The sequence below is a fragment of the Notechis scutatus genome, chromosome 13 (assembly GCF_049901735.1).
Source record: "Notechis scutatus isolate UNSWTSFEM ecotype Mainland chromosome 13, rNotScu1.2, whole genome shotgun sequence".
Classification (NCBI taxonomy): domain Eukaryota; kingdom Metazoa; phylum Chordata; class Lepidosauria; order Squamata; family Elapidae; genus Notechis; species Notechis scutatus.
The window spans coordinates 11131075-11242508 of record NC_142021.1 but is presented as its reverse complement, the minus strand read 5'-3'; the positions used below and the strand labels follow the sequence as shown (position 1 = coordinate 11242508).

The 111434-nt window shown below is 44.8% G+C and overlaps 2 protein-coding genes across 4 annotated transcripts; one reads left to right on the top strand and one right to left on the bottom strand.

The window, feature by feature from the left end:
- Positions 1-3557: 3557 nt before the first annotated feature.
- On the bottom strand, positions 3558-11061 carry BRI3BP (BRI3 binding protein). The gene is given in 4 exon segments (XM_026690064.2): positions 3558-4987; positions 8018-8120; positions 10818-10921; positions 10924-11061. Coding segments are annotated over 4 exon segments (714 nt in total). The 5' UTR covers positions 11015-11061; the 3' UTR covers positions 3558-4571.
- A 5250-nt stretch (positions 11062-16311) lies between these two features.
- On the top strand, positions 16312-64097 carry AACS (acetoacetyl-CoA synthetase). Of its 3 annotated transcripts, none has more exons than XM_087942983.1 (19): positions 16312-16530; positions 21765-21868; positions 23879-23999; positions 26978-27091; positions 31819-31916; positions 33064-33178; positions 34182-34263; positions 38056-38203; positions 39286-39366; positions 44859-44983; positions 45946-46010; positions 47369-47491; positions 49047-49160; positions 50095-50220; positions 52410-52479; positions 55217-55275; positions 58527-58729; positions 61007-61171; positions 63829-64097. In XM_087942983.1, exons 1-18 carry the CDS (start codon positions 16413-16415, stop codon positions 61142-61144), a joined length of 2004 nt encoding a protein of 667 aa, XP_087799109.1. In that variant the 5' UTR covers positions 16312-16412; the 3' UTR covers positions 61145-61171; positions 63829-64097. The 3 variants fall into 3 exon arrangements, with proteins under 3 accessions (XP_087799109.1, XP_087799108.1, XP_087799107.1); XM_087942982.1 differs by lacking the exon at positions 63829-64097 and adding an exon at positions 62360-63785; XM_087942981.1 differs by lacking the exon at positions 63829-64097 and having other exon boundaries at positions 61007-63629.
- The last annotated feature ends 47337 nt before the right edge of the window (positions 64098-111434 follow it).

The following is a 111434-nucleotide window of genomic DNA, read 5'->3' as shown; positions in this document are numbered from 1 at the left end:
CCTTTCCCTTTCACTGAGTCTAGACGGTTTCCTCTTTTTGGCATTTTTCAACAAAATTGGGATTTTGCATTCAGCATTGGGGGGGAGAAAGGCATTAAAATCTTCCATCAGCTCCAGATGATCAGTAAAAAAAAAAAGTTTCTTTGGAATTTTTTAGCATGAAGTCACAGGAAGTTTCAAATCTGCATCCCACAAGCCAGGTTCTTTGAAAGGCAGTGCAGCAAATTGATTGATTTTGTGTGTGTGTGTGTTTGTGTAGGTGTAGAGGGAGGGAGGGAGGGAGGGAGAGAGAGAGAGAGAGAGAGAGAGATACCACTGCAAAAGTTACAGTAAACATTTAAGATTTATTTGGTCACCACACCATAATTCAGTTGTGACATCAGTCTACAAACAATTCACTATGTAGAAATACATAGGTCTTGGTGGTCAGGTAATAAATAAAGGCGCGGACAAACTTTTTCCCCAAATCTTCATAGTTATTCAACAGCATCATTCATAGAACTAAGGTTTTATTAAGATCATTAATTAAAAGGAAGCCCACGACATTTCCTTCTCACCAAAATCATCTTTTTTTTCCCTTAAACAAAACACGTAATTTTGCTAAACAGATTTTTTTTAAAAAAACAAGCTAATACTCAGGAGATCAAATGTCCAGGTAGGATAATTAATCACTATACTCAGTGCAGATGAACAGTTATGCTCCAGGTATATATATCTATATCTAGATATCTAGATACTGTATATTTCTGCTTTTACAACAGGACATTTTTAAACATGGCACTTGGCAACAAGGATCCAAGGAATCAAGGAAGCAGTTTTAAGTCTCATGCAAAACATAAGAAAGATTAAAGATCTTTAAAAGAAGGAGAAGATAAGAGAAGCCCAATAAGATAGAATCTTAGCTGCAAAATACAAATTAACAGGCAAGAAAACATATTTCACCTTCATCAACAGAAACAAAAAAGATAACCTTCAGCCAAAAAATAAAGACAGCCCACAAAGCAGTTTTGGAAAAAAACCAAAACCCTAATCATATCCCAAAAGGCAAAAGTATGACATTATCTTAGTATGTTTGCACACAATATTCCAAAACCCAAGACAACTTTAAAAAAACACACACATTAAATTCAGTAGTTCTGTTCTATTTCTTGGTCAGGCCAATGTGCCTCAATCAATCACAATAATTGCACAGATGGATCACAACAAATGTCTACATGACACTCTTGATTTTTAACACAAGACTGGAATTCTCTGATGGGAAAAAAAACATTCCCTTGAGCTGCCATCATTGTAATATCCCAGCAAGATTGGGGTTTGTTGTTTTGAATTATTTAAAAAATTAAAGTCCGTCTATTTCTTGAACAAAAACCATCCTAGGAATGTAGAAATCTTGGCAAAGTGGAATTTTAGCACGTCTAATACCTCTTAACTATACAAAAGAGGTTTAGTTTTCTATATTCTTGCATTATTTAAGGAATGCAAAGCTTTCTTTGGCCTGCTTTGGCATCCAGTATTTTCCTTCCACCAGTATCTCCATGGGTAGTTCCAACCAGAATTATACCTAGGATCTGAAGGACAATCCAAGTTAGAATTAACCAAGACTGGCTGATGAAAGGGGAGAAAAAAAATATTTGCAGAGGTAGTAACAGTAAGCTGGCATGCATTGCAACTGTTTTTCCAAACTGTTAGGAATTAACAACAGTGCAAATCCAACCTTAATTCATCCTGGGGCGGCTGGCACCAATTCAGAAACTAAGGTTTGTAAAAAGAGAATCACAGCTGGTTAGTTTGAACATTTCACCTCTGCTTCCCTGAATGACAAATCAAATTGAACACTTTACTACTGCACATGGCCAACTACAGCCATCAATAATTGACTGCAATGCTTCATGCTTTTCCGTTAACTTACATGTTGAATAAATAGGCTACCAATACCCGTTTTCTATAAAGCAGGGTATTTTCTAGATCTCTAGATGAGCAAAGGTGAAAAAGAAATATCTCTACGGTACTATCCACAGGAGAAGTGAACGGTAGCAAGAAGAAAAATAAAGCAATAAAAATCCATCCACATTTGTATTTTTATAGAATAAGAGGAAAAAAAAATAAGTTAAGGTCACCGTCACTTTCAAAACTCTGCAAGGAAATGGCAAGAAGAATCTATTTCAAGTACAATAGTTTGTGCTCCTGTTTAATTTAAATAAAAGAGAATTTTATTTAGCCAAATCTGCACCAAGGCAGCAGGGGCAATATGTATGTATGTATGTATGTATGTATGTATATATGTATATGTGTGTGTGTATATATATATATATATATATATATATATATATATATATATATATATATATATGTATGTATGTATGTATGTATGTATGTATGTATATGTATATGTATATGTATATGTATATGTATACACACACACACATATACATACATGCATACATACTCTGTGCGATATGTGAGTATTCAGCTTTATTCGGTTATTTTCCCACATCATTATAGTTGTGCTTTTAAAGTTGTAGCAACGTTTGGCCGAATCTCATCTGCCAACATCAGGCTTCTGGTATTGTGTTCGTCTAGAACACAATACAGAAGCCTGATGATGGCAGATGAGATTCGGCTGAAACGTTGCTACAACTTTAAAAGCACAACTATAATGACATGGGAAAATACCCGAATAAAGCTGAATACCATACATATAAATACCCGCGAAAACTTAAGAAAACATATATGTGTGTGTGTATGTATATATATATATATATAATATTCTTTTTTAAACTATAGCCTTATACAAAACAAAATGCTGTGTATATCAAATCTATTTATACATATACATCTATATATTTTTACTAGTTCCTGCATCACCACTAATGGGAAGCCAATTTAAAGGAGGGAGTTTTATTTTAACCAACATTCTCTCAATTCCAGGTTGCCTTTTCTTTATTCTGCAAGAATAAAAATCGCGAATCTTTGTTCTTTTATTTGAAGAATTCAATCGCTGAAGAAAAGCGGTAGTTCTGTTTTCTGGAGGATCTTCCTTCGGGAACGATTGGGACTCAGTGGCAACCTTGAAAAAATGTTTTTTTTTTTCCTGGAAGGAAGGAGACACTTTTAGTAACTCACAAGCTTTGACAAGTCTATAATGTCATTTCCACAGGCACACAGAAAAAAGGGGGATCACAAGGCCAGGAGCTGCTAACTCTTCCCACAGCTTCCAGTTTTTTCTCAGGAAAATGAACGGAATAGGTCTTCAAGCAAAAAAGAGTTACGTGTTTTTTGAGGTTAGAAACACGTGGGGGGAAAAAGTTAATTTTTGAAACTTGGCCCTTGATAGTTTACTACTTTGCAGGTCCCATTTACACCATGAACTTCAAATGGTCACTTGGGCAATTTTTTTCGTGGCAAACCAAATTAGCCACTCCGCTTTTTTAAGGACTGAACACAATCATCCCCCTCCATATTATCCATTGTGATTAAAAAAATATTTTTTCAATAAATAGATCCTTCTGAAGTTGACTTGCCACGTTAATGCTAATAGATTCCCGTATGATATCCCAACTTTTTTTCTTTTTTTTGCTTTTCTTTTGGCAACGCTTTTAAAACCTGTCACCGATCGTGGTTGCGGTGTTTTAAAAATGAGTCAAACTGAGGCTGCTTGGGGTTATTTCTGCCTTTCTCTCTTTTTTTTCAGGCAACGTGTAATTTTGATAGAAATGTGACTTCCATTCTGAAAAGCCAGCTTCTCTTCTGCCGTTATGCACCCCAGTTAATATTATCTGACTGACACTCAGTTTCTTCCTCAAGGTCTTTTGCTTAAGTTGCACCAAAGACGATGAGCCAACATGGACAGCCAAAAGAATTCAGCAGGAGGAGCTCAACTATTTTATAAGAAGGTGGACTGTTTTGTGTGTGTGTTTGTGTGTAGGCTAAAAAAGGGCCTGTTTTTAGTGAAATTGATGGGAGGAAAAAAAAATACAGAAGCAGTTTTGATGTTCCTGGTCGACATCTGAAAGACGCAACATCTTGCTTTCAAAATTTCAGGGTGAACCATATTCGGATCGGACTCAAATAATTTATTTTTTCCTTTGCAATTATATGAAAAAAACAAAACCAGGCACAAAATGAAACAATCACTGAAGGCAAGATGGAAAAAAGGAAAGAAAAAACCCGATCCTCACAACTGTTTCTCTCAGGTTGAATTCGTGCTTCCTTCCTTCTTTCTAAAGGTAAAAACGGCATAAGGTTTATAGGGAATTTCCTCGTTTTGAGACGAATGACTCCATTGGCCTTTATCAAATCTCCCTCCCTCGTATTTTTTTCTTTTTTTATATATAAAAAAGATGTTTCAAATGCTTGGAAAACAGCAGATAAAATTCTACTCGTGGCAAACATCTCTGAACATACAGCTAATCTATCTTATGAGTTCATTCATGTTTCGTTCAGGGTATGGATGGATAAGCTATGCGCAAAGATGAACGGCTGGATGGCGCACACGTCCTTTACCCCAAAGTCCACCTCGTCGTGGAGACGTGGCGATCATCCGTTCTCCCGTGCGGAGGGTGACTTTCCCGCTAGTCGCCTCCTCGGTCCAGATTCTCGATCACGCGGGACAGGCGGATGTTCAGAAGCCTGATCTGGCTTTCGAGGTGGTCAATCTTCTCCTCCAAGGTGTTGTGGCTGTTCCTCCGCCAGTAGAAGCTTACGGGACCCGTCATGAAGTAAACGGCGACCACGAAGCAGAGGGGAAGGACGGCGTGTTCGGGTTCGCTCTCGTACTTCTGGAGGATGTAGACGCAGGAAAGAGCGAAGAGGACAATCCGGATGATCCAGAAGAAACGCCCGCACAGGACGTGTAAGAGATAGAAGAAGAATCCGAGGAGAAGAGACACGAACCAATAAGCCAACAAGATGGCGCCGATCAGCAAAAGGGCCCGGGCAGGATTATTGGCGAGGGCGGTGTGGCTGAAATAATGGGTCAGGTTGGATCCTGGAAAAAAAGAAATCAACGCACAAAACATCAATGCTCACTCCGCCGAGGTAGGAAAACAAGCGACAAATGAAAACAAAAATCATTCGTTGGATTTTAAGACTGTATTATAGGTAGTCCTTAATGTGACCGGCATGGTGGCCTAGAGGTGGAGCTCTCGCCTCACAATCAGGAGGCTATGAGTTTGATTCTAGGTAGAGGCAGATATTTCTCTCTCTGGGCACAATGAGAATACATCTGCTGAACAAAACTCCGCACTGGCAACAGGAAGGACATCTGGCCAGTAAATACTCAGCTAGCTCAGTTCAGTTGCTCTCACTCCACCCCACAAGTAAATGAAGATGATCATGAGGGAACGCATGGATATTAGGAGTATGGGGGAAACACATGGTGATATAATTTAACACATAGGACAGAGAGGTGTGGTCACTAACTTTATTCAGTTGCACAAACTCCACCCTGCAAGGGATTATGGGGTCATTAATCATCAACGATGATGATGATGATGATATAGGTAGTCCTTAATGTGAGCGGCGTGGTGGCCCAGAGGTGGAGCTCATAATCAGGAGGTTGCGAGTTTGGTTCTATGGCAGGTATTTCTCTTTCTGGGTGCAATGAGTAAAAATTGTCTGCTGTGAGCACTGTGTAGGTGTTCAGGAAAGGCATCCGGACTGTAAACGCTCAGCTCCTTTCAATCGCCCTGATTCCACCCCAATGGAAGGGATTACAGGGTCATTAAAAGAAAAAAAAAGGTAGTCCTCAACTTACAACCATTCATTTAGCAATGGTTTGAAATTACAACGGCCCTGAAAAAGCGACTTGCAAGCGGTCCTCATATTGATGACTGTCGCAGAGTCCCTAGATCAAAATTTGGGTGCTTGGTAATGGTTGTGTATTTATCCCAGCATGTCGGGTGTCACCTGATTGCTATTTATGACCTTCCCAGTTGGCTTCCGACAAGCAAAGGATGGAGAAGTCGGATTCGCTTTACAACCAACATGATTTACTTAACAACCACACTTAAGTTTGATTTGCTTAAATCAAAGATCGTAAAATCAGATGCAAGTCGCTTCGGAAGGGCTTCGATTAGCAATGGAAATTCGGATCCCGACCGTGGTCGTAAGTCAAGGACTACCTGGGAGCAACCCACCCACCCCTGCAAACTCCTTCAATATCCAGCTGTTGTCTGTCATCTGGCGTGACTCCCATGATTTTAACAACCAGGCCTGGTAAAGTTTGAGTTTCCGGAGAGCTACTGAAACTCAACCTCAAACCCAATCCATCAACTATAAAATATCCATTTTAAATAACCTTCCTTTATAAGCAAGGGACCCTTCGCAAATTATTGTTTTCCTAATTTGATAAGAGATGAAATTGAGTAGCTCTATTTCTAGCAGGACTACCAGGTTCTATCATCGCTTTGTTTCCTAGGCCCGTGATGGCATACCTATGGCACACGGCATGCAAAGCCATTTGTGCTGGCACACGAGCCGTAGGCAAACACGCATGCATGCGTGCGCCTCACAGCTGATTTTCAGCTGGTTTGAGGCCTTTTCGGCCTCCCAGAGGCTACACTTCCGGTAATACCGGAAGTGATGAAATGGGGCCTATTATTTGTCCTGCAAAGCCTGCAGAGGCTTTTTTCAAGCCTCTGGGAGGCCGAAAAAGGCCTCAAACCAGCTGAAAATCAGCTGTGAGGCGCAGTGCAGGTAAGGGGACAGCGGGAGAGGGATTGCGCGTACATGCGCAGGGGGCACAGGGAGGCATGCATTGCCTTCTGGGTGCTGGCATGTGAGCGCACGCACGCCAGCGCGCACACAATTTTTGGTACAGGACTCCAAAAAGGTTAGCCACCACTACCCTAGGCCAGGGGTAGGGAAACTTGGCTCGTTTATCACTTATGGACTTCAACTCCCAGAATTCCTGAGTGTGCCATAAAAAGTTCCCTATCCCTGGCCTACTGGTTTTTCAGTTGTGGGGGAAATCAATTTTTGACTTGAATGGGACTGTTTAATATACAAATGTAGGAGATATTTGTAGCCCCACATATTTGTGCTACATTTGTATATTAAACAGTCCCATTCAAGTCAAAAATTGATTTCCCCTACAACTGAAAAACCAGTAGGCCAGGGATGGGGAAACTTTTATGGCACATTCAGGAATTCTGGGAGTTGAAGTCCATAAATGATAAAAGAGCCAAGTTTTCCTACTCCTGCCATCGGCCATCCATCTGGCAAACTCAAAAGATTCGTTTCTCTCGCCATGTTCATGTAATCGATTGGAGAGATAAACTAAACTGTGTTGTTTCTCCATGTCATGTAATATATGTGGATCTATGCATCATTTTGTATTTATTTACCCGTGTTTTCCCCCAAATAAGACCCTGTCTTATATATAGTTTTGCCACCAAAAAAGGCACCAGGTCTTATTCTCGGGGGGGATGTCATCCACTGACTAACCTCACTTGCATGCGTTGGCCCCGGCCTCCTTTTCGCTGTCAGGGGCCTTCAGGAACTTCTTCTTCTGCAGCCAGCAAGGCTTTTCTGAAGGCCTCTGCAGCCGATAACTCCGGATCGATCCAGAGATTTGGTACCAGCTGCAGAGGCCTTCAGGAAAGCCTTGCCAGCCTTGCCAGCGGCAGAAGAAATGTGCCGGCAAGGCAGGTGTCGGGGTGTGTGAGGCCTGGCTACAACTGTCCAAAGGTAAGTAGTAGGGCATATATACTGAGCACACATGTAAAAATCAAGCTAGGACTTAATTTCAGGATAGGTTGTATTTTCGGGAAAACATTTTGTCATATTTATGTAGTGCATATTAGAGGTGGAGACTCTTTGAGAACTGCATGCAACAAAATTTCATTTTAATGTCTGCCGATCAGTGTACATTCAAAGCGACAATCAAGTTGTCCTAAGTTCTTGCCAGTGAGGTAGATGGCACATAAAAATTCAATAATCAAATAAAAAGAAATAAAATCAAAGTAAGCTCGGGGAACACAAGAACCGCCCCCTAACTACTCTTTTGCCCACCTACCATCAATTCCGAGGACATCTAGAAGATCTGTCCATATTCTCCAGAATGTATCAACGAGAAGGTCCACTCCGTATACAAATCGCTCCGTCAGTCTGGAGAAAAACTGGAAAGGCAAAACATAAAAAGACTCTTTGCATCCTATAAATTTTAAGTCCTTTAAGTGAAAGCAATCCATTCTTCTAAAGCAACCTTAGCAACATTGAAGACTTGTGGACTTCAACTCCCAGAATTCCTTAGCCAGCCAGGGATCTACCAATAGGTTGGACTTGCCTTGCCCCCACAATTAAAAGAGAAAGCGACCAAAGGATGCCGCAGGAAGGTATTTATGAATCATACAATGGACTTTGAAGCCGTACCAGCCAAGGGAGAAGTTCCTGCCATGTGCTCCCAACAGTTGAGGAGCTGTGAAGCAGCAAAGAACCGATTGCCAGGAAGGACAGAAGGATCCGGGAAAGAATGTTTGGCCAATGAAGGTTAAGCCGAAAAAGGATCTCTTAAATTCTCTGGTCTTCCTTTGGTTTTGGGTAGTCTTCTCCATCCAAAAGGGAAGGAAAAGTGCCACAGTTCACTCACAGAAAGTCTCGGGTGCAAGAGGGAACATGGACAAGCCCAGAAGGACATCCATGAGAAAGACTTAAAAGTCTGTAGAGATTCTCTGTCCTCCAGGTCCTGGTTGTCCCAAAGATGCTTTTTAAGGAGGCAACTGGACTTTCTTGTTTTTTTCTTTTGAAGACGTTTCACTTCTCATCCAAGAAGCTTCTTCAGCTCTGATTGGATGGTGGGGAATGGAAGGATTTACACTCCTTGCAGACAGCTGGTCATTTGCATCCTTTTGGAGGGTCGTTGAGGCACTTGGAGGTTTATCTGTGTCCTGTGTCCGAAAATTGCAGACTACAGGAACCAGGAGCACCACTCAGGTCACCCTAAGGACACACGTAAATCTCCAGGTGGCCTCAAGGACTCTCTAAAAGGATGCAAATGACCAGCTGTCTGCAAGGAATATAAATCCTTCCGTTCCCCACTGTCCCATCAGAGCTGAAGAAGTTTCTTGGATGAGAAGCGAAAGGTCTTCAAAAGAAAAAAAAAACAAGTCCAGTTGCCTCCTGAAAAAGCACCTTTGGGAAACCAAGCCTTCCTTGCTACAACTATAACCACCTTCTTCTCGACCCTGACAAAATTCCCCCTGACAGAATTTCATCTCAGCATCTCCTCATGACATTTACTGGATAACATTATTGATTAATCTCCCTTCTTATTAGGGCCTTCTTGCTTTGAGCAGCCTTGAGTGACTCATAACATGCCATCAAGGAGGTGCTTGAGATCCATCTGCTTCTGGTTGAACGAGCAGCACACCTTCTCCCATTTCTCCTATGCCTTTCCCAGCATTATCATCAGGTCACCTTTCCGGTAGGCACATCAACGGGGCCAACCAGAGCACCGAACATCTCCGGTTGTCACCACCATGACCAGGTTCACTTTCATGACCAACCCCACCATCATCAGCTCAACATTCCAGTGGGGCACGCCAAGTGGGCCAACCAAGACACTGAACCTCTCCAGTCATCCTTATCACCAAGTTCACTTTCCGGCAAGCTCATCCCAACATTCTCACCACCAACCTAACCATCATCGCTAACACCATCCACACCACCATCAGGTCACCTTGTGGGTCCCCAATTGGGCCAACCCAACATCTGTAGATCCTCAGTCATCCAGGTCAGGGATGTCCCAAATTGTAGCTATACAATTTGGGATGAACACGCTTGGGATGGTGTGGGAGTGTGAATGGATTTTCAGAGGGAAAAGTCCAGACTACAGGGGGCATTTGCACTACTCAGATGACCCTGAGGACACAGATAAAATTCCAAGTGGCCTCAATGACCCTCTCAAAGGATGCAAATGACCAGCTGTCTGCAAGAAATATAAATCCTTCCGTTCCCCACCATCCCGTCAGAGTTGAAGAAGCTTCTTGGATAAGAAGCGAAATGTCTTCAAAAGAAAAAAGTCCAATTTGGAATGAACACCCTTTGGATGAAGTGGGAGTAGGAATGGATTTCCAGAGAAAAATTGCAGGCTACGAAAAACCAGCAGCACCATTCAGGTGACCTTGAGGACAGATATACCTCCAAGTGGCCTAAATGACCCTCTCAAAGGATGCAAATGACCAGCTGTCTGCAAGGAGCGTAAATCCTTCCGATCCCCACCATCCCGTCAGAGTTGAAGAAGCTTCTTGGATGAGAAGCAAAATGTCTTTCAAAAACAAACAAGAAAGTCCAGTTGTCTCCTGAAAAAAAAGCACCTTTGGGACAGGACACCCAACATCTTTGGTCTATCCGACTGAAGGAACATATACCATGTTCACTTTCCCCGCACACCTTCAGATCACCTTGTGGACACCTCTCCCCCAACCAGAGTCAACCAGGACCCCCAACCTCTCTAGTCATCCTCACCACCATGTTCACTTCTCAGAAACCCCCACCATCTTCATCCTCACCCCCAGCATCGTGCCCTCCACCAACATCAGGTCACCTTGTGGGCACCCCCACCCCAATCGGGTCAATCAGGACCACCCCCACTCCCCACTATCTTTGGTCCTCTCCATCACGCCTACCAGGTCACCTCTCCAGTGGGCCAGCCAGGACCTCTCCAATCTCCCCTCCTGGCCGCCCCCGCCAAAGTCGGGGACCCCTCCCCGCTTCCCAACCCCTGTCCCCACGGGGCCAGAGCCTCCAGACCCCTCCTCTACTCTCCCCTCCCCTTTCTCTCCCTTCTTGGCTCGGACCCTCCGGGCGCCGCTCACCTTCTGCAGGGCGCGCACGTTCTCCTCGCCCAGGAGGCCGCTGGCGCCCTGGTAGACGCCGCTGGCTGCCCTCCGGAAGCTGTTCTGCTTGTCGGCGCCCCGGGACCCCGAGCCCCGCTCGCCCCGGGCCCGGCCAGCAGCAGCAGCACCAGCACCAGCAGCAATAGCACCAGCGCGCCCCGAGCCCAGCTCGCCATGGCGCTCCTCGCTCGTGCGCTTTAGCCGGGCGCGCTCGGCTCGCGGTTTCCCCCGCTTTCCCCGCCCCGCCTTGGGCTCGGCCGCTCTCGCCCGGCCGGGCAGCGCTCTCTCGCGGCCGAGGAGGCTCCGGCGCAGCTCCGCGGCGAGGGAAAAGCCGAGGCGGCCGGGGTTTGGCTGCGCTCTTTGCGCTCCTGGCGCGCTCCGGGTGCCGGGCCTGAGCCAGGCTGCTCAGGGGTGTTTGGGCGGGTTAAAAAAGGGGGAAATGTTGCACACCCTCCAAGGGAAAGAAGGGAAAGCGAGAGAAAGAGGGAGAGAAAGAAGGAAAGGAAAAGCAGAAGGGAGAAAAATGCTTACAAGGTCTGCAGAAATGAGTTCCGAGGATCCTTTCAAAAGGGAGTTATCAATTTATTGTCAGTATTGTCTGATTGTCACCCCTCATTTCATCCAGGTTTATCTTAATTTTCAAATTTGAATTTTCCTTCCTTCCTTCCTTCTTCCCATATCTCCCACATCTCCCTTCCTCCCTCCCTCCCTCCGTCCTTCCATATCTCTCTTCCTTCCTCTCACATCTTCCTTCCTTCCTTGCTTCCTCCCTTCTTCTTCCCACATCCATCTATCTTCTTTTCTTCCTCTCACATCTTCCTTCCTTCCTTCCACATCTTCCTTCCTTCCTTCTTCCCAGATCTCCCTCCCTCCCTCCGTCCTTCCATATCTCTCTTCCTTCCTTCCTCTCACATCTTTCCTTCCTCCTTCCTTCCTTGCTTCCTCCCTTCTTCTTCCCACATCCATCTATCTTCTTTTCTTCCTCTCACATCTTCCTTCCTTCCTCCCACATCTTCCTTCCTTCCTTCTTCCCACATCTACCTTCCTTCCTTCCACATCTTCCTTCCTTCCTTCTTCCCACATTTTCCTTTGTTCCTTCCTTCTTCCCAGATCTCCCACATCTTCCTCCCTTCCTTTTTCCCACATCTCTCTTCCTTCCTTCCTTCCTCTCACATCTTCCTTCCTTCCTTCCTTCCTTCCCTCCTTCCACATCTCCCTCTCTCCCTCCTTCCTTCCTTCTTCAACCCACCCTAGGCAAAGCAACTAGGTTAATGGTCATCTTGGCTTATAACCGCCATCAGGAAGGGGAGGGAAGAATTCTGCTGGAGATTTTACTTAACCTATCACTGACCAAACCATAATCGGTGCAAAGATGAAAGTTTTCCCTCCTTAAACCAGCATCTCAACCTTGGCAACTGGAAGACGATTTCGATTCCCAAAATCCCCTGTCTATTCACCCATCTTCAAGCTGCCAAGGTTGAGAAACCCCACCTTAGATCTGTACAGTAGTTGTGTGTAATTGTGTAAATTCAAGCCAGGAGGTGATCCAAGGCTAGTCAGCAACTTTAGTGGCCTACTCAACTCTTCCGTTGAGCCAACATTGCCTTGTCTCTGCCCCACCTCTGCCCCCTTTCCAAATCCACCCATCCAACTTTTCTTTTTTTAGTGACTTTCAAAATATCGAGGCTACTCAGGTTCAAAGGGGATCCTGACCTATCCACCCTCTGCTTTGGGTTTGCCCATCTGCTCACCCCATCATGAACTTCGTGGCCAAGGATTGCAACAACTCCTTGTTGACTGAAGGTCTCTCTTATTTTAGCCCCAGGGCCAGCCAAGAATTTCCCAAATTCTGCTCCCCAAGGCTGGCTGTGCAAATCAAAATAAACCATTCCCCAACTCCTCCTCTTCCCTTATAGCTGAGTGTGCAAACCAAAATAAATCAATTTCACAAATCATCCTCTTCCCTATAGCTGGGTGTGCAAACCAAAACCCATCAGTTTCCCAAATCCTTCTCTTTCCTTATAGCTGGGTGTGCAAATCAAAATAAATTACTTTCCCAAATCCTCCTCTTCTCTTATAGCTGGGTGTGCAAACCAAAATCAATCACAATTTCCCAAACCCTCCTCTTCCCCACTGCTGAGTGTGCAAATCCAATCCAATCAATGAACTTCCTTGATCCTTTCCCCCCCACCCCCATACCATGAAAGCCGAGCTCGGATTGGGCACGCCTCTCCGCAGCTCTGGCACCCATTGGCCTTTCGCGGAGTGAGTGCCAGCACAATCTCTCCTCCTGATTGGTTGAGGAGGGCCACGGCCTGCTCCAGCCCTCTCATTGCTTGCTGGATGGTCCATGCTGGAGACTCTGGGCTGATGTGGGGCCAGAGCCAGATCCACCAATGGGGGAGCCGTATCTCGTTGTGGTGCGCTGATGCCACGGATCCCTCCGCCCTCTGCCTCCGAAGGTGCCAGCTCTGGGGTGGTTTGAACCCCGATCTGGCGTATTTGAGCCTTATCTGGGTTTCTACACATTTGCATTTAATTCTTAATTTCTGTACATCACATTACATTGCATGTATGAAATAAGTAGAACAAAGTTTAAAACTTGATTTATTGTTTTCTTTTTAAAAATATAATCCAGGGTTGGATTTCTGTTTTATTTTGTTTTTTGTTTTGTACAGAATTTGGGTTTATTTGAGTGCAATGCCTTTTCTTTTTAAACTAATTTTTTTTAACGGCAGATTTGTGTTTATTAATTTATTGATGGCATTGGTGGGCTGCTTCTTTCGCCACAAGGCGACTTACCAGCCTAAAAGATAAATATGAACAAATTGAAAAATTAAGAAAGAAAATGTAATGTATTTTATTTTTAAATCTTAAGGTTTTCCCCTCTCCCTGAACATTTCATTATAGCAAATGTATTAATGGGTAAACATAATTTAGTTTAAGACAGATTTATTGGGGTGGGGGTGGTAATTGAGGGTTTTCTTGCATAGAATCTGGGTTTGAGTGTGTTGCTTTGTTTATATATATGTATGTATGTATGTATGCATGCATGCATACATACATACATACAGGTAGTCCTTGATTTACAACCACAATTGAGCCCAACATTTATGTTGCTAAGTGAAACATTTTTAAAGTGAGTTTTGCCCCATTTTATGACCTTTCTTGCCTCAGTTGTTAAGTGAATCACTGCAGCTGTTAAGTTAGTAACACGGTTTGTTAAGTAAATCTGGCTTCCCCATTTGACTTGTCAGAAAATTGCAAAAGGGGATTGCATGACCCCTGCAATGGTCATAAGTATGAGTCAGTTGCCAAGTGTCTGAATTTTGATTATGTGACCATGGGGATGTTGCAACGGTCATAAGTGTGAACAAAGTCTGAAGTCATTTTTTCCAGTGCCGTTGCAACTTTGAATGGTCACTAAATGAATTGTTTTACGTCGAGGGCTACTTGTATTTTAAATTTCACAGTAATTTGGTGTCCTGGAAGCTTCCTGACTCACCAAATTCTACCTCTATTCTTCAACCTAGCCTACCTCGCAGAGTTGTCATGAAAATAGAATAGAATAGAATGAAGAATAGAATAGAATAAGGAATAGAATAGAATAAGGAATGGGAATAGAATAGAATAGAATAGAATAAGGAATAGAATAGAATAAGGAATGGGAATAGAATAGAATAGAATAGAATAGAATAGAATAGAATAGAATAGAATAGAATAGAATAGAATAGAATAGAATAAGGAATGGGAATAGAACAGAACAGAACAGAATTCTTTATTGGCCAAGTGTGATTGGACACACAAGGAATTTGTCTTTGGTGCAAATGCTCTCAGAGTACATAAGAAAAAATAAAATACATTCATCAAGAATCGTAAGATACAACACTTAATGATAGTCATAGGTTACTAATACGCAATCAAAACATACTAGGAAAACAAATAAAGCAATATAGATTGTAAAGATACAAGCAACATGGTAATAGTCATAAGTGGGAAGAAATAGATACTAGGAAGGATGAGAAGGATACTAGAATAAAATATAATAATAATTAAACAAATAGAATTATAGAATAATAGAATAAAAAACATAACCTGAAATTAGAGGAAAGTCAAAATCTACATATTCCTAAATCGATAATTTTTATTGCAGAGTTTTACATGGATAAAAGATAAACCTGAACAATTATATATTAAAAAAAGTTAAGGACAACGAAAGGTAACAGATATATATGTGCAAGATATAATACGGGTCGAAAAAGATATTTAAAGAAACTGTCAGATCGCTTTTACAGCAGTTACAAACTAAAATTGTCTCTCTTTGAGGGTTGGCCTTACAGAATCCCCTTCTTCCCATATTCAACTCTTTATTAATCATCAAATCACCAACTCATTTCCACCCCCACCCCCCATTTGTCAGCAGGAAAAGTCCAAAAATGGTTTCCCTAACCCTAACTCGTCTTTTGTAAAAGTCCTCGCCATTGGTCCTTGACTTACGACCACAATGGAGCTTTGACATTGCTGTTGCTAAGTGAGAAGGTCATTCAGTGAGTTTCAACTCCACTTTTCAACGTCTCTTGCCACGGTTCTTAAATGCCTCACACTGTTAAGTGAATCGGGGGCTTCCCCGTGGACTACGCTGGTCGCAAAAGGGGATCACGTGACCCCAGGAAGCTGCGGCTGTCGTAAATATGAGTCGGTTGGACTGCGGGACCATGGCGATTCCGCAACGTCAAGTGTGAAAAAAAAAATGGTTGTAAGTCACCTTTTCCAGCTTTGAACGGTCTTTAAATGGTCTTTTTATTTTTTATTTATTTTTTATTTATTTTTTATTTATTGTATTTATTTTTTATTTTTTATTTATTTTATATTTTGTGTTTTGTTTTGTGTTTTGTGTTTTGTGTTTTACATTTTGCATTTTATATTTTATATTATTTTATATTTTATATTATTTTATATGTTATATTATTTTATATTTTATATTATTTTATATTATTTTATTTTATATTATTTATTTTATATTTATTTTATATTTTATATTTATTTTATATTTTGTGTTTTGTTTTGTGTTTTGTGTTTTAAAATGTTTTGCATTTTATATTTTATATTTTATATAATTTTATATTTTATATAATTTTATATTTTATATAATTTTATATAATTTTACTTTATATTATATTATTTTATATTTATTTTATATTATTTTATATTATTTTATGTTATATTTTATATTATTTTATTTTATATTTTATATTATTTTATTTTATATTTTGTTACAATGTTACTATTGTATTATTGCATTATTGCATTATTGTATTATTATTTTACTTGCAGTCCACACTGTTCACGCTCGCTGCCCTTACAAAGATCGGCCTTTCGCTCCGCGCACTATTTTTTGGGATTGGCGGAAGTTCACCGGCGGGAGAAGACGGTGTCGAAGAGGTGACGCGTCCTATAAAAGGCGCCGGCAGGAGGCGGAGCCCCGCAGTCCTGCTAGGACCGGCGAAGTGGAGGCGCTCCGAAGAGCGAAGCGGGCAGCGGAGGCGAAGCCGGGGCTGTGCTCAGTTGTTGACGATGTCTGGGGAGCTGGAGATCATGGAAGCGCAGCGGATGTGGGAGCCGGATTCCAAGCGCAACACCAGCATGGACCGCTTCAGGGCGGCGGTCACCGCGGCTTACGGCATCCGCTTAGGTGAGTCCCTCCCTGCGGGGAAGCCGGGCAAAGAAAGCGATGCTCCGTCCATTCGCCGGGTTGGTTCCCTTTCCCGTTGCACCCCGGTTCCCTCCCAGGAGGCAGAACCGCTTCTCCCACAACGGCCCTGCAAGGCAGGTTGCGCGGGGCGCCCCGCAATTGCAAAAAGAGCAAGATTGCGCTGCTTGGATCGGCAACCTGGCGCCATCCGCAAATGAGATGCCACCATCCTTAGTTACCTTGCCTTTCTCTCTGGGTTGATGAGGGTTGCGTGTGTGTGTGTGTGTGTGGGTGTCTTATTGGATCTGGGGGTTGCCTCTGCTGGGAGAGGCGCCTGGCTTTTCCAGCGGGTGGGAAAGCTGGATTGCCCCAAAGGGATCGTGCTTTTATTAATTTTTTAAATGCATTTTGGAAGGGGGTGGGGGAAGCAATGAATCTTGATAAGTGGAGCCTCCAGAGGGGGAAGGAGTCTACCTTGGAGCAGCAGAGGATGATAGGGCATGATAAGTGGAGCTTAAATGGTGCTGCAGGGCACCGTGGTGTGTGTGGTCTGGTTTGTGAATGAACCCATGGGGAGAGGATGTGGTACTCTCACTGCCCCAAAAGTTGGAGCTGGTCCGGTCCCCTCCCCCACCCCACTCTTCTCCCCTCCTCCAGTTCATCTCCCTTATCTAACACAAATTTTGAATGAACCTGTCGGGCGTGTTGCACGTTCCCAGCCATTCTGCATCCTGCCACCTATTTATCCTTCGGACGACTTGTCTTCAGCCCGGCTGATGCAAGATCGAAAACTTTCTGCAAATCCCAGGAATGACAAGCTTGGACATAATTTGCAAGCTGGCAGGGTTTACCTGTGAGCAAAGGGTCTTCAGGTGTGCTTGCCAGCAGAGAGAGGGACCCGTAAGGCTTTTATAACAGGTGAGACGCCTGGAGTTGCCTCGTCGAGGAGACCGGTGTCGTCCAAATTCAATAAACCTATAATAAAATAAATGGGAACTTGAGGCCTCCATTGTGTGTGTGTGTGGGGGTGATACAGCCTGAAACCCCCCCCTCTTTTTTTTTGGCCTTGCAACCAATAGGATCCCAGAATGTAACCGTGCCACCATATTTCAGCCCTGACTCACGAGGAACTGGATCATCTTCCAGAGCAAATCTGGGCTTTTTTTTTTTCTTTTCCTTTTTTTTAATTATTCCAAGAAACTGGGCCTCTAGTCCTCAAGGCTTGTACAAATCAGCATTTTTGCACTGGGCTTGGAAGCATCTTTCAGCTGCAGTTCAACGTAGCTTTAAATCCGCTGCCTGGTTTCTCTTCCCTTTCGCCTTTCCGCTCTATCTCAACCTGTAGAAAAAAGAGAGGGGGGAAATGCATTGTGTGAATGCTGTCTGTGTGTGTGTGTTTTGATTCCCCCCAAAGAGGGCAGGTTGTGCGTTTCCATGTGCTCAGTGAGGCCTGGGGCTTTTTATATTAGCAACTGAGCCAGTAGGCTGTAAAAAAGGAACATTGAATAAGGTTTCTCGTTTCTTCCAATGGGGGCGGGGGGATGATTTTAGTTTAGTTTACCTTATTGTAATTGCACCTCGTACAACGAAATTAAATGCCATCTTCAGTGTACATTATGACTATGAAAATAAAACACAAACACAATCCTTCACATTCTATACAATTGAATTGAAGAGCCCTGATATTGCATGAATATTGCACAATACAGGAGAATTAAATAGAGTTTGCTGCCCTGCGATAGAAGCTGTTTTCCCCCCCCAGTTTTTAGGCTGCTAATTTTTGCAATGAGCAGAAATAAGACAGCTACCGAGGAGATTTTGAACTACAGGTAGTGTTTGACTTACAAAACAGTTCATTTAGTGACCGAAGTAAGAATGGCACTGAAAAAAAACCTGATTAATGACCATTTTTCAGACTTACGACCGTCGCATCATCCCCTTCAAAATCCAATGTTTGGCCACTGACTCATATTTATGAGGGCTGCAGTGTCCCAGGGGGGGTCATGCTATCCCCCTTTGAAACCTTCTGACTAACAAAAGTCACTGGGTTCACTTAACCACCATGTAAAACTCACTTAACCATAGCAATAAAAATTTTGGGCTCAATTGTCGTAAATCGAGGACATCTTCCGTGGGAAGAGGTGCTATAGGTCTTATAGTTCTGGCCATTTGGGACATTACAGCTTTCCCCCTTTGGGCCCTAAAGTGTCAACGCGTGTGCGGATACACAACACATTTGATCCGTTGTGTCTTGCAATGCTGTTGTATATTTAAATCTGGGCCTCCTATTTATCCGTGGAAGAATAACCAGGCAATTGTTTTCTCTCTTGATTCTTGATGTGAAAAATAAATGCGGCATGTCTTTGGATAGATGGGGAAGGGGAATTTTAAGCCAAGGTCCCCTGTGTTTCTTTTTGCAAACTTAAAAGAGATTGTTGTTATCTTCCCCAAAAATATATATATATATATATATATATGTGCAAAAGCATTTGATGGAAGCTGTTGCCCTCCTTTTCACATTTTTTGCTCGGCTGATGCTGGAGTTTGCAGTTGTGATTGTGGGTGTGGGTTTGTGAAACGGAGGGGGATAGGATGGAAAATAAATTAGGTATCATCCCTGGTTTCAAAGCAACTTTGTTTTGCTCGCTTCTCTTCTTCAAGTAAACAACGCTGCTAGTGCAAACCAATTTGTTAACTCCGATGTTTAGAGACCTGGAAAAATAAATAACAGATTTGATAAAACCTGAGATATAGGAAGTCCTGAACTTACAACCATTCATGTAGTGCCCATTTGAAGTTACAACAGCATTACAAGAAAAAGGTAACCTTCTCCACACTTATGACCGTTACAGCATTCCCACGGTCACATGATGAAAATTCAGGCGCTTGGCAACTGACTCATACTTATGACGGTTGCCCAGGGATGACGTGATCCCCTTTTGCCACCTTCTGACAAGCAGAATCAGTGAGGAAGCCAGATTCACTAAACAACTGAGTTACTACTTACTTTACTTTATTCATTAGCCCTTGGGCCATATCCAAGTGCAGAGCTCCGGACACAAATTATTACTAAAATCTGATTAAAAAAAACAAACAATTTAAAATGGAATTGGAATAAAAGACATTTTAAAACGAAATTGCAAAAGAATACAATAATTTCATAGATAAATAAAATAACGATAAAATTATATTTCAGTATCGCCCCTAGAGTCTTCTACCCCAATCAGTCCCACATATGCCGATTTCAACCAAACCATTTTGCTTAAGTACTATGCTGTGTTAAATGTTATTTTCAGATTGTGTTACTACTCTGTTTTCCCCAAAATACAACCTACCCTGAAAGTAAATCCTAGCTTCATTTTTTTTACACATGTGCCCAATATAAGCCCTACCCCCTAATAAGCCCTAATTAAGACCCTCCCACTCCAGAGTGCACTGGTAAAAATTAAGCTAGGGTGGAGGGGTGAAGCTGCCCGACTACTTACCTTTGGACAGTTGTAGCCAGGCCTCGCACACCCCGACACCTGCCTTGCCGGCTGATTCCTTCTGAAGCTGGCAGGCTGGCAAGGTTTTCCTGAAGGCTCTGGAGCTGATAACAAAGTTCTGGATCGATCCTGAGCTCTAGTATCGGCTGCAGAGGCCTCTACGAAAGCCTTGCTGGACCTAGAAGAAGCACCTGAAGGCCTCTAACAGCAAAAAGGTGGCCGGGGGCGACGCGCGCAAGTGAGGTTAGTCAGTGGAGGACATCCCCCAAAATAAGACCTGGTGCCTTTTTTGGGTGGCAAAAAAAAATAAAAAATAAGACAGGGTCTTATTTTCAGGGAAACATAGTAACTTAATAATTTCAGCGATTCACTTAACAACTATGGCAAGGAAGGTGGTGTTCTGACCCACGCCCTTTTCCAACAAATCAAACACAATCCAAAGGGAACAGAAACCTGGTAATGCTTCTGCAAAATCATGAACCGTGATAAGCACAAGCCTTGCCAAACTGTGCGAGACTTGCCAAAAGATAACAGACAAGAAATAATTTGCAATACAAGAATCTTCAAATACAAACTCAGGATACTGGAATGTCCACGAGGCTGGAGTTTCAAAACGTCTTTGCCTTCTGCAAAGTACGTTCGTTTCACAGCTGGCTTTTATCTTCTTGAAGGAGGGGCACTCTTGCAGCCTTACTCCTGAGTCACCTGTGCTGCTGCAGCTGCTCTTTCCTACAAACAACCCTGCATGCACGCGCACTTGGCACAGGCTCCTCGGGAACCTCCTCATCGCTGCTGCCAGCCCCCAGAATCTCTGAAGGCAGCAGTCCACTCCCTGATGGTCCTGGCCCCTCATCTGAGTCCTCGCTCTCCTCAGCCGTCCGCACCTGCTGCCGGCTAACCACAACAGGTGGGGGGAAAGTCAGTTGTCTTTAACAACAGAAGCATTGGGCTCAATTGTCATAAGTCGAGAAGTAACTGTATTAACTTTTAAGGGGAAGAGGAGTAGAATTCGGGTGCCTTCTGGTACCCTTGGCACTGTGTGATAGTTACTTAGAATTTCCCTTCTGTAAATAATCCTCTTCCCCTTCCCTCCACTCTTTTTTTTCCCTTCTCATTTATGCATCTCTTCCTTCTTATTCTCCCAGGGAAATAAAAAGGAGAGCAAATAACCAGAAGCGATTTCTGTTTGCTCTAGCAATTTCAGAGATCTGGTTTGTTTGCCTGGGGCTCCCTCCTACCAGAAGTCAAGATGGAGCCATCAATTGTCCGCTAAATCACGAAGAGAAAAATAGCACCAGAGGGTTTTGGTTTTTTGTTTTTTTTTGCTTCCTTCCTTTGATGTATTAGCCAAAACACAGAAATTATTTGTCTGATTTTTATTGGGCTTTGCATTACAGGTGCTTGAGAGAGAGAGAGAGAGAGAGAGAGAGAGAGAGGGAGCTGGCTGTTTGTTCCCGAGAAAGAAATAGGCAACCAATAATTTTATTTTTTTTATTTTTTTCCCCCAGGCCTGACAGGTGGCTTCTGCATTCGATGCTGCGCTTGAGCAGACGGAGAGTAAAAACTTGTCCCAAAAAAAATGTTCGATTTGAACAGCTTCATTTGCTTTCTTTTGAGAAAAAAAAAAAGGAGTTTAAAACTCAAGTTTAAACTCTTGCCGGTTAAAGCAACTAGCTGATTGGTCTTTTCTTAGGAAACATAATTATGGAGAGGGGTTTTTTAATGGGGGTTTCTCGTTTTTGCTTCCAGCCAACTACAGCGAGTTTTACCACTGGTCTGTACAGCATTATTCGGATTTCTGGGCAGAGTTTTGGAAATTCAGCGGGATTGTCTTTTCTCGGCTTTATGATGAGGTAAGCTGACAGGGTGGCAAGAGTTGGAAGGGACCTTGGAGGTCTTCTAGTCCAACCCCCTGCTCTCTTCTTAAAAACCTCCCGGGATGGAACGCCCACAACTTCTGAAGACAATCTGTTCCACCAATTAATTGTTCTCCCTGTTAGGAAATTTCTCCTTAATCCCAGGTTGCTTCTGTCCTGGATTAATTTCCATTCTTTGCTTCTTGTCCTGCCTTTGGGTGCTTTGAAAAAGAGCTTGACTCCCTGTTCTTTGTGGCAACCGCTGAGATATTGGGACACAGCTGTTTTCTTTGATCACTCGATTATTCAGATTAATTGGGGACTGAATCACGCAGGAGACGGTGGGTGTGACTTTCCACCTGATTCTAGGTCTTCTTCTCCAGCCTGGGTGAGCCAAGGTTGGACGGGGCCATTGCTATCTATCATTTGGCAAGTCAATATCTCCTCTTTCCAGGCCTTTTAAACAATTTCTCCGTGGGAGAAAGTCGGTAGGGATTCTCTGTCATCCCAGGCCATGGTTGTTCCAAAGATGCTTTTTCAAGAGGCAACTGGGCTTGGTTTTTTTTTCTTTGAAGATGTTTCTCTTCTCATCCAAGAAGCTTCTTCATCTCTGTCAGGATGATGGGGGAATGGAAGGATTTATATTCCTTGCAGACAAGCTGGCCATTTGCATCCTTTTAGAGGGTCGTTGAGGCCACTTGGAGGGTTTACCTGAAAAAAGCACCTTTGAGACAACTATGACCTGGATGACTGAGAATCTCTACAGGATTAGACTGGGTTAATACTGGGATGGGGCACCACCAGGAAATCCACCAGGGCCCATTTAAAAAAAAATTCCTTTGGAAGAAGGCACTGCTTGCCTTCCTTTCTTCCTCTCACATCTTCCTTCCTTCCTTCCATCCATCCATCCTTCCCTCCTTCCACATCTCCCTCTCTCCCTCCTTCCTTCCTTCCTTCCTTCAAGTTTTCTTCAAGAAAACTACAGGGAGTCCTCAAACTTATGACTGTTTATGTCGATTCTTAGCTGCACAATTTGGGATGAACACCCTTTGAATGGTGTGGGAATAGGAATGGATTTCGAGAGAGGGAAAAAAAATAAAATTGCAGACTGCAGGAACCATTTGCACTACTTGGGTGACAGATAAACCTCCAAGTGGCCTTAACGGCCCTCTAAAAGGATGCAAATAACCAGCTGTCTGCAAGGAATATAAATCCTTCCATGCCCCGCCATCCAGTCAGAGCTGAAGAAGCTTCTTGGATGAGAAGCAAAACGTCTTCAAAACAAAAAAACAAGAAAGTCCAGTTGCCTCCTGAAAAAAAAAAAAACATCTTTGGGACAAGTTGGGAGAAGTTCTGTAGATCCCCAACAAGGTCATTGCAAAGTTGATTTTTGAGTCCAAGCTCTGCTGAAGTTGGTGGACGTGGCTTGTCTTCTCGGCCATGCGTGGAAGAGTTGGTCTGGCATGGCCTTCTTCCAGGAGATCTTTTGACTTCTGATCTGATCAGGGGGTTTCCTAAAAGCCTCCCACTCATAAAATGAAGAGTTTGGATCTTAATTAGCATCTTTTAAGGTCAGGTAAAGATGGAAGGCTCTCCACAGGTAGTCCTTAACTTACGACTGCCAATAAGAACTGGAAAACTCCTCGTTTTTGAAAACTCCACTCTTTCTACTGCTGTCAGAATTTCAAGCGGTCTCTAAACGGTCATAAGTTTGAGGGCTCCCTGTAGTTTTCTTAGCAGAAGACAAGCAGCGCCTTCTTCCAAAGGAACTTTTTTTTTAAATGGGCCCATCCGATTGGATTTCCTGTTGGTGCCCCATCCCAGTAGTAACCCAGTCTGGTCCTGTTTTTCTCCAAGGGGGGAAACACATCCATCTAACTGGACTTAAGGGAGCCCCCCCAGATGGTGAGGAGGGACAGAGAGAGAGACCCTCATAACACTGTTCCTTTGTGCCCCCTACGTGGCTGCAAAGTCTTCTGTTAAGGATGCTGGATGTGTTCCCACCAGGTGATCGATCCCTCCAAGAGCATCGCGGATGTTCCCGAATGGTTTAAAGGCAGCCGTTTAAACTATGCCGAAAACCTTCTGAAGCACGAGGAGAACGATAAAATCGCCCTCTATGCCGCACGTGAGTCCCCCATGCGAACCTTCATAATTGCCGGATCTACGACTATTCACATCTCTCTCTGTCTCTCCCACTCCTTCTCTCTTTCCCTTCCTCTTTCTTTCTCTCTCTCCCTCCATTCTCTTTCTTTCCTTCTCTCTCTGCCCCCTCTCTTTCTCTCCCTCTCTCACCCTCCCTCTCTCTATTTCTCTCTCCCTCATTCCCTCTCTATTTCTCCTTCCTCTCTCTCCCTCTTTCTCTTTCTCCCTCTTTCTCCCCCGTCTCTTTCTCTCCATCTCTCACCCTCCCTCTCTCTATTTCTCTCTCCCCCATTCCCTCTCTATTTCTCCCTCCTCTCTCTCTCTCTCTTTCTCTTTCTCCCTCTTTCTCCCCCTCTCCTTCTCTCCATCTCTCACCCTCCCTCTCTCTATTTCTCTCTCCCTTGTTCCCTTGCACTTTCTCCCTCTCCCTCTCCCCCTCTCTCTCTCTCTTTCTCTCTCTCCCTCTCTCTCTCTTCTCCCTTTCTCTCCCTCTTTCTCTTTCTGTCCCCCTCCCTTTCTCTTTCTATCTCTCTCCCTCCTTCCCTCCCTCTATCTTTCATCATTATTAGCAGTCATGCGGGAGTAATTTTTCCAATGTTATCTTTTAGGAACCTACTCCAGTTTACAGGATGGATTTCCTTGTAGTCTCCCATCCCTGCCTCCTTTTTTTTTTTTTAAAAAATCTGCCTTAAGCATTCTTCCACCCAATCCAAGGGCTCCAATCCTTGGAGACTGCAGGAATACTTCCTGCCTCCCAAAAACCTCCCCTTGTTGTGTTTTGTCCTGATTCCCCCTCTCCTTTCTCCCTTGGTGGCTGGAGTTGCAGAAGGCCAGGGCACTTCTCCCCCCACACCATAATGGCCCCAAACTTTCATAGGCCGCCCCTTTAACTACTGCCGCAGACGTGTACTGTGCTGTCCACGCATCTTGCATTTGGCTCCTTTGCCCACCTGGATCTTCTCCAGGCTGCTAAAAAACCGCTTTTAAGCCCCAGTGAAACTCACCTCTCTGCCTCCCCCTCTTTCAGCCAGAGAATTTTGGCAAGTTGTGTTGTGTTTGACTTCGTAATGACGGCGCGAGAACAATGGGGGGAACATTGCCTGTTCTTGCCCTAGTAATTATTTTGGGAATTTGGGGAAAGGAAACAAAAAAAAAAACAAAAAAACCCACCCTGGATTAAATTTGAAGGTGTGAAGGTTGGGACTCGTCTCTTTCTCACAAGGAGCAATTGGGATTAAAAAGAAAGAAAGGGCGATTTTGGGATGCCTGCGTAGAAGGTTGTGGGTCTGTGCATCCAGCAACTAGTGGGCTGGGCCATAGCATCCAGCCTTCGAGCCTGCTAATTTCTTCAGACGTTAACATAGCAATAGCACTTAGACTTATATACCGCTTTATAGTGCTTTACAGCTCTCTCTTTAAGCAGTTTATTAGAGTCAGCCTCTTGCCCCCAACAATCTGGCTCCTCATTTGACCCACCTCGGAAGGACGGGAGGCTGAGTCAACGAGCTGGTTCAGAATCAAACTGCTTGCAGTGGACAGAGTTTGCCTGAAATACTGCATTCTAACCACTGCATATCAGGGAAGGGAAGGAATGGAGGGAGGGAAGGAAGGAAGGAAGGAAGGAAGGAGAAAAGGAAGGAATAGCAATAGCACTTAGGCTTATATACCGCTTCACAGTGGTTTACAGCCCTCTCTAAGCGGTTTACTGAGTCAGCCTCTTGCCCCCAACAATCTGAGCTCCTCATTTGACCCACCTCGGAAGGACGGAAGGCTGAGTCAACCTGGAGCCTGGTGGGATTTGATCTGCTAAATTGTAGGCAGCTGGCTGCAGCAGAAGTAGCTTGCAGTACTGCACTCTAACCACTGTGCCACAGAGGCTCCTGTGTTTCTACACCGTGTTTCTCCGAAAAAGTGACCCACCCCAATAATAAGCCCAACCCTAATTTTTTGGGGTGGGCCTAATATTACCCTACCCCGAAAATAAGCCTGGGGGGGATAGGCATGGCCAGCGTGAGTGGGCACGGGGGGGTGGGTGGGCACTGTCGGCTGCAGCCTGCTGGCCCCTTGGGGCAGCGCAAATGCCAGTTTGCTTTTTCCCTCTTTTTTGGCGAGAACGGGAGGAAAATGGGAAGGGTTTTTTTTCCCCCTTCCTGCCATCCATTCCTCAAGCTCAGCACAGACTGAGGGAAGGAGTGGCAGGCAGGAAAATTCCCCCTCCTCCATTTTCCTCCTGGTTCTCGGCAAAATGGCCGCCATTTCGAATGCTGCGAAGGTTCGGGATGGAGGCCGTGCCGCGTCCAGCTCACCGAGTCTGGCCTGCTGCACCTCCAAAAAAAGTAAGACCGCCTCGAACATAAGCCCAAGTACTTACTTTCAAGTCTAAAAGGAAATAAGACTCAGAATTGTTTTCTGAGAAACAGGGTATTACCATGTTTCCCCCCAAAATAAGACCCTGTCTTATGTATTTTTTTTGCCACAAAAAAAAGGCACCAGGTCTTATTTTTGGGGGATGTCCTCCACTGATTAACTTCATTTGCATGTGTTGCTCCCGGCCTCCTTTTCGCTGTCAGAGGCCTTCAGGAACTTCTTCTGCAGCTGGCAAGGTTTTCCTGAAGGCCCCTGCAGCGTTCAGGATCGATCCAGAGCTTTGCTATCAGCTCCAGAGGCCTTCCAGGAAAGCCTTACCAGCCTTACTGGCTGCAGAAGAAATGGGCCAGTAAGGCAGGTGTCCAAAGGTAAGTAGTAGGGCAGCCCCATCCCCTAATCCCCACCCGAGCTTAATTTTTACCTGTTCACTCTGGAGTGGGCAGGACCTTAATTAGGGCTTATTTTAGGGGCTAGGGCTTATATTGGGCTCGTGCAAAAAAAAATATCAAGCTAGGATTTACTTTCAGGGTAGGTCATATTTTCGGGGAAACAGGATATTTTATTTTGAAACTGGACCTGGTCTTGTTCCCTCAGGGGAAGGCAAGGAAGAGATCGAAAAAGTGACTTTTGAAGACCTGAGGCACCAGGTGGCTTTCTACGCTGCGGCCATGAGGAAGTTGGGGGTGCATCCTGGAGACCGGGTTGTGGGTGAGTCCACCACCTCCTTCCAGCAACCCTCCTCTCAACCAGGATGTGCAAAACGTCAGGTCTTTGCCGACTTTAAGAACCTCTGGAGGAAACGCAGCGGAGCGTGATAGACAGGTTGGGTGACTTTTAAGCCCAAGCCTTGCCAAGACGGGAGAAGTAAAACAGATGGGTCATTGAAATTAAAAACGAAACGTGGGAGACTTTGCTGAACCTTCTGGAAGGAGAGAATGTGGGTGTGTGTGTCACACATTGATAACTTTTGAAAGGGTCTCAGGGATGTTTGTTTGGGCTTCAGGTGGAGCTGGGGGCTTTCCTGGGTGTCCAGAACGGAAGAAGGGAGAGAAAGGAAATGAGAAGAAGAGATCTTTGTAGATCAGAGCTGAATGGTCCTCGGTGGTCTCTGAGTTGGGGTGGTTTTCTTGCAGATGCTTCATTGACCACACTGGTGGACATCATCCGTGTTAGAAGGGATGGGTTTTGGGAGGAGGAGGAAGAGGAAGAGGATGAAGAGGAGGAGAAGGACTACTACTATATGGTCCTTGGTGGTCTCTGCTGGGTGGTTTTCTTGCAGACATTTCATGTGCCAACTAGGTAACACCATCCATGCCTAAGTAAGTGAAGGGAGAGTGGGGTTTGTGGGAGAGGGGGAGAAGGAGGAGGACTCTGGGGTCCTTGGTGCTCTTTGACTTTGGTTGTTTTCTTGCAGACATTTCATGATCCAACTAGGTAACATCATCAGTGCTAGAAGGGAGTGGGGTTTGTGGAGAGAGGGGGAGAAGGAGGACTCTGGGGTCCTTGGTGCTCTTTGACTTTGGTTGTTTTCTTGCAGGCGTTTCATGACCCAGCTAGGTCACACCATCCGTGCTAGAAGGGAGGTGGGTTGTGGAATGGAGGGGGAGGAGAGGAGGATGCTTCATGACCAAACTAGGTAACCAACACGTTGATGATGTTACCCAGTTTGTAACGAAACATCTGCAAGGAAACCACCAAGCTCAGGAAGCAACGAAGACCCTACAGTCCTCCTCCTCCACCACTCCACAAATCCCACACCCTCGTAGCACTGATGATGTTACCTAGTTGGGTGACGAAATGTCTTCTAGAAAACCAGCAAGGACCCTGCGGGGGGAAAAATGGCCTGCCCTATTGCTGTCCAGCACACCTCTTTACCTCTTACACAAATCACAGGTCTCCGTTTGACCTCTTCTGCCCTCTAAAGTCGAGATGGGCAGCTGATATCTCGTGGTTAACCTGCGGTTGTGTCACCGAGTCCCTTGCTCCATTGTTCCTCATGTTGCAATTCAGCCACTGACACCTCTTGCATCAGATGGTGTCGGATTTTTCCCTTTGTGGAGGTCTTGAGTAACAGGGATGGTGAGGCCTGGAACTGCCCCCAAAAAATGTGGCAACCTAAATCCATATTTATGCCTAGTCCTCATTCAGCCTTTGGGTCTGTTTGCGCCTGTTGGAGCGGTTTCAAGGGCAGATTCGAGATGCTTCCAAAGTAAAGTTAGAAGTTGGCGTTTCCCACTGAATTCAGAATCATGTGCATTAGAGGTAGTCCTCGTCTTAAAGCCACTGCTTTAGGGATTGTTCAAGTTGCAATAACACCATAGCATAGAAGGAACAGAGTTGGAAGGGACCTTACAGGTCATCTAATCCAACCCCCCCGACCAAGTAGAAGACCATACACCCTTTCTTTAAAAGCAATTTTATTTGGGTTTTCACAAAACAAAAAGAAAAAGAAAACATCTTTTTTTAGTGAATAGCATGGTTCCAGGTTTTCACATCTCCATACAGATATAATTTCAGTTACGTATTCATCTTTCATACTCCATTTCTTATCTTATCACTACTTTGTATATTCTCTGTTGGCTTTTTCTCAAATACCTCCCTCAGGCTTATTTTATGTCACTTCCTTTTCAATATTTACATATCTTCATGGTCATTATACTTACACTTTTATCTGTCCTGTTTACAATTTCATACCCTACACCATTTTTGATAGATGGCAGTCCAGTCTCTTCTTGAAAGCTTCCAGTGATGAAGCTCCCACAACTTCCGAAGGCAACTTCTGTTCCATGGGTTGGTTGCTCTCACTGTCAGAAAATTCCTCCTTATTACCAGGTTGAATCTCTCCTTGTTCAGTTTCCATCCATTGTTCCTTGTCTGGCCTTCGGGTGCCTTGGAAAATAGCTTGACCCCCCTCCTCCTCTCTGTGGCAGCCCCTCAAATATTCAAAGACTGCTATCCTGTCTCCCCTGGTCCTTCTCTTCACTAGACTAGCCATGCGGTTCCTGCAACCGTTCATTGTATGTTTTAGCCTCTCTAGTCCCCTAATAATCCTGGTTGCTCTTCTCTGCCCTCTTTCTAGAGTCTCAACATCTTTTTTTATAGCGTGGTGACCAAAACTGGATGCAGTACTCTAGGTGTGGTCTTACTAAGGCTTTATAGAGTGGGATTAGTACCTCCCTTGATCTTGATTGTATCTCTCTGTTAATGCAATTTAGGATTAATTTTTTGGCTACCGCCACACACTGTTAGCTCTTATTTAATTGGTTGTCCGCTAAGACTCCAAGATCCCTCTCACAGTTGCTGCTATTAAGCCTGGTTTCACCCAGTCTATATGTGTCCTTTTGGCTTTTCTTGCCCAAGTGTAAGACTTTACTATTCTCTACATTGAATTTCAATTTGTTCGATGGGGCCTAGTGTTCAACTCTATCAAGATCCATCTGGATCCTGATCCTATCATCTGGGGTGTTGGCTATCCCTGCCAGCTTACTATCGTCTGCAAAGAAAGTGACTTACAGCTGGCACTCACACTTACAACTGGTATTCACACTTAACAACGGTGGCAGCATCTCCATGGTGACCTGATCAGAATCTGGGCACTTGGCAACAGGTTCACACTTACGACGGTTGCAGCAATCTGGGGTCGTATGATCTTCCATTTGTGAACTGCCCTGCCAGTTTCTGACAAACAAAATCAGTGGATTCACTCAATGACCATATTATTCAGCTTAATGCAGAAGTCTTCCAAACTTGGCAACTTTTAAGACTTGAGGACTTCCAACTCCCAGAATTCTCCAGCCAGCATAGCTGGCTGTGAATCTGGGAGTTAAAATCTAAGTCTTAAAGATGCCAACTGAGATCCTGGCTTAATGGAACCTGAATTCACTTAATGACCATCCGAGTGGCTTAACAATGGCAATGATTGGCTTGGCCTTGAGTTAAAAAGTCATAAAATCGGATGTGACTCCCTTAACCTTTTGCTGAGCGATGGAAATGCTGGTCCCGATTGTGTTCGTAGGTTGAGGGTTATCTGTAAGCCCTAGCGTGGTTTTTCTGGTCTTGGTTGAGCAGGATTGTCAAGCTCCTCGTGATGACTTACACAACTGAGCTTTGTGGCCCGAACCAGCCAGGCCTGATCTGAGAACTGTCTCTTTGGCCTTACTAAATAGGTGAAGTTCAGGTTTCCCATCGGGTTTCAAAATGTGCCACCGAGCCCGAAGGACCCATTTGGGGGTGGGCTGGGTGACTGCAACCATTCCTGGTTCTCCTTCGAGGGCTCCAGCCGGCCTCTTAACAATTTTCCAGGATCTTGAGGGACCTCCTGCGACACAGGTTCTTCCTTGTTGAGTTGGTGGGCTTTTTAAAGGAGAAGGGGAGGACGTGGGGCTTCTCCTTCCTCTTCCCAGGCTCAGTTTGGGATTTCACAAACCTCTTTGCCTTTGTTGCAATTTACCTGGGTTGTGTTACCTGTTGGGGGAGTCTGCAGAAAGGAGTGATGGTGCAATATACACCTTGCAGGCAGCACGGATAGTTTGGGTGCCTTTGGATGATCTGATCTGATCTGGCTTTTACTTTCTTTCTTTTTTAAAATAAATTTTATTGAATAAACATTAAAAACAATTGAAGACAGTGTGACTTTCTTGGCCATCATTTTGGCCATACAAGCGTATAGAGATACACATAATAGTTAATTTCCTTTTTCCCTTATGTTATTAGTATAGTCCTAGCTGCACATTATTTCTATATACATTTATATACAATTATATACATATTTACAACCGTTTTTTTATACTCATGCATTCGTATCATCTCATATTTGTCCATTATATTCCATTCTCTTTGGTTTACAAAACTTTAGCTTTCATTCCTATAAAGCATCAACCCTTTGATTCTTTTTCCTTGACTCCAACCACTGATACATTTTACTCCACAATACTCTGTCTCACCCTTATCTTTGATTTCTGTAGTTAGTCTGTCCATCTCTGGACAGACTAATATTTTCCTTATTATTTCACTTTCTGTAGGGGTATCTTCATTCTTCCAGTTTGGGGCATACGCCAATCTCGCAGCTGTTATTATATGTATCATTAAATATATTGTTCCTTAACTGTATTCCCAATAAAAAATCCCCAAAAAAAACTTTCGTTGAACTCGTATTTCTCGTTAACCATCTTACCTTTATTTTCCACCAGTATTTTTTTTGCTTTTATACATTTCTATCACATATGATAATAGGTGCCTATCTCCATGCTACATTTCCAACAGTGATATACTTTTACTAATTTGGGCCAATCTAGTTGGAGGAAGATGCCATCTGTAAAACATTTTATATTGCTCTCTTTATAACGAAGTTGGCTTTTATTTTCTTGATCGCTTGGTGAATTAAGCTAAGATCCATCTTTCATCTCCTTCCTCTTCCATTTCTGCAACCGTTCCAGGTTACCTGCCCAATGGTATCCACGCAGTGGAGGCTATGCTGGCCGCTGCCAGCATCGGGGCCATCTGGAGTGCGACGTCGCCGGATTTTGGCATCAACGTGAGTGACCTCCCCTCACTTAAGCACCTGGTTCCCAAATTCCCCCCCCCTTACATTTGCAGCCTCTAAGGAAGGGTGAATTCCTTTTGGGCAAAGCAATGCTGGTATTCCTTGACTTACGACCGTTCCTTTAACGGATGTTCGAAGTTACAGAGATGCCGAAAAAAAGTAACTTGCCACCTCAATAACACGTGATCAAAATTTGGACACTTGGCAACTGGCAGATATTTACAATTAGTTGCAGGACCTGTGTGTGTGTGTATGTATGTGTGTGTGATGTGATGGTTATAGTAGCGGTGGTGGTGCAGGCCAACTCTGCCGGCTGCCAGTAGTTTGATTCTCATCAGGCTCAAGGTTTGGCCTCTGTTAAAGCGAGTTTTGCCCCGTTTTTACGGCCTTCCTCACCAGCACTTGTGCAGCGAATCCCTGCCATTTGATAAGTTTGGTAACCCCATGGTGAGATGAATTTCGCTTCTCCATTGGTTTTGCTTGTCAACCGTGGGACACACAACAATGGTCATAAGTATGAACCGGTTGCCAAACATCTGAATTTTAGTCCCATGATCAAGGGGATGCTACAAAGGTCGTAAGTTTAGTTTAGTTGACTTGATGGCCATTGCACCTTGTACAGCAAAATCAAACATCATCTTCAGTGCACGTCATGACCATGAAAATAAACACAAACACACATCCTTCACCCTCCACACATTGAACCGAAAACCCCTGACACCGCACCAACACTGCACTATACAGCAGAATTCAACAGAGCTACTGCCCTGGGATAGAAGCTGTTTTCCAGCCTATTTGTCCTTGTTTTTATTATTCTGTACCATCTGCCAGATGGTAATAGTTCAAAAAAAGGGTGCCCAGGATGAGATGGATCTTTGAGTATGTTTTGAACTTTCTTGAGGCAGCAGGGGCTATAAAGCTCTTCCAAAGAGGGGAGAGGGTAACCCATGATCTTCTGGGCAATGACATATTCACCCTTAAGTGTGAAAAACGGACATAAAGTCACTTTTTCCGGGGCTGTTGCAGCTTCAAATGGTTGCAAGTCGAGGACTATAAATAAAAGCCAACCCTGTTCGTCCAAGTTTGTCGAATTCTCTGCTAATGCCTGCTTCCCCCTTACCATCTCCCCACCCCACAGGGCGTCCTGGATCGGTTCTCCCAAATTCAACCCAAGCTAATCTTCTCCGTCGAAGCCGTCATCTACAACGGGAAACGCCACAACCACCTGGAAAAGCTTCAGAGTGTCGTCAAAGGTAAATTGGCTGCCCTTCTCTCTCTCTCTCTCTCTCTCTCTCTCTCTCTCTCTCTCTCTCTCCCTTGTGTGTCTCTCTCTCTCTCTCTGCTTGTTGGGGCAGGAGGAACTCTGTATTAAGTTTAAATGCAATGTATAAGCTTAGCCTATTCCTTCCTTCTTTTTTCCTTCCTTCCTTCCTTCCTTCCTTCCTTCCTTCCTTCCTTCCTTCCTTCCTTCCTTCCTTCCTTCCTTCCTTCCTTCCTTCCTTCCTTCCTTCCTATCTCCATCCATCCATAGTGTGCAGTGGTTAGAATATGCAGCATTGCAGGCTAACTCTGTCGACTGTCAGCAGTTCAATCCTGACTGGCTCAGCTTTCCATCTTTCCGAGGCCTCAGATTGTTGGGGGCAACAGGCTGACTCTGTGAACCACTTAAAGAGGGCTGTAAATATCTAAGGGCTATTGCTAGTGTTATTTCCTTCCTTCCTTCCTTCCTTCCTTCCTTCCCTTCCTTCCTTCCTTCCTTCCTTCCTTCCTTCCTTCCTTCCTTCCTTCCTTCCTTCGCACAATGATTAGGATGCAGTATTGCAGGCTAACTCTGCCAACTGCCAACAGTTCGATTCTGAGTGGCTCAAGGTTGACTCAGCCTTGCATCCTTCCAAGGTGGGTAAAATGAGGACCCAGATTTTGGGGGGCAAGAAGCTGACTCTGTAAACCGCTTAGAGCACTAAGAAGCAGTATATAAGTCTAAATGCTACTGCTATTCCTCGTTCCTTCCTTCCTCTCTCCTTCCCTCCCTCCCATCCAACCATCCATGCTTGTGCACTGATTACAATGAAGCATTTCAGGCTAACTCTGCCCACTGTTGTCAGTTCGACCCTGACCCAGATTGTTGGGGGCAAGAGGCTGGCCCTGTAAACTGCTTAGAGAGGCCTGCAAAGCACTGTGAAGCATCATATAAGTCTTAAGTACTGTTGCTATTTGATAATCTTTGCATTTCTGATCCTTTTTTCCCCCTTTTAGGACTTCCGGATCTGAGAAAAGTCGTTGTCATCCCCTATGTATCTTCAAAAGAGTCCATAGATATTTCCAGAATCCCAAACAGGTACTAAGTTTTGAAGGGTATTGTGATGACCCAGGGTGGGATGCAAAATAAACACAGTCACAAAAACAGGTGAAGCCCCTTTTATTCCTTCACTTTGCTTCAAAGCTCCAAATATCCTTGACTGGAGACAAAAAAAACTTCCCCCACAAGCAGTTACGGAAAGGAGGAAATGCCGTTTAAAGTAAAAATGCCTATAAATTATAAAGAGCAAAAACAAGACAAACCACACTGAAGCAATTAAGGGAACCAGGCAAGATAAGGGCTTGAAGAGATCCACAGATATTCCCACACTGGGAAGGAGGCCAAACTCAGAGAGGAACAACAAACTAGAGATATTTCTACGCTTTGTTTCTAGCACTGGCCGATACGCATGTCCGTCCTTTTATCCAGTTCTCACAGCTGCAGCCCATGAAGGGTATCAAGGCCCTTTCCTCCCCCATAGACCACACCATTCACATCTCTCCCTTATCCTCTCCTCCTTGCATGCCCTAGGATGGAGAGGGGATGGGCCTGGGTCTTCCTCTGACTGCCCAGCCTCCTCCACAACCTCCAGAGCCACATTTCCACTCCTTGTCGGCTGTTCCTCCTCTCCCTCGGAGTCAGACTCCGACGGGCATGACAGGTATGGAGATCACGTGACTCTGGGGATGCTGCAAAACACACTGGTTGCCAAAATACCCAGGAGATGCTGTGACGGTCGTAAGTGCGAGGACCGGTCTCAAGTCACCTTTTTCAGTGCCGTCATAAGTTTGAGCGGTCACTAAAAACATGGTTGCAAGTGGAGGACTATCTGTACAGTTTGTTTATGGCCATTAAAATTTACAACAGCGGTGGGGAAAAAAATGACATATGACCGTTTCTCACACTTAACAACATGATCAAAACGCTTGGCAAATGACTTGTATTTATGGCCGCGGCTGTGTCCCAAGGTCATGTGATCCAACTTTTGTGACCTTCCGATGAGCAAAGTACATCGGGAAGCCAGATTCACTTAACAACTATGTGAGTAAATTAACAACTGCAGAGATTCTACTTAAACAACAGTGGCCAGGAAGGTTGTAAAATGGGGCAAAACTGACTTTTAACAAATGTCTCACATGGCATCAATTTGGGGCTCCATTGTGGTCGTAAGTGGAGGACTTCCTGTGTTAGCTTGGGAGTCTCTTAGTTCCCTAGGTTGACCCTGGTTTGGCGTGCCGACGGTTGAATAGAAACATCTTAATATAATATAATTTTATCATATTTTATCTAAATCTTGGACTTCCGGTTTGTTCCTTGCCGGAGTCGGTGCGAATCAGAGATCGAGTGTGGTTTCGCCCGAGCTCACTTGCTGGAGGGTCCCGATCGGGACCGGAGCCACACTGGTGGGGTGGTGAAGAAGGGGGAAATCGCCTGGAGGTTGAGGGGAGCCTCAACCTTCCTCCCTAACAGGAAAATCCCTCCCAAAGGCAAGTTGCAGCGGTGGTCTTAAAATGGCCACCACGAAGACAAAGAACACTCCGGGAAACTAAGTTTTGTGCTGGAGAGAGAAGTAGCGAGCAGAGTGTGACCCAGGCAAAGGACATCGCTTTTGAGGTACCCCGGTATCAAATTAAGGGGCTATTTTGGAGGAAAGCGTGTGGAAGTGGTAACTAGAGAAAGTGAGAAAGAAATTGGTGTTTAAATTTGGATTTGATTATTCTATTGGACTGATTTGGAGGAGAAATTTAAAGGAAAATACATTAACACAACAAAGGATTAAAAATTAAACTGGACATATATTGAACTGTGGGCACTTAAAGGGCATAACTAAATGCTGGAATTGAGTGTGTTGAAAAGAATAGCTAATGACTGAAATTAGCGAACTTAATAAAAATATTATATTCAATAAAGAAAGTTAAAAAGAAAAAGAGTCAAGAGCGCCACCTGATGGCACAGGAAAACTTTAATCCATTTTAAAACGAGCGTCTGGTCTTTTTGAGAGTTTGGATCTTGGAACTTGAAAGAAAATAAAAGGAACTTTATTATTGTCATAGAACCACCCGATAATTTGGGAAACAGTTGGGAGGTCAATTAGAAGATTCAGAATAAAGACTCAAGAGTATGAATTGTTGAAAATAAACTCAAAAGATATTGGCTGAAATAAGATACTACTGGACTCTGAGATTGAATATATCTATCAAAGAAGAGGATTTCAACTATTAAGGAAGAGGAAAGAAAAAGAAAAAAGGAGAAGATATAATGGAGGAGCTACTTGTCAATATAAGACTGGACTTACAAGACATAAGATCGGATATGCAAGATACAAGGGACATGATAAAAATCAAACTTGAAATGTGTAATTATGTATTACAGAAATTAGAAATGGTGACTCATCATACACAAGAACACAATAAACCAGATGGGGAGGAGTTCTATAAAGAAGAAGCCAACTTAGAAGAACAAAACGAACAACAATTATTCAAGCAGGGGGGGAAAGAATTAGAATTAAAAATTTGTGGTCTGATGGGATGATAAAAGGGAGAATGGTTCAGAAAATGGTTAAAGAGAGAGGGGAAAAGAAGGAAAAGGAAGTGCAAAGGAAAAATCAAAAGAGAGAGACAGAAAAGTTTAATAACTGGAATGAGAAAAGGAGGGGAATAAGAATGGGGAGGAAAGGAATTAAGAGAAAGGACCAGAAAATAAAGATGAACAGGAAACAAACAAGGATGAAAAGAAGGTACGTTGTTCAAAGAGTGAGACATAATGGGTGAAAAAAAAAGGGATAAGGAAGGGGATTCCGCAAGGTAATAAGTTGGGATGTATAAGAATATGTTGAAAATTGTATTTTGTAATGGATAGATGATTCATAGAGAAAATATAATGCGGAATCTGAGAAAAATCTGTTTTATACAAATAGGGAGATTGATATTAAGCAAGAATGAAGGTGGTTAGCTCGAATTATTAATTAGAGGGGACAACTATATTTACAGATAAGGATTGATAAAATGACAAATGTGACACGAAAAAAATAATAATATGAGAAATGATAATAGAAAGGAGATGAGAATTTTAGATAACATTGTGAAATAAGATATGAGAATATACTAAGAAAAATGGAAGGAGATATATTAGGATTTGGAATTGAATAAATGAACATAGAATTGTGATGAGAATTTTAGATAATATTGTAAAATAAGATATGAGAACATGAATTGGGATTGGATAAGATAAGCTTAATATTTAATAATGACGCAATATGAAATTAAGCAAATAAAATGAATAGGTAACTATGGTCATGTTTGTATTGAGATGTGAAACCTGGAACCACACTGCTTGCCAAATGAATGGCAAGCAGTACCTAATGGACTGGCAATAATACCTAATGGAATTATTAAGTATGTTTAATTGATATGGTGATAGGCATTTGGAGAGAGTAAGGTTGAAAATAAATATTGAAGAAGTATGAATTAATATGAATATAATGCAATGAGAGATGTATGATATATCTATGCCACACTGTTAATGTATTGTTATATGTAGATTGAAATAAAAAAATGTTGGGAAAAAAATATTTTATCTAAATCTTAAATTCTTGTATTTTATTCCAATTTCATTTTAGACTGTGTGTTATTCCAATTTCATTTTAAATTGTATTTTATGCAATTCCGTGTTAAATTTGCTTTTTATCAGATTTTATTAATAATTTGTATTTCTGGAACTCTGCCCTTTGATATGGACCGAGGGCTAATCAATACCATTAATGGATTATAGAAAAATCTTAGTCATATGGAATTCGGATTTTCACCCCCTTTCCTTCCTTTTTCCGCTCAGCGTGTTTTTAGAAGATTTTCTTGGAACAGGCAAGGGAGACCACGTGCCTCAGCTGGAGTTCGAGCAGCTCCCCTTCAGCCACCCACTTTTCATCATGTACTCTTCAGGCACGACGGGTGCCCCGAAATGCATGGTGCATTCTGCAGGGGTGAGTGTCCCTTGTTTATTTATAATTTCATGTACGGCATGGAACGCAGGGCTATTAGGAGTGCCACGGTGGCCTAGAGGTAGAGCTCTCGACTCACAATCAGGAGGCTGTGGGTTCAATCCTAGGTAGAGGCAGATGTTTCTCTCTCTGGGCACGATGCTCTGCCAAACAAAACTCCGCATTGGCAACAGGAAAGTCATCCGGCCATTCAAATACTCTGCTAGCTCCGTTGAGTTGCCCTGACTCCATCCTGCAAAGGATTATGGGGTCGTTAAATGAGGAAGGAGGAAGATGGAATGTATGGATATTTGGAGTACGGGAGAAACGCATGGTGATATAATTTAACACACGTGATAGAGAGGTGTGGTCACTTTTGTAAGATTTAAGAACATTGAAAGAATTGCATGTCAAGTTGCAAATTATATTTTGAAATACGTTAGTTGGGGAAATGGTGAGTTCTAATCCTGCTTTAGGAAGGGAAACCAACTGGGTGACTCGGAAGAGGGTGAGTTCTAGCGCCACCTTAGGCATGTAATAAAGCCAGCTGGGTGACTTTGGGCCAATCACCAGGAGACAGAGAATTCTAGTTCCACCTTAGCAACGAAAGCCAGCTGGGTGGCTGGCCAGTGGGATCGTTGCTGTGTGGAAAATAGGAGGAGGAAGTTAGGATATGGGATATATCCGCTGCCTCGAGTTCTTTCTAGAAACAAAGAAGATGGGATGAAAATGAATAAAATAAGCGGTTTTGCCCTGGATTGAAACCTCAAATGGATCCATTTGATTTCTCTATCCACATTCGTACCATTTTGGGGCCATTTCAGAATTTGGCCCCGTGCACCTAGGCTAAGACTGTGAGAAAGCTTAATGCTCTGAAATCATTGTGAAATATTCAGTGTGCAAAATAGTTATTTGAGTGCTTGGCTCCGTTTTGCTAATTCAAATGTAAATTAAACTAAATTTTCATTTTAGTTTTCTAATGCAATTTAAGCTCTTTCCATCATCATCATCATCATCATCATTATTATTATTATTATTATTATTATTATTATTATTATTATTATTATTATTATTTGTCCCTGCAGGGGACTTTGATTCAGCACCTGAAAGAACATATCCTTCACGGGAACATGAGCAGTAATGACGTCATCATATACTATACCACGGCAAGTGATTTTTTTTTTCTTTAATAAAGGAGAATATTCATAGCTTGGGGGCTGACATGACGAGGTCAGCCTTGGTGCTCTCTGAGCTTGCTTGTTGTCTTGCAGACATTTCATGACCCTACTAGGTAACATCATCAGTGCTAGAAGGGATGGGTTTTGTTGAGAGGAAGAGGACTTGGTGATTTTCTTGCAGACATTTCATTACTCTACTAGGTAACATCATCAGTGCTAGGAGGGAATGGGGTTTGTGGAGTGGCGGAGAAGGAAAAGAAGAGAAGATAAGGAGGACTATAAGATTCGCGGTACTCTCAGCTTGCTTGTTTTCTTGCAGATGTTTCATTACCCAACTAGGTAACATCATCAGTGTTAGTAAGGAGTGCTGTTTGCTGTCAGTTTATATTCTAGTGCAGAGGCCTCCAAACTTGACAACTTTAAGAATTCTGGGAGTTGAAGTCCACAAGTCTTAAAGTTGCCAAGTTTGGGGACCCCTGTTCTAGTGGCTTGCCCCATGAAGGTGGGTGATCTTAAAGATTCTTTGGTTGGGCTGTTTGCTGTTGTCTATTTTGAGAGGAGGATTGTTTCCTTGATTGATGGTCTGAAGTTAACCTTGGAGTTAATCTATGCTTGATCTGGGATACTGATTGCTGGCGGAGAAGCGCTGGAGTCTTTTTATTCTCTTTTTGGGCTGGTTGATTGTCTCTTTTGCCTCATCTGCAGATGGTTGTTTATGTTGCCTTTTTTCTTTCCATAAAAACAAATATTAAATTGATGAAAGTCTTCAAACAGGGCATCCTTTTGAGGTGCACTGTCTGTGCAACGTTCCCATCTTCAAGGTAATCCTCCCTCGTCCGCCAAGGAGACCAGACTGGATTAGCCCAAGATTAAATGCAGATTAAAATCAATTTACTGCATATACTTGCGGATAAGCCCCTCTGGGGATAAATAAGCCCAATCTTGGAAATGTTTGCGCGTTGTTGTTGTTTTATTTTCCCAATTGGCTTACCTGCAGGTGGCAGAAGCTTCACAGTTTTTTGGTTTAAAATGGCAGCGTTTGTTTATCCGTGGACGGTCTTAAAAGTGAGTATTCTATGAGTGAATATACAATGCAATAGAATAGAGCTGGAAGGGGCCTTGGAGGTCTTCTAGTCCAGCTCCCTGCTCAAGCAGAAGAGCCTATACAATCTCAGACAAGTGACTGTCCAGTAGTCGGTCAGTCTGTCTGTCTGTCTGTCTGTCTGTCTGTCCGTCTGTCTGTCTGTCTATGTATCCCTGTCTATCTATCTATCTATCTATCTATCTATCTATCTATCTATCTATCTATCTATCTATCTATCATATCTATCTATCTATCTATCTATCTATCTATCTATCTATCTATCTATCTATCTATCATCTATCTACATATCTATCTATCTATCTATCTATCTATCTATCTATCTATCTATCATCTATCTATCATCTATCTACATATCTATCTACATATCTATCTATCATCTATCTATCTATCTATCTATCTATCTATCTATCTATCTATCTATCATCTATCTATCTATCTATCTATCTATCTATCTATCAAATAGAGCTGGAAGGGACCTTGAAGGTCTTCTAGTCCAGCCCCCTGCTCAAGCAGGAGACCCTCTACCATTTCAGATAAGTGTCTCTCTAGTCTCTTCTTAAAAACCTCCAGTGATGGAGCGCCCACAATTTCTAGTGGCAAGCTGTTCCAACTGGTTAATTGTCCTCCCTGTCAGGAAGTTTCTCCTTAGTTCCAGGTTGTTTCTCTCCTTGATTAGTTTCCATCCATTGTTTCTTGTCCTGCCTTCAGGTGTTTTGGAGAATAGCTTGACCCCCTCTTCTTTGGGGCAGCCCCTCAGATACTGGAACACTGCTATCATGTTGCTCCTAGTTTTTCTTTTCGTTAGACTAGCCAGACCCAAATCCTGCTGCCTTTCTTCGTAAATTTTAATCTCCAGCCTTTGATCATCTTCGTTGCTCTTCTCTGAACTTTTTCCAAAGTCTCAACCTCTTTTTTTTTTTAGTATGGTGACCAAACTAGCAGTATTCCAGGTGTGGCCTTACTAGCGTTTTATAAAGCACTTACGAGCACAGTTAGGACTGGAATGTCTGACACTAAGCAGTTAAGTGAGTCCTGCTCGATTGTATGATCTTTTTTTTTTTGCCACAGTCATTAAGTGAATCACGGTGGTCATTAAGCGAATCATTCTGTTGTTAAGCAAATCCCCTTGACTTTGTTGGTAGCCCAAAGGGTGATCATGTGACCTCCGGATGTTGCGACAGTTGCCAAATGCCTGGATTTTTTGGTCATGTGACTGCAGGGACACTTGAATTGTCGTAAGGGCGAGGACCGGTTGTAAATCCCTTTTTTTCTGCACACATCATTTAAAATGGTCACTAAATGAACTGGTCATAAGTTGAAAACTGCATGTGGATACTTTAAAAAAAGGACAAGAGTTCTCGACATAAGAACTGTTCATTAGGTATAACAGGATGGGAAAAGGTGACGTACGAGTTGTTTTTACACTTGGAGCCTTCCTGCGGTCAGGTGATCAAAATGCTTGGCAACTGGCATGTACTTTTGACAGTTGCAGTGATCCCCTTTTTGCAACCTTCTGACAAGCGAAGTCAACAAGGAAAGCCTGATTCACTCAACGACTCTGTTACTAACAACTGCAGTGGTTCGTTTAACAACGGTGGCAAGAAAGGTTGTGGAAAGCTCATTTCACCAATGTCTCACTTAGCAACAAAAATTTGGGGCTCAATTGCGGTTGTAAGTCAAGGTGTCATATTGGAAGCCGTATTAGCACCTGGCGTTTCCACGCTGCCACATTCTTGAGCCTGGAAAAATGGGAGGGGGAAGAATTTCTTGGACCGTATGTGGTTAGACCTAATAGCATTCTTCTTCTAAGTCAAGGTCATGTCATTTCTGCACCTGGGTGAGAGGACGTCTCAAGTTGGGATGGATGGAGATTGAGGCCTGTGATTCAATGATGGGTGCAGGGGGTGGATTTATAATTTTTTACTTATTGCAGGGAAACCCAGAACTTTCAGATTCGGGATTTCCCAGATGTGCCAGTTTACTACTCTAATAAAAGGAACCTTTGAGAAGATGTCTGCCTCAGAGTTATTGATTGGAGTTGAGGTTTCCTGGAACGTTGACACAAGCACTACCAGTAATGACTGTCTCCCCTCGCCGATAAGCTTGATCTGAGTTTTCCAAGTACATTTTAACCCCTAAAATTCTCAGCTTATCAGTGGTGGGATTCAAATTTTTTAACTACCGGTTCTGTGGGCGTGGCTTGGTGGGCGTGGCCAGGAGGAAGGATACTGCAAAATCCCATTCCCTCCCCACCCCACTAACCTGCTTTCCAGCTCTGTTCTCCTGTGCAGAGCAACCAAAGAAGACCCAGCCAATCAGCTGGGAGTCAGGAGGAGAGAATAGATGGGGCGGGGCCAGTCAGAAGTGGGATTTGCCGGTTCTCTGAACTACTCAAAATTTCCACTTCCGGTTCTCCAGAACCTGCTGAATACCACCTCTGATTCCTTCCCTTTGTTCCTCTCTTCCTTCCCTCTTCTTTCCTCTCCTTCTTCCCCTTTCGTTCCTGTCTTCCTTCCAGTGGTGGGATTCCAATTTTTTTACTACCAGTTCTGTGGGCGTGGCTTGGTGGGCGTGGCAGGAGAAGGTTACTGCAAAATCCCCACTTCCTCCCCACCCCACCGACCTGCTTTCCAGTTCCATTCTCCTGTGCAGGGCAACCAAAGGAGACCCAGACGATCAACTGGGACTCAATGGAAGGCAGAGAAGAGATGGGGTTGGTGGGGCCAGTCAGAGGTGGCATCTGGTTTTCCGAACTATTCAAAATTTCCACTACCGGTTCTCCACAACCGGTCAGAACCAGCTGAATACCACCTCTGGAACTCACCTGTCTGTATAAAGAATAGCATGGAAGCTTTCCAGAGGATATTTTCTGGAATATTCTGGAAAGGCTGGTTGTTGGGCCTGGGGGCGGAAGCGGGGAGGAGGGGGCACTGCTTTGCAAGTGACTTGGGAAATTACATCATGCTGAGCCTATGAGCCGTAGGTTGTGCTCGGCTGATGGCACCTTGCTTTGCGTGGGGGTGTCTCAGAAATGTGCAAAAAAAAAACCCCCACGTTTCTTTGCAGGTCTAAAAACAGACGAAAAATCAACAGCTTTTTCGACCTAATCTACTGTCAGCGTTCCAACTAACCAGCTCCAACCCCAAGAAAGTTCTGCCAGCAGGCCGCCTGGGGAACCCAGAGCGGGATGGAGCCCATCAAATGGCTCGTGTGATCTGTTGTTGTCAGGGCAGGGGGTGGGAGTTGGGGGGGTAATTTATTTATTTATGTATTTTTTTTCAGGTTTTGTTCTATTGTATTTTATTAATTTATTTGATTCTTTTTTATTAGTTTTTTTTTTAAATTTTAAATATGGTTTTACATTCTGTAAGCTGCTTCGAGTCGCCAGGGGCGAATAGGCGGCAATATAAATTAAATAAATAAACGAACTCCGAGACAAGCATTTCCTCAAAGTTCCACTTTATTAGAGTTGTCATATTGGCACATCCGGGAAAACCCCAATCGGAGAGTTCTGGATTTTCCCTTCCCAAAACAGAAATCAAAGATCCATCCCCTGCGTCTGTCAATCCATCACATGGTCCAATCAAATCATCCCAACTGGAGACATCCCTCCAGTCACCCCCCTTCAAGTGCAGGGCAGCTTGCCCTTGACTCTCTGAGAAAGAATGTTGTTGTGTCTAATCTTCTACCTCTCTGTGAAATCCTCCCCCACCCCAGGGGTGGGATCCTAACATTTCGGTCCGGTTCTATAGAACTGGTAGCTCCAAAGAGCAGCAGACATTTAACTGGTTCGTGGGACGAGGTTTTGGTCTGCTGTTTGGCCCTCCCGCCCAGGCTCTATAAATTAAGTAAATAAACAGAGAACTTGCAATGAATACCAGACACAAGGAGAGAGAAAATGCCCTCTAATGCCTGCCTTTATATAGACACCTGTTAAAGAGGTAAATACATCTGTGGACCCACTCTTAGTCTTAAAAGGGCAATACCCATGCTGATTCATTCCTTTAGTGGCCCCCGTTTTCCTCCTCAGCTGCTTTGCGCAGCACAGCTGAGTGCCAGTTGGAGAAGGTAAATGCTTGCCGGAACTGATAGAGCGCATGTTCGTGCGGTGCACGTTTGACATGCATGTGCGCGCTCCCCCAAACCAGTTGTTATGCCGGTCGGATCCCACCCCTACCCACTCCCAAATTCCCAGGCACTGAATGTGGCAGCCTCGAAGCTTCCAAGTAAAAAATGGCATCCAAGGCTGACATCTACATTTGGATGCTTGGCGTGTACTTATGTCAGCTGAGGTGTCCCAGGGTCACATGATCCCCTTTCGCGACCTTCTTGACAAACTGATCTATGTAAGTTAATTGTCCTCTTTCCCTCCTAGACCGGTTGGATGATGTGGAACTGGCTGGTGTCTGCTCTCGCGGTGGGAGCCTCCGTGGTCCTGTACGACGGCTCCCCCCTGGTTCCTTCGCCCAATGTCTTGTGGGACTTGGTGGATCGATTAGGGTACGTAAACCATCAGCCCCGCCTTGGCCAAGCGTCTTATAATGGACCCTGGTGTGTTTTCAAAGGGTTTGGTCTCTCAAGGTATTGATAAACAAAGTTGATGAGGCTTCAGAAGATGACAAGGAACTTGTAAGAGTGTTTGCAGTGTGACTACTATTATGAGAAAACCCAGGAGCCATACACAGCACACAGAGGTTTAGACATTTAACAGTGTTTTATATACAAGACATATACAGAAATATATGTGGTAGGCAAAATACCTGACAAGCACTCAATCTTAACTCTACACAGAGAACTTGCAATGAATACCAGACACAAGGAGAGAGAAAACTCCCTCTAATGGCTGCCTTTATATAGACACCTGTTAAAGAGGTAAATACATCTGTGGACCCACTCTTAGTCTTTAAAAGGGCAATACCCATGCTGATTCATCTTCATTGCATCAGCCTTACATTGCATCAGCTTTACATCTAGTCAGCTCTTAAATCCCAATACCTTAACCTCCTATCGAGGAAGTCCTCCTAGATAATGAGAAGATCTCTTGCTCAGCTGGAGTTTTGAGAAGTAGCTTTGAGAAGCAGAATCAGGCTTGCCCTTTGAGGGAGGCGAACCTTCCTTGATTTGTTGCAAATTTTTTTACATGGTGGTCACGTGTCCTGCTTCAGATCTACCCCTTGTATAGGAAACTACTTTTTGCCAAGAGGAATTCTTTCTCCGTGTAGCTTATAGATGTTTGGAAAAGGGTTAACTGGGATCTTGGGAGGACCTTGGTGGGACATCTTGATGAGAGAAAACCAGGCTGTGTGTGTGTGTATAAGCTTTTCAAACTTTTTTTTAAAAGTTTGTGTTCCCCTCTGCAAATCCTTCACTTGGCAGTAGAAATTAATTTCCTGAGATTCCTTGAAGAAACTCATGGCTGAGATTAGCAACCATAAACAAGGATTGTTTTTCTCTGGCCACAGGATTACCATCCTTGGGACGGGTGCCAAGTGGTTGGCAGTGCTGGAAGAGAAGAATCTGAAGCCATGTAAGTATTAAGGCACCTGTTGGGGTTTTGCATCACACAAAACTGTGGTTTGTTCAACCATGGTTTGGCTTAATTCACACGTGGTCCATAACCACCCAGATAACCACCATGTTATGGCCAAAGTGACTGAACCTGGTCACCCTTTTCTTGTTTCCCTTCAATTTTGGAGCCTAGTTCCCTCCTGCCCATCTCTCATTCCATCCCATAATATTTCCAAGGAGTCGCTACCTTATCGCAAGCCAGGATCTTAGCTGCATGAATAGAAAACCAATCAGCAAGTCTCAAGATAATGAGACGTGCACTTAACCATGAGCTCTGGCTTTGGCATGGCTTGAAGCTGGACTTGACATGGTGGAATGTCATGGCGACGTTCTCACCATCTTGTAAGCCATGGATTGAAACATTTGTGGGCCCCTTGAAGAGGTGGTGAGACGTTTTGAGTATAGTGGGCACCATGTGAGCTTCTTTTGAAATGTTTTGGGCATGAGACCTCTTGTGTTCCTTTAGTCTACTGGCCTGAGTTTAGAATTTCCCCATGGTGGTTGATTCTACTTGGCCTGGTTGAATCTGGGAGTCCATCAAAAGTTGTTGACTTCAACGCTTGGAAGCCCCAGCTGTGATCAGGCCAGATCAGCCTCACCACAACTGGTTCTATGGTGTTGTGGTCTGCTGACGACTAGCGGAGCTGGCAGCAGATAGTGAGGAGGTTGGGGAGGAACATGGAGGCTGAGGAAGGCTCGGAGTAGGGCTCTGCTTCAGAGGCAGAGATGGGGCCAGGGCAGGCTGGCAGTCCTCAGCTGCCTTTGGGCTCGGACAGCATTGAGGCGGGGGAGCTTCTGGAGCCGGTTCCTAGCCTGCGCATGCACAGAGCTGCCAAAAAGAAAAGAACAATTACGAACTCAGGGTCGACGTGGGAGTAAGGCCACAGGTAGACAGTGAATGGCCCCTCCCATAGGGATTAAAAGAGGAACAAAAGGGGAGGGGGCTTTTGCAGGAAACCGTTCACTGCAGCGGTGTGAAGATCTGCCTGTGCATCTCAGAGTCTCTGTGCCGAGTCCTTCCTTGTCAGCACTGTGTTTGGAAATAGTTACTTGGCAGCTCTCCAGGCTAGATAAGGTCTGTGCTCCTAATTGCACCCTTGAAAGACTATTTGCCAGGCCTTTGGCTGAAGGTGAATGCAAGAAATTCACCTTCGTTTAATAAAAGGGGTTTTGCCCGGAGAAAGAGTCTGCTTAGTGCTTTTGGGGGAAGCCTCGACCAGAACAGATAGTGTGCTGCTCTCCAAGCCTCACAACACTGTTGTAATGGAGGGAGGGAGGATGAACCTGGATTTACGCCGTTGGTGTTTTCTCCTCAAGGTGAAACCCACAATCTTCAAACCCTCCACACCATCTTGTCCACCGGGTCGCCTCTCAAGCCTCAAAGTTATGAGTATGTCTACAAGCACATCAAGAGCAGTGTCCTCCTGGGCTCCATTTCAGGTACCAGAAAGCCACGTGCGAGACTTGTGCAGGTACAAGCAGGGTGGATTTGATTTAAATCAAGTCAGTTTAAATCGCGATTTAAATCACTAGTAAAAAAGGCTTGATTTAAATCCACTTGATTTAAATTGTAATTTTTAAAGAGCCACTGTGATGACCCGCCTTGGTATCAAAACAAGCACAGCCACAGAAAAAAGGTGAAGCCCCTTTTATCCCTTCACTTTGCTTCCAAGCTCCGAACATCCTTGACGGAAGACAAAAAACTCCCACACAAACAGTTACAAGAAGGAAAAAAGCAACACAACCAGGCAAGATAAGGGCTGGAGGACGTCCACAGGTAACAGAACACACACTGGGAAGGACGCCAAACTCAGAGAGGAACCATAAACTAGAGATATTTCCAAGCTTTGTTTCCAGCACTCGCCCGTACGCATGTCCGTCCTCTTATTCAGTTGTCACAGCTGCAGCCCATGAAGAGGATCAAGGCCCTCTCCTCCCCAGTAGACCATGTCTCTCCCTTATCCTCTCCTCCCTGCGTGCCCTAGGATGGAGAGGGGATGGACCCAGGTCCTCCTCTGACTGCTCAGCCGGCCTCTGCCCTTCCCCAGCCTCCTCCACAACTTCCGGAGCCACACGTCCACTCCCTGTCAGCTATTCCTCCTCTCCCTCAGAGCCAGTCTCCACCAGGGGCAGGACAGCCACTGTCATCTCTCTCTCCTGCATCAGCTCCTCCTCTGACCCGCTGTTGACTCAGCGACAGTCCCATTGCTGGTAATGCGCCAGGGATACAAGGTGAGGGACGTGGTGGGCAGCAGGTGAGTGGATGCCCACTAACAGGCGCTGCCATGATGGATCTGAAATGACAGGTGCCCTTTAATATTACATTTATACGTTCCTTAGAAGGCCTCCCTTTCATTTTTACTGCTTGCTTTTCCTCCTCACGCTTAGAGCCTTGTGGCACAGATGCATTTGCGGTGTACACAGTCATGCAGTTTGCAGTGTACACAGATTTGCAAAACAACGGGATAAAGGAATATTCCTGAACGGTGTTTTATGATTTATCCCATGGTTACTGTGAAATTGCGTGAATGCGTCCATGCAGGGCATGTTATCTCAGCTTGCAGAGCTTGGGTTCATGGAATGAGTTTAACCCCTCCCAAAAAATGTAAATGTTGCAGAATATGCAGCCTCGTGCTGCATAACTAAGCTCCGTTTCATGCTGAATGAACTAAATTATGAATGTATCTTAAATAGAAAACTAAAAAATAGATTATTTTTTACTCCATAAGCATTTTAATAAAATACATTTGATAAAAAAAGTCCTCACAGTCTAATTTTTTTTCTAATTATACACAAAATTTGCTTATTGGACGTAGGAATCTTGATCTTTTGGTGAACTGTCCTGATAAAATTTTCTCTCTCTCTCTCCCTCTCTCCCTCTCTCTCTCTCTCTCCCTCTTTCTCTCTCCATCCCTCTCTTTCTCTTCTTTCTCTTTCTCCCTCTTTTTCTTTATTTTTCTCTCTCTCTTTCTCTCTCTGGCCCCTCTCATTTTAGGAGGCACCGATATAGTTTCGTGTTTTATGGGTCATAATGTCACCATCCCAGTTTACAAAGGCGAGATCCAGGCACGGAATCTTGCAATGGCGGTAGAAGCATGGAATGAGCAAGGTAGGTCCGTTAGATCCAACTCACCTTCCTGGACTTCTCTCGGATGGTTTCTTCCAAATCAGAGCAGTGAAAAGTGGAACAAATTATTTGGAACATCTGAAGGTCATTTCTCAAACTGGGAATTTTCTCCTGTCCTGATGGAGAAGGTTTGTCCACAGGAGCGGGACCTGTTTGGTGGCCTTCACTTCTTCTCTTCCTCCGTTTTCTTGCAGACGTTTCGTGACCCAGGTAGGCGACATCATCAGTGCTAGAAGGGAGTGGGATTTGCTCTCTGCTTTATACCCCAGTACAATACCGCCAATCAAGCAACTACCAACTCGGTCAATCAAAGCCTAATCAAGTGACCACCAAGAAGAAAACAACAGTCAGGACAAGCTAGTTGTCTATATATAAATAGAGAGCAAACCTTTCTAGCACTGATGATGTTATGTACTTGGGTCATGAAACATCTGCAAGAAAAACACCAAACTCAGGATCCAACAGCCCTCCTCCTCCTCCTCCTCCTCCTCCTCCCTCCTCCTCCTCCTCCTCCTCCTCCTCCTCCTCCTCCTCCTCCTCCTCCTCCTCCTCCTCCTCCTCCTCCCTTTTCTCCATTCCAGAAACCCCATTTCCTTCTAGCACTGATGACGTTACGTAGTTGGGTCATGAAACGTCTGCAAGAAAACCACCAAACTCAGAGAGCACCAAAGATCCCACAGTTCAACCCTGAGCTACAAATTTTCCCTTCTATTGGTCACCTAAATTGGTAGATTGGATTGATGAGGGGCAGGACTACCCATGTCAAGGAAGTAACCTCTGCCATTGTCAGCCGAGAAACGGAATCAGGTGTCCATCAGCAGAGCTGACACTAAGCCCTGTGTAAACAGTGAAACAATACTTAAACCAGGAGGAAGGGGCAATAATCCTTTTATTTGATTTTATTTTTTTCAACCAGGAGAGCCTGTTTGGGGAGAAAGCGGCGAGCTGGTTTGCACCAAACCTATGCCTTGCCAACCCACACATTTTTGGAACGATGAAAACGGCAACAAGTACCGAAAGGCGTATTTTTCCAGATTTTCAGGTATGTGGTGAGACACCTGTACCCTTCAAATTGAGACTTCCAGAGGTGCTTTTTTTTTTCCCCAGGGGGCACCTGGATTTTCTTGTTTTTCTTGGAAGACGTTTCGCTTCTCATCCAAGAAGCTTCTTCAGCTCTGACAGGATGGTGGGGAACGGAAGGATTGATGCTCCTTGCAGACTGCTAGTCATTTGCACCCTTTTGAGGGTCGTTGAGGCCACTTGGAGGTTTAGCACTAGTAGGAATAGATTTCCAGAGGAAAAACAAAAAAAAATAATAATATTGCAGACTACAGGAACCAGGAGCACCACTCAGGTGACCCAGAGGACACAGATAAACCTCCAAGTGGCCTCAACAACCCTCTAAAAAGGATGCAAATGACCAGCAAATAAATCCTTCCATTTTCTTCCACCATCCTGTTAGAGCCGAAGAAGCTTCTTGGATGTGAAGAGAAACATCTTCAAAAGAAGAAAAAAAGAAGTCCAGTTGCCTCCTGAAAAAAAGCAACTTCAGGGCAACCATGACCTGGATGACGGAGAATCTCGACAGACCTTCAAACTGGGACTGTGTGTGTGTATATATGTGTGTGTGTTTGCTTTCCAGCCTTCCTAGTGCCTTTACAGTAAACTAATATTTGAACACACCCACCTAGAATTGCCGTGAGGACCAATATTTGCCTAGGGATTTGCCAATCCGGCCTCTGGATCCTTGTCTCGATTTGACTTTCTGATTTCCTTTTGCTCTGCCAGCAAAAGAGGAGAGCATTTTGTGTGTCATTCCTTCCCCTCTTTCAACACCTTTTCTGGCTTCTGGTTTCCAACTGGGTTTTATTTTGCAATGCAAAAAAAAAGAGAGAGAAAGAGAGGCCGGCAGCTCCCGAGGCTCCGATGGTGTCGCCCGTCAGATATCACAACTCTCCTCGTTAGTCTCTTCCGACACGCACAACCTGAGCTGCGATGGTGTGGCCCCCCGTTCGCAAACCTCTAAAAGGCAAAGGTGGGGAAGTCTCGTGTGTGTGTGTGTGTGTGTGTCTGGGGAGGGCAGATTTTTCTGACAACATTGTCAACATCGTCTTCTTTAGTCTCTTCCGACATAGAGTAGAATAGAATAACAGAGTTGGAAGGGACCTTGGAGGTCTTCTAGTCCAGCCCCCTGCTTAGGCAGGAAACCCTATCCCATTTCAGGAAGGAAGAAAAGGAAGGAAGGAGTTGGAAGGGACCTTGGAGGTCTTCTAGTCCAGCCCCCTGCTTAGGCAGGAAACCCTATACCATTTAAGACAGGAAGGAAGAACGAAAAGGAAGGAAGGAAGGAAGGAAGGAGTTGGAAGGGACCTTGGAGGTCTTCTAGTCCAGCCCCTGCTTAGGAAGAAAACCCTATACCATTTAAGACAGGAAGGAAGAAAGAGAAGGAAGGAAGGAAGGAAGGAAGGAAGGAAGGAAGGAAGGAAGGAAGAAAAGGAAGGAAAGAAGAAGTTGGAAGGGACCTTGGAGGTCTTCTAATCCAGCCCCTGCTCAAGCAGGAGACCCTATGTCATTTCAGACAGGAAGGAAGGAAGGAGTTGGAAAGGACCTTGGAGGTCTTCTAGTCCAGCCCCCTGCTCAAGCAGGAGATCCTATGTCATTTCAGACAGGAAGGAAGGAAGGAGTTGGAAAGGACCTTGGAGGTCTTCTAGTCCAGCCCCTGCTCAAGCAGGAGACCCTATGTCATTTCAGACAGGAAGGAAGGAAGGAGTTGGAAGGGACCTTGGAGGTCTTCTAGTCCAGCCCCCAGCTCAAGCAGGAGATCCTATGTCATTTCAGACAAATAGTTATCCAATCTCTTCTTAAAAACTTCCAATGTTGAAGCATTCACAGCCTCTGGAGGGATGTTGTTCCACCGATTAATTCTTCTCACCGTCAGGAAATTCCAGGTTGCTTCTCTCCTTGATTAGTTTCCACCCATTGCTTCTTGTCCTGCCATCAGGGGCTTTGGAGGATAGCTACACTCCCTCATCTTCGGGGCGGCCTCTGAGATACTGGAAGACTGCTATCATGTCTCCCCAGTCCTTCTTTTAATCTAGACTAGACAACGCACAACCCGAGTTGTGCAATTCTTCCAAAGGCTGCCAGAATGCAACATGGTGGCGCTTTAAAAAAACAAATAATGTTTTTGTGAAGATTTGAATGACCTCTTTGTGGGTTTTTCCTGGACAGGTGTTTGGGCCCACGGAGACTACTGCAAGATTAACCCCCAGACGGGTGGGATCGTCATGTTAGGCCGCAGGTGAGCTTGTTACTAAGAGGTGTGGTCACCCATTGGAAAAACGTCTGTCTGGATCCCGATTGGCTGAAGGAAGGATGAAAAGGATCAAGGGATCCGTTGTAGAGCAGAGACGGGAGTCCTTCTTTACCCGCAGAAAGTTCCAGGTTTAATTCCTGGCAATTTGGGGTTGGGGGGGGAAGTCCGATTTGCCATTTGGGACATTGTGGCCAGAGGAGATCTATCGATCCTTCTCTTTCTTTGATCAGCTTTCTGTTTTTGTAATGAAACTTGGAATATCTAGAGCCGTGATGGCGAACCTATGGCACACGTGCCACAGGTGGCACGCACAGCCATTTGTGCTGGCACGCAAGTGCAGGCAAACTTACCTCACTGTACATGTGCACTATGCCTCACAGCTGATTTTTGGCAGGTTTGAGGCCTTTTGGCCTCCCAAAGGCTTGAGGAAGGCTTCTGCAGGCTTCTGCAGGATTTGCAGGCCGAAAACTAGCCCTGTTTCGTCACTTCCTGTTTTTTCCAAAAATAGTGGAAGTGATGAAACAGGGCTAGTTTTCGGCCTGCAGAAACCTGCAGAAGCCTTCCTCAAGCCTTTGTGAGGCCGAAAAAGGCCTCAAATCAGCCAAAAATCAGCTGTGAGGCATAGTGCAGGTAAGGGGGCGGCGGTAGGTGAGTGGGTGGGTGGGGATTGCACCCACATGTGTCGGGGCATATGGGGCACGCATTGTCTTCTGGGTGCTGGCATACGAGTGCGAGCGTGCAAGCATGCACAATTTTTGGCACAGGAGCCCAAAAAGGTTAGCCACCACTGATCAAGAGAATATCTAGAGAAGGCTGCTAACTAGGAGCTTGCTTCTGGTGGAAACCTGTACAGGTAGTCTTCGACTTACAACAGTTTGTTTGAATTTACAATGGCATTGAAAAAAGGGACTTAGGATAAATTTTCACAGTTAACAACCCTATGGTCACCATTTATATCAAAATTCGGATGCTTGAAAACTGACTCATATTTGCAACGGTTTGCAGAGTCCCAGGGTCCTGCGATTACTTTTTGTGACCCGACAAATGGGGATGCCAGATTCACTTAACAAACGTGTTAACTAACCACTGCAGGGATTCGCTTAACCACGATGGCAAGAAAGGTCGTAAAATGGGGGCAAAACTCACTTAACAAATGCCTCACTTAACAAACCACACATTTTGGGCTCAGTTGTGGTCGGACGTCAAGGACTGCCTGTATAAACCAGAGGTCTAAGGGTGGTCAACCTGAATAAAATACAGGTACTCCTCGACTTACAAACGGCTGCTTAATGACCTTTTGGAGTTACGTAGACCTCAGAAAGGCTGCCTTGTGGCCCGTAAAGCAGGGGTCTCCAAGCTTGGCAACTTTAAGTCTGGAGGACTTCAACTCCCAGAATTCCCCAGCCAGTTTAAAGTTGCTAAGGTGTTGGAGCCTCCTGCCCTAAAGCCCTTCTGACCATCGTAAAATGTCACCTCCCCTGGTCACACGATCACGTTTTTGGCCCTCTGGCAAAAGGCTCACATTTATGACCAGTGGCAAAGTCCTGTGATGCCATGACTGGTTTGTGATATATTCTCCTCCCCCCCCTCCCCCCCCCCAGGATAATGGATTTGGACTTTGGCCCCAATTTTGGTCGTAAGTCAAAAGGCAATGAAATCTTTATATTGTGGGTTTGAGCTCCGAGCTTGGTGATTCGGTTGCAAACGTGTCCTCCCCATTCGAGGAGACGTTATCGGTCCAAAACAGTCCAAAATCAAACCATGTCTCAGAAATACCCAAAGAACATGCAAGCTAGTTTGCATCTCATAAAAAGGGATTGTCATGCCCTGTTGGAGTCTGAATCCAAGGAGAAAGACGAATAGCTGACAGGGAGTGGGAGCGTGGCTCCGTTGGCTGTGGAGGAAACTGGGGAAGGGCAAAGTCCAGCTGGGCAGAGCAGGGAAGAGGTAGAACAAGGGAGAGGGAGTTCAGAGGAAAACCCAGGCCCACCCCCTCTTCATCCTAGGGCATGCAGGGAGGAATGGAGAAGAAAGCAACTTGAGTTGTGTGGCTTACGGGGGAGGAAAGGGCCCTGATTCCCTTCATTAGCCAGCTGGGAATGAAAGTTTATAAAAACTGAATGCTGAGTGCGGCAGCTGCTGGGAGTAAACATGAGTTTATCTTGTGTTGACTTTGCTTATCTGTGTTCCCTGCCAGCCTGATTACCTTATTTTGCCTTGATTGGACTTATAGTTACAGTTTTTGTTAACCATGTTTTGGACTTGATTCTCTGCAGCCAAAGGCTGATCCTGGGAGAGTTTTTCTCCAGCCAGAAGGTAACCAGGACATTGGGAGCAAAATTGGAGCTCATAAAGTGACTCCTACTGATTATCTGACTGTGTTGCCTTTGTGCCACGCCTCTTTGGGTCACCACAGGGATTTAAAGGCCTGCGCTCTGACAGACGAGCACAACTCAAGCCGCACAAACGTCTCGAATGGGGACGACACGTTATGCAACCATATTGCTGAAGCTCGGAGCTCAAAACCGAGAATATAACTACCAACCCGAGCTACTGATATTCCAAAGACATTTCGATGAAATCCTTCCCTAAGGATTGGGGGCTTGGGGTGGGGGCACATTTAACCCGATGAGCATGTTGGCAAAGCAAGAAGGATGGTATCCAGCATTGCCATTTTGAGATGCTTTAATGATTTCTTTTCTGCTCATCTCTGTTTTTCCAGTGACGGCACGCTGAATCCGAGCGGAGTGCGGTTTGGCAGTTCGGAGATCTATAACATTGGTAAGCGGAATTTGATTTCTGTCAGCCCTTCAAGGTTAGGAAACAGGATTATTTATTTATATCAGGGGTCTTCCAACTTGGCAGCTTGAAGACTTATGGACTTCAACTCCCAGAATTCCTCCTCCAGTCATGTTAGGCCTTGGCTGAGGGTGCTGTGGGCATGGACTTAAAATAGCAATAGCACTTATAAACTGCTTCACAGTACTTTGCAGCCCTCTCTAAGCGGTTTACAGAGTCAGCCTCTTGCCCCCAATAATCTAGGTCCCCATTTTACCCACCTCGGAAGGTTGGAAGGCTGAGTCAACCTTGAGCCGGTCAAGATCGAACTGTTGGCAGTGGGCAGAGTTTGCCTGCTGCATTCTAACTACTGCACACCATAGAAGGAAAGGAAAGGAAAGGAAAGGAAAGGAAAGGAAAGGAAGGGAAGGGAAGGGAAGGGAAGGGAAGGGAAGGGAAGGGAAGGGAAGGGATAGCCCTTAGACTTAATATACTGCTTTACAGCCCTCTCTAAGCAGTTTACAGAATAAGCATATTGCCCCCAACAATCTGGGTCCTCATTTTACCCACCTCGGAAGGTGGGACCTTGGAACCTTGAGTCTGTCAGGATGGAACAGTTGGCACAAGGAAGGAAGGAAGGGAAGGGAAGGACAGTAGAAATAGCCCCTAGACTTAATATACCGCTTTACAGTGCTTTACAGCCCTCTCTAAGTTTACAGAGTCAACATATTTCCCTCAGTAATCTGGGTCCTCGTTTTACCCACCTTGGAAGGATGGAAGGCTAAGTCAACCTTGAACCTGGTGAGATTCAAACTGCCAAATTGCAGGCAGTCAGCAGACATAGCCTGCAGTACTGCATTCTAACCACTGCGCCACCGCGGCTCTTACAAGCTCTTATGGACGCTGCCACGGCTTTTAACCATAGCTTTCCTTGTCTGAATGGCGTCATTGCAATGGCTCCTGCATCCTCCATTTTCAAGGCCCTCCGAATATCTGGGGGAAGCTTCCCCCCCCCGCAGCGGTACTGAGCCTGTCCCCAGGGAAGAGGGAGCCACACAGGACCACTGTCCTCTGGGCATCATCCTTTCGCTGCGCATGGCAGCCATAACTCTTGGGTGGGCACAAAGAGGTTGTCAGCACACTGGGATGGATCGCGGGCAAGTGAATCGAAGCACTGTTTGGCTTGAATTCCCCCCTCTGTGGGAGCGATTTCAAAGGCCTTTCTCCCCACTCCCAAACCCACTCTTCTGGATTATTTTCTCCTCTTTTTATTTTCCTGAAGCAGCCTTTTGTCTCCCCCCTCAAAAAAGATTCCCCCTGCAAGAGGGCTGGAAGAGGGGAGGAGGTTAAGCTGTACCACATTGATTCTGATATCTATCTAATCTATTTTATCTATCTATCTATCTATCTATCTATCTATCTATCTATCTATCTATCTATCTATCTATCTATTTATCTTATCTTATCTTATCTTATCTTATCTTATCTTATCTTATATCTAACTACCTATCTTATCTGTCTGTCTCTATCTATCTATCTATCTATCTATCTATCTATCTATCTATCTATCTATCTATCTATCTATCTATCTATCTATCATCTATCTATCATCTATCTATCTATCTATCTATCTATCTATCTATCTATCTATCTATCTATCTATCTTAACTTATATCTAACTACCTATCTTATCTATCTATCTATCTATCTATCTATCTATCTATCTATCTATCTATCTATCTATCTATCTATCTATCTATATCTATTTATCTTATGTTATCTTATCTTATCTTAACTTATATCTAACTACCTATCTTATCTTATCTTATCTTATCTTATCTTATCTTATCTTATCTTATCTTATCTTATCTTATCTTATCTTATCTTATCTTATCTTATCTTATCTTCTTATATCTACCTACCTACCTATCTTATCTATCTTATCTTATCTTATCTTATCTTATCTTATCTTATCTTATCTTATCTTATCTTATCTTATCTTATCTTATAACTACCTATCTTATCTATCTATCTATCTATCTATCTATCTATCTATCTATCTATCTATCTATCTATCTATCTATCTATCTACCTTATCTATCCAAATGAAGATACTCATGGAAACTGGGTTTTCAAGGAAATCTGAACCAACATGGTATAGCTTAACTTCCTCCCCTCTTCCAGCTCTCTTATATATTGGCTCAGTCCTGTGAACCTTCTCCAAATATTCCAGCATTTTCCCAAGGAAAACAGTGCTTCTTTTTTTTCCCTATCCACTCTAATTTTTTAAAAGTAGTCCTTGACTTAACGACCACAATTGTGAATGAAATTTCTATTTCTAAGTCATTGCTAAGTCATTAAATTGAGTTGGCAAATGAACCGATTTTACAACCACGGCTGAGAGCATCCAATCCCTAAGATTTTGGAAAACAGCAGATTGGAAAAGAGAATCCATTGGACACTCCCAAGATGGATGGATTTCCTCAATTTCAGTGTTCATTTGGCATGCAATTCCCTAAATTCTAGAGAACATCATGTTGGAGAAGGCCATTCATGATACACCACGAGGTGGACTTTTTCAACCTTCGTGCACAAAACAGATGGGCTTCTCCAATGTGACGAGGTCTTCAGAACACCAAGTTGAGGAACACCATACTTACAACCTGTTGTCCGCTAGCCCCTCCAGCAGCCGAATTAGAAAAGGAGGAGGCGTGGGAGTCAGGAGTCAGCATCAAGGCAACCTGAGAGCTCCGCGGGGGAAGAGGGAATGGAGCTGTGAGAGAGAGGCAGAGCTGGAGCCTGGGCCGTCCGTCAGCCCTCAGATGGAGAGTCAACAGCCCTCAGATCTGGAGGTGGCTGAGGAGGAAGAGGAGGAACAGCCGGGTCCAGTGCCTGATGTATGGATGCGCAGAAGGCAGAGGAGAGGAGAGCAGTGGAAATCTATGGGCCGGTCCTTGGGATGGAAGAGCCACTCTGCTAGCGAGGCCTCACTCTAGCTCTGGGGATAAAAGGCAGGGGGAGGAGATGAATAGATGTGGTAAACAACTATTCATCTCCCTGCCAGTTGGATTTGTTAGAGATAAACTTTTTGCCAGGACTGTCGGCGTTCTTAATAAAGGAATCTGAGTTTACTTTAGAGGGTTTGTTGTGTTTGGGGAGCTGGGTCAGAACATCTGGGCTCAAAAGTTTTCAGAATTATTTGCCAGGGTTCCTGAGTTTCAGATGCTTCACCCACCATCTCGTTTCTCCTTCAGTGGAAGCGTTCGAGGAGGTCTCTGACAGCCTCTGTGTCCCACAGTACAACAAGCACGGCGAGGAAAGAGTGGTCCTCTTCTTGAAGATGAGCACCAACCACGAGTTCACGCCCGATTTGGTGAAGCGCATCAGGGAAGCGATTCGGGCGGCCCTTTCGGCTCGTCACGTGCCCAGTCTTATTCTGGAAACGGGAGGGATTCCGGTATGTTCTTAACTTTTTCTGTCCTCCCCCCGGAAGGAAGGAAGGAAGGAAGGGAAAAAAAAGAAAGGATGGATGGATGGAAGGAATAGGAAAAACGAAAGAATGGGTGGAAGGAAGGAATAGAGGAAGGAAGGAAGGAAGGAATAGGCAAAAAAGGATGGATGGAAGGAAGGAATAGGAAAAAAGAAAGGATGGAAGGAAGGAGAGGAAGGAAGGAAGAAAAAGAATGGAAGGAAGGAAGAGAAAAAAGAAAGAAAAAAGGAAAGAAAAGGAAAGAAAAGAAAAAGAAATAAAGAAAAAAAAGAAAGGAGAAAGAAACACTACTTTGGAATGACAATTAAAGCAATTATTTTTCCGGTGCCCACACGGAGTAGGAAAAAAGAAAGGATGGAAGGAAGGAGAGAAAGGAAGGAAGGAAGAGAAAGAATGGAAGAAAGGAAGAGAAAAAGAAGGAAGGAAGGAAGGAAGGAAAGAAAGAAAAGAAAGAAAGAAAGAAAGAGAAAGAAAGAAAGAAAGAAAGAAAGAAAGAAAGAAAGAAAGAAAAAAGAAAGAAAGAAAGAAAGAAAGAAAGAAAGAAAGAAAGAAAGAAAGAAAGAAAGAAAAAGAAGAGAAAGACACCACTTTGGAATGACAATCAACTAAAGCAATTATTTTTCCGGTGCCCACACATGCTTAGGCATCTTTTTATTTTTGTAAACTCAGATTGGAAAGCTATAAATAGTTTATCCATGTTGCTTAGCAACATCCATATGGGCCTTTCATGTTCAATAAGACTTACTTGTTCCTCCTCTAAGGAAAGAATAGTAAATCCCTGATAAATACAACAGTAGCAGTTTTATAAACCTTTCTCGGGGAAACTCTTGGATAGTTCTTAGCGGTGCCAAATAAAGGGACTTCGGGGTGAATGATTTTAGCCTTTGGATACATCCAAATGCAGCTGCCTTTCAAGTTGGCTCTGTTTCGCTGAATCAAAAGAGGAATAAAATGCACAAAGTAGTCTTGAACTCACAACAAAAAGGCCAGTTTTATAACTGAAACTGTACAGTTGCAGACTATTTTTCTCCCCATCTCTCCTAGGTGTTCATTATGTTTTTTCTTCAAGCTTAAGTGGATCACTCGTGAAATGCCATCATAAGCTGCAGGAAAAATATGTTGAAGGAAGAAGGGAGGGAGGTGAGAGGAAGGAAGGAAGAAGGAGAAATGAGAGAAAAGGAAGGGAAGGAGAGAAGGGAAGGTGAATGAAAGAAGGAAGGAAAAGAGGAAAGAAGAAAAGAAGAGAAATAGGAAGGGGGATAAAGATGAAGGAAGGAAGAAACCATGAGAGGAAGGAAGGAGAGAAATAAGGGAAGAGAGAAAGGAAGGGAAGAAGGGATGGGAGATGAGAGGAAGGGAGGAGAGAAGGAGAGAAATAAGAGACAGAAAGGAAGGAAAGAAGATAGTAGGAGAAATAAGAGAAAAAGAAGGAAGGGAGAGAAGGGAAGGTGAGTGAGAGAAGGAAGGAAAAGAAAGAAATGGAATAGAGGTGGACGAATCATGAAAGGAAAGAAGGAGAGAAATGGAAGGAAAGGAAGAAAGGGAAGAAGGGATGGAGGCTGAGAGGAAGGAGAGGAGAGAAGAGACAGAAAAGCAAGGAAGGAGGGAGGAGAGATGAAGGAAGGAGAAATAAGTGAGAGAAAAGGAAGAAAGGAGAGAAGAGAAGGTGAATGAGAAAAGGAAGAAAAGGAGGAAAGAAGGAAAGGAAAGAAATAGGAAGAAGGATAGAGATAGAGATAAGGAAGTAAGGAAAAAACCATGAGAGAAGAAGGGAGTGAGACGGAGAAAAAAGGAACGTAGGAGAGAAATAAGAGAGAAATAGAAAAGGAGGGAGGGAGGGCAAGAGAAAAGGAAGGAAGAAAGAGAAAAGAAGGAAAGGGGAGATATATATATAGAGAGAGAGAAGGGAGGGAGGAAGGGAAATAACCTATGGCTTTTAAATTCTTAAACCTTGGCTGCTTTGTATGCACTTCAACTCTCAAGAGTTCCCAGCATGAATGATGAAGGCTGCAGAGCTCTGGGATTTGAAGTCGAAATACCTTAAAATGGGCCAAGTTTGGCAAAACTTGAAAAAACTTAAAATGGGCCAAGTTTGGCCGGCTTAGATCACTAACCTGATCAAGCTACAGGGCATTTTTTTACAGGCGGCCTTTCCAGGCCAACCTGAAACCCAACCGTGCCATGGACCCTTTCGGTGACCTCCTTTCTTCTGCTTTCCTTCCCCACGTCTTCCTCCTCCCTCAGTACACCATCAATGGGAAGAAGGTGGAAGTGGCCGTTAAACAGGTCATCGCTGGCAAGGAAGTGGCCAAGCGGGATATCTTTTCGAACCCGGAGGCGCTCGATCTCTACCGTAATATTCCTGAGCTGCAGGATTTTTGAAGGCACCTCGTCTCTTCCCGTCTCTTGGTGTGTGAGTGTGTCTCTATGTGTGTTTGCGTGCCTCTGTGTGTGTGCGTGCGTGCATGTGTGCGTGTCAGATTATATCCGGTGTATATAATACGTATATGGATGATATCCATAAAAGAAACCAACTCGAGCGACCTTCTTTCCAGACGGGGGAACAAGGAAACAAAAAATAATAATCTGATTTATCCGAGTGCTTTCGGGAAACGACAAGGGCTTCAATTTAATTGGCATGGATTGGGAAGGATCTCCCTCTTGCTTTTCTTCCAGCTCAGAAAAAAACAGATAGGAATCTGAACTCTTTGGGGCAGAAATCTTCCCAACTTAGGTGCTAAAGGATGGTTGAAATGTCTTTATTGTTTGAAAAGCAAGGATGAGTTGGGGGACGCCAGGAGGAGAAAGGGGAGTTTGAAACGGCGGGCTGAATGTTTTTTGGCAGATGTTTCTCAGTGGTGAGAAGGAACCTCTGGAAGAGCCATTTGTTGCTTTGTCTCCCTTTTGTGGGGTTGCAGGAAGCTTGAAGAGTTACCTTCTCGGTTGAGGTTGAGCCGTGATGGCGAACCTATGGCATGTGTGCCGGAATTGGCAGGCAGAACCATCTCTCTGGGCCACGCCAGCTGCCACCTGTTGTTTTTCTGGGTTCTAGCACATGGCATGCACGCTGGTCAGCTGGTCTTTGTGTGTGCATGTATGCCAGGAACGCGGGAGTGCTGGAAACCAGAAGAGCAGCTCTCCGGCGCACATTGCGCGCACCGGGAAGCTAAATAGGAAGACCAGGTGGCTGGTACTCAGGTGCACGCCGGAAACCGGAAGCTCAGCTTTTCGTGCTCCCATGCATGCGTGCCGGGGAGCTGCTCTTCTGGTTTTTGGTGCTCCCCTGCGTGGCACGCACACTCCCATTTCGGGACTCAGTGCCAAAAAGGTTCGCCAACACTGAGATAGAACATTGGTAGGAAGATACGGAGTTCACCGCCATCTTGGAAAAAACAAGCTTTTATATAATGTGTCGTTCCCCCCACGGAATCCTTAACCCTGCCAACCAACTTTTCCACTTGAGAAAAGTTTGCTAGTGCGAGGGAACATTTGTTTTACTTTTTTTTTTTTTTTTGTTAAAAGAAAGAGAGAGAAAGAGATGCACTTTTTATTTAACTTTTTTAAAAAAACAAACAAACCCAAATCTTTATTTTTCAGGTCACCGTTGTAAAAAGGACTCCAATTTTGCAGAAAGATGAAAAGAAGTTTTTTGGGTTGGTGATCCTGGGCTGGTGTTCCTTTTCATGGGACCATCTAATCCAGGGATTTCCAACCTTGGCAACTTTAAGACTTGTGTACTTCAACTCCCAGATATTTCCTCAGCCAAAGCTGACTGGGGAATTCTGGGAGTTGAAGTCCAGAAGTCTTAAATGTTGCTAAGGTTGGAGATCCCTGATCTAATCGATGGTCGTCTCACTTTCATGGGCCTGTGGGATGTGTTTTTTTAAATCCAATCCAATGGCACTTTTGGTGCAGGTTTTAGGTTTTGGTGAAGGGTCAGAGGAGGGGAGGAAAAAAAAAACAGTTCCCCCCCTCCCCCAGCATAGAATTAAAAGCAAAACTTTTTAAGTTTTTAAAGTCTGAGGAAGCCTGTGGCAACATTAAAGTGTCTGGACTCCTGCTGGCTGGGGAATTCTGGGAACTGTAGTCCAGGCGCCTTATGGTTGCAAAGGTTGAAAGACACAAATGCTTAGATATTTACAAGGCAATTGCAGATCTTTCATGGCTGAGATCCTTGTTTTTAGAGTCACATCTTTTCAACAGGCAGGAATTTTGAGCCCAGTTTATTTTGCTTCTAATTGAGGATACTTCATTAGCCAAGGATCCTTTAAAACGGTTTCCTCTATGTGGCCAGGAGTTCCAAAGGCACTGACAAAAGCAACACGTTGCTTGTTGATGTCCTACAGAACCAATACAACAATTAAACCGCACTTAAACCACCTGGAGGAAAAAAATCCAGAAGAATTCACTTTGAGGTCAGGAATAAGGACCCTTATCCATGGTGCAGTGAGATGGCAGACCCATCCTCCACACCTGCCAGGTAGGAGTTTGGAGTCCAGCAGTTCTTGGATAAGGGAAGCCCTATCCCTTCTCGTCCAAGTGTGAGAAAGCGATTGTGCAACGTGCTTGTTTAAAAGTGGGTGTAAACACAAATATTGGGTGGAGGGAGAATTCTATAAGGTGAGTTCTGACTTACCTGAAAAGGAAGCCTCATATATATATATATATATAAATAAACTGTTTATTCCTTTATTATTATTATTTTTAAATGAATTTTTTAAGGGCATAAAAAGGACTAAAAATGTGGTCGGGGTGCTGTATAGCTGACTTGGTTTGTCAACAAGCGTTTTCTTCCCCTAAAAAATGGTTACAAGCCTATGGAAATAGGCCAATTAATTACACATTTCTAAAGGAAGTTCTAGGTATATTAAAAAAAAAAGGAATGGGGGAAAAATGGGGGAGGGGAATTGAATGAACGGCGGGCAAATTTTATTTCCTTTTTTTAAGAAAAAAAAAATCAAGATATTGAGGATGCTGTCTAATGTTTTACTGGATTGAAACTTAATAAAACACTAAATTCTCACCTGTTTTTGTTTTTTGCGTTGGTACCTGGACTCTGCCTTCAGTCCAAGATCATAGAACACAAGAACATCTTATCAAACGGTGCCTCAGCTTAATAGATGGATGGTTGGCGAGAAACGGTGCAGAAAACGTAATGCAAGGAACTTGTTTGTCTGTATATTTTTATGAACACTGTGGATTTAGTGCCGTTGTAGATTTTTATAGGGAGTCCTTGACATACAGCAGTTCATTTAGTGACTGAAGTTACAATGGCACTGAAAGAAAGTGACTTATAACAGTTTCTCACACTTAATAACTGTTGCAGCATTCCCATAATTATGTGATCAAAATTCTCTTTCTTTCTTTCTCTGTTCTTTCTGTTCTTCCCTTCCCCTTTTTCTCCTCCTCCTCCTCTTCCTCTCTCCCTCCCTCCTTCCTTCCTCCCTTCCTTCCTTCAGAACAAGGGCAAACAGTGGCAAGCACAACATTGCCACTGCTTCTCTCTCCCTTCCCCTTCCTCCTCCTCCTCCTCCTCCTCCTCCCTTTCTTTCTTTCTTTCTTTCTTTCTTTCTTTCTTTCTTTCTTCCTTCCTTCCTTCCTTCCTTCCTTCCTTCCTTCCTTCCTTCTTTCTTTCTTTCTTTCTTTCTTTCTTTCTTTCTTTCTTTCTTTCTTTCTTTCTTTCTTCTTTCTTTCTTTCTTCAGAACAGGGCAAACAGTGGCGAGCACAACATTCCACTGCCTCTCTCCCTTCCCTTCCTCCTCCTCCTTCTTCCTCTCCTCCTCCTCCCTCCTTCTTTCTTTCTTTCTTTCTTTCTTTCTTTCTTTCTTTCTTTCTTTCTTTCTTCCTTCCTTCCTTCCTTCCTTCCTTCCTTCCTTCCTTCCTTCCTTCCTTCCTTCCCTCCCTCCCTCCCTTCCTTCCTTCCTTCCTTCCTTCTTTCTTTCTTTCTCTTTCTTTCTTTCTTTCTTTCTTTCTTTCTTTCTTTCTTTCTTTCTTTCTTTCTTTCTTTCTTTCTTTCTTTCTTTCTTTCTTTCTTTCTTTTCTTTCTTTCTTTCTTTCTTTCTTTCTTTTTCTTTCTTCAGAACAAGGTCAAACAATGGCGAGCACAACATTGCCACTGCCTCTCCCTTCCCCCTTTTTCTCAGCAGGGTAAATGAGCCGTTAGCACGTTTATAGAAATAAGATTCGTTCCCCCCGCCCCCATGCACTGAAGACATGGCTGAGAACAACATGGCAGCCGTTGAGATTTGGAGAGCGCACTGATTTTGGCATAGTTTGGGGCTCGGAGACCTTGTTTAAATTCCAGTCAGGAGCTAATCAACATCTTGCTGGACGTGATCAGGGAGCAAATGGAAAGCATCGGCTATGCAAAACAGCCTCTAGCAAATCTCCCTCGGCTAGCCCCTAGGTGAGTCTTTCAGAACATTTGTCGGTGGCCCACCTCAGGGATGGCGTGAAGTCCCAAGTTGCTTGTGCAAATACTCGTCCCTGACTTTGCGGGTTCAGAAAGGATCTTCGCGTACCCAGGAGCTATGGATTTTGGCCATGATTGAAGGCATGGAACCGGGGCTGCAATGGTGGTCTGCTGCCGGTTCGCACCGGTTCTAGCTGTCCGGTAGTGCTAATCAGCACTTGGCCCTGCACACCCGTGCCCGCCCTTTCCTGCCCTATATTTGTAGCTCAGCTGATAGGCGCGGATTGCTGTACCCCAGCTGTTTTACTCACCGGCGCTGACGTTAAGTTTTCGTGCTTAAAATCGCCTGTTTTAGAATGTTCCACGCGCACGCAAACTGTGTGTTCGGTGTGTGCGCGTGCCCACAGAACTGGTAGTAAAATATTTTGAATTCCACCACTGCCGGGCTGCCTGTATGTTTTTTTTTTTTTTTAAAATATATTTTTATTGAATAAGTTGTTAAAAACATTGGACGTGGTTTAATCCTCCCGACAACCCTGTTTGTCAGACATATGCCATAGAAGACATCAGAAGTGGTATTGACCCGGTTCTGACTAGTTCTAGAGAACCGGTAGTGGATATTTTGAGTAGTTCGGAGAACCAGCAAATCCCACCTCTGTGACTGGCCCCACCAACCCCATCTCTTCTCTGCCTCCCATTGAGTCCCAGCTGATCGTCTGGGTCTTCTTTGGTTGCCCTGCAGAGGAGAACAGAACTGGAAAGCAGGTTAGTGGGGTGGGGAGGGAAGGGGGATTTTGCAGTATCCTTCCCCTGCCACACAAAAAATCCATGCCCACAAAGCCACACCCACAGAACCGGTAGTAAAAAAGTTTGAATCCTACCACTGGAATACATGTTTTATATACATTTATACATTATTTTCTATTTCTAATCATCTGTTCTGCCAACCCTGCTGGCTTTTGTTTCTGGATCTTTCCTTTCCCCCCCACCATTGATAAAATTTATCCCATACTTTCTAATATTCTGTCTCGTCTTTATTTTTCATTTCCAAAGTTAATTTATCCATCTCAGCGCAAGTCCATTTCTTTCTTTTTTTTTTTTTATTACTTCGCTTTCATTGGGAATTTTTTTATCTTTCCACTTTTGAGCAAAGGCCGACCTTGCTGTTGTGATCACATATATTATTAAATAAATCACCTCTCTATTATATTTTTCTGTTATAATTCCGAGTAAGAAAAATCCCAGTTTATATTCCACTTTATGCCCTACCACAGTGATAGCAAACCTTTTTGTTGTGTCTCAAAAGCGCATGTGCGTGCGGGTATACCCACAATGCAATGCGCCCCTGCACATGCGCCCGCCCCTCCCCCTTACCTGCACTGCGCAGGCCTGCACCTCCCAGGTGATTTTCGGTCTGTTTGAGGCTGTTTTCGCCCTCCGGGGGCTCGAGGGAAGCCTCTGCAGCCTCAGGAGGCTGAAAATGGGCCCGTTTCGGCACTTCTGGTATTTCCAGAAGGCCATTTTTCCAGCCTCTGGAGGCTACAGAGGCTTCCCTTGAGTTTCCGGGAGGATGAAACAGCCTCAAACGGGCTAAAAATCAGCTGGGAGGCGCACACATGCGTAGTGCAGGTTAAGTTTGACTGGGGCTCGTGTGCCCACACAAATGGCTTTGCGTGCCACAGGTTCCCCATCATGGCTTTACCATCCCTTCAAGCCACCTCTGGATTATGTGCCAAAACTCCTGGGTTTTTCTACGTTTCCACCATACGCAATATGACCCAGGCTGTCTGTACGTTGATTGCACACAAGAATATTGTTTTCCAATTATCTGAGGTTCCTGCTCTTCGGGTTGTGTGAAGGAAACGTGAAACACGGAGGCCAGCTGTTGGCTTAGTGTACAGATGGAACTAAATCCAGATCCACTACAGGTAGTCCTCCTCTTATGACTACAATTGAGCCCCAAATTTCAGTTGCTGAGCGAAACGTGTTTTGACCCAGTTTACAAACTTCCTTGCCACAACGGTTAAGTGAATCAAACACCGTTCCTAAGTCACTTTTTCCAGGGCCATCGTAATTTCAAACGGTCACTAAATGAACTGTTGTAAGTCAAGGACTACTGGGATTCCTACTCAGGCTTGAAAAGAGTTTGCCTGAAGTTCTGGGCCGCCGTTCTTTCTAGCCCTACAAATTTGGGCTGAAAAAAACAAACAAAAAAACCCACAGTTGGATCGAAAGAGGAGAAGCATCATAAAACATCTTTAAGTTATGCTTGCCAACTTTTTTCCTTGGAAAGAGAAGTCCTCAAAGCATCCACACTTGAAAAGAAGGGACCATCTGAAGCATTGCAGATCGCCTGCCATAAATACCTCCCTATTTTATCACCTCAAGGTCACCTTCAACCCTTCTGTTTGCGGTGTTAAAATCACTTCGAAAAACTCCTAGGCAACCTGTATCTCCTTCTGTTTGAGACATTTCTTTACCTAAACAGGGAAACTGAACGGCCACGCAATTGTTTGGGTTGGGTTTTTTTTTTTTTTAACAACACAAAAGCATTTTATTTTATTTTTAAAATGTGGGTTTTGCTTTTTCTGTGCCAGTTTTAAACACAGCCGCTTGAAAAGCTGCGCAGCCGTCTCTCTTTGTGTTTTTAACTTTTTATTGTGCCAAGCAAGATGTATTTTGAAAGCTGACATTTCGTGAATTAATGTAGAAGACTGAAGCTACCCAAAGAGAGCTGCTTAGAGGAGGCTAATCCATCAATGCAAACCCAGGAAGCCTTAAGTGACCTATTCGTCAGAGATCTTCCAAGTCTTTATTTCATGCTTTGCACTCTAAGGAGGATGTCACTGTCCTGTCCCAGGGGTGCAAGGGAGGTCTTAAGATACTATGGACGGATTACAGATGCTTAACTATGTGGGCAGGAGAGACAATTATCTGGCGTGGCGGGGGGGTCACGTGTGGGCAAGCCAACGTGGACAGAGCAGGCAACATCTCAAGGTGGTTGCATGTCTTTAAAAGGCAGGGCTGAGCTAGTAGAAATGTGCTTTACACATTTTAAGGTGTGGTTCGGATTGGGGAAAATGGAACAAAATTCAACAGTGGACTGTACTGTCCAGTTGGCAAATCTAGAAAGAGAAACTCCCGGGACATAATTTTTTCCCCAATAGTATAAAATTTTACTGAATAAACCACATTGTCACAGAAGACTTAAAATAAGAATAGAAGAATAGAATAAGATTAGAATTAATAGAATAGAATAAGATTAGATTTAGAATAGAATACTACTTTACAGTGCTTTATAGCCCTCTCTAAGCAGTTTACAGAGTCAGCCTGTTGCCCCCAACAATCTGGGTCCCCATTTTACTCACCTCGGAAGGGTGGAAGGCTGAGTCAACGTGAGCTGGTCAGGATTGAACGGTTGGTAGTGGGCAGAATTAGCCTGCAATGCTGAATTCATGCAACATGGAAGGAAAAGGAGGAAGGAAGGAAGGAAGGATAATAACACTTAAACGTATATACCACTTCACAGTGTTTTATAGCCCTCTCTAAGCAGTTTACACAGTCAGCCTATTTCCCCTAACAATCTGGATCCTCATTTTACCCACCTCGGAAGGACAGAAGGCTGAGTCAAAATCTTGAGCCTGGTGAGATTCAAACTGTTGGCAGTGGGCAGAATTAGCCTGCAATACTGCATTCTAACCATTGTGCAACATGGAAGGGGAGGGAGGGAGGGAGGGAGGGAGGGAGGGAGGGAGGGAGGGAGGAAGGAAGGAAGGAAGGAAGGAAGGAAGGAAGGAAGGAAGGAAGGAAGGAAGGCAGGCCAATAGCAATAGCACTTATAAACTGCTTCACAGTGCTTTTACAGCCCTTTCTAAGCAGTTTACAGAGTCGGCTTCTGGCCCCCAATAATCTGGGTCCTCATTTCAGCCATCTTGGAAGGATGGAAGGCTGAGTCAACCTGGTGAGATCCGCACTGCCAAATTGCAGGCAGCCGGCAGTCAGCAGAAGTAGCCTGCAGTACTGCACTCTAACCACTGCACCACCGCGGCTCTTGGCAATAGCTCTGTTCTTGGGGTTGTCGAGGCCCCCAGGGACACCTACGACTGCACACAACCCACAACCCTTCCTAAATGGCTCTCCCTGCTTTTAAAGACGCAACTCTTGCGATGACAGGTTGATTTAAGAGCAGGAGAAGAGGGGAGGGAGCCCAGAGAGGACAAAGGAGACCCCCGCTCTCCCCCCGGCCTGCCAGATGATGGCCTGTATTGATTGCCGCATGTGGTCTTGAAATCTGTATTGATGGAGGGCCTTTCTCATCTCTGCAGGCTGGTAGCCTGTGATTAGGTTTAAGGGGAGAAGAATCGATTCGCACTCAGTGCATGGAATGGCTAAGCTTGGGGGGAGCGGAGGGTCTTAATTGAAATTTCCACAGGGCCTGCCTGGTTAAGCTTTAATTTATAAACCTCGGAGGGAGTGATGGCCCGTTGACATGATTTCGCTGAGACCGGAGATGGCGATATAGAAAGGAGTGGGAGAGTCCATGGAAGAAAAGGTTAGGAGTGGACTGCCTTGTTTTGATACGGGCCAGGCACGAACAACCAGACCCAGGCAGGTGGGGTTATAATCAGAATAGAGCTGGAAGGGACCTTGGAGGTCTTCTAGCCCAACCCCCTGCTCAAGCAGGAGACCCTATACCATTCCAGACAAGTGAGTAGCTTGTCTGGAACGACTAGCTACTTTATTGCTTCATGTCTTATGTTACAGGAATCACCCCAGGAATCGCCTGGGAAAGAATGGATCGGGCTAAGAGGCATTCCGGGGAGGTGAACCTCAGGCGCTGCCCTCAAGAAGACGGTGGTCAAACTATATTCTCCAAAGCACTTAAGGGCAGGACAAGAAGCAACGGATGGAAACTAATCAAGGAGAGAAGCAACTTAGAACTAAGGAGAATTTTCCTGACAGTTGAAACAATTAATCAGTGGAGCAACTTGCCTCCAGAAGTTGTAAATGTTTTCCAACACTGGAAGTTTTTAAGAAAGGGTTGGACAATCATTTGCTTGGAATTTAGGATCAGCCTTTGGCTGCAGAGAATCAAGTCCAAAACATGGTTAACAAAAACTGTAACTATAAGGTTTCCTGCTGGCCATAGAGGGCCATAGAGTTTAGACTAGCAGTCCTCCAAGGTCTCTTAGCTCTGTTATTCTGTTAGGTCAGGCCTTTTTCCTCTTGTGTTCACGTAATGACTCCAGACTAATTCCCTGCTTGATCCCTCCTCCTGACTGGGATGGTTGCTCTCCAACAGTCGTAACATGGAAAACCCAGGAGTTCAAATGAGTGAGGATCCACAGTGCTTTGCACTGGATCAAACAGATCTATAGAGGGAGCCACACCCTTCGTGAGCCATCAGCTCATTCATTATCTGACAGAACAATCAACCGATGGAACAGAAGTTGCCTTTGGAAGTTGTGGGAGCTTCATCCCTGGAAGCTTTCAAGAAGAGACTGGACTGCCATCTGTCAGAAATGGTGGAGGGTCTCCTGCTTGAGAGGGAGGTTGGACTAGATGACCTATAAGGTCCCTTCCAACTCTGTTAATCTGAATCTATCTAAGATGATCAAAGGCTTGGAGATTAAAACATTGCAGGAACTGGGCATGGCTAGTCTAGGGAAGAGAAGGACCAAGGGAGACAAGAGAGCAGTCTTCCAATATTTGAGGGGTGCCACAGAGGGGGGTCAGGCTATTTCCCAAAGCACCAGAAGGCCAGACAAGGAACAATGGATGGAAACTGAACAAGGAGAGATTCAACCTGGAAATAAGGAGGAATTTCCTGACAGCGAGAACAATCAACAATGGAACAGAAGTTGCCTTCGGAAGTTGTAGGAGCTTCATCACTGGATGCTTTCAAGAAGAGACTGGATTGTCATCTGTCAGAAATGGTGTAGGGTCACCTGCTTGGATGGGGGGGGTTGGACTAGATGACCCACAAGGTCCCTTCCAACTCTGTTATTCTGTTCTGTTCCGTCCCAACCACTTTTCAGTTGCTCTTCTATTTTGAGAATCAACCAATGGTACAGTGTTGCATTTAAAACCCAGCCAAGTAGGTGCCTCCCATCTCTTGGTCCTGGAGGCAAAAATGTGATAGCAGCTACACAACTGATAAATTGGCTTGTCAAGACTCTGTGAGTGATTCCATCAGCATGGACAATGTTCAGTGATCACCCTCTGGGAACATTTGTGGATGGTGGATGCTTGAATTGCTGAACAGTTTGGAGTGAGTGCAAAAATTGGAAATGTGTGGGAGTTGAGGGAATATTTCTGACCAGGGGTGGGATTCTACCAGTTCGCACCTATTTGTTAGAACCGGTTGTTAACATTCTAAGCAGTTCGGAGAACCGGTTGTGAGAAGAAATTCCTGGCCTAATCCTGTAAGGAAGGCAGGAAGGAAACATTCTGGTGTTGCTTACAGAAACTGCCTCTCCATTAACCCTTATTACATTCTTGGCAGGACTAGACTTCCTGTCTCAGGAACTTCTCTGGAGTTTCCCCCCCCTCCTTTGCTGGTACTTTGCTTGTGTGAAGTGACCATTCAAAGTTACAATGGCACTGAAAAAAGTGACTTATGACCATTTTTCACACTTACGACTGTTGCAGCATCCCCACAGTCATGAGAGGCCAGGTGAGGAGATGCGTGCCTTGATGTGAGTGATATTGAGTTGGCCACGCCCACCCAGTCACATGACCACCAAGCCATGTCCACCCAGTCACATGACCACCAAGCCACACCCACCACCTAAGCCACAGCCACAGAACTAGTTGTTAAAAAATGTGAATCCCACCCCTGTTTCTGACCCATAATATTACACAATACTAGGGGGATCAGAACTATGCATTGATTTGATCAATTACAGGTAATCAATCAATAAAACAATCAGAGCTGGGAGGAACCTTGGAGGTCTTCTAATAGTCCAACTCCCTGCCCAAGCAAGAGACCCTATCCCACATCAGACAAGTGGTTGTCCACTCTCTTCTTAAACACTCCAGAAACAGGGGTCCCCAGACTTGGCAACTTTAAGACTTGTGGACTTCAACTTATGGCATTGAAGTCCACAAGTTTTAAAAGTTGCCAAGTTTGGAGACTTCTGCTCCAGAAAATAGGCTTAAGATACAGAAGGATCTTGACAGATTGGGCGCTATCTCACAAAATAAAATTCAATGGTGAAAAAAAGGAAGGTTCTACCTTTAGGCAAGAAAAACCAAATGCACAGGTACAGTATATGTGCTACCTTGCTCAATAGTAGGAACTGTGAGAGGGATCTTGGAGTCCTAGTTGACAATCATTTAACTATGAGCCAGCCGTGTGGTGCAGCTGCCCAAAAGCCAACACAGTTCTAGGCTATAAAAAGAGGGGTAGAATCAAGATCACTTGAAGTGTTAATACCACTTTATAATGCCTTGGTAAGGCCACATTTGGAATCCTGCATCCAGTTTTGGTCACCATGATGTAAAGAAGATGTTGAGACTCTAGAAAATGTGCAGAGAAGAGCGATCAGGATGATGAGGGGACTGGAGGCTACAACATGTAAAGAACAGTTGCAGGAATGGGTTATGTCTAGTCTTATGAAAAGAAGGACTAGGGGTGACATGAGAGCAGTGTTCCAATATGCCACAAAGAAGAGGGGAGTCAATCTATTCTCCAAAGCATCTGAAGGCAGGACGAGAAGCAATGGGTGGAAACTAATCAAGGAGAAAAGCAAATTAGAACTCAGGATAAATTTCCTGACAGTTAGAACAATTAACCAGTGGAACAATTTGCCTCCAGAAGTTGTGGAGGCTCCATCACTGGAAGTTTTTAAGAAGAGATTGGATAACCATTTGTCTGAAATGGGATAGGGTTTCCTGCCTAGGCAGGGGGTTGGACTAGAAGACCTCCAAGATCCCTTCCAACTCTGCTATTCCTTATTCTATTCTATTCTATTCTATTCTATTCTATTCTCCTCGACTTATGACCACAATTGAGCTCAAAGTTTATGCAGCTAAGCAAGGCCGCTGTGCACATGCGCACTGGGAACAGGTTCCCCTTGTTCCTCTGCCTCGCTTGCTGCCTGATGGTCCTGGCCCCACCTCTGCATCGGATGCAGGACCCTTGTCCAAGTCCTCTCCAGACTCCCTGACTGGTCCCATTGTTCTTCCCCATTGTCCGATTCCACTGCCGCCAGCACAGGCTGCCAGCGAACCACAACACCTGTAATTGTGCCGGTGTAATATTGGCTGGAACTGCATCACCTGGTAAAGCGACAGCGTTTCGATGTTCTTGGTTTCAAAGTTGGACGCTAAGCAACATGCGTGTCGAATTCACCCTGCCAAACACCATCTAGGCCTGCGTGGCGAAGTTGAAAAGGGATTTGATTTCAAACCACTATGGACTCCATTTTTAGGATTTCTTTCTTTCTTTCCTCCTGTTCTCAGGCACCTTTCCGGACAGGTAATTATAAACTTCATTATAAGTGTCCCTTCCATTCTGCGATTGTTCAATTAGTTTAATAAATTGTCAAGCAGAAAACCAGACTGACTGTTAGCTCAATCTTAGGGCGATGAACCTCTGATAGTGGCTTACCAAAAATAACCCATTGTAGCTCTTCCAGTTATTTTTTTTTTAATAATAATAATAAAAAAAATCCCTCCAAGCAAAGCAGAGAACAGAGAACAATAGAATCAACAATGGAAATGCCTGGAGAATGTCTCCCTGAGAAGAACTGAACACCCTTATTTTACTAATTTCCCAGATGAATATAAAAATAGACTCCCTTGAGGGAAATCTCCCACCCCTTCATTAAAAATTAAACACTGCTATTCCCATTTCTTTTATTCAAAAAAGAAGAAGAAGAAGAAGAAGAACGTAAAGAGCAGTTGAGGGAACATCCATAGGGCGAGTTGAAGGAATCCCGATGGAAGAGAATGGGTTGCAGGTTGTCCTCTACTTACGACCCCCATGGAGCCCAAAATGGTCATGGGATCAAGATTGAGACATGTAGCAACTGACTCGCATTTGTGACCGTTGCAGTGTCCCAGGATCAAGTGATTCCCCCCTTAGCGACCTTCTTACGAGCTAAGTCAATGGGGAAGCCGGATTCACTTAACAACTGGATGACTAAACAACTGCAGTGATTCACTTAACAACTGTGGCAAGGAAGGTTGTAAAATGGGGCAAAACTCACTTAACAACTCCCTCAGCAACAGAAATGTTGGGCTCAATTGTGGTCATAAGTCGAGGACTACTGTTCTGACCAAGGCTTCTGAGACTGTAATTAAGCACACACTTAGTTAAAACAACCCTTGTTTTATTTCAGCGCTGGGAATTTTGTTCATTCCCAGCTGGTAATGAGTCCCAAACAGTCCCTCGAGATAAGCACCCACCTTTCTTTCCTCTGAAGTGCTGCCAACAACTGGAGTGCCAAATGAACTATAAAAAAACCAACCAAATTACACACACAGCTTCAATTATTAATCCGAACAGAATGAATGACTTTGCTTCCTGCAAAGGTTTCACTACCTTTGCATGTCCTTTATTCCTTAGGGGAAGGGCTATCACCTCCGAGTTGCCCGTTTTGTCTCAGCTGCTCTTGCCTTCTAGCAGCTCTGTGCACACACGCACTGGGAACAGGCTCCCCTGGTTCCTCTGCCTTGCTGCTCCAGACTCTAGAGGCTCTGGAGTCAGCACCCCACTCTCAGATGGTCCGGCCCCCATCTCTGCATCAGACACAGGACCCTTGTCCAAGTCCTCTCCACACTCCCTGACTGCTCCCCGTTCTTCTCCACTGTCCAATTCCGCTGCCGTCTGCACAGGTTGCCGGCGAACCACAACTACTATATGAGTTTTAAGACTGGCTGTGCCACTTTGACTGGGGAAAAAAAAAATCTAAACAAGGTGAGTTAAGGACTTGGCTTGTTTGGTAGCAAAAAGTTATTTTTATAAGTTCTGCCAAGTCGGTCACACTTAGCATTGCTTAAGATTTATCCCCAAATTGCTGCTGTGTGTGTGCAATTGTGTCCCTGCTTAAGACCGATTAAAGCAATATGTCTATCACATAAATGGCAAACTGAGATTTAAAACACATGGATGAAATGCTAAGCAGACTGAAAACATCTCCAAGTGTTTAAAGTCATTTTTCGAGATATAGACTTGACTTCCAGCATTTAGAAGGCACTCTTCAAGGCAGCTTTGCATCCCATTAAAATAATAAAATAGAGCTAAAACAATCTCATTACAATTATAAAAATAACATTAGCAATCTAGAAACACCGCCTGACTCAGTGCAGCAGTTCAACTAAAACAAATTAAATTGAAAAAAAAAAGAAAAGGTAATATTTAACCAGCTATATTATCAAGCCCGCGCAGGAGCAAGGAGGGGAAAAAATAAATTTTAAGTTTTGCTTAAAAACACAAATGAAGGTGGAGATTGCTGCTTCCATCCATAAATATCAAACAGCTGCCTGGTGGGGACTCCATCTCCCAGAATTCTCAGGGGCCTTGGCATCGAATTGGCTACTCAGAAATGGTATGTTGGCGTTAATGGGCTGGCATCCTCCACCTTTGGTTGCCGGTGGCAACCCGGCCACCATTTTGTGAGACCATTTGGAAGGCTCTCCTGAAGTGAGGTGGCTTGGCACAAAATGGCAGCCCTAGTGGGCATTTCATGGCAGGCAAATTGGTCCATAGGATGCTCTTATTGCTTTGCCTCACCTGGGCACTTGCAAAGAGTGCAAGAAGATGGCAGTTGCCTTCTGTTGTTTAGTGGGGAAGCATGGAGGCTGGACCAAATGGACATGTTCTGTTTTGCTTTGAAAGCCAGCGACCAAGATGGCGCCAATCTGCTTCAATGGACCACGTCAATTCAAGACCACCAGTGCCTCTTTGCATGGCCTGTGTGTGCCACAGAAGCATTAGAGTCCACATAAAAAGCAGCACAAGTTGCCTTGCTCCACTTGAATCAAGGAACTTGGCCAAATTGCTTTAAAATTAAATGGCTCTGTGGAAGCTTTCTTGACAAGCCCCCTGAGCAATCCTGGTGGGCTTGAATCACTTATGGTGGCTGGTGCTTTCCTCAGCTTGACAAGACCCAGTCTAGATCAGGATCAAGAAATGTGGAAGGATGCCCCAGGAAAGCCAATGATGAGATGCTCCTGATCAAGTCATCCATGAGATCATTCTCCTTCTGCTGCCATTTTGATTTCAGACCTGGGCTGGAATTGAACTGAATGATTCCTGCAATTTTCCACTTTGGTCCCTACTTGGTTTCTTCTCCATCCCAAGCATCTTCCTCTGAGAAATCCCTCAGCTGGACTGATAAGTTCTCAAGAAGCTTCCTATTGGTCTACTCCATTAGTGCTCTTTCAATTCTTCAGGAATTCTTGTTCTTGGGCAAGAGATATAGGTGGCAGATTGGAGAGAGGTGATAAACACACACAGAGAGGCTCGAAAGCTATTTTTCTGCCAAATCCTCACCACAGCTCTCCTTTCTGGTCCAAAGATGGAGAAAAGCCAAGATGGTCTTCCTGAAGATGACCTTGACCCTAAATGTCCAGAGGACATGCATAAAGCAACTACAAAGCCAAGGAATCCAGACTGGTGAATTCCCACTGGATATTCAGACCGCAGCGTAAAGCACTTCTCTGTATAAAGAGGTATGTTTCCCTCCCTCTGTCCATCCTTCCCTCCTATCTATCTATCTATCTATCTATCTATCTATCTATCTATCTATCTATCTATCTATCTATCTATCATCTATCTATCATCTATCTATCTATCTATCTATCTATCTATCTATCTATCTATCTATCATCTATCTATCTATCATCTATCTATCTATCTATCTATCTATCTATCTATCTATCTATCTATCATCTATCTATCTATCTATCTATCTATCATCATCTATCTATCTATCATCCCTCCCTCCCTCCATGTATCCATCCATCCACCTACCTACCTACCTACCTACCCATTGATCCATCTGTCCATCCATTTCATATGGTTGCCCATTTCCAACCCGTGACTCCGAGACACGCATCCATGGTATAAACCAAGACATTATACCTAGCCTCAGTTAACACGGCCGCCTTCCCATTATGTGTCCATCATTTCCACTCTTCAAGTGCAGCAGTGAAAACAGAAATCATAATTAACATCTCCATCATTACCCACCCCAAAAAAAAAAAAAAAAAAATCAGGAGGAGAAAATGCTACAAGTTCAATTTCCCCAAAGCTGCCTCCATCTGCTTCCTGGGCTGTGGCAAGTAACTCTTCCAGATGGCATATGAACCTCCTTGCGGATCGCTCAGCATGCTAATGATTCCCAGCTAATTCTTAATAATGAGCAAGGAGAACATCTGGCTTGAATCGTAGCCCCTTATTAGAGTCCCTTTACCTGAGAACCTACAATTAACTATGGGAGTATGAGAATTGATTGAACTAGGCAAAGGAGAGATGTCCTGTTTTTATGCTGATATATGAAGCTCAAGATCCTTTAGTTTGGAGGTAAACAAACATTTTATTTATTTATTTTTCACATTCTTGAACAGCTCATCTCCCTCTATTAGAACATGGAATCATGGAGCTAAAAGGGACGTTGGAGGTTTTCTAGTCCAACTCCATGTTCAAGGCAGGAGCCATCCAGGTCAAATGGTTGTCCAGTCTATTTTTGAACATCTCCACTGATGGAGTAACCATAACTGTTAGGAGGGAAGCCATTCTCCTTCTAGGTTGGGTCTTTCTTTAATTAATTAAATTAATTCCATGCATCTTGTCCCCTTTTTCAAGATCAAGGGAGGCACTAATACCACTTTATAAAGCCTTAGTAAGACCACACCTAGAGTAATGCATCCAGTTTTGGTCACCACACTATAAAAAAGTTGTATCTGTATCTACTGTACTTCCATGTCTACCAAACTGCAGCCTCTTTGTCTTCTGAAGAGATCAGCTTCAGTTGGAAGCAAGGATACGTGGCTACTCTCCACATTTTGACTTCCCTGTATTTCACAAAAACAACTAAACAACTGAGGTACTAATCCCACTCTATAAAGCCTTAGTAAGACCACACCTAGAGTACTGCATCCAGTTTTGGTCACCACACTATGAAATTTTTTTTGAGACTCTAGAAAGAGCGAAGGAAAGAGCAACCAAGATAATTAGGGGACTGGAGGATAAAACATACAATAAACAGCTGCAAGAACTGGGCCTGGCTAGTCTAGGGAAGAGAAGGACCAGGGGAGACAGGATAGCAGTCTTCCAATATTTGAGGGGCTGCCCCAGAGAGGAGGAAGGGGTCAAGCTATTTTCCAAGGCACCCAAATGCCAGACAAGGAATAATGGATGGAAACTGATCGAGGAGAGATTCAACCTGGAAACAAGGAGACATTTTCTGACAGTGAGAGCAACCAACCGATGGAACAGAAGTTGCCTTCGGAAGTTGTGGGAGCTTCATCATCCCTGAAGCCATTCAAGAAGAGACTGGACTGCCACCTGTCAGAAATGGTGTAGGATCTGCTTGAGCAGGGGTTGGACCAGATGACCTACAAGATCCCTTCCAACTCTGTTAATCGGTATCCTTTGGGTTGACGGCCCTTTGAGGGGCATAGGGAAATCATGAGGAAGTGGGGATAACTTGAAACCAAGCAAAGGATTAGTTTATATGCAAATAGAACTAATTGCCAATTGCTCCGGTGACAAACTCTCCTTCAAATTCTGCATCTGTGGCCAAGGATTCCCCCTCCCCAACACGGTGATTGAAGTATGTTTTCAGATGATGAACCAGATGTCAGGTGTTTTGGAGAAGGCCTGCATCTACTCAAACATGTCCATTTTCTGGTGATTGAGCAGGAGATGTGAGTTTGGGGAGCATCCTCAATGTCTTCTCCTCCACTTGTTCCTTGCCTGTTGATTCTCAAACAGTGGCCGAATTCGACAGGCTCACAGCTGGCACTTATTCTGCCTCCACGGGGCTGACCAAGAGGTCTCACTGCCATGACCTTTTCAGACGCAAAGTGGATGAGTCTCTCAGCCCCCTCTGTGCTTTCTGGCATCCACAAGACAAGATTCTCACTTCATTTCCTGAAGGAGGCTCTCCACCCATAGCTGCAGCCCTGATGCCCGCTGAGAGCTGTCACTGGATGATGGCTTGTTTTTCCATTGCTGATGCTTAGTGGGGCGTAGCGCGCTTTGCTTTATCTTCCCTCCAGAACTCACCAACGCAATATGTGGAAGGGTCCCCCTTTTCCAGTTTGAAATCGGGGTCCCCCCCAACGTTTCCTGCTTTGAAGTAGGCAAGGGTGTGCTGAGACATTGAAGAAGGCGGGCTTCCTTGAGATCCATCAAACTTACCTGCTTACAGTTATGATGTCTGACCAAGAGAAGAGATTCTTTGTAGCTCAGGGTGGAAGGGTGGGGTCCTTGGTGTTTTCTGAGCTTGGTGGCTTTTTTTGCAGATGTTTCATGACCCAACTAAGTAACTTTATCAGTGCTAGAAGGGAGTGGGGTTTGCAGAGTGGAGGTGGGGGGTGGGAGGAGGAAGAGGAGGACTGCTGGGGTGATGGTGTCCTTGGTGCTCTCTGAGATTAGGGGTTTTCTTGCAGATGTTTCATGACCCAACTAAGTAACTTTATCAGTGCCAGAAGTGAGTAAGATTTGCAGGAAGGAGGAGGAGGAGGAGGAGGAGGAGGAGGAGGAGGAGGAGGAGGAGGAGGAGGAGGAGGACTAGGACTGTGGTGCTCTCTGAGCTTGGTAGTTTCTTGCAGATGTTTCATGGCCCAACTAAGTAACTTTATCAGTGCCAGAAGTGAGTGAGATTTGCAGGAAGGAGGAGGAGGAAGAGGAGAAGGAGGAGGAGGAGGAGGAGGAGGAGGACTAGGACTGTGGTGCTCTCTGAGCTTGGTAGTTTCTTGCAGATGTTTCATGGCCCAACTAAGTAACTTTATCAGTGCCAGAAGTGAGTGAGATTTGCAGGAAGGAGGAGGAGGAAGAGGAGAAGGAGGAGGAGGAGGAGGACTAGGACTATGATGCTCTGTGAGCTTGGTAGTTTTCTTGCAGACATTTCATGACCCAACTAGATGACATCATCAGGGCATTGGCTCACTCAGGAATTCTGGATGTTGAAGTCCAGAGGTTATAAAGGGCCCCTTGATGCCCACCCCTGCTTCCAAGAGGAAGAACGGGTGGGGAAGATAACTGCACCCATCCCTGTCTCCTTGCAAAACCTTTCACAGGGTGCCACTTGCTACTCCTAATATGTAACCGATTGGTTGCAGTTATTCCTGTGCCATGGCCAATGGCTCGGATTTTATTTGTAGCTTGGTCTCTCTCTCTTTCTGGTTAACTCCTCAAAAACCATTTTTGAAGGGGAAAGCGAAGCACAGGGCCATGATTTTCCTATCTGGAGAACCATTCAACCGTTCTTATGTTGCTTCATGCGCTGAGCTCTTATCTTCATTTCAGCACAATGTTCTTCATTACAGTATCGGGATCTGTAACTAAAGGCTCTTCTTAACATTTGATTAATTATTAGGACTCTTTCTTTTCCTTTGCAAAAAAAAAAAAGTGGGGGGGCGTTGAATGGCAGGTATTATAAATAATTAAACTTACTTTTGTTCATTAGAGCCGAGTTAGCTGCTAAATGCACCGTGACGTTATTGTAGTGTAGCGTGCACAAAGGATGAAAAAAAAACAAAAACGAAACACAAGGTGATCTTGATGTTGTTAATTAATCTTAGGTTTCCTTAAGGAAATGTAAAACCACCAACAAGTTCCCCCCTCTGGTTCCTTTCCTGTTGTCTGTCTCCTGCCTCCTGAGTGAGCTGCTTCTGCAAATATACCACCCACAATTGGATAATGTTATGGTACATCTTCCCTCTTTAAGTTCTGGTCCTGCAAGTGTTGTGGCCTGTTGGCCACCAGCCCTTCCAGCAGCCAAATTAGAGGAGGCAGATGCGCATAAAGGCAACCATCGCGCCTACCATCCCTGTCCTATTGTTTCTTTTATTTTTCTTATATGTACCCATTTCATGTATTCATAACTATGTATATACTTATACCTATTATCTTGTAAGTGATTGACAAATCAAAATAAATAAATAAAATAAATAAAACATGAGAACTCCGAGGGGGAAGAGGGAATAGAGCTGGCAGAGAGAGAATTCAAACTATTGCAGAAGATATATTCTATATTCTATATTCTATATTCTATATTCTCTACTCTACTCTACTCTACTCTACTCTACTCTACCCTACCCTACCCTACCCTACCCTACCCTACCCTCTACTCTACTCTACTCTACTCTACTCTACTCTACTCTACTCTACTCTACTCTACTCTAAAGATCCAGCCTGGAACTAAGAAGAAATTTCCTGAGAGTAAGCGCAATCCATCAATGGAATACCTTGTCTACTAGACTTGTGAGTACTCCATTACTGGAGATCTTGTCCAAATGATTGGACAACCATTTATTGGGGCATCCCATCTCAAAAGCATAACTTCGAACCTGAGGATGTGATTGCAACCCCAGGAAATTAAATCCGACATTGATAGAATGAGTGAATTGCAGATCTGCAATGCGGTCACGGAGAGTAAAAATAAGTTGGCTTATTAAACCACGTTCAGTCCAACCTGTGCAACGTGGCTGGGTGCTAAACTCTCTGAAGGCAGATGAAGACAGGTAATTAGGAGCCATATCTTGCAAATATTTAAAAGGCCCTGCCAGCTTTGTTATAAAAAATAAATAAATTAAAAAATCCCCTACACGGATAAAAGAGATTCAAATGAGTCTTTTGCGGCATTCTTGCATTATCCAGTCTGTTAAATCCTCATTCCTTTGAAGGATGTGTTTTATTTATCCTGAAATTAAAACCCATTAGAGTCAACGGTCAAGATCGGGGATGTTATTTGCCATATTGTGCGATGCCTTCGACAAACAGCTGTCATCAAATATTGGTAGAGCTATAAACTACATTTTCTTGCCAGTAGATGACAAGTTTCCCCTCTGCCCGGTGTAGCCACTAGAGGGCAGTCTTGCTATTGTTTTGTCAACAAGTTGCACTTTTTCCGGAAAGACTTTAAAAAAAAAAAGAAGATAAAATCAACCGAACTGATATTACTGTTCCTGTGATAGATGATGCCAAACAAACAAACAAAGCCCGCTTTTTTTTTTCTGACTTTGCAAGAGAATATTTTAAAAGTGAGTGGATTTCATTTGATTGCCACGGTTTTAATAACAGAGGCACGCCAACGAAAGCTCTTTTCCAGTCACTTTGAAAAGGGGTGCAGGGCAGATCTCCCCCTAACCCCCCCTCCCCGATATTTTTATTTTATTTTTATTTATTAAATTTTATAGAATGTAGGAGATGGCAGCCTTCCGCGGAGTGAGTGTCGGTCTGTATAAGTGTCATGCCCTTGTTGGGGTCCGATTCTGAGCGGGAAGTCGAGCAGCTGACAGGGAGTGGGAGTTTGGATCCCGTGCCTGTGGAAGAAATGGGGGAAGGGCACAGTCCTCCTGGGCATTCACTCTTCATCCTAGGGCATGCAGGGAAGAATGGAGAAGGGAGCAACATGGCTTACAGGAGAGAAAAGGGCCCTGATCCCTTTCATTAGTTGCAGCTGGGAGAACGGAATATAAGTAGAAGCAAAGCGTGCATTATCCTTGTCTAGGCTTATCTGGGTTTTGGCGTCCTCCCAACTGTGGGTGCTGCATTATCCTTTGAAAGTCTGCAATTTATCATCCCGGCCTGTTGCGTTAATTACTTCAGCGTGGTTTGTGTTGGTTTTTTAAAATCCCTAATATCTTTACTTTGGGTTCAGACTGCATTTCTGCCCTTCGTAGACTGTTTTTGGAAGAGTTTGATCTCCAGCCGAGGATAATTGGATATTGGGGGCCAAGTTGGAGGCCTTAAAGGGAATTTATTCTACTTTTGTGGCTTTGTTATTTTTGTGTCACGCCCCGGGTCATCCCATTAAATCAGAGGCCTCCAACGTTGGCAACTTTAAGCCTGAAGGACTTCCAATTCCCAGAAGCTTTGCTGGCTGAGGAATTCTGGGAGTTGAAGTCCTCCAGGCTTAAAGTTGGCAATGTTGGAGACCCCTGATTTAAGTCAGCATCCATGACAGAAATCAGGCAGCTGTTCTCCAGGGTTGAAGCATGGGTGATCTGGGGAATTCTGGGGGGTTGAAATCCAGAACTTTGGCAACCATAAGATTTGTGGATTTCAACTCCATAATTCTTTAGCCAGCATGGATAGACTGGGGGATTCTGGGAGTTCATAGAGTTGGAAGAGATCCTGGAGTCCAACCCCATGGCCAAGGCAGGCTTATACCACATGCAAGGTCGAAATCCATAACCTTGGCAACTTTCAGATGGAGGGACTTCAACACCCTGAATTCCCCGGAGAGCATGGGTGGACTGGGGAATTTTGGGAGTTGAAGTCCCTCTCCCCCCCCCATCTTAAAGTGGCCAAGATTGGAAAACGTCTGGATGGATCCCCCCCTATTTCTTGTACACACCCAAAATCTTCCTTCACACCCTGGGAAGAGAGAGGGAGAAACGCAGATTTAGCCCCAAACACCACTGATGAGAGCAGGGATTCGCTTTTCTTGATTTTCCATCTAATTTTCACTGAAAACATCTGAAGGCAGGCTTCCAGTGGGACCGGATTGTAGGAGGTTAGAGATTATGCACAATGGGGTTTTCAAGCAGTTAGATAACAAGGCCAGATGTTGGGAATTAAGAATGTGCATCTTTCTTTTAATCCTCCCCCACAAAAAAACCTCAACAACCAAAACCCATTGTCCAAGAAATATGTGTGAGTATATCTATCTACTGTCTGTCTATCTATCATCTACCTACCTACCATCTGTCTACGTGTCTACCTATCTACTGTCTGTCTGTCTACCTACCTACCTATTATCTAGCTGTCATCTACCTACCTAAGTACCTATCTACCTACCATCTGTCTGTCTGTCTACCTATTATCTATCATCTACCTACCTACTGTCCATCCATCCATCATCTGTCTACCAACTGTTTGTCTATCTCTCTATCAATCATCTACTACCATCTATCTGTCTACCTACCTATTATCTATCATCTACCTACCTACTGTCCATCCATCCACCCATCCATCATCTATCTATTATCTACCTACCTACCGTCTAGCTATCAATCATCTAGCTATCATCTACCTACCCACATACCATCTGTCTGTCTGTCTACCTATCTACCACCTGTCTATTAATCTATTGATCTATCGATCATCATCATCATCTACCTACTGTCCATCTACCTACCTACCTACCTACCTACCTACCTACCTACCTATCATCTACCTACCATCCATCCATCCATCCACCCATCCATCCATCATCTATTATCTTACCTATCAATCATCTACCATCTACCTACCCACCTACCATCTGTCTGTCTGTCTGTCTACCTCTATCATTGATCATCTCATCATCTACCTACTGTCTATCACCTCCTACCTACCTACCTACCTACCTATCATCTACCTACCATCCATCCATCCATCCACCCATCCATCCATCATCTATTATCTACCTACCTACTGTCTATCTATCAATCATCTAGCTATCATCTACCTACCCACCTACCATCTGTCTGTCTGTCTGTCTACCTATCTACCATCTGTCTATTGATCTATTGATCATCATCATCATCTACCTACTGTCTATCTACCTACCTACCTACCTACCTACCTATCATCTACCTACCATCCATCCATCCACCCATCCATCCATCATCTATTATTTACTTACCTACCTACCGTCTATCTATCAATCATCTAGCTATCATCTACCTACCCACCTACCATCTGTCTGTCTGTCTTACCTATCTACCATCTGTCTACTGATCTATTGATCTATCGATCATCATCATCATCTACCTACTGTCCATCTACCTACCTACCTATCATCTACCTACCGTCCATCCATCCATCCATCTCAGGACAGACGTGGAAGGAACAGTAAACTAGATCTGAGACCTTTTTCTCTTCAGCAACCCCAAAATTCTTCAATAATCAGAGATTCCTGATTCAAAGTAAATGAACCTTTGGGAGAAGTTGGAGGAGCTGTCCTGGATCATAATCCTTCTGGCCCCTGTTTTATAATACAAGTGGCCCCTGACTAACAACAGTTCATTTAGTGACTGTTTGAAGCTACAATGGCGCTCAAAATAAGCGACTTAGGGCCGTTTTTTGGCAACTGGCTCCTATTTATGACGGCTGCGGTGTCCTGAGGTCACGTGATTCCCCCTTTTGCGACCTTCTGACGAGCAAAGTCCACAGGGGAAACCAGTTTCACTTAACAACCGTGTCCCTAGCTTCAGTGATTCACCTAACAACAGCGGCAGGGAAGGTCATTAAAAACAGGGGCAAAACTCACTTTAACCCATGTCTCGCTTAGCCACGGAAATTCGGGACTCCGTTGTTGTTGGTAAGTCGAGAACGACCTGTCATCTACGGAACGATGCCCATCAGGTAACGGGAAAATCCACCCAGGAGAAGAGCAAAAGGCAAATATTTGCAGTGGACAAACTCTTGGGCCTGTGGGGGCAGTTGCTGCTGCAAGGGAAGCTTTTCCAGGTCGTGGCGACTCTTCTGAGGGGGATCCCCCCTGCAGAGGTGGAGGCCAAAAATGCCCTTTCCCTCTCCTGAATGGTGTTTTCACAGCAGGATTTTTTTTCAAAACATCTTGCTACATGCTCTCCCCAGCTGGAGACGGGCACCAAGCTGTGCGCCTTCAGAGAGAGAGACACACACACAGAGGTTGTCATTTTTTTTTCTCCCCCTGGGTCAAAGACTGAAGAAATTTGCAAGTAGGGAGGGAGAGAAAGTTCTCCTAATAATCTTTTCTTTTCTTTCTTTCTTTCTTTCTTTCTTTCTTTCTTTCTTTCTTTCTTTCTTTCTTTCTTTCTTTCTTTCTTTCTTTCTTTCTTTTCTTTCTTTCTTTCTTTCTTTCTTTCTTTCTTTCTTTCTTTCTTTTCTTTCTTTCTTTCTTTCTTCTTTCTCTTTCTTTCTTTTTTTCTTTCTTTCTTTTTCTTCTTTTCTTCTTTCTTTCTTTCTTTTTTCTTTCTTTCCTTTTTCTTCTTTCTTTCTCTTTCTTTCTTTCTTTTTCTTTTTTTCTTTCTTTCTTTCTTTCTTTCTTTCTCTTTCTTTCTTTCTTTCCTTTCTTTTCTCTTTCTTTCTTTCTTCTTTCTTTCTTTCTTTTTTTTCTCTTTTTCTCTTTTCCTTTCCTTTCCTTCCTTCCTTCCTTCCTTTCCCCTCCCTCCTCTCCCTCCCTCCCCTCCCTTCCTTCCTTCCTTTCTTCCTTCCTTTCTTCTTTTCTCTCTTTCTTTCTTTCCTTCCTTCCTCTTTTTCCTCTCTCTCTCTCTCTTCCTCTTCTTCCTTCCTTCCCTCCCTCCCTCTCATTCCTTCCTTCTCTCTCTCTCTCTCTCTCTCCTCCCTCCCTTGGAACATAGAACAACAGAGTCAGAAAGGGCCTTTGGAGGTCTTCTAGTCCAGCACCCTCCTCAAGCAGGAGATCCTGCACCATTGCAAGACGTTTTTTACAGTCATTCGCAGATCTTTCCTGAGAGTCATGGAGATTCATTGAGAAGGCTTTGGCGTGCTTGCGGTGTGTTTGTGGTGACGGGAAAGCAAGCAGAGTTTGCATTTAGAACATAGAATAATAGGGTTGGAAATTATCTTGGAGGGCTTCTACTTCACCCCTCCCCTCAAGGCAGGAGACCTTATATCACCCTGCACAAATGACTGTCCAAACCCTTCTTAAAAGGCCCCCACAACTTCTGGAGACAAGCAGTTCCACGGATTAATTGTCCTCCCTGTCAAGAAATTTCTCCTTAGTTCTAGGTTGCTTCTCTCCTTCATTAGTTTCCACCCGTTGCTTCTTGTCCTGCTTTGGAGAATAGCTTGACTTCTTCTTCTTTGGGGCAGCCCCTGAGATATTGGAAGACTGCTATCATGTCACCTCTGGTCCTTCTTTTCCTCAGACTAGACATACCCAATTCCAGCAACCTTTCTTTGTATGTTTTAGCCTCCAGTCCCCTAATCATCTTTGTTGCTCTTCTCTGCAGTTTCTCCTCCTCTGGTGCAGCCTTAGAACAGTGATGGTGAACCCACATCGCATGTTTCAATGACTTTCAAATGTTTTTTTTTTAAAAAAATGCTTCTGTACCACCAAACCTCCCTGCAAGTAAAAAAAAAAGCCTTAGTAAGACCACACCTAGAATATTACATCCAGTTTTGGTCACCACACTATAAAAAAGATGTTGAGACTCTAGAAAGAGTGCAAAGAACAACCAGGATGATGAGGGGACTGGAGGCTCAAACATACGATGAAAGGTTGCAGGAACTGGGCCTGGCTAGTCTAGGGAAGAGAAGAAGGACCAGGGGAGACAGGAGAGCAGTCTTCCAGTATTTGAGGGGCTGCCACAGAGAGGAGGAAGGGGTCAAGCTATTTTTTAAAGCACCCGAAGGCCAGACAAGGAATAATGGATGGAAACTGATCCAGGAGAGGTTCAACCTGGAAATAAGGAGGAATTTTCTGACAGTGAGAACAATCAACCAATGGAACAGAAGTTGCCTTCGGAAGTTGTGGGAGCTTCATCCCTGGAGGCTTTCAAGAGGAGACTGGGCTGCCATCCGTCAGAAATAGTGTAGGGTCTCTTGTTTTGGGGGGGTTGGACTAGATGACCTACAAGGTCCCTTCCAACTCTGATTATCTGTATCTAAGGGAAAAAATAAACATGCTGCAGTGTTTGGTTTCCTGGGTGCCTGGCATCAGGCGTAAACCCTCCCCCAAATATTTCCCGCAGGAGGAAAGAGCAGCGATGTTAATCATCCTGTAAAGAGATTCAGCCTCTCCTTCGGAACTCGGTACAAAATGTGACATCCACGGAGCATATTAAGAATTCATGAAAGGGAAGGCATTAAAAAAAAAAAAATTGGCAGATAGATGGAAGCTTGCATTCCGTCTCTCTGGAAGTCTTCTTCCAGCAGAGAAGGACAATTCAAAACCAGCGGTAGCGAAGGCTGAAAAAATGCTTTGATTCTCCCCGTATAATGTCTGTATAATATTGATGCCACTTGATCAACCCTCTTTAGAAAGCGGCGACAAATAATGGAACCATTCCTTCCTGCCTCTCTGCAGCCAAATTTATTTTCCTCTCAAATCAGGCTCATCAGCAGGGTTTTTTTTTTTTTCCCCTCTTTCAACGTCCTGCCTGCTCTTCCAGATTCTGCTTCGGGTTTTAGATTCCCAGAACTCTGGCGTGCTTCCTGGCTGGGCCCTGGTCTCCATTCACACAGCCTTTTGCCCTCAGCTGGTGCCAGCTCTGGGCTCCAAAGGTCATTTGAGGTTTGGAAAGGGTCAGATATTAACCATCCAATCTGGCAATGTTGTTTTTCTGCCCTCACCTGCCCTCACTCCACCCCACCAACTTTCAAAAAGGCAATTTGGTGTAGCGGTTAAAGATGCTGGCTGAGAAACCAAGAGATGGAAAGTTGTACTCCCCACCTTGGGCACAAGAGCTGGTTGGGTGACTTTGGGGCCGATCACCAGGAGATGGTGAGTTCTAGTCCTGTCTTAGCCATCAAAGTCAGCTGGGTGATCTTGAGCCAGTCCCCCGTCTCTCAGCCCAACCCACCTCAGAGGGTTATTGCGGGGGGAAAAGGGCTAATAGGTATATTTGCTGCCTGGAGTTACTAATAAAGCAATAAAGATAGGATAGCAATCTAATAAATAAAAATAAAGTCGAATGCAGGCTTGTGCTGAGGTATCTTGTATATCTCTTCCCTTCTTATTCCTTTCTTGTTAGAACAGACCGGACCTATTTCTCAGCGATGTTTCTGAAATATATGGAAGCTGCCCAGAATTCTTGCAATTGGGCGGCTATAAAAATCCAATCGGACCCATCAATCCTGAAAGAAAAAAAAGTCAATGCCAGACATTTTCCCAGTCCAGAAAAAACATCACGGGATCTCTTCAGGAAGGAAGGAATTCAACCTGAAGAGATCTTTGAAGCTAAGCTAAGACTTTTAAAGATCTTGGGTTAGACTTGGCCAACGATCGGACAAAAAAAACAAAAACAATCAGAGGCGAGCTTTCACCAAAACTTGCACCAATTGGAAATTAGAAACCGGCATATCTGGCTTGTTCAGTTGCCTGTTGACTACTGAAGATGTCAGCCAAAGTTACCAGTGAAACATCAGAGAATTTTCTCTCCTGGACCACAATCGCCAAATGCTTCCCCACTCTCCCAAATCCTACAAATTCCTCAACCAAAGCGAAGATTCTTCCCACAACTTTCCAGGTCCCTATTTCTCCTGTTTTCCTTCCTAAAGAGTTAGCCAGTGGTGGGATTCATTTTTTTTTTTTTACTACTGGTTCTGTGGGTGTGGCATGGCTTGTGGGCATGGCTTGGTGGGCGTGGCAGGGGAAGGATATACTGCAAAATCCCCCTTCCCTCCCCACCCCACTAACCTGCTTTCCAGCTCCGTTCTCCTGGGCAGGGCAACCAAAGGAGACCCAGCCGATCATCTGGGACTCAATGGGAGGCAGAGAAGAGATGGGGGTTGGCGGGGCCAGTCAGAGGCGGGATTGGCTGGTTCTCCGAACGACTCCAAATTTCCGCTACCGGTTCTTCAGAACTGGTCAGAACTGGCTGAATACCCACCTCTGGAGTTAGCCCAATCTTGGACCTCCCTTCCCTGCTTCGGAGACGAGAGTTCCTGATTCTCACCTTCTTAGTCATAAACGGGTTCTTGCGGACGGAGAGCGAGACTCCTGAAACAGTTTGTCTGCCTTAATGAGTCCTCCCTAAATAGACCCACAGATTCCGCCTGGGAGTGTGTGTGTCTGTGTGTGTGTGGGGGGTCTATGAAATTTTAACGCCCTCCAAGCATTGAAACAACGTGACCACAGAAACCAATACGGGGCCCATTATGTCGATAAAAGAGACAATTCACGGGCCAAGAGGGAACACGAAACTTTCTGGAGGTTCCTGGGAAAGAATTAATACAAAATTTAACATTAGATGTGTACCACAGCAGAGTGATTTCCATCTTAAAAGTATTTTTGTTTCCATAATGTCCAGCGTTCCACTTTTCTCTTTGCTCCTCATTTTTATACATCAGTCACTTTTTAAAAAAGTGGGCATCCAACCTCTTGAAGGGGAGAGAGGCAGCGGTGGGATTCAAATTTTTTAACAACCGGTTCTGTGGGCGTGGCTTAGGTGGTGGGCGTGGCTTGGTGGTCATGTGACTGGGTGGACATGGCTTGGTGATCATGTGACTGGCTGGGTGTGGCCAACTCAATATCACATTGAGGCACGTATCTCCTTGCCTGGCTTCTCAAGACTGTGGGGATGCTGCAACAGTCGTAAGTGTGAAAAATGGTCAAAAGTCACTTTTTTCAATGGTCACTCCACACAAGCAAAGTGCCAGGAAAGGAGGGGAAAGAAAATTCCAGAGACGTTCCTGAGACAGGAAGTCTAGTCCTGCCAAGAATGTAATAAGGGTTAACGGAGAGGCAGTTTCTGTAAGCAACACCAGAATGTTTCCTTCCTGCCTTCCTTACAGGATTAGGCCAGTAATTTCTTCTAACAACCGGTTCTCCGAACTGCTTAGAATGCTAACAACCGGTTCTAGCAAATAGGTGCAAACTGGTAGAATCCCACCCCTGGAGAGCGGGGCTTTTTCCATGCTGAAGGAAAGGCACTCTGCACGTGCTCCGTGGCACCTTCTTCTGATTTTTGCTTATTTCATTGTTCGATTCTTCACACAATGAAGCATCTGTTAAGAGTCCAAGCCTACATGAATATCCATCCACGTGGATTACGGGGGAGTTAAATTCTTCGCTCTTAATTTTCTTAGAAACCAAATCCGCCAGGTTTTTTTTTTTTTCATCCAAGCTGCGTACATGCCTCCTGCTAAAACATAGTTTGTTTGCATCCTGGTTTCCCCGAACCAAGCAATAAGGCACAGTTCACACAGTTCCAAAAGACAATTACAACCCAGCAGTGGGATAAAACAGCCTTAAAACAACGGGTCTCTTCTGGGTTAGTGCGACAAGTGAACCTGGCTGTTTGTTGAACCTGGCAGAGGCAGTGGCTCTGAGCCAAATTATTTTACTCTTGCTCATCTGTGGCTCAGAAGGTGGGGGAAAGTCCAGCAGGTTGCAAACCGTGATTTATAGCTCAGTCTGGGGGGTACGAACGAACCCAGCCGGTTCTAGAAACAAACCCTCATTAATCAAGTCGTGGCTTAGCCCCAGGAGCAAAGCCAGCCGGTGTGGAGGCAGCTCTCTAACTATCCTCTTTCCCCACCATATTCCACCCCGCCCCCCACTGCTCTTGTACCCCACGGCCCACGCAGCAGCGCCAACCCTAAAAGGAAGCCAACTCTTCCCTTTCCATGCCCCCTCCCGTTTTGATTTCATAATCCCGGCTACTTTGGCTTTTGGAAAAAAGAAAGAAAGACTAATAATTTAAAAAAGCAGCGAGGGGAGAGAGGGAGAGAGAACGAAAGGCAAGCTGCCCTCCTCTCCATCCTTCGCCCCTTCCCCCCCCAAGGGATTGGCTGGCAGAGTTTGGCAATCCCCGCTCTTCCTCCTCCTCCTCCTCCTCCTCACCCTCCCCTCCACCACCATTCCAGGCTTGAGTACAGAGTTTGCGCCAGCAAAAGAAACTGGGCGCTTCCCCCCTTCCCTCTTGCTTTTCTCTTCCCCTCTTCCTTTCTCCCATCACTTCTTCTTCGGGGGCGCGTTTCTTGCGAGGTTTGAGAGCTTCTCGGAATTCCGACTCTCTCTCTCCCCCACCCCCCACCCCTCCTCTTCCTCCTCCCCACCCCCAACCCACTCCTTCCCCGACACCGGCACTGCCCACCCTCCCCTTCCTCTCCTTCCCGGGCGCGCGCGGGGGCGCGCCTGGCTGGCTGGCGATGGGACCGGCATGGAAGACGATGCTGCCGCCGCCGCGAGGAGGGCACCAGCCCCGGCGCCCGGGCTCAGCCAGCCGGAAGGGAGGCTGAGCTGCCCCGCGCCCCTCTGAAGCTCGGCCCCTCCCTCCCTGAGCCCGGGAACATCCCCTTTCCTCCCTTTCCCCCCCGTTACTCCAGAGCGGCGTGGCGGAGCTTCGGTGCCCATTTCGCCGGAGGGAACCGGAGGGCTGCGAGGGTGCCAAGGCTTGGGGTGGGGTGGAGGGGGCTTTTTGGGAACATAAAATCAGGAAGGGGGGCTCTGTCTGTCTGTCTGGGGAACCCCCTCCCTCCCTTTTTGTTTGGCCTGTCTCTCCTTCTGCCTTCCCAGGAGGAAAAATAGGATCCCCCCGCTGCCCAATTTCTCTTTCCAACCCCCCGCGCCCAACACCTCCCCTCCCCAGCTGCTGGCGAGAGCCGAGGTGATGCGACGCCCACCTTCCTTCTCTCCTGCCGGCGCCCTGCCCGACGCCGGTACTTGGGTCTTGTTGGGTAGCCCCCGGCCCGGCTGGGAGGAGGAGAAGTCCCGGGGACGGTGCCCCGGCGCGGGGCCCGAGAGGCTGGGCAGGCGGCGAGCTGGGCGTCGCGGGCAGGGACCGCTGCTGCTGCTGCTCCCCTTTCCACCCGCCCTGGATTCGGGGCTCGGGAGGGCTTGAGGGGCTCGGAGGATTCGGGATGCCCCGCTGGCGCCGCTTGAGAAGAGACGGAGGCGGCACCATGGCTGCTTCTCCGGCCGGGACCAGCCTCAGCCTGCGCCTGCTGCTGCTGGCCGTGCTCGGTGGAGGTAAGGCTGCGAAGTTGGTCACTTAAGCTTCAAGTTGTTTTCTTCTTCTTCTTTCTTCTTTCTCATTCCTCCCCCTCCTCCTCCGTTTCTTCCTTCCTTTCTTTGCATCCTTCCATCCTTCCTTTCTCTCCTCCTCTCCTTCCTTCCTCTCCTCTCTCTTCCTTCCTTCCTCTCCTCCCTCCTCTCTCCTCCTTCCTCTCTCCCTTCCTTCCTCTCTCCTCCTTCCTTCCTCCCTTCCTCCTCCTCCTCCCCTCTCTCCTTCCTTCTTTCCTCCTCCTCCTCTCCTTCCTTCCTTTCCTCCTCCTCCTCCCTCCCTTCTCTCCTTCCTTCCTCCCTCCTCCTCCTCTCCTTCCTTCCTCCTCCTCCTCCTCTCCTTCCTTCCTTCCTCTCCTCCTCCTCCCTCCCCTCTCTCCTTCCTTCCTTGCTTCCTCTTCCTTCCTCTCCTCCTCCTTCCTTCCTTCCTTCCTCCTCCTCCTCCTCTCCTTCCTTCCTTCCTCCTCCTCCTCCTCTCCTTCCTTCCTTCCTTCCTCTCCTCGTCCTCCCCTCCCCTCTCTCCTCCTTCCTTCCTTCCTTCCTTCCTTCCTTCCTTCCTTCCTTCCTTCCTTCCTTCCTTCCTTCCTTCCTTCTCCTCCTTCCCTCCCTCCCTCCCTTCCTTCCTCCTCCTCCTCCCTCCCTTCCCTTCCTTATTTCCCTTCCTCGTCTTCCTCCTCTTCCTTCCTTCCATCCTCCTCCTTCTCTTGTCCTCTAGTCAAAAGTGTTCTTTTCTTGAGACAGGATTCCTATTGCTGTAATAATTCTAGGCGAAGTGATATTTGATATTCCACCATGGCGTAGTTGCAAATGACAGGAACTTTAAATTAGCCAGGCTTCTTCCCTGTCTTTTCGCCAGGAGCGATGGTGGTCATGATCCAGGAGCTCGATCCTTATCTCCCTCAAGGCTTCTGCTTGATTGGTAGGGTAGCAGTTCACCAGGTGAAGCACTCTCCAGTCACCTCGCCTGTTGTCCTGGTTGGCAAGCTGTGGGGGGCGGGGGGGGGATGTCTGTTTTTGAGTTTGGCCACTGGCCATGAAAAAGGAAGGTGTTTTTTTTTTATTTTAAAAAAGCAATCCTTTAAAGTTGTATTCTTTTCATGCTGAGGAATTCACAGCATGAAAAGAATTGCAGAAGGAACAGAACATCAGAAATGGTGTAGGGTCTCCTGCTTGGGTGAGTGGGTGGGGGGTTGGACTAGATGACCTACAAAGTTCCTTCCAACTCTTTTCATCTGTAATGTGTATCTGTAACGTGTGGGCATAGAAGAAGGCGCAAACAGTGTCATCGGTTGGCTTTTGCAATCCCAAGGGCATTCTGGTCTGCCTTTGTTGGCTTGGGCTGCAAGCCCAGTCGGTTTCAACAGCGCACGCTCTGCCAAGCCTGCACCCATTTTGCAGAAGGGAAAAACCGAGGCCAAGCAGCAGCGTCACAGACTAGGCTGTTTAGACGGCTCGATCCAGTCAAGAATAAGGTGCCACTAAAATGACCCAGATAAAAGGCAGTCCCCAACTTTACAACAGTTCATTTAGTGACCAAAGGTACGACGGTGCAGAAAAAAGCGACTTATGACCTTTTCTCACATTTACAACCATTGCGGCATCCCCCAAAATTCAGACATTCAGCAATTGACTCATATTTATGATGGTTGGATTGTCCTGGGGCCTTGGAGTCTCCTTTTGCAACCTGACGAACAAAGTCCACGGAGAAGCCAAGATTCACTGAACAACCGTGTTACTAATTTAACAGACTAACAGAGCTGGAAGGGACCTTGTAGGTCATCTAGTCCAACCCCCCCCCGCTCAAGCAGGAGACCCTACACCATTTCTGACAGATGGCGGTCCAGTCTCTTCATGCTATCAGTGATGAAGCTACCACAGCTTCCGAAGGCAACTTCTGTTCCATGGGTTGATTGTTCTTGCAGAACAATTTCAGCGATTTGCTTAACAACAGTGGCCAAAAAGGGTAGTAAAATGGGGGCAATGCTCATTTGATAGACGTTTCGCTTAGCGACAGAAAACTTTGGGCGCCGTTGTGGTTGTAAGCCAAGGACTGCCGGTGTATTCTTCAGCACACATGTGTTAAGATATTCCTTCATCCATGGTGCTTGAAGCTGAATAGGAACAAATCTCGTGCCGTAACCACGATGGAATGTCGTGAGAAAAAGTGGACCTCCAAAGGGTTTTTACAGACATGACGGAGGACTCAGAAACGTATTTCGGGAGGAGGTATGAAGCTACCGATGTGATGGCTTGTCTTCCCGAGTTGCTTTCGATCTCTGCATCTCCCTGAACATTTCTTGGCTAGAAACATCGCTAAGATCTGCTCAATTCTTCCCTGGGCCTTGGCATCTTTGCTCTCCTGGCAGCCGAATAAGGTTCTTAGATTTTGGCTTCCAAGGTGGTAGGAGATGCAAACTGAATTGTTCCTGGATGGAAGTTGGAATCAGGATAAGAAGCTAGCTTTGGAGTTGTGAGAGCCTGCGCCAATTCTGTTATTATTTGTTTAACTAATTGCATCTTTAAGGCCTGGCTTAAAGAAAAGCCCTCAAACCTCCCCCATCTGTCTGTTTTGGAATTACTGATGTGTTTTGACCAATCGTAGCTCAGTTCTTCTTCAAGGCAGTGAGAGCAATCAAACAGTGGAACTGAAGTTGCCTTTGGAAGTTGTGGGAGCTTCATCACTGGAGGCTTTCAAGGAGAGACCGGACTGCCACCTGTCAGAAATGGTGTACGGTCTTTTGCTTGGGCGGGGCAGGGTTGGACTAGATGACCTACAAGGTCCTTCCAACTCTGTTAATCTGTAAAGGCAGAATTCAAGAATGGCTTCTGAGAGAACATGGAAAGGTTTCCCCATTCAGTCCTTCTGTTGTAGAGGATGTGAAACACCCAGGATGGCATTGGCCGTCTGAAAACACCTAGATGAAGAGAAGTGTGACTTGATAAGCAGCAAGGTTATCCTTCCTTCTTATCAGGAAGAAAGGAGGTGGGGTGTGTGTGTGGCTGGCTCCCCCCTCCCTGTGGGAGACTCGGGGTCATGGCTACATCTCACCTATCCAAACTTCATGAGATGACAGCCTGACATCAGCATGGGTCAGGACCTGAAGGGGGGGACACTGGGCTGAGTGTCGAACAATTATTCCAGGCGTACAAGGCCTCGCCCCCCTCTCCTCTTTAGGGAGGTCTAAGATCTCCTGCTTGAGCAAGGGGTTGGCCTAGAAGACCTTTGAAGTCCCCTCAAGCTCTATTCTGATCGATTGATTGAAGACCAAGTGTGACTACTGGTCATTGTGGTGTCCTTGGCTGTAATATGTAAATCGTTCTCAGTTGGCCTTCTTCCCAATTTCCATGAGACCTTCTTGTAGGGTGTCCCAGACATGGAGTAACCAGGTGTTTGCAGGATCAGCCAAGATCAGCTAAGTGTGGCTGGCAGAACCAATCACACCCTTAGATGCATTTTGGGAACTCTGGCATGAAAGGTCAATGCATCTGGAAAGAAGGTTGATCTAGAACAGGGCAACCCTGAAGCTTCTAGATGGTTTCTGCCATCCTGCGGAAGTCTGTTGCGTGGGTTTCATCTCCTCCGGGGTGTCCAAGGAGCTGGGGTCCTGACTCTAGAGCAGGGGGTCTTCAAACTTGACAGCTTTAAGAACTTGTGGACGTCAACTCCCAGAATTCCTCCTCCAGTCATGTTAGCGTGGGAACTCTGGGAGTTGAAGTCCACAAGTCTTAAAGTTGCCAAGTTTGGAGACCTCTGCTCTACAGCAAGGGTCTTCAAAATTAGCAAGTTTAAGACTTGGGGACTTCAACTCCCAGAGTTCCCGAACTAACATGACTGGAGGAGGAATTCTGGGAGTTGAGGTCCATAATCTTAAACCTGCCAAGGTTGGACACCCCTGGTCTAGAGCCTCATTGGAGAACCCTTCTACAATTCTCCACTGGAATAAACCCAATGCTTTTGAGTGGTGCTGAATGCACGGCAGTGGTGGAACTGGTTGTTAAGGAATCTCTGGCCTGGCCTTGTTTGTTTCCAGATTCATGCAGAGGGGCAACAGGATCTCCAGATATCATCTCGAGATCCTAAAAGCAACTGATTTCATGTAGTGAAGTAAAGGCCCTTCCTTCTATTTTAAGGTTGGTCAACGTGGAACCTTTTTCTGTCCTTTTTCTCTTTATCAGAGTTCAGGGTTCGATCTGCTCGCATTTTAATCATCTGTCATCATTTAGGGAAGGGTGTTGTTTGTGTTTCTGGATGCTTAAGCTTTTATTTATGAATATATTTGCAACATTTTTACACCCCCTCACGGGTGTCTCTAAGCAATCTGCAGCTTCCCAGCTTACAACCACATAAGCCGCCGTTGGTTTCACAAAAGCAATTGAATAGTCTTCATTAGTGCAGAAAGGTTCATTAGATTGCAAAATGGGACTTTTATTTTTAGGATCTGTTCTAAAAGAGAGGTGAGGAAAAAAATTGTTGCTTCATTGCTTGGCAAGATGCTACAGGAGAGGGATATATATATATATATATATACTGAGCTGGAGTTCCATCTCTGGAGAAAAAAAATGCTGGATTTTGGAGAGCCGAGCAAAGAGATTTTTCTAGATCTCGGGGGTGGTGGAGGGAAGAAAGAGAAACCCAGACCTAGATTCTTTGAAAAATGTAGATGGATCTGTATTTCAGATCAAGGAGAGCCTGCTTTAGTTGCAAACTCAGCAAGTGGCTTTGCTTCAGTACTGTCTTTTGAGCCTACCTTACAGGGTTTTTATGTGGGTAAATAAGATTAAAGCTGATTTAATTACAGAGAGGAGAGTGATAGTTAATTCAATCCTATAAACAGAGATGTTGTTAGCTTGTTCAGAGCTTCGTCTGTTGGACCAGCCCACCCCCTGGTATCCATCCAGCTATTTGGGGATTGTCGGAATTTGGTGTGAAACCAGCCAACTGGGCTTATTTAATAAGCCACGATTAAACCAACCAGACCAATAGGCTGGGCTCTGAAGGTAAGAATTTCAGTCTGTGCCGTAGTATAGGTGAACGGTCCTTTTTTCTCCAGTTTTTTTACTCCGCAAATTGACCGCCTCTGGATCTCCCCCTCTGCATTGGTTTTACATGGAGTAGAAGTCAACATGAATAAACACTTTTTTTTTTTTTTTGGTTTTCTTTGGTGCTGGATAATATTTTAACCGAATTCTTCGCTTTTGTGAAGGCTTCTCTTCCTAATTTCTGGGTGGAGTTGAAGAGCTCGGCTAAGCTCAGCAGGCTGGCTCTCTTTCTCCTTCTTCTCCTCCTCCCCTCTTTCCTTCTTTCTTTTCTTTCTTTTTCCGGTAAGGAATTTCCATAGCCAAACTCCCTTGATCAATGTTGACAATTTTCTCGTCTCTGTCTTTAAAGTAATGAAAATAGCGGAAGGCCACATTGGCTGGTGAGTGAGCATTTCGCTACTTTAATCAAATTCTTTTAAGGGCTAATGGCTTTTTCTCCTTGTAGAAAACAAAAACAAAACAAAAACTCAACAGGGTAGGCCCTTCCAAGGGAAACCAAGTGAGAAACTGGTTCTCTGATAGCAACAGCTTCTTCCTTTGCTTGGCGGGGCGGGAATCCGCTGTGATTTAATTGCCCTGCCGCTTCGTATAACCTGCTTTTGGTTCTGCATCGAGGCCATTTTGCTTCAGCAAGTCCTCCAACTGGACCAAGGATGGCAAAAACTGCTTGTCAGGAAAAGGGATTTGTTTTCTGTGTACGTGCATCCCAAATGAGCAAGTCCGTGATATTTATTTGGGGAGGCTTCGTGTGATGTTTCAGTGCAGCAATTCTAGATCGGTTGGGGCGCAATACCATGTGTGAATCTGGACCTTTTGCAACAAACCATGGTTAAATCAAGTGACGGTTTAGTAAGATGCATTAACAAAGCGTAAGCCTTTCTCTGGCTTTCTCAAACGTAGATGCCCCACCCTTCCCGTAGGGATTTTATTTATTCTCAAAGTAAAACGAACTCTTCCAAAGACTCTCTTGGCTTACTTGATAAAATCATGTCTCTCTCTCTGTGTTACCGGCTCTTTTGCACATACAGAAAGAGAAGTGATATAAGTGTCACACGAGGAACTGTCCTAATCATCAAATATTGCGGCAAAATTCGTAGATCGCGAGCCACAAATTACATTTTTCTCTTTCTTGAGAGAGAGCGGGTGGATTTTAATCAAACTCTCCCTGGGTAATGCAGTGAAGCAAACGTGGGCACTTACTCGCTTATCATCTTAGCCAGGTGGGAGGCCGGGGATGATGGGGAAGGAGGCCCCTCTGAGAGGTTAAGTGCATAAGTCTTAATTTTCATCGTAAGCATGAGATAACTCTTCTTAAAGAGGGAGGAAAAACTCAAGAGAACTTGGAATACGGAGAGTCTTTGATTTATGGCACAAATGGGATCAAAATTTCTGTTGTTAAGCTAGGCAATGAAGTGCGTTGCACCTGATTTATACATCTGGAGGGGCCAACGTGAGGGAGGAGGTGGCTGGGAGACGGTATCCGTCTTAAACCAGGAAAGTTTGATGCCAACAAAAGAGAATATTTGCAGCTCAGGGTTGGATTGCGTGGTCCTTGGTGCTCTCTGAGCTTGGTGGTTTTCTTTCAGACATTTCGTTACCCAACTAGGCAACGCCATCAGTACTAGAAGGGAGTGGGGATTGTGGAATGGAGAAGGAGAAGGAAGAGGAGGAGAAGGACTGTGGGGTCCTTGGTGCTCTCTGAGCTTGGTGGTTTTCTTGCAGACATTTCGTTACCCAACTAGGTAATGCCATCAGTACTAGAAGGGAGTGGGGATTGTGGAATGGAGAAGGAGAAGGAAGAGGAGGAGAAGGACTGTGGGGTCCTTGGTGCTCTCTGAGCTTGGTGGCTTTCTTGCAGACATTTCGTTACCCAACTAGATAACATCATCAGTGCTACAGTACTAGGACTGATGATGTTACCTACTGTCGTGGGGTAATCTAATGTCTGCAAAAAACCCCACCAAACTCAGAGAGCAACGAGGATTCTGCCAAGGGTTGACGGAAGCCTCCATCCAACTGCAAAGTTTTGCAGGACAATCATAGGCCCAAATCTGATTCTGAGCCTCGACTATCCTATAAGAGTAGTTGTGAGTCTTGCCTGCTTGCTCCCTTCCTTGGAAATTTGTCAGTCAGATCTCCTGGGATAGGATCAAAGCCTGAATCTTTTCCAGCTTGGCCAAGCCTCTCTTGAAATGGGTCCTCAAGGGCTGTCCTTCTTAGCCCTTCCCTCCCTCCCTTCCTCAGTGCCCCATTTTCCAACCCACAACAGTCATTCTTCCTCTGACCATTGCTTTTCGCCTCCTCGGATGTGGGTAGCTGCTACCATGGTGAAAAAAAAGAAGAAGAAGTAGTGGTGGGCGTTGTTCTTTGCGTGCTCACATGGATGAAAATATTCCCTGTGCCTTTCTTTTTGTGTGGCTTGGCCATTGCCAAGTGGCATCGTCAGCTGTTTTGCGTGGGGTCTTTGGAAGTTAGATGTTCTACATGAGTGGTATTTCCAAGAGACGCACCCTGCACACTCTTGCTTTAAAGCAGGGTCTCTCAACCATGGCAGCTTGAAGATGGTTGGGCTTCAGTTCCCAGAATTCCCCAGCCAGCTATTCTATGCTGGCTAAGGAATTCTGGGAGTTGAAGTCTACCCATCTTAAAGTTGTCACGACTGAGAAATACTACTTTTAAAGGCTGGCCATCATACATCTGAGGACATGGGAGAACTCTATTGGTAATCTATGGGGCAAATTTCACGTTTTCTTTTTATAACCAGATCTAGTTCTGCCGGGGGGGAGAGAGAAAATCCACTTCATCAGGGCATTTCATTTTCTTTGTTTTTAATTATCATCTTCAATTTGTCACGCTTGGTCTCCGAGCACAGTTGGCTCACATGTGACTCTCGCTGATCGATATCCCTTCACCAGGTCCAAATAGTTTGTGTGTGCATATATGTATATAAAAATCAATGGGGCTCAAATTGGATTTGATATATTTCACGATTGGGAGACGATAGAATTGGGAAAGAGCAGTTTTGCTTAAAAAAAAAAAAAAGGTAGCTGCCTGGGTGATAAAGCATTGAGAGAGAGCTGCAGGTGTCTGGATTCTCCCCAAGAAAAAGAAAAAGAAAAAACCAAGAAAACCACAAAGACAAAAAAAAAGCCACACTTGCCCCTTGGAGAACAAACAGACAAATCCCTCCCGCAAGGAGCTGAGTGCTGGAGTCAGATTTAAACACTGTTTAAACACTGAGTCCTGGTCTGTTACCCCACTTCTGACCAGAGTGCCCCCCGATGCCCGTGGCTGTGAATTCAGAGTTAATAGTGAGATAATTACAGCAAGAAAGTCTAATTGATTTCCTATCTCTAATTCTGTACCACTTAGTACTTAACGTGGGTAAATTTATCCTCCTTTTAAAAAGGAGGAAAAAAGGTTGGGTAGAGTGACAAGGATGTCATTGAGGAAAAGGGATCTATCTGCAAGATTAAGGGGGTAGTTAGGAAGAGGTGGCGGGTGGGGAAAGAAAGAAAGAAAGAAAGAAAGAAAGAAAGAAAGTCAGTGGGAGGAAGGGAGGAAGAGAGAGAGAGAAAGGAAGGAAGAGAGGAAGGAAGGAGGGAGGGTAATGAGGGCGAAAGGAAGGAGAGATAGGTTGGAAGAAAGGAAGAGTGGAGAGAGTGGAGGAATGGAGGGAGGGAGGAAGGAGGAAGGAAGGAAGGAGAGGTATTAGAAAAAAGGAAGAGAAACGAGAGGGAGGAATGGAGGGAGGGAGGGAGGGCAATGAGGGAGGAAGGAAGGAGAGATAGGTTGGAAAAAAGAAAGAAGAGAAACGAGGGGGAGGGAGGAGGGAAGGAAGGTTAGTTTGCACGCTTGATGGAACCATAAGAGTAGAGATTTTCTCTCTGTCAGCATCTTGTGATCAGGGACCTCAAGGGGGCAAAAAAGTCAACACAAAAACCACAACCATACAATCACAGCCCTACCCTTTCTCTCCCCCCCACATAAATAGAGTACTTTGATTGGTTATTGTACCCTATGACTGTTATTTGGTGATGTACCTTATGATTCTTGACTCTTGACAATTGTATCTTTTCTTTTACGTACACTGAGAGCATTTGCACCAAGATAAATTCCTTCTGTGTTCAATTGCACTTGGCCAATAAAGATTTCTATTCTATTCTATTCTATTCTATTCTATTCTATTCTATTCTATTCTATTCTATTCTACTCTACTCTACTCTACTCTACTCTACTCTACTCTACTCTACTCTCTACTCTACTCTACTCTACCCTACCCTACCCTACCCTACCCTACTCTACTCTACTCTACTCTACTCTACTCTATTCTATTCCTTTGATCACATGGTTATGACTCCTTCCTAACCCCCACATGGACACCCCTGTTGCCATGTTGCCTTGCCCTCTCCCCCCATCTTTTCCAGCTGCACCACGCGTCTCCACCTGGCATCCAGCTAGAACTCTCACACAGTGGTATGAAGGTGTTGAGTTGGTTGGGCCTTGAGATAAGCTAGCCACCCTTGGGTGAAAGGGACGCCTGGTGCAAACCAATTTCCAACAGCCCTTCTCTACACATTAAGAGACCTTCAACTCTCAGGCTTATTTTCGCCCCTTGCTGCCTCTTACCTATATTTCTTCCTCTACCTCCTTGACAGAAGGTTAAACAAAGGTTGATTGGCTTGCAATTTCACAGAGATATTTCTCTATCTTTCTCCCACCTCCTCCTTTTTTTAAAAATATATATATATATATTCCCAATTCTGTCTCGTGGAAAGGGCATCTCTACTCTCCTTTCAACGGTTGGGCTGTTCTGGAGCACAAGACGACGTAATTACAGCCCAATTTTACCTGCGATGTGAGTTGGCTTTAACCAATATTTATGTCTCCTTCCAAATCCCCAGACCAAGTTACTCAGTACAACCTCAGTTTGTCTGTCACTTTAAATAGTGTTGATTAAACTTTCGTCTCTCACTTGGAGATGAGTGAGTCAGGATTTCACCCCTCTCTCCGTTCTTTCAAAATAACGCTTGCCTACGTTTTTTTTTTTTTTTTTAAAGAAATATTATTAATTTTGGTCAAAGTTGGCTTTTCCATTTAAAGGTCTGGCATCTTGTTTCCCTCATAATCCCTTATGGCAAGGTATTATTCCTCCTAATGAAATAATGAGGGTGCACTATCTGTTAACACTGGTAATTATTGAATAAGCTAATTATAATGCTAATTGCCTGCATTTAATATAATTTATATGTTTGGGAGGAACACTTTCAAGGGCTGGTGGTGGCAAGTCATCCAGGACACTGTATAGGATAGGGTTGTCATGGATGTGGAACATAAATAATGTTAATGATACATGCGGAATTTCTGCTCTGTGAATCTTCTTCTCCAGGCTTTGCAAAATTTCCTATGGATTATTTTTCTGCTGATTTTCTAAACCGAGGTGGGTATATTGGCATTCAGGGAAGGAGAGGCCACGTTTCTTGATGCCTTGTTGGAAGGAGAAGAGGAACCATAGAAAAGAACTTAAAAGAAATATGCGCCGATAAAAGAGAATATTTGTAGCTCAGGGTTAAACTGTGGGGTCTTTGTTGCTCTCTGAGCTTGGTGGTTTCTTGCAGATGTTTCAAGATCCAACTAGGGAACATTATCAGTAACAGAAGGGAGTGTGGTTTCAAGATTGTGGGTTCCTTCTTGCTCTCTGAGCTGGTTGGTTTTCTTGCAGATGTTATAAGACCCAACTAGGGAACATTATCAGTACTAGAAGGGAGTGAGGTTTGTGGAGAGGAGGAGGAAGAGGAGGGGTATGATTTTAATTGTGGGGTCTTTGTTGCTCTCTGAGCTTCGTGGTTTCCTCGCACATTTCATTACCCAACTAGTTGAGCTGGTTGGGTCATGAAATACCTGCGAGAAACCACCAAGTTCAGAGAGCAACACGGATCCCCAAAGAAATACGAAGGCTCATAACTATCAGAGAAAAAAAAGAAAAACAGGCCACACGGTCCCTTAAGTCTTCTCAACTAGCTTTGATCCAGGCGGTTCTGCTTCAAAGATATCTCCAATCCTTTTTCTTAACCTTCCTTGGACCCATTCCAACTTTATTTTTTTATTTATTTATTTTATTTATTTAATTTGCCAATTGTTTACAAGATAATAAGTATAAGTGTATACATAGTTGTGAATACATGAAATGGGTACATATAAGAAAAATAGAAGAATAAGAGAAACAATAGGACAGGGATGGTAGGCACGTTGGTGCTTTTATGCACGCCCCTACAGACCTCTTAGGAAAGGGGTGAGGTCAATAGTAGACAGTCTAAGGTTAAAGTTTTTGGGGTTTGGGGAAGAAACTACAGAGTCGGGTAGAGTATTCCAGACATTGACCACTCTTGTTGCTGAAGTCGTATTTCCTGCAATCAAGTTTGGTGCGGTTAACTTTGAGTTTGTATCTATTGTGTGCTCTTGTGTTGTTATGGTTGAAGCTGAAGTATTCACTGACAGGTAGGACATTGCAATGTATGATTTTATATACCATGCTTAAATCAGACCGAAGACGGCGTAATTCAAGGTTTTCTAGTTCTAGAATTTCAAGTCTGGTGGCATAAGGTATTCTACAACGAGTAGAGGGGTGGAGAACTCTTCTTGTGAAATATTTCTGGACTTTCTCAATTGTGCTAATATCAGATACGTAATGTGGGTTCCAGACTGATGAACTGTATTCGAGTATTGGTCTAGCAAATGTTTTGTATGCTCTAGTTAGTAGTGTGATATTACCAGAGAAAAAGCTACGTAGGATTAGGTTAACAACTCTTAATGCCTTTTGGCTTGTCTGAACGTGGCGTGGCTCTCAAAACTGGACCCAGATATCATGGGAGTGTCTCTGACTCTACAGTCCCACAAGTCCCAGTGACGGGCTGGAGGACATCTGGGCCACCATCTACCTAAATATATTGGCTCAGCAGCTGTTGAAGAACATACTCCTGCCACCACCTCTCTTTTTTCACCGCCTTAAAACATTTTCACGCCATAAATAACATCGGGCTCTCTTTCCAATCAAGAGAGAGGAAGGGCTTAAATCCTTGCTGATGGGTTTATTACTATGTCCATAAAACAATGAGGACCTGTGACCAACCCTTGGCACTTAAAACGGGCCATAAATCTTGGTCCTCTCTTGAGAGAAGGGTTCAAAAAAAAAAACCAGGACAATCATGCAGATGTTGGCGAGTGATTTCATGGCGAGGTAACATCTGCTTGAGCCCCAGTCTAAACATTCTGTCAGGGTTCCAAGTAGGGCTTCCAAAATTTTAGCAACGGGTTCTCTGCCCGGTTGCTGGGTGGGCGTGGCCTAGTTGGCCTCCTGCACCACAGTTGTGGGGGGGGAATGTTTTTGCCCTCCCCGCACTCCGGAGACTTTCCTCGAGCCTCCAGAAGGGCAAAAATTGCCTTCCTGGGCTCTGAGGGCTCTCTGGAAGCCGGAAACGGGCCCATTTTGGGCCTTCCTGAACTTCCAGTAGCCCGTTTTCCACTCTCCCCGAGCCTCTGCGTGCGCCCTGCACTTACCTGCATCCAAAATGGGCCGTGTGGGGAGGGGCAGGGTGGGGTGGGCGGGGCCAGCCAGGAGTGGGATTTGGGGTTCTCCCAAACTGCACAGAATCTTAGTGAGTGGGCTCTCCCGAACCCCTGCGAACTCCCAGCAGGGTTCCAAGTAACAGACCTGGTGCAACCGAAACTCCGAGGCTAAGGCTCTCCTCAAAGTCCAAATGTCTTAGGCACATCATATGGGCACGTCCGGTTGAAAACCCTGATTCTGAAGGCCTGAGGTTTTCCCCACCCAAAGTAGAAATCTTCCCCACCCCGGTTGACAAGCCCAACCAGGTCTCAGCCCCAACTCCAGCTGGCTTCAGTCCACGCCCCTCCAGCACCTGGCGGGAACGTCCTTGGTTCCCAGGAGAAAGAATTTCATTTTGGCTACAAGCCCCCAGCTACCCCTGTTTCCCCCCTCCCATTCCTGCTTCCAAAGGGCTTCAGGGTTTACCCCCTTCTGCATCCCGGGTGCCAGTTCAGAGTTCCATTGTTGCAACAGCCGCCTTGACTGCAAGTTGGGGGGAGAACTGATTGTAACGCAAATGCCACAATTACAGAGAGTCGTCGATCTGCGACTGCTCATTTAACAGCTGTTCAAAGTTACAACGGCCCTTTGCAAGGGATTGAAATGAGAAAAGTTCCCTAGTAAGGCAGAGTGAGGAGCTGTCATGTCCCTGGTGGAGACTGACTCTGAGGGAAAGGAGGAACTGCCGACAGGGTAGTAGGAGTGTGGCTCCAGAGGTTGTGGAGAAGGCCGGGGAAGGGCAGAGGCCGGCTGAGCAATCAGAAGAGGATCCAGGCCCATCCCCTCCCCATCCTAGGGCATGCAGGGAGGAGAGGGTAAGGGAGAGACGTGGTCTACTCGGAAGGAGAGGGCCTTGATCCTCTTCATGGGCTGCAGCTGTGACAACTGAATAAGAGGACGGCCATGAATACAGATGTGTGCTGGAAACAAAGCATGGAAATATCTCTAGTTTATGGTTCCTCTCTGAGTTTGGCGTCCTTCCCAGTGTGTGTTCTGTTATCTGTGGACGTCCTCCAGCCCTCATCTTGCTTGGTTTGTGTTGCTTTTTTCCTTCTTCTTGTAACTGTTTGTGTGGGAGTATTTTTGTCTTCTGTCAAGGATATTCGGAGCTTGGAAGCAAAATGAAGGAATAAAAAGGGCTTCACCTGTTTTCTGTGACTGTGTTTGTTTTGTATCCCACCCTGGGTCCTCACAGGAGCTGAGGACAAGCCGCTTGTGCTGTGTATATTGTTTATTTCATGAAATGTGTATGCAAACTGAATATCTCTGAATGGAAGAGTTTAGATTTGCAACTTCTCTTGGGCTGATGGGGAAAACCGTTAAATTACTAGGTAGATCTTGATATTTTTTAATTACTTTGAATTACTTCAACCAACTAACTTCTTGTTGGCCCTGATGAAGACAACTTTCTTCTTAAGTTTCATAAAGGGTGAAATTTTCTCTATTGGCTTTGTATGTTTTATGAGAAGTTGCATGATTGATAATTTAAACAATATTGATATTAAGGGTATTGTTTATTGCTTAGGTTAAGCACCATGGTCTTTTGAGTTGAAAAATAATTTTTTTTTAAAAAAACAAACAAAGTTACAGCTCTGGAAAAAAAAAGACTCACAACTGGTCCACGCAAGTCACCACCACAGCAGTCATGAGTTCAAAATCCAGACGCTTGGCAACCGATGTGTATTTACAACAGTTGTAGCATCCTAATGACCACATGATTTACTTAACAACTGCAGGGATTAGCTCTTAACAGCCATGGGAAAAAAGAAAGAAAGGGGACACCAATTTGGACGAGATTTACTCAACAATCATATCGCTTAGTTCTGGATCCAATTGTGGTTGTTACTTGAGGATTATCTATAATAACGCTGAATTATATTGGAATGAGAATAGAGCTGGGAGAGACCTTGGAGGTCTTCTAGTCCAGCCCCCTGCTCAAGCAGGAGACGCTATAACCCCAGTGATGGAGCGCCCACGATTTCTGGTGGCGAGCTGTTCCACTGGTTTATTGTCCTCACTGTTAGGAAGTTCCTCCTTAATTCCAGGTTGCTTCTCTCCTTGATTGGTTTCCATCCAGTGTTTCTTGCCTTGCTTTGTGGTGCTTGGGAAAATAAGCTGAGCCCCCCCTTCATTGGGGCAGCCCCTCAAATACTGGAAGACTGCTATCATGTCTCCCCCGTCCTTCTTTTCTCTAGACTAGCCAATTCCAAATCTTGCAGCCTTTCTTTGTCTGTTTTAGTCTCCAGGCCTTTGGTCATCTTGGTTGCTCTTCTTTGAACTTTTTCCAAAGTCTCAACATCTTTTGTTTTAATGTGGTGACCAAAACTGGATGCCAGGTGGGGACTTACTAAGGATTTACAAAGCACTAATGCTTCACGTGGTTTTGATTCTATGCCTCTGTTTATACAACTAAGGATTGTATGGAACCTCGGTGGTGCAGTGGTTAGAGTGTTGTACTGCAGGCCACTTCTGCTGACTATCAGTTGCCTGCAATTTGGCAGTTCGAATCCCGCCAGGCTCAAGGTTGGCTCAGCCTTCCATCCTTCTGAGGTGGGTAAAATGAGGGCCCAGATTGTTGGAGGGCAAGAGGTGGACTCTGTAAACTGCTTAGAGAGGGCTGGAAAGCACTGTGAAGTGGTATATAAGTCTAAGTGCTATTGCTATTGCTGTTCCTTTTCTCCTTCCCTTTTTTTCCCTTCCTTCCTTCCTTCCTTCCTTCCTTCCTTCCTTCCTTCCTTCCTTCCTTCCTTCCTTCCTTCCTTCCTTCCTTCCTTCCTTCCCTCCCTCCCTCCCTCCCTCCCTCCCTCCCTCCCTCCCTCCTTCCTTCCTTTCCCTCCTCCCTCCCCTCCCTTCCTTCCTTCTTTCCCTCCCTCCCTCCCTCCCTCCCTCCCTCCTTCCTCCCTCCCTCCCTCCCTTCTTTCCCTCCCTCCCTCCCTCCCTCCCTCCCTCCCTCCCTCCCCTTCCTTCCTTCCTTCCTTCCTTCCTTCCTTCCTTCCTTCCTCCCTTCCTTCCTTCCTTCCTTCCTTCCTTTCTTCCTTGATACGCAGTATTGCATGCTAATTCTGCTGACAGCCAGCAGTTTCATCCTGACCAGCTCAAGGTTGACTCATCATTTCATCCTTCCAAGATGAATAAAATGAGGACCCAAATTGTTGGGGGCAATATATTGACTCTGTAAAACCACTTCAAGAGGGCTGGAAAGCACTGTGAAGTGGTCCATAAGTCTAAGGGGCTATTAGCTTTTTTGACACAACTGACTCATGTCATATTCAGAAATGACTACCTGAAGCAGACTCTGAATCCCATCCAGAGTTCACGCCATCCAGGTTTCTTTTCTCCGCAGAGAAATTTTTGGAAATCTCCCCCCAGCTCCAAACTCCAGAGAGCATCTTTAGCACTGCATCCCTCCAAAAGTAGGATAAAATTTATCCAGCAAAATCCAGGGGATGTTTTGAAAGTGAAGACAGAAAGCAGCTAAAATTGGCCCACCCAGCGACCCATTCCAGCTGCCAAATGTTCCTATTATTCCAACATGCCCTCCCCAAAACAAAACAGGGGGGGGGAAGTGCAAAAAAAAGAAGAGAGAATTCGCACCCGCCCATCCATCTGTCTGGATGGTGGGTGGAATGGAGCTACATTCCTTTAAAACAGCCTTTCTCAAGCTTCGTAGCTTTCAGAGGGTGGACTCCAACTCCCAGAATTCTGATCTGGCTGAGGAATTCTGGGAGTTGGAGTCCACCCTCTGAAAGCTGCCAGTGCCAGGACCCCATCGGAACCTGAATCTGTGGAGGAGGACAAGCCAGAGCTGGAGCCGATGGAGAGGGGTTGGCTTCGGAGGAATGTGGGGAGGAGCAGGCCAAGGCAGCCCAGGCCCCTAAGGATTGGGACGGTTTGCTAGCAGGAGGAACGCGGGGGAGGGGCGGGGAGGACCAAGAGAGGGCAAGTAGTCAAAATGAAGAGTGACCGGAGCTCAGGCGATGAGCAAGGACCGCCCCTCCTGATCCCTGAGCACAGAGAGTGGAGAGAAGGCAGGATCAGCGCAGGCTGACCCGACTACTCGAGAGGAGAGTGCCCCACCCCTCTTCACTAGGCACACCTGGGGACTGAGATATAAGGAGACGCTTTGAGGAGAGGCGTTTGTCGGGAACAAATGCTGAACTAATGGAGTTTTGTGTGCCGTTGCCGACATCTGGAGTTTGCAGGACTGCTTCCCTTCTTCGTGGACTTGTTCTTTTTTTTTTTTTTTATTGTATAATTTTTTACTGAATAAACATTAAAAACAACTGAACACAGTGTGACTTTCTTGGCCATCATTTTGGCCATACAAGCTGTAGTATAGAAATACATATAGCAGTTAATTTTTCTTTTTCCCGTATGTTATTAGTATAGTGCAAGTTGCATATTATTTCTATTTAATTTATCTACATTTATCTACCATTACATACATATTTACAACCTAACTTTTTTATCCATCTCTTCTTTCCTCTCTATGTCCTTTATACTCAGGTATCGTATCATATTTGTCCCTTATATTCCATTCTCTTTAGTTTAACATTGCCTTGTTCTTGACTTCATGGACTCATTGTTTGTTTCTTGCTTCGCTGACTTCTTTCTCTGTTCTTTTGCTTTGCTGGACTGTGCGCAGCCAGAGGCTGCCATGTCTCTGTGTGCGCGCTTTGCTCTGGGACTTGCGAAGAATGTGGGAGCATTTGGGGGGGAAATTTGGAGCATTAAAGGGGAGTTTGAACTCTCAGCTGGCTGTGTGGCCTTCGTGCCTTGTCCTGGGTCATCACAGCCGAGCTTGAGCGACATTGCTCTGAGTCAACATTAGAGCTGCACGTGTGAACACAAAACTAGCCTCCCCTCCCCCCAAAATGCTCTGTGACTGCTCTGAAAAAGTAAAGTCGAAATGTCAGCATCCTGTGTAGACCTCCGTGTGTCTTTCTTGATGTGTGCACATGTGTATGTTGACATTGTTTGGGATATCAACGAGGAGATTGCATTTCATGAATTACCGGTGTGGGCTCCGAGCTAAACCGATTCTGTTTTTTTTTTCATTAAAACGACAGCTGCCCTTCAGTGTGTTCTACCAGTTCTTGGGTGATCGATTTGAGTTTCTGGGCATGTCATAAGTAATTTGACACAGAGCTGCACAAAAATGAAGGGATGTTTAGACGATCAAGTTATAGGTTTCCCCCACCCGTCCTTTGCTCATTACTAAACAAGAAACGCGCTTCTCTTTCTCTCTTGGTAAACAATGCTTGTAATTAAAAGAACTCGCTGGCAATCTGATTAGATGAAGTACTTAAAAATTAATTTACAATATTGTAGTTCCCTTGCCCTAGGTATCCTTTTTCTGCACCGTGCGTTTATGAACATACGATGCTTACATTAGCCCGGTTAAATGGTAATAAAGATTAATTTGCATCCAAAGTCATTGCTGTGAATCAACTGATAACACAAGCTGGATCTGGTTCAAGTTCTATCGTAGGCACTGATTTAAATTTTTCTGTGGGGTGAGCAAGTTTAAGATTTGGGGAAGGTTAAAAGGCAGCCAAGATTGAGCTGGTGGGGGCCCAGTAGCATGCATGTTCATTTCTCTTGCAAGATATTTGGCGTTTCACACGTAGCCTAACTTGACTTGAGTTTTCATGTTGCTTTGAAAACTTCATGTGGTTTGTCTCGTTTGAGCTTGGCTTGCAGTCTGGTTGAGTTTAGCATATCAGTGGATGTATTAAGTCAATCATGGTTTATTGGCTAAAGTG

What these genes read in the sequence shown, in the direction of transcription:
- AACS (XM_087942983.1), top strand. Translation starts at nt 16,413, where the DNA reads ATGTCTGGGGAGCTGGAGATCATGGAAGCGCAGCGGATGTGGGAGCCG. An exon ending in TTTCTCGGCTTTATGATGAG is followed by an intron (nt 21,869 to 23,878) that starts GTAAGCTGACAG and finishes TGTTCCCACCAG; the next exon opens with GTGATCGATCCCTCCAAGAG. An exon ending in TCATCATATACTATACCACG is followed by an intron (nt 39,367 to 44,858) that starts GCAAGTGATTTT and finishes TTTCCCTCCTAG; the next exon opens with ACCGGTTGGATGATGTGGAA.